The 106,109-nt window shown below is 30.0% G+C and overlaps 12 protein-coding genes, 1 long non-coding RNA gene and 1 pseudogene across 15 annotated transcripts; 7 read left to right on the top strand and 7 right to left on the bottom strand.

Moving 5' to 3' along the window:
* The first annotated feature begins 1,078 nt into the window (after nt 1-1,078).
* Nucleotides 1,079-13,644, top strand: LOC113370795 (centrosome-associated protein CEP250-like). The gene is made up of 16 exons (XM_026611483.1): nt 1,079-1,309; nt 1,669-1,698; nt 1,958-1,987; nt 2,066-2,104; nt 2,555-4,561; nt 4,636-6,204; nt 6,501-7,091; nt 7,164-10,617; nt 10,747-11,198; nt 11,267-11,407; nt 11,561-11,765; nt 11,906-12,034; nt 12,104-12,248; nt 12,435-12,528; nt 12,600-12,739; nt 13,545-13,644. Exons 1-16 carry the CDS (start codon nt 1,079-1,081, stop codon nt 13,633-13,635), a joined length of 9,348 nt encoding a protein of 3,115 aa, XP_026467268.1. The 3' UTR covers nt 13,636-13,644.
* A 374-nt stretch (nt 13,645-14,018) lies between these two features.
* On the top strand, nt 14,019-50,460 carry LOC113369763 (polypeptide N-acetylgalactosaminyltransferase 5-like). 2 transcript variants are annotated; one of them, XM_026610333.1, is made up of 12 exons: nt 14,019-14,101; nt 14,552-14,880; nt 26,706-26,892; nt 44,210-44,339; nt 45,872-46,038; nt 46,251-46,415; nt 46,482-46,635; nt 46,763-46,940; nt 48,556-48,736; nt 49,657-49,796; nt 49,864-50,097; nt 50,220-50,460. In XM_026610333.1, the coding sequence occupies exons 2-12, from the start codon at nt 14,728-14,730 to the stop codon at nt 50,367-50,369; spliced, it is 1,839 nt and encodes a 612-aa protein (XP_026466118.1). In that variant the 5' UTR covers nt 14,019-14,101; nt 14,552-14,727; the 3' UTR covers nt 50,370-50,460. The 2 variants fall into 2 exon arrangements, with proteins under 2 accessions (XP_026466118.1, XP_026466117.1); XM_026610332.1 differs by lacking the exon at nt 48,556-48,736 and adding an exon at nt 47,334-47,514.
* A 579-nt stretch (nt 50,461-51,039) lies between these two features.
* Nucleotides 51,040-52,393, bottom strand: LOC113370479 (H/ACA ribonucleoprotein complex non-core subunit NAF1-like). Its single transcript, XM_026611151.1, has one exon. It carries the CDS (start codon nt 52,250-52,252, stop codon nt 51,050-51,052), a length of 1,203 nt encoding a protein of 400 aa, XP_026466936.1. The 5' UTR covers nt 52,253-52,393; the 3' UTR covers nt 51,040-51,049.
* Nucleotides 52,394-52,621: 228 nt separating this feature from the next.
* On the top strand, nt 52,622-53,623 carry LOC113370078 (60S ribosomal protein L37a). The gene is made up of 3 exons (XM_026610738.1): nt 52,622-52,761; nt 52,905-53,033; nt 53,438-53,623. Exons 1-3 carry the CDS (start codon nt 52,759-52,761, stop codon nt 53,582-53,584), a joined length of 279 nt encoding a protein of 92 aa, XP_026466523.1. The 5' UTR covers nt 52,622-52,758; the 3' UTR covers nt 53,585-53,623.
* Nucleotides 53,624-59,322: 5,699 nt separating this feature from the next.
* On the top strand, nt 59,323-63,089 carry LOC113370015 (inositol-3-phosphate synthase). 2 transcript variants are annotated; one of them, XM_026610656.1, is made up of 12 exons: nt 59,323-59,561; nt 60,361-60,485; nt 60,654-60,814; nt 61,037-61,194; nt 61,263-61,333; nt 61,397-61,580; nt 61,683-61,806; nt 61,885-62,003; nt 62,078-62,186; nt 62,432-62,586; nt 62,686-62,980; nt 63,067-63,086. In XM_026610656.1, the coding sequence occupies exons 1-11, from the start codon at nt 59,442-59,444 to the stop codon at nt 62,977-62,979; spliced, it is 1,620 nt and encodes a 539-aa protein (XP_026466441.1). In that variant the 5' UTR covers nt 59,323-59,441; the 3' UTR covers nt 62,980; nt 63,067-63,086. The 2 variants fall into 2 exon arrangements, with proteins under 2 accessions (XP_026466441.1, XP_026466440.1); XM_026610655.1 differs by having other exon boundaries at nt 62,686-63,089.
* Nucleotides 63,090-63,247: 158 nt separating this feature from the next.
* On the bottom strand, nt 63,248-63,753 carry LOC113369950 (tRNA-specific adenosine deaminase 2). Its single transcript, XM_026610576.1, has one exon. The coding sequence runs from the start codon at nt 63,743-63,745 to the stop codon at nt 63,248-63,250; it is 498 nt and encodes a 165-aa protein (XP_026466361.1). The 5' UTR covers nt 63,746-63,753.
* On the bottom strand, nt 63,752-65,381 carry LOC113369952 (single-strand selective monofunctional uracil DNA glycosylase). Its single transcript, XM_026610579.1, has 4 exons — nt 65,049-65,381; nt 64,522-64,785; nt 64,184-64,333; nt 63,752-63,898 (listed from the first exon to the last, which is right to left on the bottom strand). The coding sequence occupies exons 1-4, from the start codon at nt 65,379-65,381 to the stop codon at nt 63,776-63,778; spliced, it is 870 nt and encodes a 289-aa protein (XP_026466364.1). The 3' UTR covers nt 63,752-63,775.
* A 1,271-nt stretch (nt 65,382-66,652) lies between these two features.
* On the top strand, nt 66,653-68,801 carry LOC113369953. Its single transcript, XR_003366551.1, has 6 exons — nt 66,653-66,811; nt 67,310-67,435; nt 67,657-67,782; nt 68,002-68,127; nt 68,354-68,465; nt 68,699-68,801. It is a non-coding gene; the product is annotated as an uncharacterized LOC113369953 (long non-coding RNA).
* Nucleotides 68,802-69,274: 473 nt separating this feature from the next.
* Nucleotides 69,275-70,223, bottom strand: LOC113369951 (transmembrane protein 242). Its single transcript, XM_026610577.1, has 3 exons — nt 70,094-70,223; nt 69,591-69,832; nt 69,275-69,529 (listed from the first exon to the last, which is right to left on the bottom strand). The coding sequence occupies exons 1-3, from the start codon at nt 70,164-70,166 to the stop codon at nt 69,407-69,409; spliced, it is 438 nt and encodes a 145-aa protein (XP_026466362.1). The 5' UTR covers nt 70,167-70,223; the 3' UTR covers nt 69,275-69,406.
* Nucleotides 70,224-70,646: 423 nt separating this feature from the next.
* LOC113370794 (palmitoyltransferase app) lies at nt 70,647-78,005 on the top strand. Its single transcript, XM_026611482.1, has 10 exons — nt 70,647-70,819; nt 71,142-71,415; nt 71,733-71,893; nt 72,080-72,264; nt 73,287-73,398; nt 74,627-74,781; nt 74,919-75,040; nt 75,111-75,207; nt 75,351-75,423; nt 77,287-78,005. The coding sequence occupies exons 1-10, from the start codon at nt 70,756-70,758 to the stop codon at nt 78,003-78,005; spliced, it is 1,962 nt and encodes a 653-aa protein (XP_026467267.1). The 5' UTR covers nt 70,647-70,755.
* Nucleotides 78,006-78,579: 574 nt separating this feature from the next.
* LOC113370615 lies at nt 78,580-79,797 on the bottom strand. The gene is made up of 2 exons (XM_026611312.1): nt 79,598-79,797; nt 78,580-79,310 (listed from the first exon to the last, which is right to left on the bottom strand). Exons 1-2 carry the CDS (start codon nt 79,625-79,627, stop codon nt 78,654-78,656), a joined length of 687 nt encoding a protein of 228 aa, XP_026467097.1. The 5' UTR covers nt 79,628-79,797; the 3' UTR covers nt 78,580-78,653.
* Nucleotides 79,798-81,561: 1,764 nt separating this feature from the next.
* LOC113370318 (spermine synthase) lies at nt 81,562-84,921 on the bottom strand. Its single transcript, XM_026610988.1, has 7 exons — nt 84,588-84,921; nt 83,440-83,548; nt 82,638-82,760; nt 82,484-82,570; nt 82,200-82,357; nt 81,917-82,111; nt 81,562-81,856 (listed from the first exon to the last, which is right to left on the bottom strand). The coding sequence occupies exons 1-7, from the start codon at nt 84,867-84,869 to the stop codon at nt 81,704-81,706; spliced, it is 1,107 nt and encodes a 368-aa protein (XP_026466773.1). The 5' UTR covers nt 84,870-84,921; the 3' UTR covers nt 81,562-81,703.
* Nucleotides 84,922-85,448: 527 nt separating this feature from the next.
* Nucleotides 85,449-90,971, top strand: LOC113370472. Its single transcript, XM_026611143.1, has 12 exons — nt 85,449-85,624; nt 85,690-85,853; nt 85,916-86,094; nt 86,171-86,339; nt 86,416-86,601; nt 86,667-86,809; nt 86,934-87,041; nt 87,180-87,390; nt 87,567-88,530; nt 88,636-88,802; nt 88,872-89,076; nt 89,319-90,971. Exons 1-12 carry the CDS (start codon nt 85,567-85,569, stop codon nt 90,680-90,682), a joined length of 3,918 nt encoding a protein of 1,305 aa, XP_026466928.1. The 5' UTR covers nt 85,449-85,566; the 3' UTR covers nt 90,683-90,971.
* A 2,052-nt stretch (nt 90,972-93,023) lies between these two features.
* Nucleotides 93,024-94,761, bottom strand: LOC113370143 (annotated as a pseudogene).
* Nucleotides 94,762-106,109: the final 11,348 nt, after the last annotated feature.

Genomic DNA, 106,109 nt, shown 5'->3' with positions numbered 1-106,109 from the left:
GTAATTAAAAATTCGAGTAATGACATTAGTGAAAATTAACAGAATTATGCTTGGTTAAGTCAACGAGCAATTCTTGCCGCAAAGAATAATGATGTACACGCACTGAATTTCACCATTCAATAAAAAATTGCCGGCGATTTGGTGACATACCAATGATTCCGACTGGTCTTCCGTTTGACTTCAAACGATTGCAATTTTCAGTTCGTTTTGCGTTCGCAATAACAAGTCGCAAGGCCAATCGCTTAGTGTTTGCGGGATAAATTTGAAATAGATTATTTAGAAAATCATTGTTTTTCACATGGGCAGTTATACGTTGCCTGTTTACGACTGGAAAACCATCCGCTTTGTTTGTGTTAACGCCAGACCAAAAAACAAAAAATGTGGTTTACCAAAGAGCACTTCAATGAAACGGATAATTTGCGGATTCACTTTTATTACTTAGAGAAGTTTAACTAAAAACACTTCATTTTTGTAATCGAAATAATTTACTGTTGTGTAATAAAATCAAATATTTCCTTTTCAAATATAAAACAAACAAAAAATTCTTCATCTTTTTCACGAAACCATCTGGTGGCGAAACGGAGTTCGTCGGGTTTGCTAGTATATAATATATATTATACCACAAAATTGTTATTAAGCAATAGAACACAAAATCAAAATATGAAATCTGTCTATGGTGTTACTGAAGAAATATCAGTTTAGTGTAGCAAGCGAAATATTACCTAAGTTTTCGAAATGATTATTATAACGTGACAATATTAGTTATTCCATCTAAATTATTATCAATTATCAAAATTATTATGAAATAAAAAAATAAAAAACAACGTTCAAAACTACTATTTGCTTAGTAAGCTGAGCAAAAACAAAACAACAAATATCAATTTCCATTTTTTATACGCACAGTAAACCATTAATTTTCAAATGTCGTTTTTAAAATAATAAATTCCACAAAATGAAACACAATTGATTAAGATCTAGCATTTTAGAACCGTTTTTCACAACTGACATTATGATTTAGTGCAAGAAACAATAAATTTTACGTAGGCAAACTTGCGTACGCCGATGATAATCCGCAAGGATGTCGTATATAACCCAGAGAAGTAGAACGTACGGGAGTTATTTGAAGCCCAAGGATTGCCAGGAGCTGGTTCATGCCAGGAGCGAAGGCCGTCTGAAGAGGTTTGATTCGTGTACTGACTTAAGGGCCTGGAATTGCGATGACAGAGTCAAATGCATATATTTACTTGAATATGTCACTTGCCAGCGAACATCAACAGACGATCGAGCCCTTGAAGATTATGGACCAGTCGTAAGTTTTTTTATATTTAAGTTTTAAGGTCCTATATATTGAAAATACATCGTCGATATAATTGACTGTTTTTCTGCCTGCCTGTTTTCGACTACGTTTTAAATCGAAATTTAGATGATAGTCGATGGTACTTCATTTGGCAGATAGAACGAATTTAAAAATCAATAAAAAACAGGTTTCTTTCATTTGATTTTACTCCCGCACACTGTACGATTTATAAACATTTTCTAAGCTACTATTTCTAGATTTTCTCATAAAAACAACAATTCATAAATTTGTTATTATTACCATATATATACACATTACATAATATATATTTATTTTATTTAACTAATATTTTTATTTTATGTTGATTTCAGGGAGACAGGGAAGCTGTTCCTTCAGCAGTGGTAAGATATACTTTTTTCTGTACTATAATCCATAGATTCTACATAGTACTTTTACTATAGATCTTAAAAAAAAAATTGAAGAGATTTACTGTTACTTTCAAATATTTGACGTAGGGAATATAAGTTTACTGCACAGCATTCAAACAACTCATTTCAAATGGTGCAAAAATCTGAAGAAACCTTAATAATTAATATTCATCGAAGTTTGTTTCTTAAAAACGAATTTATATTATTTTAATTTATTATATGTTTATTTCAGAAAGGGAAAAAACCCGTTACTGCAGCCGTGGTAAGATAAAGATAAAAATTAGTAGTTTGCATTGAATTCAATTGCATGCATTAAATATTTATTACATTATTATTTCAGGGAGACAGGGAAACTGTATCGGGAGTTCCTTCAGCGGTGGTGAGATGAACTTACTTTTTATTATATGAGTTAGATGTGAAATTTTTAGTTCAAACTATACTATACCATTTTTACCTAAACTAAATATATACCTTAATTACTCTAAAAATATATTTGTTTGAAAACGGCTTAAATTATAAGTGAATGTAAAGTATTCAAGTAGATTTTTTGCAGATAACTATTCGTGCATAAAATTCATTTCTTGTATTTTAGAATGATTTTCATTTTAATATTCTATATTTTTGAATAATTTAATAATTTAATTTGTTTATATAGCATATATGATATGATCTGTATATAAATATAATTTGAAAATTATAGAATTAAATTTATTTTCGGTATCATAAAGATTTTTAACTTTGCAATGATATAATGTATACACAAAATGATTACAAACAAAAAATAGCCATGACGTTTATATCATATTTTAATATTTTTTATGCTTATTAGGAGAAAGGGAAGGCAAAACCTACAGAAACTGAATCTGTGGCCGTTGAAACAGCACCGGCAGCAGCTAGAAAAGAAACTCCAACTGACGAAGCACGGCGGGGTTCACAAATCTTAGGTCCTGACGGAAAGCCAATAAAAGGCGCCGAAATTATCGCGGGTGCTGATGAAGAACGTCGACCTGTGCCAATTGATGGAGAAAGTAGACCAATAAAAGATGCCGTTGTGCTAGGACCTGATGGGCAGCCGGTTCCAAAGGGCTCTGTTGTTGTAACACCTGATGGAAAAGCAGTTCGCGAAGCAACGTTGATTCCAGGGGCCGATGAACAAAAAAAACCTGTTCCTCTTAAAGAAGATGGTTTTCCTGTTAGAGAAGGTTCAATATTAGGCCCTGATCTTAATGTCATTGAACGCGGATCGGCCGTGTTGGGGCCCGATGGAAGACCCATAAGAGATTCATATTTGGTTACTGGTGTAGATGGTAAGCCAGTGCCGGTAGGTCCCGATCAAAGACCTATTCCTGAAGCAACGATACTGGGTCCTGAGGGAACACTAGTGGATAGAGGTACAGCTGTAGTCGGACCTACAGGTAAAATAATAAAAGATTCGTCAGTTCAAACTGGCGGTGATGGGGCACCTGTACCAATTGGGGGTCATGGTAAACCTATACCTGGAGCGGAAATACTAGGTCCAGATAGTAAAACAATTCAAAAAGGCTCTCCAGTATTGAAGCCTGACGGAATGCCAATACCTGGTTCAGTGATAATTAAAGGAGCGGACGATAGACCAGTTGCTCTTGATGTCGAAGGCTTACCAATACAAGATGCAATAGTACAAGAACCTGGTGGCAGAACACTTCCGAAGGGTTCCGTAGTGGTTGGTGCTGATGGAAAACCAATTAAAGACGCTTCAGTTATTAAAGGTGCAGATGGAAAACCTATACCTGTCAGCGCTGATGGAAAGCCGTTGAAAGATGTTGAAGTTCAAACACCATATGGAATCTCCGCTGATAAAGGTACTATGGTTCCAGACTCTGAAGGCAAACCTATAAAGGAAGCGGTTTTGAAATATGGACCTGATGGTAAACCAATAGTACTTGGGCCTGATGGAAAACCTTTGTCTGATGCAACTCCACGCACTCCTGATGGTCAGCCAGTTACAGTTGGTCCATCAGTTGTAGGGCCTGATGGAAAATCGGTTCCAGGAGCATCTGTGGTTATGGGTATCGAAGGCAAGCCTGTGCCGATATCTGAAGACGGTAAACCAATTCCTTCAGCTGCTGTAGTTGCACCTGATGGTAAAAAGATTGAAAGAGGTTCAGTTGTATTAGGCCCCGAAGGTAAAGTTATTCCTGGTGCGACAGTGGAAAAAGGCGCTGACGGTAAACCGGTGCCTGTTACTCACGATGGCAAATTAATTCGAGGTTCTGTTATAGAAGGCCCTGATGGACAAGCTGTTAAAAAAGGTTCTGCTGTGATCGATAGAGAAGGTAAACCAATCAAAGATGCCTTATTGATAAAAGGCGCAGACGGAAAACCTGTTCCTGTAACACCCGATGGCACTTTAATACAGAAAAGTCCAATTATTGGACCGGATGATCGAGAAATTGAACCCGGTTCAGTAATTGTTGCTGGGGATGGAAAACCAATTATAGCATCTTCTATAGTATATGGTCCAGACAAAAAACCAATACCCGTTGGACCCGATGCCAAACCTATTCCGACAAAGGGAATACCACAGCCGCAAATGCTAGATTCAGAAGGAAAGCGAATAGAAGGACTTGCCAGTATTACACTGCCACAAGGTATAAGAGAGTCAGAAGTATCACTAGAAATTGGCCCGGATAAAAAGCCTATTGTAGTGTCTGCTGATGGTAAGCCTGTTATAGGTGCAAGGGTATCAGGAGCGGATGGAAAACCGATTGAACCTGGTTCTATAGTTGTAGGAGCAGATGGCAAAGTGGTTACTGGATCATCTATTTTATTTAAACCTGATGGGACTGCTGTTCCGGTTGGTCCGGATAAGAAGCCTCTAGAAGGAAAAATATTAAGCGCCGAAGGAGTACCCATTACTGAAAATATGAGATTAAAGATGCAGATGGTAAAAAAATACCTGGTTCTTCATTTATTATGGGTGCTGATGGGAAACCTGTTGCAGTGGGACCTGATGGTAGACCTATTAAAGGAGCAGTTTTAGAGGGACCTGATGGTAAAGCTATTGAAAGAGGTTCTTTATTATTAGGTGCAGATGGAAAACCAGCAGAAGGTGTATCACTAGCATATAGCATTTTTGATGGGCAACCAGTTATCGTTGCAGGAGAAGAACAACCGGTACCAGGTGCAGTTATTCAAGACGGTTTTGGTATTCCCGAGGTGGGAGTTCCATCAGTCCCTACAAAAGAGACCAAACTAGAAGCTGGTAAAATAAAACCGGTGTCAAAAGAACCTTGTAAACCTTTTACTCCTGGAGAATCTGTGACCGAATGCTTATGTCACACGGATCCGGAAATTCAAATCGCCTGTTTAGCTAGTAAGCTAAATGAAACCGAAGAATACCTGAAAGATGCATTAAATAAACTTCAAAACATCAATGCTGTTTTGGATGAAAATGATCAGCTTCGTACGCAATTAGTATCATCTGAATTAGAATTAAAAACTTTGAGAGAACAACAAGAATTATTTCACAAAAGAGTAGCTTGTATTCCATCGGAACTAGATAGGTTAGAAGAGATGCTTTATATGGAAGATTTAACTCCAGACGAACAAATTTGTATTTATAAGAAGGAAATATCTCATTTGAAAAGATGTTGTGTAAATGTCGCGCAATGTGTTAATGAAAATAGGACTTTAAGAGCTCAATTAGATGCTCTACATGAAGCCGAATCTGACCAAGAACTTCTGATGATTTGTGATAATCCTGCATGTATAAATGACGTGTCCACTCTACAGGAAATCGTGCAAAGTCTTAGGTGTACTGTAAAATCCCTTTTACCAATAAAGGAAGAAAGAGATTCTTTGGAACTTGAAGTTCAAAGATTGCACGCTCGGTTACGCGAACTTGACGATAATTATAATGATAAAGTTCAAAATTTGGAACGGCGTTCACAAATTTTAGATAATGTGATGGGTGAGTGTGAAGATTTACGAGCGCAACTAGATCGTTATGATGGAATGGATGATACTATTAGATTGCTTATAGAACGTGCTCAAGAATCCGATGCACTTAGGGAACAATTGGAACAAGCGAAAAAATGTTGTGAAAAATGTAAATGCACAATGCAAGATATGGAGGAGGAAAATGAGAGTATGTGCCACGCGTTGGACAAGATCGCCGGCGAGCGAGATGTATTAATGCGTAAGCTAGAAACCAGCCATTCAATAGAAGACGAGCTAGAATGTTTGCGATGCGAAGCGGAAGAACGAGAGCATCATATTCAATGCTTGCAACTTGAATGTGAAGCTTATCGTGATAAACTTGAAGAAATGTGTGCAAGGGATCGAGCACTTCAAACTCAAATAGAATTGCTACAGGGTCGGAGCGGAGATTGTATTGCTTTAAAAAATCGTTTGCGAGACGCTGAACTTGCTATTTCAGACCAGGAGGAAGAGATTGATAGGCTTCTAGTGAAAATACAAAAACTCGCCGGCGATCAGGTAACTGAACGGAAATGTGTATGCACATATTCCGTTAGATACAGAAATAAGTGTTTATCTACATCAAAATATAATAAAAAATCAGAACGCCCGATTTGATTCAAATTAAGTAATACTTGTATTGTATTTAATCAATTGTGTTTCATTTTCAACATATCATTATCCCAGAAATTCAAAATTTACAAGTTTTTTTCCTGTTTCTAAATTAACTAGTTTTCTTTTCAATTCAATATGACTTATATATTAAAATATTAGGTTTTAAATACTTTAATAAAATTCATACTACATGATTTAAGGATCGTCAATCTATCATCATCTCTGAATTAAGATCGGAACTGCAAGATGAAAATGACTTACTATCTGAATGTCAACAAGAGTTGGAAAATATGGTATCACTTAAAGAAGATATGGATAGTATTAAAAGTGATTTAGAGTCAACAATAGATAAGGTAGCTGAAGAAAAACAAAGTTTGCTCGACGAATTACAATGTACTCAATCAGAACTTAGCAATAAATCTATTGAAGTAAATAAAATAAATAGGCAGCTAAAGCAGTTAACGTGCGGTCAAATGAATTCTACCGAGGATGAGAATGACAAAGAGAAATGTGTTAGGAAATTACTATCTTATCAAGCAGAAATTGAAAGATTGAATGAAGAAATTGGAAGAATGCGGAGGGCTTATGCTGGTTTAGTATCAACAGCTGATTCTTCAAATTTGGATGATTATGAAAATAATATGGATCCTTGTAAAAATGACGCTGAAAAAACTATGTTTGATAAATTACAGTTACGAGCCCATGATAAAAACGATGAAAAATCAACCAAGATTACAAACCTATTAAGCGATTTAAAGGGCGATCGCCAAAAGTGCCTACAGGAAGCTGAAGCACCTGAAAAATTGATTATGAAATTAATAAACTATCAAAAAGAAATAGATTGTTTAAAAAAAGAAAATCAGCGCTTAAAAACTAAATGTACCAAAATTTTAGATTCATTGGATCCAGAAGAAAACGGAAGTAAGCGAACGGAAGATATCTGTGGTTCCAGATCACAGTCTGCTAATAAATCAATTGCAAATAGCAAAGAGTGTGTATGCCGTCAAAATGTTAAAAAATATCTAGAACGTTATAATTCGGCAAAGAGTACGAAGAAGACCAAAAGTGAATGTCAGTGTTATTTAAGACGCAGTGCTTCGGCAGATCCTTCAACCTGTACGAGAGTTTTATTAGATAAGAAAACATCAAATATAGATAATTCATTATGTACTTCCTGTGGTTACAATAGTAAGAAACAGCAAACAGTTGTTATTGTAAGAAAAGGCATCTCTGCATCAAAATCATTAAATGATTGTAGATCTTCTCGTGGTGGTCTAGGAAATGCGTGTACAGTAGGTGATCATAAAGCACAAGACCAACCAACTTGTGACTGTACAGTAAAACATGTGAAACATATGTTGGATGAAACTAATGAAGCTCTGGTCGCTGTTATAACGGAAGTTAAAAAAATTCCCAAAAGCTTATCTAAAGTAAAAGAGTTTTCTAAAGAAAATACCGAAATGGATTTCATAGGTGGAGATGAGGGCAAACCAGGTTTAGGTGAACATGAATGCGCCAGAATTAAAGATCTTACAGACAGGTTGAAAATGCAATATTCTAATAATAAACAATTAAAAGAACAATTGGAAGTAATGAGAAAAGCTGCCGAAGGAGATAATTGCCAGCAAATGCTTAATGATTTACTTGCTCAAAAAAAACTATTAGAAGAAGAATTATCTAAATATCGACCGATGCCCGGACAACAAACTGGAGTACAAATACGGCCTGAATCTCAAGATATAGGATTGCAGGAGCAGGTTCCTGTATCGCAAGATCAAACACAAACTGTAGGTGCTAATGTTGCTGATCTGATGCGCCAATTGCAAGAATGCCAGGCTAAATTGCAACAACAGGAACCTATAGGTGACGAAGAACTATTACGTCAATTAAAGGAATGTCGTGACCAACTCCAGCAGCAATTATCTCAAATCCAAGGTAGGCAGCAGGGACAAGAAATTCAAAAGACTGATTTCGGTGCACAGATTTTACCTACTAGAGATACTACTGATAGAGTAACAGCAACTGATAATGCTGATGCTATCAATCAATTAAATGAATGTCGTGCTCAGATTAAGAATCTACAAAATGAAATTGATCGACTAAAGCAAGAACTTGAAAATGTACGCAATGACAACGCAAGATTAATGCAAGGTCAACCGGATCAAATAGCAGATCTTATGAAACAGTTACAAAACTGTCGGGATGAATTACAAAAGCAACTATCAAAACTGCAGGATACTCAAACTCAAACTCAAACGGAATCGCCGGAAATTGCAAATTTGATGCGACAATTACAGGAATGCCGTGACAAACTTGCAAAACAATTACAATCTGAAGCTGATATGGCTTTACTTAAACAACAATTGGAAGAATGTCGTGGTCAGCTGCATAAACAATTATCTCAAATACATGCAGAAACCCAATCTGCTGCTCCTGGCGCAGATACCGATCTGTTGCGTCAATTAGAAGAGTGTAGAGCTCAATTACAGAAGCAAGCCTCACTTATGCAAGGGCAAACGCCTGCAGAGGGCCAAGCGCTATCAGATAATATGGATTTGAAAAAACAATTAGAAGAATGCAGAGCTCAAATTAAAAAACAAGAGGAACAACTAAAGGCTGCATGTGATGCCCAAATTGCACAGTTGATGAGGCAATTAGAAGAATGCCGAGCACAGTTGCAACAGCAAGTTTCTCAATTACAGCAACAAGTCTCTGGACCTTCCGGTCAGGAAGTAGCACTGCAAAAAGATGTTTCTAATTTGAAAACGGAAATAGAATCCCTGAAGAAAACTATATCAGCTAAAGACGACGAAATTGAAAAATTAAAACAGTCTTTGAACACATGTCAAAATTCTTTAGAAAATAAAAATAAAGAAATATCTGCTTTGGAGAGCGAAATACAACGCTTAAAATCTGAATTAAAAAGTTGTCAAGATTCCGCAGACGAAAAATCTAGACAATTAGCATCTATGCAATCCGAAATGGAAAAATTAAGAAACGATGTCAAAGTCGCGCAAGATCTTGCAAATGAAAGAGCTCGACAATTAGAAAATATGCAAGCAGATTTAAATAAATCTAAAGAAGAAGCTAGATCTGCATTGCAAAATGCTGGCCAACAAACTAATGAGCTGTCAAATCTTCAATCTGAAATTGATAGGCTGAAAAATGCACTGAAGGCTGCATTAGATTCTGCAGAAATGAAAAATCGTGAATTGATGGATTGCCAAACACAACTGCAAAGAACTAGACAAGATTTAGAAGCAACGCAGAAGCAGTTAGCAGCAGCTCAGCAAGAACTCAATACTGAAAAACAAAATTTCTTGGCTGCCCAACAAGAAATAAATCAGCTCAAAGCAGATTTGAAAGCTGCTAGAGATATGCTCGAAGAACTTAAAAAGCAGAGTTCTGTACTACAAGGTGATTTGCAAGCCGAATTAACTAGGCTACGAGCCGAACTATCAAGCTTACAACAACAACTCAGTGCCAAAGATCAAATGTTAAAAGATCAACAAGCTGCACATCAAGCAGAATTAGATAAGCTGAATAAAGATTTACAGGAAACAAAGAACTCTCTAGCCTCTGCTTCTCAGAGAGCTGCTTCATCCGAAAGCGATTTACAAGCTGAGTTAAACAGGTTACGTCAAGAAAATGCTAATTTGCAATCACAATTGAATGCTAAAACCAACGAACTTGAAAGTCTAAAGCGAGATAAAGCTGCTCTGGAAGAAACATTAGAATCGTGGAAACAAAAATACGCACAATTGGAAGTAGGTTGTCAAGGTGACATAAAAGTATTAAAAACTGAGAATGAAGCCCTAAAAGAAGAATTGCGTAAATTAAAAGAAGCACTTGCAAAGCAATCTACGGCCGTTGACGCCACTGATCATCTTGATAAAGAAAGAAAGCAACAAGAAGATCTTCAAGCAATCATAGATAGTCTTCAAAAAGAGTTGAACGCCTGTAATAAAAAATTGAAGGAAGTGCCGTCTGGCCCTTCTGGTATGGGAGATCAAATAAAATCATTGACATCTGAATTGGAAAAAGCTCATGCAAGAATTGAAGAACTTGAAAAAGAAGTAGCACGGTTGAAGCAACAATTAGCTGATGCTAAATCTAGTAAGGACAAAACCTTGGCAGCTAAACTTGTTGAAACGAAAGGCGCGTTAGCTATTGAAGAAAATGCCAGTATAGACAGAATGCAAGAAATTATGTCTTTAACAAAAAAAGTCAATGAACTTACAAAAGAAATTGATAGGCTAAGAAAGGAAAATAAGAGATTAGAAGACGAAAACGCTGATTTGAAAAAGCAACTCTCAGGTAATATTATATATATAAATATATATATATATATATATATATATATATATATATATATATATATGTGTGTGTATGTGTGTATATATATTTAATATATTATAACAACTTTTTGTATTTATCAAAACACAGAAGCATCTAAAAAGGAAGCTAAGTATACTCCGCCCAAAGTGACGCCGCCTGCTGAAAAAGATTTTGATGATATTATCAAAAAGTATGAGGATAGAATTAAAAAGTTAGAGGAAGAATGTGAAAGAAAATTAAAGGCACTGAGAGATGAATTAAAGAATAAAGAAAATCAATTCCAATCTGCAATGAAAAGTATAAAAACACAATATGACAGAGACGTAAGTAGTGTTAAAAGAGATCACAAGGAAGGTTTATCTCGTATGGAAAGTATGCACGAAGAAATTAAAAAAGAAGCTGAAAGAGATCATGCTATGGAATTAGATAATCTAGTAATGCAGAGAGATATATTAACTGAAGAAGTAAAACGGTCTAAAGAATGCATGTGCGATTTAGAACTCGCTAACAAAGAGCTTGAGAATCGATTAAAGAAGGCGACAGCTAAGAAATCAACAAAGGTAAGTTGTGGTAATTTTTTTTTTTAACTTTTTATTTTTTTATAGAAATACTTTCTTTCGTTTTGCAGGACAGAGGAATCACAGCTGGGGTTGACTTGAAAAAGCATTGCACTTGTCCTTATGCTGAAACTCAAACAGAAATGGATAAGATTGGTCCTACACCAAGCATGGGTCATTTAATGAATAAAATAATAGCAGGTGGTCTTGAGGTTTGTACAAAAAGAGTGTATATATATTTATAAAATAAAAAAATAATTATATATAAAATTTAATATATGATTACAAACATTCTTATAAATAATTTGAGTGCAACAAGATTATACATAAAAATTAAAAATATTAAATTTATTTTTTAAAAACAGGCCTTAACGTTTGACGAATTGAAAGTATTACATCATCGTACATGTGCTGCTGCTGCCACCGCAAAAGGTTTAAAAAGACGTAGAAGCCGTAAGCGGAGCAGAAGTCGTCGCAAGAGTAGAAGTCGAAGTAAGAGTTGTGGAATACGTTCTGCTTCTCAAGGATCTCCTTGCAATGCTCCATGTTCCAGGCAATCATCAAGGCCAAGTAAGTCTGTAATCATTGCCATCTTCCACAGTTATAAAAGCACTAATAAAATATTTTGTTAAATTATTTACTATTGCAAATATCATTTATAAATTGAAAGAATTAATAGTATTTATATATTAAAAATTTGTAAATTAAAGATAGTGCTCGTCCTCGCGAACCACGCAGCCGTCCTCGATCATCCAGATCAGCTTCTCCTAGAAGTCCACGTATTGAACCCAATTTGGGACGAAAATTGCTAATAACGCAACAATTAACACAGGACAAACGTATGTAGAGTCATTTAATTAAATTTATATTAAGTAAATTAATCAACAAGGTTTTCATTCTTAAATTAGTTGCTGAACTGGAAGTTGAAATGAATGCTGAAAAAGCTGCTATTACGGATTTGCAAGATATTATAAGAACTGAGAAAATGAAAAATTTAAATCTTCGCGAGCAAATGAGAGCGCGATCTTGTAGATGTGCTACGAATCCGCCAGAGTAAGAAAATAATTAATATTTATTTAATTATTAATGTAACTAGAAAAGACTTGCATTTTCCAAAAAAAAAATTAAATATGTTGCCTACGACGACGGTTTACATTAAAGTTCTTTCATTGTTTTCATTTGCTGTTAAAATACTATTATATAATTGATTAATATTATTATTATGATTATTATTTTTAGCATGGAGCCTCCAGATAATTTGGATGATGTCCAACGATGTAAATGTGCCCTCATGTCCATGCGAACTGTGATGGGATCTCGAACCGCAAAACCAGTAAATATTTTCATACTATTTTTTATACATCATGTAATATATTTAGTTATAATCGTAATTTACAAATTTAGAGAAGAAAATCAAGAAAGCATTCTTCATCTCCACCATGTAAATGTCCTGCGCCGACATGTTTTGCACCTCCCTGCGGACAACAAGGACCTTGCCCTGGACCAAAGGGTGGTGTATCACAGATTTATACCGCATTCACAAGGTTAGTATAATAATAAAACTTTATATAATATAATAATTTGGACTAGAATTTAGTTTACATAGTATGAGTGAACATAATAGTGGTTTATGTTTGTGATATTATTACGCAATAGTATATTTAATATCACATAATAGGAAGCAAATAATAATACATATTATAATAGTGACTTGTGCTAAGTATAGTAAGCTATTTAAGAAAGGTAACTAGGATATGCATTATACAAGTATATTCAAATACATTAAAATATGAGCGTAGTATTAGTACTCATGAGAACAAGAGATCTTTAAAGAATAATAATTATTATTCATATTCGTTATCATCATGATCATCATCATAATCATCATGATGAATCATGATTGTTAGTAGTAATCAGGTGTAAAATGAGAACAAGAGATCTTTAAAGAATAATAATTATTATTCATATTCGTTATCATCATGATCATCATCATAATCATCATGATGAATCATGATTGTTAGTAGTAATCAGGTGTAAAATTTAAACATGCATGCAGTAATTCAACAAATGTGTATTGAAGTAAACAAGTATGTAATAGAACAGAGGCTCTATTACTCAGTTATATTATGACTTTTGCTAGAAAATGCTATTAAGAGAGTAGCAAACTTTGTTTGATCAATAATTATATTTTTTTTCTAACGCGCTTTAAATTTAAATTATTGTTGAAGAATGTTGTTATGCTATCATTGTTGCATTAGGTAGGCGTTTAAAACATTCTCAAAATTCGCTCTAAATGTAAAATTATAGCAACACAAAAAATTATAAATACGGTATTTTTAAATATTTTAGAATGGCGATGCCAACAGAGACTGATCAAGATATAGAACGCAAAGATAGTTTTATTACAAAAGCCGCAGTAAATGTGAAACGTCCAATGTAAAACAAGCAGATTAATTATTACCATGTATTGTTTCAGTATGTTTTTATTAAATGTTATTAAAATTTCCGATGTGATAGTATTAAAGTTGTAACAGATTGATTTGATGATTTTGTTTATATTATTTTATTATGTATTATTATCAATTAGTGTAATATTATTATAAGTATGTTGTGATCAATTTAAACAATTTAATCAGTTCAATTCAGAAGCAAGAAAATGTTTACGTTTTCTAAAGTTTTGCAAGTTGGTGGCAAAACTTTCAAATTTCCCTCCATATCATTTAGTTGAGAACACAACCGTAGTATGGCCATAGTTAAAAATGTTTAAGAACCTTTCTTCACATTCTGGCAACACTTGAATTTGTGACGTGTGACTGCGTGTGTGGAGCAGTAATGTTTGACTTTCAGTTTGTACAGGTGCACAATTTTAATATTGTTTTATGTGCCACATAATTTATTTGTGAATGGTATGTGTGTTTTGATTTTTGTGATAAATTTGTTTAAATAATTTTTGATATGCTTTATAAATCTTTTGATAAATTTATTGGTTTTGTGGCAGTGATTGTTGACATTTGTGATTCGGTTAAGTAAAATTGTTTATTTTTCCAATCTTTCGTTAAGTTTGAAATGATATAAACATTATATAAATGATGAAATAATGACAAATAATTAATTAGTTCATTAATTTGAGAATACTAGAATAAATAAAATTTTTTGAGTCTGATCAATATCTTATACATGCCAAACCTGAATCGAAAAAATATATTTTGAATGTTATATTGTTCCAATTTAATAAGTTCTACCAAAATAATTATTGATTTATTAAATACAGAAAAAACACTAGTATTTATTCATTTATTTCAAACTTGCAACCCTTATGATTAATTTATCATATTAATTTTACTTTATTATTTCAGACCAATCCTGCCTCAAATAACTTTTTCTCCATAAGTATAGAAACGCAATTTGTAAAATGAGGTTATAGCGTTTTGCTTGAAATAAATACAATCATCAATGCCATATACTCAAAAAAGTGATGTGTTCCAAGCGGATATATTAGCAGTATTATAGTTAAATTAAAGTGTATGGCAACATGTTCCGGAGTAAATTCCGGATGCATACATGCCGAGTTATTTTATTGACTTCACTAGTTTGGTTTTTAGTGGATGTAGTGTTACTAACATTTTACTCAGACTGTATAGGATCAGGCTGGAATTGTAGGAGACGAGATGAATATATTGTCGAGGTAAGTCATTTATGGGCATTGAGATTTATTATGTTACCTATTATATACTATAGTTGTATAAATAGTGAATAATTCAAGTCTTCCATTAGCTTGAAAAAAATCTAATAAGAATATATACTTTTCTTTGATTCACATTTTTCCGGATATTTCATTTTGGCTAACCCTGGCATCTGAGCATAAGAAATATAAACAATCAACTTTGATGATTTATATACATATTATAATTATGTTTTAATTTATGTGTAAAACTCATATGAGTTATGCTCTATTTGATTAAGAACTTTATTATTAAACTTTGCTTTGGCACAAAGGAAACATGTTGAATAAAAAAACTCAGTTCCTTATCGATAAGACATATTCATATTTGTATGCAAATATTTATAAGAGTATGAAAATTTGCAACCAGTTTCCTGTTTTGAATTTTTGTTTGATGTGCTTTACTTCTTCTATTAATTTTTGTGAAAAGTTTCAGGTAAAGTTTTGAATTTCATAAATATTACTGATGTTTCTTTTGGTTCAATTAGACTCGAGTTGATACAAAATTTTATGTTCTATTTCATTTGCTTCATAATTGAATATGGACGACATTGATGCAGAATAGTTTTTTTTTATGTTTCGAAATTATATCTAGTCTAGTTATTCATTTGAACATCGCTATTTTTAAAAAAAAAATAGTATTCCATCAAATTTGACCCCCAATGGGTCAACTGCATACATACAATTTATATGGTTTTCATAACCAGGTTTTACAAAAATCTAAAAATTCGACGTAGATATCTCAACAAATTTATAGAAAAAAATGTATTGTAATAAAATGTGTTATTAAATAAAACTATTATTTTTAGGTTTACACACTCAAAATCTTCTACATACAAATTATCCACGTCAAATAACTCTAATAACCAAGTTATTAGAGCCAAGTCCATTAACTCTTTTTTTATAGAGAACTATTATAAATTTTACCTTCAGCAATATAATCGCAAATCATTTGCTAAATCATGTTTTTTGTTTTTAATTTAACACTAATTTTAATTAATTATTTTAATCTTGGTAAAAATTCTTGGCAAAAAATGTTTATGAAATATTTTTGATGTGATTTCAATAATGAAAACAGAAAACAATTAAGAAATGGAATTTAATTTACATTTGATGATTGTTTATTTATTTAAAAAATTTAAAATAGTTTTAAACTTTTAAACATGCCTTATCCAATAAATATTTATTTATTTTATATATAATGCGCTTTTCACTTACGTTAAGATCAGTAATATAAAATTCGTTCTTAATTTTTCTTTGCGCGTGTTGACTTCATAAGTGTTTTAAATCATGCAAACTGATTATCATAAATTAATATAATTCTCAACAAATTCCACATCTTGTTATAAAGATTTTTATCATTTTCAAATATGATCAAGGAAATATATGTATTAATTTTTTTAAAATATATTTCAAACAAATGGTGATTAACATAAATAGCAATGCATAACAATTAAGGGTATAGTATGTAATATAATTCTATGTAGTCATAATATCTTGATCTTCTTTCATTGCGATCCACTTAATGCATATTCATTTTATGCAATTCACATTCGCCAAGAACACGTAATTTATCCGGTTATAAATTCATAACAAAATTCATAATTGAAGTTCTATTAAATAATTCATGATATAAAACTGTGCTCAGAATTTTTCGTCAGATCATTTGGTTTTTTTTGTATCATTGTTGGAAATATCGAACCATTCATGGACTCTATGGAACTCTCAAAATCATAATAAATTCTTAAAAATCAATAAAGCTCCTTTATGGGTACTTGCGGTTTAAAACGATATTACTTTCTAAAGTTATATCTAATCGTCGGTTTCTCGTGAGTTACTCATAGTTTTTTATGCAAACTGTTATGAATTGAGAACCGGTTTCCACTTGATCGAAAATCTTGTAGGTCTTGGTCACTTGAAACTATGTGCTAAAATTAGAATATGGTAAAATTTGCATATTAGTTTGATTAGATTTTGCATGGTAATGCAGCTAAAATCAAATTTTTAACTTGTAAATGCCCAATATTTTTTATAATAAATATTAAGTTAATACTATAGGCCAACTATCGAATAACTATTATATATTGATCACTATATATGTATTACAATGAAAATTTATCGCAAACTCTTTGTCCGCCAAATTTAGCCAGATATGTTCTGTTATTTCAATAATAATAAATCTGGTACGTTATTTGTAGCATGTGTAAATATACAACTTTGTCTTTTCAACCGGAAGATTGCAGGTTCGACATACAGAATGTCGGACTACCTGATATCAAGCGGTAGAGACCTCCGTTGAAAATGAATAAGATAATATGTTTTTAAGTAAAAAATAGCCTTTTCCTGACATCAAGAAGAAATTAATCAGTATTACAGAAATTGTTATTACAAATTTATTAAATAGAGAGCAGGCGTTGGATTCTCTTCTGGAAAAGCCACTTTAAAAAAAATCGCAATTGCTCATAAGATTTAATTTCTGATCGCTGCGCAAATAAATCCAAAACTAGTGGGTTGCATGGCATCGTGCCTTAAGGCAAATTAAAAATCTTAGTACGGAACCCAAAAAAATTTACACAAAATGTGTACACATTATTAAAATCTCTATAAAATATCTGATAATTTGATGTACAAATGTCCAATAAACATTTTTGACCGCCAAATGACATTTTTAACTTAACTTATTTTATTGAGAGTCAATAACCGCTGGACCTGCTTTCCCATAAATTTAATCAGTTCATCTTGTCAATACAAGTAAAATGTTTTCGGAATTATTAAAATCGGAAGCTCCGTTCTCTTAAAAACTGAGTTACCGTTTTTGGTAGATTTTGCCCCGTATCTTCGGAACGGCTAGACCTGCCTTCGCTTAAACTAATCAGCACGTCTCCTTATCAATATGAATCGAATGTTTTTTGGGTTGTTCAAATCGGTTGATCGGTGTTTCCGAAATCGTCGACGAAAATTTGTATCCACACAGACACACACACACATACACATACACTCATACATACATAAATCCATTCATTCCATCCATTTTTTAAGGTATGCAAAATATTCAGAAATCTTTGAAACGTAAAGATATATAAAAATTTTCATTTTCGATTTTTTGCAATTACTATATCACACCCAACGGGAAGTTAACGAAAAAGTACTGCCCGTTATATATTTGTTAAATGAATTATTTAATACTAATATAGTATAGTTATAGTCATACTCTTTGATTTTGTATGATCTGAATAAATATATTCGAATACGAGAAATATATTGCATTGATAATAGTTACATTTTTTTCTTACTACGTTTTCTAATTACAACGGCATTTTTCAATTACTTCTCTAACCTTTGCGGAATCTATATCTTATTACTTATGTGAAGAAACCAAATAATTATTTTACAAATTCAGTTAACGTTCCGTACCGTTGCTTTTCCCGCTACTTATTTCTGATTAACATTTTATACTTCTTACATTAGCGTCGATATTGACACTGACGTATTCAACTGCTTGCGACTGTGTCAAGAGCAAACGGTTTTCTGTATCATTGAATTAATACGATAATTTAACTCATTTGACTCACAATGGATATATAAGATAGTTGTGAATTGTAGCAACTTTGTCATGTTTTTCTTGGCTTTCAAATAACGTTTTCGCAATGGAACGAACGAGCTCCAATTTGAATCAATACACGATCCTATTGGATTTTATTCCATTATGAAATCAATATGGAATGAATTTGAAGAATGACATAGAAATTTTATTTTTAACTTCCCGAAGTGTAATTTATAGTAATGGGCCGAAAATCGAAATTGAAAATTTTTACATTTCTCGACGTTTTGAAGGTTTCTGAACATTTTGACATACCTCAGAAAAAATGGATGTGTGTGTGTATGTATGTATGTATGTATGGATACAAATTTCCAGTCACGTTTTCGGGCGCACGGATCAACCGATTTGAATGGATCAAAAAACATTCGAGATATAGAAATCGAGGTTTTGAGAGAACGGAGCATCCGATTTGAATGTTCTAAAAAACATTCAATTAGTAATGATTGGGGATCAGATTTTGGCAAAGGCAGGCCCAGCCATTTCGAAGATACGGAGCTAAATGTGCAAAAAATGGCAATTTTTGAGAGAACTAAGCGTCCGATTTAAATGATTCAAAGAACTTTCTGCTTCTCTTAACTAAATAATTGATTTTGGAAAAAAAAAATGTTTCAACTTTTTTTTTTTCAAAAAAAAATATTTGTATATCGAAAATAATTCAGATTTTATTTTTAATTTTGACTAAAGTTCTAATATACTTTGAACAAATAATTTCAACTTTGCAATTCAGTTTATATAATTCTAATAAATATTAGATAGTGTTACATTATTTATTTATATTATAATCTATTTGAAAACATTCAGTATTCCTCGAACATTTCGTTACGGTACGGGAAGTTCCAGCAATTTGCCTTAAGGCACGATGCCATACACCCCACTAGTTTTGTTTTGGGTTAGGGCTCCGTTGTGGATTAGTGGTTAGAACTATGGGATTTCAATCATAAGTTTCAGGTTTTATACCGCTTTGGACAGCCTGATATCAAGCAGTAGTGACTTCGGTTTTTAGTTGGAAGTATAGAAAGCAGTATGTTTATAGAAATAGGATAGGGCAACCATTGGTTGGTCTCCTATTAACGTTCAGTATTAAAAATAAAACCACATCTTAGACAATCTTTAGATTCCTTGCTAATAATGTTGTTTCTAGTAATAATATAGCCTATAAAACATGCAATAGATCTTATTGCTGTAAAATACGTTTTTTACTATACATATCTAATATGGAACATCAGCATTTTTTTTGGCAGTACTTAAATTGTCTAAATCCAATCCCAATCCAGTGATACGTATTTTTTAAATATAGTGTTTTTTTACTATCTCAGCAATCATTTTATAGAATTTGTGTAGTACTTTTCTAATTGTTGATAAACTATATAATCATGTTTGTCAGTTTAATTTTTATTTCTTTACGGCATGCAATTTGAAGTAAAGTAAAAACGCTTTAATGAGGATGTGGCATTATTACTATAAGTGCTGTGCATTATCAAAATTAAAATAGCATCTTATGAATTTTTCCATTTTTTTATTAGTTTTAAGTTTTTTTTAATTCAAGATACATTTGAATATTATTTATTATGTTTTAGTTTTATCAGCAAAATTTGTATTAAAGGGTCATTAATTCACACAATTTTCATTAAAATGTTAAAATTTTTGATGCGTGAAATGATTTCCGATCTCTCTGCCAACATCGATTTGCTGAGGATATTATGTTGAACTTCCATTATTAATTTATATTTTTCGATTCAGTAAACAAGAACAAAATGTTTACAGTTTATAAAATATATAATCGTAGTTCACCTTTTATCGCGTCATAAAAATGGTTTATTTAATGTTGCTTTCAATTAATCATACCGATATGGAACTTAATGTGTTCATTTGTTATAGTGGTTTAACACATTTCCGCATCGAGTAGTTTTTTGTAACTATAATGAATTAATTAATTAGTGTAGTAACTACTTGTTTAATGATTTAATCAAATGATTCGGAGTGAAGGGATTTACTTCATAGATACTGCGTTTTTGTTTAATTGTAGTTTTCAGTATTGTACATTTCTTTATAGTGCAAATTTTATTTATTCCATGTACAAATCTTTATTTTCTATTTTTCTAAAAGTGAAACCGGGATTTTTTCACATTGATCTTTTTTTCAAGAAACTTTAGAATCTTAAATTAGGATATCGTTGAGAAATTGTTCTACAATATCTTACAGATGTGTCAAAATTTATCAGTGACAAAAATGGTACGGTTAGAATCTTTAAATAACATCTGCTTTATATTTAGTAACGGTTCTATTTTTCTAATTTGTATGTACATAGACAAGGTTCAGACTCGATTTCAAAATATTCTTATATGACATGTAAAATGGTTTGTAATACAATGCATACTTATGAATAATTAATTAATTTATATTTTTTGTAAATTAGCTACTTCCGCAATGCAATTTGATTTTGAATACCTCGTTATATTAGCAATAATCAAATAGATCTAATTTAATGCTACTTTAAAATGAATTATTCTCAACTTATGTGGTAACATTTTGAAATTTATTACAATGAATATATGAATTTAGAAAAAAAATGATTGTTGCGCAAATCAACGTGAGAAATCTTTATCATTTTGAAGAGATAAAAGTATATACTTATCGGAAACAATGTTTCACAATGATCTCACGCGCGATAACCTTTAGTATTATCTTTGGCTTAAATAGATAATTTGTACTATATAAGTATAACGAGGTTTTTTTAAAGCTCTAGAAGATTATACTAGTCATTACTGTCATTAAGTTATACGAAATTGGTAGTAATAAAAACATATATCTAGATTTTCACTGTTTTGGAATCATATCGATATAAAAATAACTGAAAGAGTATTTTGAATCTATAATATAAAAATGAATTGCAAAATTTGTTGGTAAGCGCATAACTCAACAACGCCTGGACCAATTTGGCCAATTATTTTTTTAAAATGTTTGTTACGTCTAAGGATGGTTCTTACGGCGAGAAAAAATCAAATAATTGCTGGGAAAACCCTTAAAACAGCCCTTTTCTTTTTCACATACAAACGTTAGTATTTTCATATTGCCTGCCATCGGATACGGAATATTTACTCAAGTCAATGGAACGTTTTGGGTCTGAATTTTTTTACTGTGCTCCAATTTGTATGAAATTTTGAAATTAGGTTTATCTTACTATCAAGTTCAAAAGGAAAATAATTTAGACTCTTTTGCCAAATTCCAGGGGGATGGATGTATGAGCATTTCGGTATAGACTGTAGTGTAAAAAATCATAATAATTTTATAACATAATAAAGAAAATTGGAACTTTTGAATTGTAAACATAAGTACAGAACAATGTCTGTCGGGTCATCTAGTTTAAAATATAAAGGTTGGACTTCTCAGTGGGATAGTAGTTAGAGTTGTGGTTTTTTAAACATATAGTTCTAGGTTTGAAAATAGTCCTTTCCCAGAAAATGCTGAATTAAATTAAAAATCATCAGCATCAGAGAAATTCTAATAATAAAATATATAGATAAAGAGGATATATAAGAAAGATATCCATCCTCTCTAAAATAACTTGTCTTCTAAAAAGCCACGAAGTTAAAAAATTCAATCACATGAGCTTGGACTCTTAAGTTCTTAGGAAAAGAAAACTAAAATAATTGGATTTTTAATTCTCAGCTTTAATTTTTCTCATGCCTAATTTTGAAGTTCAATTTTTTACTCAGTTATTTAAACTTAATTTAAAATTACTATGTTTCAAAATACACTTTATATAAATATACACTTTCTGTTTATGTGATGTTTTAAAATAACACGTGCAAGTATTGCTTTCAATATGTGGTAGACGTTTGATAGTTTTAATTTCACGATACAGAAAAGTAATTTAGAATAGTTGGAGCGAATTTTTATTTTATTTTTATTAAAGCTAGTAATATAAGATGACCACGGCAATTTATTGTCAATAAAAATTTCACATATCACTTATAATGGTATAAATTGAGTTTTATAAGCTTTTGATTGATTTACATTCCTTAATATAATATTTCTAGGCTATCTGGTGATTGACCATTCTCTTTTTGATGAAATTACATTAGATATATTTTTAATATCTATGTGAATATATAATGAGTAATGCCCCTGAAGTTCATTTTTACCTTAAATCATATGCAGATCTGTAATTTCATGTAAAAATCTGATATCACTGCTGCATGATGTAGTTACGGTCAAGGTAGGAACGAACTTTTGGAAACAGTCCACATTTAACCAGGGTCAATATTCTAAGCCATGTTTAAAAACACTAATTTAATTCATTATATTCTATAAACTACAGCAGATTAATACATTAATAAAAATCCTCCAGTACGAATGAAATATAAACGAAATCTTTACTACTAAGGTGACCATATTTTTTAAAGTTAAAACAGGGACGGCAAGTTTTGGTAACCCGGGATGGGCGGTATTTATACCTATACTTTTTGGAAACCCGGGACAATTCAGGTCAAAACATCTAAATTCGTGACAAATATTGCTTTCAGAAAAATTCGGGACACAAGGTAAAAATCCTGGACTGTCCTGGCCAATGGTCACCACAAGATTTTTAATTTACAAAAGATCAACATACTTTATACTTAACCTAATTTGCTACATTTTCTACAATGTGGTGTATATCATATGTTGGTTGGCCAGCTTAGTTAATCGTTTTTTAGTATAGTTTCTCCATCGTTGTTCATCCAATATATCCCATAGACCTATGATGGTGCGACCGCTAAAGGTTATTGTGCCGAGAGACTGCACAAGACCGATAACTCTCGCCGGTTAACGTGTACCGTGCCTTCTCATCCAGCCGATTGAAAATGATAGCTGGTAAATAAATTGTTCATATTGGTAAAATAAATGTAACTATAGAAACTATAGAAAATAATCCATGCAAGATCGAGTTTAATGGCAATTAGTTGGATTGTAAAATTATTTTTATTTTTACGGACATTGTTATCAAAATAATACATTTTACGAATATTGAGAGAGTTGCATTCTACATATATATAAAAATAAGTTGGGTTTTCCTTCCTGACGATATAACTCCAGAACGCACAAACCGATTTCGACAATTTTGCATTCGTTGGAAAGGTCTCGGGCTCCGCAAGGTTTATAGCTAAGAAAATTAGTTGTGCATCGTGCCTTAATGCAAGCTGCTGGAATTTTACGCACCGTAATTAAAAATTCGAGTAATGACATTAGTGAGAATTATCAGAATTATGCTTGGTTAAGTCAACGAGCAATTCTTTCCGCAAAGAATAATGATGTACACGCACTGAATTTCACCATTCAATCAAAAATTGCTGGCGATTTGGTAACATACCAATGATTCCGACTGGTCTTCCGTTTGACTTCAAACGATTGCAATTTCCAGTTCGCCTTGCGTTCGCAATAACAAGTCGCAAGGCCAATCGCTTAGTGTTTGCGGGATAAATTTCAAATAGATTATTTAGAAAATCATTGTTTTTCACATGGGCAGTTATACGTTGCCTGTTCAAGAGTTGGAAAATTATCCGCTTTGTTTGTGTTAACGTCAGTCCAAAAAACAAAAAATGTGGTTTACCAAAGAGCACTTCAATGAAACGGATAATTTGCGAATTCACTTTCATTTACTTAGAGAAGTTCAACTAAAAAACGCTTCATTTTTGTAATCGAAATAAATTCATTACAGTTGTATAATAAAATCAAATTTTTCCTTTTCAAATATAAAACAAACAAAAAATTTCTTCATCTTCCTCACGAAACCATCTGGTGGCGAAACGGAGTTCGTCGGGTTTACTAGTCTCTTATATTATTTCGAATAATGAGCAATAATTTTTTCAAAATTAATAGTTAAATTTATGTTTCCAAACCTAAATCCATTACTATTTTTTCTCCATTTTTGGTAAAAATAAATCGTTCACCAGCTGTTCCTCTAATAGCGTCATCATGATGATGCAGAGTATCTCATTAAAGAGCATCTCCGTAGAATGCATTGTAACGGCATAAAGCTATCTTTGGCACGTTCGCTTAGGGTAAAAGATAATTTAATGAGCTGTGGTCGGAGGTGATTATGATAATGTTTTTGGCCTAAAAGCTAATGTTGTGGAGGTAATATACGTTTGGCACATGAGTAGATTCTTGTCGTATTTTTGACACATGCTTTTTATCGGAAATGCATTATATTTAATTTAATACTACATTAGAGAGAATTTTGAGCTCCCTGATATATTGAACCGTAAATATTTTATTTTAGCGTGATACTCGATATATTGATCATATTTTCTTAAAGCTCTTCACATCTTTTTGCTTATAGCTTACATTGTACTCCTCACAAAGTACTTATTAGTATTAGGTAATAATAATAGAGAAAATCCGGTATAACGACGCAATATCAGAGTTTATTAGCTGAACACTTTGCGTTGAGACTGTTTGGCATTTTCTTATTGTTTGTACTCTCAATGCCGGCGTTTGTATGTAATATATCTTCAGGAGATGGGAATCTTTAAACCGCAGCATTTGCGGTAAGAAAGCAGACACGTACAATATCGTCTTTACAATGTGATAGGCACAGAGAGGATATACGTATATTTACCATATCGGCAATATTAAACAAATATTTGCAAAAGCGTGAAATTCTCAAAGCTTCAATATTGCGTAAATGAAGACGAGCATGAACGCAATACTAACAGAACAGCTTTGATAAAACACCGCAATTCATATTTATTACTTGGAAATATAGATCTGAAATATGTTTCCAAGTGAAAATATCCCTTGCACCAAATTCCAATTTGGTGCATTAAATTTTGCAGAACAACCGTTGGGTTGCTATCTAAAAACACGACGTAAGGAAGAATTTCAGCTCAGCATCTTATTGGACGCTAAGTTCTGATCACTGTTACAATATTTAAAAAAAAATCTTATGCTCAAGTTTACATCTTAATAAAACATTTTTCATTATTATTATCAAAATATTTAACAATAGTTCAATAATTCCGGATAATCATTTTTTCACGCATGATATTTGATAGTACACTAAAAGTGCGTTTATTTATTTTTGCGTTGCTGTAATAATAATCTGCCATGTCGGCCATGTGGTGTTGAATTATATCATATTTTTGTAAAGTAATCAAAAATTTAATGTGATTATAATTGAATTTGCATTGAAATAGAGCTACCTTGAACACTACATACCTGCGAGCAAATGTAATAAATCTTATTTTGAATTTATTTTATTTCACGCCTTTTATTTATCTTGATTTGCAATTTAGAGATCATGTCATTAACTACATATTTTGGTTTTTTCATTAAATAATATGTTTAAATTTGTTTAAACTTGCTGCATGATGACACACATATGGTGTCAAAACGTACATAATAAATAGTTACATTAGCTATTGCTTCTTGAAATATTTATTTAGTTGCAAATGAACATTTTAAGAATAGATTGTAATGTAATTACCTTTCGTTAAATTTGTTTCCAATTTATGTTATAGAAAATTAAATAATCATCTTTTTGAATATGTACATTGCCATCTTATTAAAGATTGGAGCAAACAGATCTTTTTCACAATATACATATATAATAAATAAATTCCGTTTTCCTTTAGAAATTTCGCATATTGAGTTCTGATGTAGGTATAGATAAATCAATAATTTTCTATCTACTCTTTGTTTTGAAAAGTGCCATCGATTGCATTTATTATGTTCGTTTTGCAACTACATGTTACAGATTGCTTAATGATTCAATATTTGCTAATTAGCAAACTATTCTATTACGAATAGGTTACAAACAGCGATGCTATTGAACTCACAGTAGTTTTTTCACAATGCAATGTGGCATGAATTATTTCGTAATGCCATGCAATTCCGTTTTCATCCATTACAATGGCTCATACAATTAATAGCGAGTTTTGCGAATGAGTTACTTATTTCACTAGGTTAAATGTGTCTATTCTCGTGTTTTCATATATAATGAAATGATATATCATTTTTATGAAAATACATGCTATCAAAAATGGTCACCGTAGGTACTTGATATGTTGTACCTTGTATATTGTTTCTTTTGTTAAAGAAAATGTTTTTAAAGCTAAAACGTTTAGAATAATAATATTTGTTGAACTAATAGTCTATCAACTTTAATCTTCAGCCAATAATTGATGATTCCCTTTTTTTGTTGCAGATTGATCATCCAAAGGCACTCGTCGCCAATAAGGCTGAACTGTTCTCGGAAGCGGAAGAAGATTTTGCCGATGGCGGAGAGGATGATAACGATATCCCGGTAGAAGGACATTATCCTGCTAAAAAGCTGAGGAGATGGAAACCTGCACCGATAGTTCCTGAGGGATATGGAAAACCCGGCGAAATGGGTAAGTGATAAATCATAATAAATTCATCAATTAATTGTAATAAGTTCCGTGTTTTTAATTCGAGTTCTTTAAGTAAGTTCAAATAATTTTGAGGGGTCAAATTAGTATATACATATCATGTTTTGCCTGGTGAACCGGCTGCTACCGATGCTCATAAATTTCTTTCGGCCATTTCATATGAGTTATAACGCTCTATGTTTCGTTCAACTTTATGCGGCTATAATCTTAACCCGTTTTAACAATGTGAAAAGTGCATGCAAGCCGGTGTTGTATAAATTTACGATGTGATGCATATGTAAAGGATCACTTTTTAATCTCGTTTTCATGGACAACATTTTATTTTTTTTATCAAGAATAAAAATGCTTTTTAACATTAAATAACTGCTTTGCTGAAAACATGTAGTTACATTCTTTTTATTTTAAATGAAGCAAAAGCTCATGTACCAAATCTCATTGAGTATATTTTAGAGCATAGGTTCCCAAACTTGTTTGTGCCGTGGACCCCTTGCGATGTTTCATTCAACGATTGAATTGAATAGTTTCTGTATTGAAACAGATTATCCGTTTTAAAAATGCATAATTCGATTCTGATGAAACTCGACATACATTGTTAATACACTTTACTGGAACTGGAAATAACTTAAAGTTGGAACATTCAATAGTTTTTGAGATATGCGAGGTTGATGGGTGGTTGGCTCCGCTCTCAATACTAGTATTGTAACAGATTGCACGTTTTCAAAAATGCATAATTCGATTTTGATAACTTGACATACAATGTTATTACACTTTACTAAATATTTGATAGAAATTTAAAGTTGGAACATTCAATAGTTTTTGAGATACGCGAGGTTGATTGGTGGCTGGTTTCGCTCTCAATACTAGTATTGAAACAGTTTATCCGTTACCAAAAATGCATAATTGGATTCTGATGAAACTTGACACACATTGTTACTACACTTTACTAAATATTTGACAGAAATTTAAAGTTGGAACATTCAATAGTTTTTGAGATATGCGAGGTTGATGAGTGGCTGGCTCCGCTCTCAATACTAGTATTGAAACAGATTGTACGTTTTCAAAAATGCATAATTCGATTTTGATGAAACTTGACATACATTGTTACCACACTTTACTAAATATTTGACAAATATTTAAAGTAGGATCATTCAATAGTTTCTGAGATATGCGAGGTCGATGAGTGGCTGGCTCCGCTCTCAATACTAGTATTGAAACAGATTGTACGTTTTCAAAAATGCATAATTCGATTTTGATAAAACTTGAGATACATTGTTAATACACTTTACTCAATATTTGACAGGAATTTAAAGATGGAACATTCAATATAAATGCGAGGTTGATTGGTGGCTGGCTCCGCTCTCAATACTAGTATTGAAACAGATTGTACGTTTTCAAAAATGCATAATTCGATTTTGATGAAACTTGACATACATTGTTAATACACTTTACTAAATATTTGACAAAAATTTAAAGTTGAAACATTCAATAGTTTCTGAGATATGCGAGGTTGATAAGAGGCTGGCTCCGCGCTCAATACTAACATTTAAGTTTAAATCATTTCTAAATATGCCGTGGATCCCTATTTTTATTTCGTGGACCCCCAAATTTTGTTTCCCCTGCCGTGGACTCCTTGAAAGTTGCCATGGACCCCTGGGGGTTCATGTGGATCACTTTGGGAATCACTGTTTTAGAGCATTGGGTACTGTATAATTGAAGTAAATCTCTGCAAACGGTTTGGGTTTTGGTTGAGACTTGGAATAAATGCTAAAAGACCTGTATTTTCTTTCTTAACATGACTTTTTTTCAATTGGCCACAAGAGCCGTATATCAGTTTACCATGTTACCTTTTTCATACAGGTCGATAATGTTGCCATTATGGCCACGTGCCAAAACTTATACTTTACCTAATAAATTCCATAATTATTTCACACGGAACCGTCAAGTTGTTTTTGTCTGCACTTATAAAATCTATTTTTCATTATTATTATATCGATAAAATTATTTACGCTTTGATTGAAACAAATTAAGTACAAGATCATAAAATCGTAAATCTGTTCTACAAAAATGATTTATAGATTTATTATACGGTTATTATAATGCTGCAAATTTTATGATTCTATTCTACAAATAATTGTATTCTGTAAAACGTGCTGCTATAAAAATGAAGTTATTTTATAAATGCATTCAAACTATTTGTTATACATTACCTTGAACAATTGCATTTAGATTTCTCTATTTTATAGTAATATATTGACCTTAGTATCATACAATTTAAATGCTTAATGTTCCTGATTTTTTCTGCATCTGGTTGATTATACAATTTATCGAATTATCTTAAACCAACAGTATTTTCATTATGCATAGGTAATATAATATACATAAATATTTTCATAACTGTAATACGCGATAAGGTCTGTGGATATACGTCTATAATCTGAATTAATTTCGGCTAAATTTTCTGGAAGAGTGAATATCACAGTTAGTGGAACTAATGATATAAGAGATTGTACATTTAAACCACAGTTAACGTAAATAGGCTAAAATTTGTGGTAAATAAACGTTTATGATATTTCAACTGAGGATAGGTAATTTTGAGAAAAGTTTCACAGAGTTTAAGTAAATTGATTATGGGGAAAGGGTTATTTTATTGTTTTATATGTTCTAATATTTTGTTCTTTTTTTATTCATGGAATAATATTTACAATTTCTACAAGTTTCCAATAAAGAGTTAGTCAAAGAGTCAATAAAAAGATGTACTGTTGTAACAGGTAAACAAGATTTTCATACGACTATGGGTACAGTGATTCTCATGAAAAATCAAATTCGTTTGCAGTAAATTTTCTGTGCTAAATTTCTTCAATTATTTTACCAACTTTTGTACAAATTTCTAAAAGATACATGTAAATGTATAAAATTTAAATTTGAAGTTAAATTAAACTTATTTTACTTCATGCAGTTGTATTAAATAGCATCGGCTTTGCTTTATATACTTCAATATCCAATTCCTTTTTTGTGATTTTTTCCACTCGATATACATCTTAAATGTTCAGTAATAAACATCTCGTATAAAATTTGCCTTCGAATCGACATTAAGCGATTCGTGGGTTCATTCGCGCATGTAATTCGTGGCGGAGGACAAATCCCGCAATGACATACGAGAAAGCGTATAACAAACGATTTGCACAACGATCACAATTCATAATTTATAAGACAGCAGTTTGCTTGGAGAGCAATATGATCACAAATTGAATGCGAGACATGTGTCTAGAACTAAATCTGATCTGAATCAGCATCATCGACAATATAACGGAGTTGGAAATTTCATCATCGATACAACATATAACACGCTCATGTTCCAAAATTTCTTTTCTATGTTTTTTGTATTATCTTCAGCTTTTAAGTTTTTATAATAATTCATTTCCTTCAGAATTTCAATGACATTCATAATTACCCTTATCGCTTTTTTGTTAGCGTGTCTGTTAATAACATCATGCAACAGATTATCGACTTGTAAAAATGTTAATGCATACTAAATGCAAGTACTCTTGTCTATCTAAATTGTTTTTGTCGATACTGAAATAACTAAATATGGATGAAATATTTCCAAATTTATTTGAAAGACTTGGAAAATATCTATAAATGTTACTAACAGAAAACTATTATAGAAAGAAAAATGGCCATTTGATATTAGTCAACATTGATCTGCGATGAGAATTTTTGCGTCTTAATTTTAATAATCAGCAAAATAATATTGAATATAGATATATTCGATTATAATATTGTTATAATTTATTTATTGATCAATTGAGTTGTTTTTCCAACCGGTCAATATTTTAATTTAATATCTTTTGTACAACTGACCATTGTAAATTATCAAATTTGCTGGGAATTTCTATATTTAATTAGAAAAATCTAAATTTAGACCGAATATTATGATGAAATTCGTACATATTAAGATGATGCTCTTAAATTAAAGTCTTCAAATTAAAAAAATATAAATTATCATCAAGATTCCTCAGTTATACAGATAATAATTATTAACTTTAGATTTCAGTGTTGTTTTTATTACACTTTTTTGTAATAACTTTATTTAGCAATCGGATAATAAAAATTTGTATAAACTTAACTGATATACGAGTACATAGTGTTAAACTAAGGTAAGACCCATTGATCTATCTTTCAATATATGTTACCTTATTTGACGAATTGGTATGGTATGGCATTATCATATCAAAAGGTTATTTTTTTATGTTTTGTGAGGGTAATAGGATGTACTTTATAGTCTGGTTTGCTTCGATGTTTTGAAGTTCGTTTTTTTAATGTTTTGTGAACAGTCTTCAATTTTAAATAGTTTTAGGTAGTCTGATTAGTGACGCACCAAGGAGAGTTCAGTATTGTTCTTAATATTTTTGTCTGTGTTCTCTGAATGATTGCTAAATTAGATTCAGAGGTACATATCCCCACAGCTCTAGGTCGTAAGTATACATTGGTTTGATTCTCTTTGAGTTGAGTTTGTTCTCTATGAATTCTCTATGTGTTCTCTATGAATAATTTGGACTGTCTACATATTAACCATTTAATCTCTCTAATTTTTACAAGTTACACACACACACACATATATCAAACCACTAAAGTAGACTACTTTAGTTTTTTTTCTTTACTTGGTGTTACTGCCCGATTCTAAATAACTTATCAAAATATATATCAACACCATACTCACATATTTCAATATATATATATATATATATATATATATATGTATGTATATGTATATATGACCCGGCAAACGTTGTTTTGCTAAGTAAGGTATATTCTAAACAATTTCTACAGAATCAAAAAAAATAATACTTCAAGTGTATAAGGATGTGGTTGTTTGAATGCTATATATAATGATGCATTATTAAAACAATAAACCCTATTATTAGTTTGTCTATATTTTGTCAATTCAATTAAACTGGAAGTTTTATACACTTTATATAGAAAACATGGTATAATCCAATCCAAGTCTTTTCTGGTCTTTCGACTTATTGATTCGTTTCAAGTTTTTCATTTCGTTTCAAGTTTTTCAGATTCTTTTTGGATTTGGAATTTTGTGTATAATTGTAAAAAATACTACTGAGCTAATACAAAATTTTCAAATTTCTGCGAGGAGAGATAGAAAATGAATTAAGTATTTTTTCTTTGGCCTGCTTTTTGAAAAGTTTCTAGTTTTTTTGCTGTCTTTCAAAAATTTGATATCTAGACCTTTTTACCCCATAGACAGAGTAACTTGGAACGGCCAGGTGACAAACAGGTTTAATGTCTTATTTTAATTTTAAAGGTATTTTCCAAAATACCTTATACAATGTTTTAAAAAAAGTATGATTCGAAACATTCAAAAACCGTGTCATTATTGTATGTGATAATTTTACAATGCCTGAAATATTATATTATTACCATTAGTTAGAAGGATCTAGCTCACCATCTCAAGGCTCTGAGAAGCTTTCTTGGCGCAATGCTCGCGAAGACAATATGTTCTCATGTCACAACGAATGTCGCACGTTCATATCACAGAAAGGCCTCTGCAATCATAAGAATTATCACATTAATTGCGCCGCGTCGAGAGTTATTATGGCGATTATTAAATGGCATGTGTAATTGTTTGCAGACATGGTCTGTGCTCATTGAAATTATTTAGCTTTCTATATTTTAAATTAGCCATCCACCTATTATGCACTTTTCATGAACAATGCTTTTTTAAAAAAAGAAAAGTTTTATGGTCATACAGGAATGATTTATCGTACCCATAAAGAGCCATCTTGTTTTGCCATTATTTTAAATTTGTTCTTTAACGTATGGGAAGTGGTTTAAATAGTATTTTCCTGATGTATTGTATTATATGATTGGTTTGAATTAACATAATTTTCTAAACAAAGTTATTACAAAAACACATTCATGTCGATATGTAACAACAATACACGAAGCATAAACTCATGGTACCTATACAACTTTTTTTTGTAAAGGAGCATGCTCACAATGAAACAAAATCTAGCATCTAAATTTTATCATGTATTCTAATATACCATCACGTGTACTCCAAAGAATTAATCTTTTGTACGTATCAATCTTCAATCTCTCATTTCATTATTACAATTGATTTGTGAAATGAGGCAGAAGTGCTCTGAGGAAGTAAATATTCTTTTTTGGCATTTTTTAATTACAAATAAATTATACTTTACTGAGGATAATACAACAATATATCAAGCAACTCAATTTCAAATCGAACATTTGATGCTGATTTTTATCTCCTAGACACTTTCTCTATACATTTATCTCAGTGGTGATTGCATTTTTGGAATACCTTGCGTTACCTTACGGTAAATACATTCTATGATATGGAATTCGTTTAACAATGTTCATTATCAAAATTCTATTTGGTAGACAATCGTTGAAATAATTGCTTGCGCACTGATATTTACAGATAATTTGTGGAAATACATTACAACGGAATGAATATAGCTGGAATGCTTTAGTTTAAATGAAATTACTTCGTATACATATCGTTAGTAGGTATTTGGGATTGGTGGCGATGAGCATATTTACCAAACATATAAAAGAAATTTAGGTAAATTATTACTAATTAATATGATGGAATTGAAGACTATATGCAATCCAGTTTTAGCTTTTTAGGTAATACAAATTTAACGAATGTTATGAATTAATTATGAAATTAGTTATGAAAAGGCGGGTTATTTAATATTTTAAATTTTTGTGCATTTAATTTAAGCATATTTTGTATCCTAGTATTTATGAATGTATCCTTACCATAGACCTTATACTACAAGGTAGTATAAGGTCTATGATCCTTACACTGGTTTAAATTCAAATGTCTATTACCCCATGTTGTGAAATTAAGCTCTACTTTAGTTTTTACTACGTTCCAGTATAAATAAAAATATATTGTCGTACTAATTGCATCATGTCAACAATTCATTTCTTTTATTTAAGTGTTAATTGCCGTTGCATTTTAATTCAATTCATTCAGGAATGTTAACATGCTGTATAATTTTTTAACGATTCGTACGTGCGCCACAAAATAAAACGCGCACATTGAACAATTACCTAATTACATAGTTGGTTTGCATATTATTCGTTTATACGCAATGTGGGTCATATCACCTGTTCCTGCCAGGGCCAAATCTAGGAAACAGAGGAAAATAAATACTACGGGTCTATAATAGCATTGAGAGATAGACCCATAACATGATAAGAACTCTTTTGATGACAAGAATTGGCCACTCAGATGATAAGAATACATGATACAAAATTTAGATGCTGGATTTTGTTTCATTGTAAGCATGCTCCTTAATAAAAAAAAAGTTGTATAGGTACCATGAGTTTATGCTTTGTGTATTGTTGTTACATATCGACATGAATGTGTTTTAGTAATTACTTTGTTTAGAAAATTATGTTAATTCAAACCGATCATATAATACAATACATCATGAAAAACTATTTTTAAACCACTTCCCGTGCTTTAAAGAAGAAATTTAATATAATGGCAAAACAAAATCTCTGATGGGTACGTTAAATCATTCCTGTATGACCGTAAAACTTTTCTTTTTAAAAAAAGCATTGTTCATGAAAAGTGCATAATAGGTGGATGGCTAATTTAATTGCCTACTAACAACGTCGTTCTTAAAAATAAGTGATCAAGACAGCTTATAGAGTCTGTCTAATAGTTCTGATCACTGTAAAAATAACAAAATGATAATGCTAAAAAAAATCTTAGTGCTATCTATCCATTTCTACTGCAAAATTTGAATCAATGCTGGATTTAAACTATATAAATTTAAAAAAAAAACTATAGTTAATAAAAAAAACTTATAGATCCATTCTCGTATAAAACAACTATGTTATATATGGTAGGCACATAATTGCATATGGAGTTTATTCGAGCGTTTCTTACAATCTCTCAATTGCTAAAACATAACCTCCAAATGGTACAAATGTCACAATATAACATTAGTTGGACCTTTCACATGTGTTATTTCAAGTGCAACAAAATGTTGCAGTATTTACACAAATATGATACATATTGCTATATAGTATCTTACAATCTATCCATTTTGACAGCAAGTTTCAACAATTCCTAATTTGCGTATACATTTTGATACCATTAGCCCGGTCAATTTAGACCTTTTTAGACAAAATCAGGTTTCAATAATTCATAAGGGGGCGTCCATTAATCACGTGAGGTTTTTAGGGGGAGGGGGGGTTTGACAAAAAATCACGAAATATCACGTGGGGGAGGGGGGCTTATAGTAAGATATCACGTGTATTTATTTTTTAATTGAAACTTTTAAAAAATCAAACATTTTCAAAAAAAATTACTTTATTCAAAAATTTTACAGTTTTTTCACATAACTAAAAATACACGTGATGCTTGGTGGGGGAAGGGGGGTAATTTTGAATATCACCATGTATCACCAAGGGGGAGGGGGGGGTCCAAAAATCCTTAAAAACTCGCTCACGTGATTAATGGACGCCCCCTAATGAGATGTAACTTGGTAAAATAGCTTAAGATACAATTATAAAAGAAATCATCAAAATCCTCATCGTTCCAGTGCGAGCTAAAAAATTGGCACCAGGTCAAAGGTCAAAAAATATCCTTATTCTCCTGATTCTCCTTCTTCTTCTGATTCTCTCTACTCCTCATTATGAATTTTGTATCCTTGAATGCGTAAATTGGCCGGACTACCTGTATCTTTTTACAATATTCGATTGATTCTTTTAAAGCACCATCGACCAAAGAAAAGTATTTGCATTAAAGCCCGAATAGGAGTTTCCAATTAGAATTTCACAAGGGTTTTGTAGTATGCCCCAAGGTAAGCCAGCCGGCTCTGATGTGTCGCCCGTGAGTAGTCGGCGTGACGGTGACAATACGCTTGCCTCGGCCGTTCATTAACATCACAATACCTGTCCGTCCGTGCCGCATTATATCTGCTTTGCCACCTATGGCCATCGATGCGGAAGAACGACACTAAATCGTCAAATGCTATCGGAACGCACATATGGCCCACATCCCATAATTGGAGGGGGATTAAATATTAAGGAAAATAAAAGTGGTTTGGGTATGTCATAAAAATACTGTTAACGATTACGTCAAAATTTCAAGTTGCTGAATTTTTACTATGTAGCAATAAAATCTGGAACTGAGGCTAATTTATAGAACTGCACCATTATTTGTATTTTGAATTAATTTGGGCAAAACGAGTCTACCAGTGATATTGAATTTGCCCTAAGTTTTGACAAGTTATATGTAAGCACCAATGCATATTAACCCTCCGTCGGTCGGATATTTTTCACCTACGAACGGTCGGAAAGGTCTGGCTGGACCACCATTCATTTTCCATGCATTTATATGGGATAAATGAGTTTTTGGTGTCTATATATTAACGATTATTAGTAGTAAATATTTATAGTTCTGATTTTTTCTTTTTCTTACCGTCTTTTGCATGTGTTGATCTTGCTATAATAAAAAATATTACATTATATTATATTATATTAAAAAATCAAGAAATATAAAAAAATCGTTGCTTTTTTGTTAATTTTGCTGTTTTATATCATAAAAAAAACAATATTTATTCTTTTCGGCGCCTTTGAAATGAATGTGAAATTCAAATGAAAACGAAATGAGGTGCGTCGCCTTTGAAATGAGTTGTAAAACTCAAGTGAAATTATAATTCACTATAGGTTTGCCAAAAAAAAAATTCGAACGCAGTACGGGTAGCAAAATTAATTGATAATGTGTGCACTAGTTCATCCGATTTTCAGTGTTTGCGATTACCAATAAGTTGTTAGGTTTCAAGGAACTCTCGTCATGAAAATACTAACATTCATGTTACAATACATAGCAAAGTATATATTATACAACGCAGTTTGAATAGAAAATACCATGAAAAAAGACAAAATACTGGTTTACATATATCAAAAAGCATATATTTCATACAAAATGTATGGATGGTCTAGACAGACCTTTCCGACCGTTCGAAGTATAAAAAAGTTAATATCCTTATAATTATCCTTCTGTACATTTTTTCGTCCTGATTTTTTCATTGATTGATAGCTAATGAGATTTTAGGAAAAGTCAAGAAATTTCAAGTCGATAGGATTACTAGAAGTATTTTTTTTAATTGAAGTCGAAAAAAGTCTGGCCAGACCACGCCGACCGACGGAGGGTTAATATTACGGTTTTGACAAAATCAATGATATTTCTTGTCTTTATTATATGTACTATCTAACTATAGCCCATTTTCATTTTCCATTGATAAACAGAATGGTTTTACGCGTCTCATTAGTTTTAAAGCTCCTCGCAATTTAAGAAGACATTAAAAATGGTTTACGTTTTGTCATTAATGGTGTCCAAGTAACTTTATTTTACCACATTCATTAGCTTTATCTTATCGATGCCATTTGCATTATGTATGCCGTTTTCTGCTTCATCAATCACGTGTTATCTTGGGAATAGTAATTAAATTATGCAATTTGCACGCAACTCTTGGTAATACTTAACATAATGGTTTTCTTTCTATTATTGGATTTTAGAAATATTGTTCAATTTGTATTATCATCATATCACGCTAATGGATTTGATCAAAAGACAAAATATTTGCATGCGTTTGAATATATGATATATAAACAACTTTTTATTATTTATTTATGCAAGTATTGTGTACGACCGGAAAAACAAATAGCGTAAAGAATTAAATTTAATAGTTGTGTATAGTATTGATTAATTTTTATGTGACGTCCCGAAATGATTTTACTGAATATTCCATTCTTAGGCAATTACTTGGCGTTTCGCTTAGTCAAGATTCACGAAATATATAAAGGCACTTTGGAAAGTTATAGCTTTTAATAAAATAGTCAATTTCCGGAATATGTCGTTTTATAACTTGCTATATTATTAGTATTGTATTGTATTCTTTGATTACGAAATTTCTTGACTTAGCAGGGATTGGTATTGAGACTTATTTGTATAGAATTTATGAAATACTCATCATAGTACTTGAGGTTCAATATTATTTACGGTTAATTGATTAAATTATATAATTTAAAAAAAATACTTCAGAAGATTGTCATAGGAGTATTCCTTCAATCGTCATTCAGGAGAATAAAGTGATTTATCAATTATATTTACAAACACTGTTATATACGCTCGTACTATTATTCACACAAATACTATTACTCATTCCTTACTATATTATATTTACAAACATGGTTATATACTCTTGTACTATTATGTAAACAAATACTATTACTCATTGACTTACTATATTATGTTTACAAACATGGTTATATACTCTCGTACTATTATATACACAAATACTATTACTCATTCCTTACTATATTATATTTACAAACATGGTTATATACTTTCGTACTATTATGTAAACAAATACTATTACTCATTCTCGTACTATTATATTTACAAACACTGTTATATACTCTCGTACTATTATATTTACAAACACTGTTATATACTCTCGTACTATTATGTAAACAAATACTATTACTCATTGACGTACTATATTATATTTACAAACACTATTATATACTCTCGTACTATTATATACACAAATACTATTACTCATTGACGTACTATTATATATATACACACTGTTATATACTCTTGTACTATTATGTACACAAATGCTATTACTCATCCACGTACTATATTGTATTTACAAATACTATTATATACTCTCGTACTATTATGTACACAAATACTATTACTCATTGACATTCTATATTATATTTACAAACATGGTTATATACTCTCGTACTATTATATACACAAATACTATTACTCATTCATACTATATTATATTTACAAACATGATTATATACTCTCGTACTATTATGTAAACAAATACTATTACTCATTCTCGTACTATTATATTTACAAACACTGTTATATACTCTCGTACTATTATATTCACAAATCCTATTACTCATTGACGTACTATATTATATATACAAACACGGTTATATACTCTCGTACTATTATACACATAAATACTATTACTCATTCATACTATATTATATTTACAAACATGGTTATATACTCTCGTACTATTATGTAAACAAATACTATTACTCATTCTCGTACTATTATATTTACAAACACTGTTATATACTCTCGTACTATTATATTCACAAATCCTATTACTCATTGACGTACTATATTATATTTACAAACATGATTATATACTCTGGTACTATTATGTAAACAAATACTATTACTCATTCTCGTACTATTATATTTACAAACACTGTTATATACTCTCGTACTATTATATTCACAAATACTATTACTCATTGACGTACTATATAAATTTACAAACACTGTTAAATACTCTCGTACTATTATGTACACAAATACTATTACTCATTGAGGAATCTGTATTATATTTACAAACATGGTTATATACTCTCGTACTATTATGTGAACAAATACTATTACTCATTCTCGTACTATTATATTTACAAACACTGTTATATACTCTCGTACTACTATATTCACAAATACTATTACTCATTCTTTACTATATTATATTCACAAACATTTTTGTGTATATAATAGTATGAGAGTATATAACCATGTTTGTAAATATAATATAGTACGACAATGAGTAATAGTATTTGTGTATATAATAGTACGCGAGTATATAATAGTGTTTGTAAATATAATATAGTACGTCAATGAGTAATAGTATTTGTGTACATAATAGTACGAGAGCATATAATAGTATTAGTATATACAATATAGTACGTGGATGAGTAATAGCATTTGTGTACATAATAGTACGAGAGTATATATAACAGTGTTTATAAATATAATAGTACTCGAATGAGTAATAGTATTCGTTTACATAATAGTACGAGAGTATATAGCCATGTTTGTAAATATAATATAGTATGAATGAGTAATAGTATTTGTGTACATAATAGTACGAGGGTATATAACAGTGTTTGTAAATACAATATAGTAAGTACTATTACTCATTCACGTACTATTATATTTACAAACACTGTTATATTTACAAATACTATTACTCATAATAAATAATCTGTATATAGTTCAACTAATGTCATTTTTATGAGTTATTAATATGTACTGTTCTGTAATTTCATGAATATTTTTGAAAACACGGTTTTAACACCAAAGATAATTTTGACGGTTTTTCAAGAGTTTGGCGCAAGATGAATTTAATCGACGGCAGACTTTACTTGGTTTGTAGAATGAATAATATAGTGAACGTTTTGGGAAATTGATATGATTGCAATTATTGGGATAAAAAAATTTAATAGCCGGTAAATTACTATTGATGAACAATAAAATATTTTCATCCATTATATATTTTTTTTTAAGAATACAGGACATTTATTTATTGTTATATGAATAAAGGTTTTTAAATGGATTGTATCAATAACCCATCCTTGATATTGCTAAGAGGAAGAGAAATTAATCAAAATGATCGCTGTTCTAAAGAAAATATGAATGTTTCTAACATCCGTTACCTCAATGCTATTTGATCATATTTGCACATCACAATATCACACGATACCTCGGACACGACCATCGGGAGATGAAAGATCAAATCGGTAAAGGTTTGAATTTTATTATATTCATGGTCTCTCTGAGGTTTATGCCAGGAACAGACCTAAGCACACAGTTTGGATCACGATATTTTATCATTTGTAATACATAAATATTCGTGTAATGTTTGTTCATTATAAGGAGATTGAAAATTAGCATGAATGTTATTGAAAATCATTCTTGAGATCTACCTAAATGATGCTGTACCTCTGCAATTTATCGCATATATTATAGAAAGTATTTTATTACATTCTTCGTTCTTTGGATGGTGGAAACAATATTTGACTTACGGATTCTAAAGTATTATTTTAATGTCTATTATTTTAATTATTCATCAGTATTCTTTTTCATTCAGTATTCAACTAAAAGTTTATATTTGTTTTTGTATAATTAATACTAATTAGTTGAAAATAGTGTTTGAATTTTCTATTATAAGCAACACGATCTTTCGATAGTTTTTCAATAATTAAATTTGCATGAATGTAATTTATTTTTTATGATTTGCTAAGTACTAATTGAAAGTATTAAAGTTTTAATAACCCAGGCTTAATGAAAATATTATTCATATTCAAATTGCATTTTTTTCGGAAGTAATTCATTAAGTTCTGGCAAAACAATAAAATTTGATTGATGCAAATGAATTATTGGAACTGTAATCGTGCGCTAATTTAATTTTCCCAATGGTGACTTCAATTTAGATGATGCAAAAAAAATTAGAAAGTACGGGATGCGGAAATGTTTCCTTTTTAATAGATAATGACTAAATTAAATGCATGGTCTAAAGAGAAATCAATTGCAATTAAAAGACGTACATCTTAGATAAATGATTTTATAATCTTTGTTTGGAATTTTGAATGTCATGATCTTACTAGGTTCAGTCTTCTCATCCATCTTTAAAGAGAAAGCTCAAGCCTATAGTTTAGGTTGGATTATTGATGTGCGCATGATGTGAAAACAATCGGGAAGGAGTTTAGGGTCAATAATACCAAATAGATACATAATACATAACAAAACTATACTAAGATTTCTATTATTAACCCATTTCAGTTTTTTTGAAATTTAAAATTTTGCGGCAATTTATACAGCACTTAGTAAAATATAGAATTTGTAGTATTGGTCTGAATTGTATTGCCTTTATTAATGCTCACTACGAACAATTCGAAAAAGGTTTACATCAACATTACCATGAAATATATATATATATATATATATATATATATATATATATATATTAATCTAATAATAGTAAGTCTTATAAAAATATCTTTACATCTGCATAATTATATTATTAATAATTGAATAATAACAGATAATTACAATGATTTATTTGTAATTAAATGAATTCGTTTGTGTAATAAATTTACATATAAGTCGTCGAATAGATTATTCAAAAATGACATATATATTTTTGTATATATATATACAAAATATTTATGCCAAAATATATTTATATATATATATATATATTGTATATATATATATATATATTGTATATATATATATATACATATATAGTTGTATCTGATTATAAATTTTTTATTAACTTTCACTTAATTATGAAGATAATGATCCTGTTTATTTTATATCCATAATATTATTCTGATTTTTTTTTAAACACATGAAGTACATTGAAAACATCTGAAATAATACATATTTTAAACAAATATGTATTATATCAAATATTTATTTTTTGATATGGTCTTTTTGAGTGTTTTAATAGTCAAATTTACATAGGAATATGCGGATAAGATATATCTCTTTATGAACTATGAATCATCCGATAAAAATGTACGAATCTTTTGTAGATAATATTCAAGAATGTTGAATCAGTTTGTTGCAAAATTAAAATGGATGAAAATGTATTTATTTCATGATATTGTAGATTCATTACAACTGGTCTCTTATTTTGTGAGAGAAACTTGGCAAAAACCTTTCTACAAAAATTTGTTGCAAAAAATAAAATCTGCTACATATTGAAATAATAAGTTATTATTTAAATAGAAAGTTTATCGAGAGTTATCACATATATTCACCCATTCACCTTTTGTTTATATTTCGAATTGCCAACTGATGTACAGACGAACATTGTTCTAATATTTACTTTTATTATTGTTTTAAGAATTTAAATATTTGAAATTATCATTTATTGATGTAAATATAGAGATCTTTTGACTGACATATATCTTACTGTATCGATTGTTATACATATTTTCTCAAACGTGGATAATAAAAAATTATCATTATGATTTGAGGCGATGTAATAAATATAATTATCCATCGGATTTATTTTACTTCATTCATTAATTATTATGAATTCACATTTGCATTTAATGCGATGCTTTGAAAACAGATTGTTATTGAAAATATCATCAGTTATTATATATCAAAGATTAGTAACAATAACAAGCATAATGTGACATAAGCTTGTAAGATTAAATTCAGTTGCGATATGTTGTAATAATTAATCAATGATTTATAACATCAAGGACTTTTTGCTTTAATAAATGAGGTAATATTTTAAAATTTGGCTTGCGGAAATTGCAAAGAACAGTGTCTAGATTTAGGCATGAGTAGAAGTTTATATATATATATATATATATATTTGTATGTTATTATATTATTTATTATATATATATATATATATATATATATACATACAATTACCTAAAAATTTCACAATTCGTCGTGCTACGTTTCAATTCGTGTACAAATATTCATATCGATACGTGTTTTTAAGGTCGTTCACATTGCGCCAAAACATTTGATACTGGATTATAATCCATAACTTGTTTTTCTCTCCTCATTGAAATGATTATAGATTATTTTACTCCGAGGATTTTACTTTATATGGGCGTTAATTTTGATTACTATGCAACTATTGAATTATAGAAAATTATCATAATTGCAATAGGTAGGCAATCAAACGCTTTCGATAGTGAATATTCAAATATGTAGAAGTATTGAATATCTGTATGTTTGTAACATATTTCAGACCATCATTAATTTGAACATGAATATTTTAATCGTTCATGTACTTTAGTACTTTCTATCCCAATGATCAATGAAGCAATTTAATTGATCAGCTACATATTTCGTGTAGAATGACTAATATACCTTTATATTTTTGCATACAATCAATCAATAAGCAAAATGCTCTCATGAGATCATGAAGATGATCACACATTTTTTCTGGACTAGAAAAAAACTTATACAAAATTGGTCATGGTCACTCCTCAAGTGCAAGTGGGCAAGTTATTTTTGTCTATTTAAAATAAGTTGTATTACAATATACATCATGATAGTTGTTTGAATCAAACCTTAAGTAAAGACTTGTTCTTAACATATCTTTTAGTTGGATATGTTTATTATATAAACAAAATCCAAAATTACATTACAACTGTATCCAACAAAGTTTACTAAACATTACCATAATGAATGTTATTAAATATAATTATTTTTTTCCATCAATCGAAATTTCGGCTTCGGCTTTTTATTTGATCTTAATGACTCTGTTATTGAATACTCAGCCGTGGTTAATTTTTTTTATTATTAACTCTCAATTCACCTTCATTACCTACAATGATTAGATCATCGCGCAGTGCGCAGAAAAAACTCGTATATTATTGATACAACACTTTCCACGTGTGTTCACAGGTAAACCGGTGATTATACCACAAGAGCACGAAGCGCTCATGAAGGAAAAATTCAAAGAGAATCAATTCAACCTGCTGGCCAGTGATATGATCTCTCTGAACAGATCTTTGACAGATGTTCGATTAGAAGGGTTTGTATTTTTTTTTAATTATATTTGATACAATAGAAGATAATGGTAGAATAGTAAATTGAAAACGCAATAGTAAACCGAACACATAATAATTTAGAGAAAATGTAATATTATCTACACCAAATATATAAAGTAAACCGAATACATAATAGTAGTAATCAGTACCATTCCCAACTAATATCTTTCGAACAGTTTTTGATTTTTTAAAATCAATTCGGTAGTTTGAGCTTAAATGTGGACGAAAAGTTTAACACTTTTTTTCAAATTGTTTGGCAGATCGTCTCACATAACTGACAAACGATAGTCCTCATTGAGGTACATCAAATGGCTTTTAAATTTCTGAAATCGGTTCAGGCGTTTCTGAGAAAACGTCGATCAAAGGCCTAATTTTGACAAATGCCAAAAGAACGATACTAATTTTTGCAAACTTTGAAGAATTTTTAAAGCTAAACGAGTTGTCGTAGGACCGTAATAGTCTAGTATGATCTAGAAGACTATGGTATCTACCGCCAAAAAAATAATCATAAAAATCGTCGAAATTTTTTTTTAAAAAACTTTATTACAAGAAAACGACCCGGCCGATCTCTACCAAAAACTAATCAGCACGATTCCCAACCAATGTCTTTCGAACGGTTTTTGAATTTTCAAAATCGATTAAGAATTGCGGGCTAAAACGTGGACGAACAATTTTTCACTTTTCTGCGATTTACAAAGAAACGGCTCGGCCACATAGTACAAAATAGTAGAGTTCCTTTCAAACAACTATTGTACATCAGCGTCATGATAGTTTTGCGAAAAATTCTACCAAAGACAGTCATATTGTAACATGACATCAGATGATAGCCTGAAACACAGACTCTACACGCATAAAATATATTTTTTTTGTTGTAATATTTTTTTTATTTTATATGTATATTATATTTCAAAAACATTTCTATATAATGCAATAACTATTTAAATCTATAGAAAAAACTATAATAATTTCACAAAACTCACTTTCTTAAGTCAATCAGTTTATGCAGCCTTTCTTATTGCTGCCTAATTTATGTGCGGCCTCTGATGGTAAAAAGGTTTTCCACCACTGGTATATAGGGTTAGGTTGCTTAAGTCGTACCACCTAAGGGAATAATTCTGTAATATTTAGTGCAATTAAAATACAACAAATTCTTTGATATACACTTCATATTTATTTAGTTGGCTTTTTATTAAGAAGTATTTTGATGTTTTTATAAATGTACTTGCGGTATGATTAAGGCGATTAGTCGTTAATCCAGTTCTTAACATGCAATGTCTAAATGTAATAAACTATATAGAATTAACACAATGAGATCGGGCTTTTGTCATTAGTTACAAAGCCGAACGTAAAGAATGACAAATAAAATAAAATAATTCTCTAAAGAAAATAGTAATAGTAAAAATTGATTTCATGAACAACAAGGCATTAAACTTACGAATAAAAACTTGTATTGATTTAGTTGATTAAACCAATAACAATAAAATTATATTATTATTGCAATTTCAAATTCTTACAGTTGCAAATCAATAACATATCCCAAGAGATTGCCAACCACCAGCATTGTCATAGTCTTCCATAACGAGGCATGGACGACACTATTGCGCACGATTTGGAGCGCGATCAATCGATCGCCCAGAGCACTTCTTAGGGAAATAATTCTAGTAGATGACGCCAGTGAAAAGGGTAAAGTCTCTATTTAAATTTTGAATCGTAAATTTGTGAGCAAAAAAAAATCATCAATCTGCTCTAAAATATATCCTCACTTCCAAAATCTCCCATTCAAGAATCAGATAATCTTTTCAAGTTATTCTTTTTTCAATGAATGTTCAATTTTGAGCAGATACATCAGATCATAATCTTTGAAAAGTTACTAAAATTATCTTATTACTTTACAGCTCATTTAGGTAAAAGATTAGAAGATTACGTTAAGACGTTCCCAGTGGAAACTAGAGTTTTCCGTACCAAAACACGATCAGGTCTGATCAGGGCGCGACTGCTTGGAGCAAAGCATGTTCGAGGCGATATCATCACGTTCTTAGATGCCCATTGTGAATGCACAGGTACTAATTATAAGAATTTATGGCTATTCTCTCAGAACAATTATTAATATTGTTTTGTTATTTCAGAGGGGTGGTTGGAACCACTTTTAGCACGAATAGCTGCAGATCGGAAAACAGTTGTTTGTCCAATTATAGATGTAATATCAGATGATACATTTGAATATATCACGGCTTCAGATATGACTTGGGGTGGATTCAATTGGAAGTTAAATTTCAGATGGTAAAACAATTTTTTGTAACTAAGTGTGTGATTTTATGAATAAATTTTAGATGGATTACATGTATTCATCATTAAAGCATACATGGAAGATTATATCTTTTTAATAAAAAAATTAATCTAATTATAGGTACAGAGTGCCACAGCGAGAAATGCTCAGGCGTAATAACGAACGAACATCACCTTTGCGAACTCCAACTATGGCTGGTGGCCTATTTTCCATCGATAAGGACTACTTTTACGAGCTGGGATCATATGATGAAGGAATGGATATTTGGGGCGGAGAAAACTTAGAAATGAGTTTTCGGGTTAGTATTTTATTGAGCAATCTTTTGTCGCTAATCAACGATGAGGTGAATCATCTTATTCAAACATTCTCTTCACATGGATGAAATAATGTTTTGGTTGTTCACATATTACTTATTTTTACAGGAGGATTAGTACCAAATGAATTGTTTTGTTTATTTATTCTTAAGAGAAATATCCAAAAGTCATATCTATCTAAAATTATCTTGACACTTATTGGTGTGAATATTTCAACATGTTCAATTTTAAACGAAAAAATTTCTGAGAAGTTTCGTTGATACCACTATCAACTTTCTAAATTTAATAGTTTTAAGCTTATTTACATCTGGTGGTATCGAAGGGTGATTTCATTAATAATCTAAGTTGTTCCTCATGCAATATTTCGCTAAGTGTAGGTTTGGCAGTGTGGCGGCATATTGGAGATAATTCCTTGTTCCCACGTCGGTCATGTCTTCCGAGATAAATCTCCGTATACGTTCCCAGGAGGTGTTTCTAAGATAGTTCTGCACAACGCTGCTAGGGTTGCCGAAGTCTGGATGGATGAATGGAGAGATTTCTATTACGCCATGAGTCCAGGTTTGCCGACATCGATATTCATGTTGTTGGTTTTATCTAATTTGGGACTGTGAACTAACTATTAATCATGTATTAATCTTATTGTTTAAAGAGGTACTGCAAACTTTATGCCTTAACATATACCACGTGACTATTACTATATCATATTAGCTTTTAAATTCTGCCCTCAGTATGAAATTCTATTAATTCTAACTTTGGTGATCTTGATCATTTAATCACCAATGAATATTTTTGCTATAAAGTTTATTTTCGATTTACCAGTAATTTTATAAAATAGAAAAATTTTAATCTAAAGTGTAATTCATCAGTAATTTTCATTGATTTAAAAAGTAATTTTTTTATATTGTTATGATCATGTGTTGCAGAATGGCTCATGATATAATAAAATCTCTCCAATTCATTCATTTAAATTAGCATGGTTACCCTTATGCTTAAATTGTCATTTAATATTTAGTTTTCAGATATTGAACTAACAGAAATTATTGCATTTGCTAACAAATAATTTTCTTTTCAGACAGAAATTATATCTCATTATTATGCCAGAAAAAATAACAAAAAGTATGACATCAAGTATATTAGTGATATTTGGAGGTTTTTAATGTGGCTTTGTAGTGTAAATTACTTGAAAGATTCAACAATCAAATTTTAAGCAATGTTTTAAATTATATATTTAATCATTTCTTTTATGTTTTACCTTCATTTCATAGTTTACTATGTAGGTCTGACTTGAAACAAAGTTGTACGGATTGTCTCTATTCGGCTTATGATAATTTAGACTTAATACAATATCATAGTGGAATGGCTTTGTTGAAAGTTAGACCTAACCATATATCATTTGCTCTATATATGTGTCATTTGCTATTTATGATTAACATGATATTAACATATGAATTGATGATCATTATGGTTCACAATGCTGAATATGTATGCTAACCATAGAAGTTCATTAACAGTACAATTTAATCTATTCAAATTAACATTCTCTAACATGGATCTAATGGATAATTGGGTATGTGCGCGTGTCATCTACTGCCATATTAGATATGGATGTGCGGTGGTAATTTGGAAATTTCGCCTTGTTCTCGTGTCGGCCATGTGTTCAGGAAATCGACACCATACACGTTCCCAGGCGGAACGTCTCGCATTGTCAATCATAACAATGCGAGGCTCGCTGAAGTCTGGCTCGATGAATGGAAGGAATTCTACTACAATATCAATCCAGGTTCAAAATAATATTTTTAAAGATTAGACTGGGTTTTCTTCTGTTTCGATTTAGGCTTTACTGCACTCTCAACTGCATTAAAATTACATAATGAAAAAATAAGCGTTTACTCATACTAGAAATGTTTTCATTGCAAATGAATTTGATGTTCCTAAGTATTCTCTATACCAGCCACTAAATCATTTTGCAATCATTTAATTATGGAAGCAATATTAAAACTTTATTAGTTGTGATTATAGTAACTTTGAAGTAATTTTAGGATTTTTTAAAATAATTTCTAAATTTTAAATATAATTAATCATTACACAGTAATAATTTTGCATAATAATTATTAGGTTACTAAATATATTAATTAAAGTTTAAAATCTTCACTATGTGTAAACTTACCTGTATTTGAAGTTCTTATTATTTCTGAATCTTGTTTTACAGTTTAAAGCAAATTCTAACAGATAAAATCTTGTTTAAACGTTTAAACACTTGCACTTTTTTTGTATTATTATCTATATATTGCAAATACTACTAGCAAGTACAAAAAAAAAAGTTGCACATATTTTTGGGTGTTGATTACTACGGTATCCTTAATTCTGAACACATCAGTAGAAAATGTGTGATTCAAAAACATGATATCACAAGCAGTAGTGGCAGAGTAGTTAGAGCATGTTTAATAATTTAACATATATATACACTAAATTATTAATTGATTTCAAATATTATCAATAAATTGTCATAATATCTTAATTTTCTTCAAAGCACATTTGAAAAGTTAATATAAGCACCAGAAAATGAAGTGAAGAATTGTGTCTATTGACTTCTTTGTTTTGACTTCAATATTCTTCAAATTTGTTTTGTATGAAAATAATGCTCATGTGAATAATTTATATTTTTTATTATAAAAGTACTTAAAGAAATTTTTATTATAGGTGCACGAGGTGTTGACGTTGGCGATGTTTCAGAACGTAAAGCTTTAAGAGAACGTCTTCAGTGTAAAAGCTTTAGATGGTATCTTGAGAATATATATCCAGAAAGCCAAATGCCTCTTGATTATCATTATCTTGGTGATGTAAGTAATGAATCTTAATAATAATTTATAAATATAACTTAAAATTCATTTATTATGTTTATTTTAGATACGGAATGTAGAAACTAAAAACTGCTTAGATACAATGAGCAGAAAATCTGGTGAAAACTTAGGTATTTCATATTGCCATGGCTTAGGGGGAAATCAAGTTTTCGCATATACAAAGCGACAGCAGATCATGTCTGATGATAATTGCTTAGATGCGGCTCATCCTAATGGACCAGTTAAGTTAGTGAGATGTCATGGCATGGGTGGAAATCAAGCTTGGGAATATGATGAAGAGGTAATTCTTTAGTTACATCACAAAATTTTGAAAAAAATTAGGTTTACTAATAATTATTTTAAAATCGAAAACATTGAAACCCCTACATAGCAAAATTTAAGTTATACATTTTTATTTTCTAGGCTAAGACAATAAAGCACACAAATACTGGAAACTGCCTTCAGAGACCGTCGCCTCAGGATTCTTCACAGCCGTTACTCAGACCTTGTGATAATTCCAAAGGTCAAAAATGGGTGATGATGACAAAATTTAAGTGGCAAGCAAATCGGTAGAATGACTTCAGTTTGATAGTTATTTGTGATTTTAGCTAAAAGCAATGGACTTAATAGTTGACAAATGAATTCGAGTAGTGATACCATTGAACAAAATCAATATCAGTCTCAGAAAATGTACACAAGAAGAGACGAGTTTAATCTGATCATTATTTCTAAGAATTTTCATATCATAATTCGCTGAATGTTCAAGTTATGAACCAAGTTCAAGCTATATTTTTATTGATATCAGCGAATATTTAATGCAAGACTTTTAAAAGACATTCCATTATAAGACAGTTTATATATTTAATTTAAAATTACATTTTTGCTGATAAATATTTATCAGCTAGTACATTATTTACAATATATCAGAGTCCTATGTTCATATCATAAATTAGGAGTTTTTTATTCTTGCATTTTTATATAGCTAGTTAATTATAATGTTTAACATTTTAAAATTTAACTGATAAATTTTTTTTAGTGAGTTATTTGTAATTATTTGTTTGATTGCAAAATATTTGCATCACTATAAAAAACATATCACATTGTTTCATGATAATTGAATTGAATTGAATGACAATGCAAGACGATAACCTTGCTGCAATAATAAGACTATTGTATAAAGATATATATATATATAAAATAAAACTTTGTTTAAAAAATTAAAATTATGTAAATGTTACCATAATTTATTTTCCTTATGTGCCAGGAGGTGGTGGAGGAGGATGCCTTGGCACTGGATATGGAACAAAATGACCATGCATTGTTGGATTTTGTATTATGTTACTCCCATACCACATATTTTGTGGCATCATATGATTATTGGAAGGACCTTGTAAATAATTATTAAAAACTGGTTGGTAGGGAACCGAGGACGGTTGACCTATATTTGGAAATGGCGGATATATTATATTAGGCACTATATTTGGCCTTGTATTAAAAGCTTGATTATTAAACTGCTGGCGATTAGATTGAGCATGAGAAGGATGCATTGGAAAACTGTGATTCCTTTGATATGATCCTTTACTTTTATTTTTATTTTTATTTGTTGGAGTCTTTCTCTGCTGATCTTTATCTTGAGTATGATTTGAACTATTTGCACTTTCTTCATGTGTTCTCTTTTTAGCATTTCGTGCTGCACGCTCCTGCTCATCATCAGAGTAATCTAAATGTTTTTCTGGAGGTTCTATATCATCTATCCAACTGGCATCTGATCCTTTATGTTTTATCAAATCTGGTAAGAAAATAAATGATGTGTGTTCTGTCTTAGGTGCATAATAAACAGTAGCTCCTATGCAAACATCTTTTTGTTCAATATGTTCTTTAGAATTAAAACGAACGCAATATAGAGGCGCTGATACTGGTCCTATAATGTCAAAAACTTTACCAAGAGCTCTTTTGCCTTCATCTAAAAATAAGACACTATCAATGTCAACTGCAGAAATACCAGGCAAAGATTGTACGACAACCAGTTGTTCAACTATAGATTGAATTGTGCCTAAAACTGCTGATTCTTCTTGTTTTACTGAAATAAATAAATCTTCTATTGGCGGAAGATCACTGACAGATAATTCTCCTTTTGCTTTAGGTATTTCTAAAGATTCATGTTTTTCAACTATTTGGCAATAAATTTCTGGATCATCTGAGTCATCACTGGAGGAAGAATCACTTTCAGATACAGCTCGTTCCCTATAAGCCAGTGGTTTTTCATCTGATTCAATTTTTACGCTTATAACAGATTCTTCAGATTCTGATTCAGTCGATATTTCAGATATTGGTTGTGGATTCTGCACATTTGGTGCAATGTTGATATCATTTCTTGTCAAAACTTCATTAGTTGAATCATCTTCATCTGATTCATCAGATGAATTATCATAATCAACTAATTTGAGAAAACTCATGATATTTTTGGTAAGTACTTTTCCAGTAAAAAATCACCAGTCTCAATTGTTTTATACAGATCACTATCTCAAAATGTAACTTCAATTTGTCAAATAATAATATAAACAAATATATTTTGTCATATGTATAGTTCTGATAATTGCTTCTACACAAATATTCACTCACCACTTATAAAATCAAAATTACAAAAACTTACTATTCGTAATATTATTAACTATTTATAAATATAATTTGCACGTAATACTTCATAAATAAATTTTTAAAATGTATATTATCTGTTCTGTTTATAAATTTTTTTGTTAGGTTAGCTATGAATGTTTTAACCCGTTTAACCTATCAAAACCATGCTTTGATACTTGACATTTACAGTTTTCGCGCTAATGTTGGTCGCTTGCTTAGCATTATTTTGTCGTGTTGTCTACATTGTACTGAACTCTTTTACGATTTTATTTTCTGGCATCTCTCTTCTTTCCGGTTTGTTTTGTGATCGAAAACATCTATCAAAATGGTATGCAGTAATCTTTAAATAAATATTTAATCTTAAAATAGTATTTTGTTATTTTATTGTGAAAAGTTTTGTGAGATAATGATTATTATGAAAATAGCTTTATTGAAAGATTGTGCTGTGCTATATAATTTTTTTGATTGCAGGCCAAACGTACCAAGAAGGTTGGAATTACTGGTAAATATGGAACTCGTTATGGAGCTTCCTTACGTAAAATGGTCAAAAAGATGGAAATAACCCAGCACGCCAAATACACTTGCACATTTTGTGGAAAGGTACCAAATTCAATATTTCTTTGAACCTAACCTTAAAATTTGACATTGTAATCAGTGCCTCCTAATTACTCCCATTTTCATTTACTTGTTTATAAGAACTAAACCTTGCACAGGTTTTTTGAATCCTCAGTTTAATTTTGCATATATCAGCATAACTTGTATTTTAAGTTCTTTTAATAAATCTCAAAATTGATTTTTTTTACTATGAATTGTCATTATGTATCCCTATTTCCTTAGTGGAGCCTTAATGATTACTTGTATATTAGTCACATTTAATCAAATTTCTTACATTTTGCAAACTGCATTGGTAATTCTTGTCCTTAGTCTTTAACTCTGGTCTTTTGGAATCTTTTATTTTCAGTGTACAATATGTAAATAACTTTCACGTATAATTTTAATTTCAGGATGCCATGAAACGTAGTTGTGTTGGAATTTGGTCTTGCAAAAGATGTAAAAGAACAGTAGCTGGTGGTGCCTGGGTATATACCACAACTGCTGCTGCCTCTGTCCGATCTGCTGTTAGGAGGTTGAGAGAAACAAAGGAACAGTAATTTATATTGATCTTAATAAATAATTAATAAAAATTAAAAGGTATTTCATTTTTTTCAATCATTTAAGTTTTCCTGTGGTAATTTCAGTACAATTGCATTCAATATTTTAATTTTACGCAGAAAATTAAAATATGTGCTTAATTGTAATATTAACCATATACTTTTATGATATTAGCTACAATACCCAAAAGCAGCTAAATACATAACACTGTGTGTGCTAGTGGTATTTAACTTTCTTTCAGTAGTTAAATCATTTTTGTACTTTCTTTAGCTTTTGGTACTTATTTCATAAGCACTGATTGTGCCTAAAGTATTTGCACATACAAGCTCATACATTCAATACAGTGCCAAGCATAGTAATAAAATGTTTTAGTTCAGCCATTATTAAAATTACTTTATAATGTATATAAAGTAATCTTTAAATTAAGATGAAGTGCAGTTTCTGAACATTTGTACTGTCTTATGGAAATTCATTCAAAAACAGTGTAGATTTATATTCTGATAGTTTGTATTTGTTTCTCCCATAAAACAATATTCTACATATATTTGTACACACAAAACATAGGGTGTTAGGTATTTAGCAACTTTTGGATATTACAGATAAAATCATGTACACATACATATGCTTTTGGTGCTTACTTTCTGGACACACGTGAGATACTCAATTTTCTGTTAAATACATAGATAAGGTTATAAATTGGGAATAATCTTTTCGCACATGCTATTGACTCGTGTGAAGTGAAAATGGAAAGTTTTTTGTAGATCCATTTATAGGTATATATATAGTTATAGTTACAGTCGAACTAACAAATAAGCCATCAGATGTTTTCTTTGCATTTGTGAGAATAGGTTAAAGATTTATTATTTATTTATAGAGAATGGGTTATTTATTATGTATTTGTAAAAGCATCGGTGTATTAGGTCGTTTGGCAATAAATTGGTGTTTTTCATTGTAAAATTTTAAGTATTTCAAGTAGTTTCCGTAATAACCGTCATCTTCAATTTTAAAAAAAATGCGCCTGGTATACTGGTATCAATTATAATTGCTGTGCTTAGAGTTCACTATAATAAAGACCTTGGAATAAGGACTTCCAACATGTAGAGGCGCGAGGCGGTTCCAAAATTCGAATTCAACTGAAACAGACGAATTTCAAAAAAAAAAAATTATGTATATTTATATATTATTTTGTAGCCTGTTTAATAAATTATATCGGTTGAGTATTTATGAAATAGGATTTTAAGAAAAATGAGCTTATTTTTAAGTGGGCAAATGTGCAAAAAGGTGTTGGACCCACATATTGAATTTCGAAATTTCGGTGTTATTGATTTGTTAACATATGAACTATAGTTTATAATGATGCAAACATTTTTGTTGAAATTTAGCCATTTATATTTGAATGTATTTTGTAATCTCTTATTTACTCTATATTATATACTTTCTTCTTAAATTATTCTTATTAATTTATTAATTTAATATTACAGTATCCTAAAACTACAGAAATATATCATAAATATAACTTTCAGTTATATACACTTTGTGAGATTAAACCTTTATCTCTGATTATTAACGTTTTATAAATTCATTTCCTAAACATATTTTATGAAACTTACAATTAGAAATTTATTATTTCAATGCAGCAATGTTATCAACAATCAAGAGCACAAACATTCTTGCCGCTTGATTTTGTAAAATAATATTTACATTATCTTGTGTTATTGAATGCTTAGAATTCTAGGAGTCTATTCTGCAATGCATATATTCTTTGTGTATGAGTGTCATTTTTCAAAAGCATACCATTGTTTTAATAACAGTTTGTTTTCATAACACCAAGTATATTATCAGAGAGTTATTCGTGGAAAAAAACTTGGGTAACTTTCCACCGGATAAATGGCGAAAATTCTAGGCAGCATTTGGAAATATAATTTATTAGACAATTAAGGTTTAAAAGAGGTGTAAAATGCATTTTACCTTAAGACAAGTTGAATAACCCTTTGACTTAATCAATATGAAATGAGATTTATCTTTCAGATAAAATTTTAAACTTATTACGAAGTTATAGTTTTTGCTATTACTATAAACTATAATCATTGCGATTTCATGTGATATCATTAAAACCGATTTATAATACATGTGATTGTATTAATCATAGTCGATACACAGGCGCTTGTATGTCGTGAAAGCGCAGTCCCTTATTTAAAATTTTAACGATTTTTTTTATAATTTAATTACTTTTTGTATGACTATAATATTTTAAAATGTCTGACCATGGACTCTTTCGTTATATTAAAGTTCATTTGCCTAAAACTAATCAGCACGATTCCCAAATGATAACTTTCGAACGGTTTTTAAATTTTCAAAACTGGTTCATTTTTTTTGCAAAATTTGGATGAAGCATTTTGCATTTCTGCAAATTCTGATTCCTTCGCAAAGTTCACAATATTAAAATTTGTAGAAGCAAAAAGTGCTAAAATCGGTAACTCTGTTTTTAAGAGAACGGAGCGTCCGATTTTAATAATTCATAAAACATTTTACTTGTATTGACGAAATGAACAACTGGTAAAATTTTTGGGAAAACAGGTCCAGCGATTATGGACTCTCAATAAAAATAAGTTAAAGAAAATGTCATTTGGCGGTCAAAAATGTTTATTGGACATATGTACATCAAATTATCGGATATTTTATAGAAATTTTAATAATGCGTACACATTTTGTGTAATTTTTTTGGGTTCCGTACCAAGATTTTTAATTACGGTACGGGAAGTTCCAGCAATTTGCCTTAAGGCACGATGCCATGCACCACTTTAGTTTGATAAAAACTCGATGTTTTATTCTTTAATTTAATAAAAAAAATTATTTGTCGATAGTTCAGAAATCAGATTTGTTTCTTTTAGTCTTCTTTTAGTAATAGAATATATCATTATCCAAACAGCAATAATTGATTTTATCATACAAAAAGTTCAGTATCTGACGGTAATTGACATTCCTTACTAAACATTATATAATCTATAACGTCATTGATAACAAAATTCGGTTTTTGGATAATATTGAAGTCTAGTATGGTGATTCACATATGAGGTGATTTTGTCCACCAATAGCGATGGCAATGGAGTTTCGTACGATGGTTCAATAGAACAAATACCACATTCAAAATTCTTAATTTAGAATCCAACTATTAATGGGAATAGTCAGGTGGTAAGATATTGTTTATTGAAACCAAATATTTGGTTTGTAATAATACTATCGAAAAAGTAGCCCTGATATACGAAATATTCAAATTAGAATTACATCTAATCAACTCCGCAAATATTATCTAAAGCGTAAGTTTTACATATATAAATAATTATGTTAAAAATGTAATAAATTTAATGATTTGCTTAACTTGATACTCCAATATACAATTTTCAGAAAGTTGTACAAAATAATTTTTCCAAATTTGACTATTTCATTATTTTTACAATTCTATTTTTTAACTCCATCTTATCTTCATCTAAACGCCAACTTATTTAATTTATTTATAATTATAATTATTTTACACATATTCACTAAGAATTATTATTAATTTAGTTATGAAATTATGAAACTCGAAATATTTTTACAATTTAAACTGTATTTTTAATTAATTTTATAATTGTTATGAGTTATAAAAATTTATAAAATATTAGCTTTTCAATATTAATATTTCAAAGGTTCAAAGTTTTTGAAGTGGAAAATATCGCATTTCTCGAAACGTAGAAATTATAAAATAAATATTGTTTTTGAAGGTGATTTTTAATTGAAAAAAAAAAATTATAAATAATATTAAAAAATATATAGATAAACAATAATATTAAGATAGTATATTTCATAGCCCTACACGTGGGTTGTTGCAGAATTTTATTTCCTTTTCCTGAATATTCACTAATCTTTGAAAATTTAGAGAATTCTTATAAAATCGAATACAAAAAATTCATTTCGAAGGGTTTTTTTAATTACTATAAAATGTATCACAATTATGGTAAAATGTGTTCTGATAAAATTTGCCTGTGGAATCTACACGTTATCAGGAAATACCTGAGAATATGCTTTATCAGTGTGACTGCCAATTATTTATGTAAAGTTAAATATTTATTCGTGAAATTGATTATCATTAAATTTAAATATTCATGAAACCGGCATTTGTATTAAGAAATTAGCATTTTTAATATGTATTTATTGATATGAAAAAGACAGATCTATTACTCCGTGCTATTCTACTTGGTATTACTCTAGATTATTCTGTATGGCTTGACCAAGATTATTAGATTCATGAATTCATTTTGAGAACTACAATGTAGATAATTGTTAGGATACTCGCATGTAATTGACATTTAGTAAATATTAATAAAAAACCGTATTAATGGGATTAAAAACGTTAAAATTTGTTACCCGATTTTTATACATTCCTTAAGTATACCTTTGATGAAAATCGAAAAATAAGTTATCAATTTATTCTTATTTAAAATAATTAATTAATTGCTAAATGACTAAGTAGTTAATCATTTAGGCATTGCATTTTGTTATACTTTATAGATTTATAGTTAGACTTTTTTTCTTTTTCATCACAAACAAATAACCGACATATCGTGTATTTTATTAACTTCCCGTAGGGTAAGTTATAGTAATCGCAAAAAAAATCAAAAATAAATTTTTTTATATATCTTTACGTTTCAGAGGTTTCTGAACATACTTCACAAAAAATGGATGTATGTGTGTATGTGTGTGCGGATACAAATTTTTGTCGACGATTTCGGGAACACGGTTCAACCGATATCAATAATTCAAAAAACATTCGATTGCTGTTGATAAGGAGACGAGCTGATTAGTTTTTAGCATAAGCAGGTCTAGCCGTTTTGAAAATACGGTGTAAAAAGTACCTCAAACGGTAACTCAGTTTTTAAGAGAACGGAGCGTCCAATTTTAGTAATTCAAAAAACATTTTACTTGTATTGAAAAGATGAAAAACTGATTAAATTTTTGGAAAGGCAGGTCCAGTGGTTATGGACTCTCAATAAAAATAAGATAAAAAAATGCCATTTGGCGGTCAAAAATGTTTATTGGGCATGTACATCAAATTATCAAATATTTTACAGAGATTTTAATAATGTGTACACATTTTGTGTCAATTTTTTGGGTTTTGTACCTAGATTTTTAATTACGGTACGGAAAGTTCTAGCAATTTGTCTTAATGCACGATGCCATGCACTCCACTAGTTTACTTTAATTTTGCCTGACTTTATAGTAGTTAATTTGTTGATTGTTTATTGAAATTTTATAGTGATATTACTTCCTATTTAATTTTTTCTGGTTTTATCAATTAAAACATGTTTTTATATTTCATAATATGGGTATAGCCTTTCGTCATTTTATCATTCAATCATTGATTTCCGATTCATCAGGAAGTAACCATTCAAATCAGATTAGTCAGAAAAAACTATTGATATAAGGCAAATGGTATAGGCAAACTTAATATCGCATAGAAATATAATCATATGAATCTTTCTATATTATAGTGAAAAATAAATATCAATTACCATGCTGGAATGAACGTCTAAAAATCATTAGTGCGCGATGAGGGTTTGTTCGATAGCGTCATGAATATTTAACTCAGCCGGTTGGTTCTGCGACCAACTTCAAGGTAACGGATAAACGAACGCATCCAAAAATCATTCTAGATTCGTGCGAGATCGCGAGCGTTCGTTTATTCAGTTGTTAACTGCATATGAGATAGGGTGTGTTGCAGTTGTACCGGCGAATTGCATCAACTGAACATTTCGCTTTAATTTCCAAGTATCGATTTATTGATTTTTTGCTTCAATATTTGTTTATATGCATTAAAAAATGTCGGCTTCGAATACGATTTTTGTTGAAAGTAATAACGTGACGTACACAGATGATTACATCGATGCTAAATATGAATATCAAACATCGATTGTTAAGAAAAGTGTGAATAAATTTACCGTAAGTATATTTTTGATTATATGTTATTTGCTTTGTTATTGCATAATTAAATATGAAAATAAATAGTAGATAGTTAGCAAATCATCTCATATACTATTACTTTTCCTAATTGGTAAATATTTTGCAATGAATGTGTTTAATTGACACTGCCGCAAAACTAACGAAACACACAAGAGTAAACAATTTTTTTATTCACAACTTAAATATAAATGAAAATACAGAAAATAAATACATATAATGCATGTTTTATCTGAAAATTATTTAATTACATATTTTTTATGAAATTAAAATATTTTTTATATGATAACATTTAAATGCTTTAATCATTTGCAGTTATTGTATGAAAATTTTAAAAATCTTGTCACCTATTATATTATTACACTGAAATGAGAAAGCTGTCGGAATTATTTATGAATACAATTTTTGGATGAGAACCTGCAACTCATATTTGCAGGTATTCTGTATCATCAGTATATAATTATATATATTTTATATATCTATTATCACTCATGTTTCATAAACTTTGTTGTGTATATATACATTCTCTACTCCACAGGCAAATTGTTATAGATGTTTAATGCTAATTCTCAAATTTGCAAAGTTCTGAAAAAGTAGAAAACAATTTGTAATTTCTTATATACAGTATATAGTTTGCGATACCTAATATCCCAAAATAATTAATGTATGAACAATCAAAATTTAAAACCAGCAAAACACATAGTACATCTCAATTATCACAGTTTGCCTTTGGAATGACTGTATTTACTAAATAGTTTTACATTGATTAATGTAATTGAAGGTATGTCCCAAAAGCTGTACCCTTAATTTCCGCACAGACAGACATGTCCCACGACTTGGATTAATGCTTGTAGGTTGGGGTGGTAACAATGGAAGCACGATCACAGCAGCTCTCGAAGCAAACAGGTTTATTTTACAGATACTTTTGTTTTATGAATGTTACTATACAAACACACATGCACACACACACCTATATATATATATATATATATATATATATATATATGTATATATATGCATATATATATATAAATATATTTGTTGTTAAATATGCATAAAGTTATTTAATATCAGACGTCAATTACAATGGCGCACAAAAACTGGAGTTCAAACAGCCAATTGGTATGGTTCTTTGACACAAGCATCTACCGTTTTGCTGGGACAAGATGAACATGGTCAAGATGTGCATGTACCCATGAAAGATCTTTTGCCGATGATTAATCCTAATGATATAGGTAAATATTGAGATATACATGTGTTTGATCGAATAGTATAATGTAGCTTTGTTAATTGCCATTTATACCTAAATTACCTAAGTTAATTAAAGCATTATTAATATATAGTAATGTAATGTAAATGAGTCTATGACTTTGCTCGAATTGGCAAGTTGCAAAATATATGTATATGCTCTAAATTAAGAATACATTATGCATTATAAAATTGTTTTTTGACCATAGTCTTGGATGGTTGGGATATCAATGATGCTGATATTGGCATGGCCATGGTACGTGCACAAGTGCTTGATGTTGCAATTCAGGATCAAGTAATCAAACAACTTTCATGTATGACGCCCCGTCCTTCAATCTATGATCCATCATTTATAGCAGAAAATCAAGTAAATACACCTGAACCAATAATATGTCTGAGCTCTTTACTAGAATTTACATTAATATTTCATTTTAGGCTGATCGAGCAAATAATGTCATTAAAGGAACGAAATATGAACAGTATGAGCAAATACGAGCTGATATAAGGTAAATGAAAATTAATTTGACATCATAAGAAAGTTATATTACAAGTTATAATTTATGCTTTAGGGATTTCAAGAGATCATCTGGTGTTGATCAAGTGATTGTGTTGTGGACAGCAAATACAGAACGATTTTGTGATGTTCAAGCTGGTTTGAATTCAACTAGTTCTGAGTTATGGGCTTCTCTAAAAGCTGATAAGTCCGAAATATCACCCTCTACCATATTTGCAATGGCTAGCATAATGGAGAAGGTAATAATTGTTGATTTATGTATTTTGAAATGTAATTTTACTGTTCAATATAAATATTTTTTTATGTTATTATAATAAAAGCTAATTTTCCTTATTTATTAGTGTACTTACATAAATGGATCTCCACAAAACACATTTGTACCGGGAGTTCTGGAATTAGCAGAACTAGAAAATGTTTTTATTGCTGGAGATGATTTTAAATCTGGACAAACAAAATTAAAATCAGGTATGTATATGCTGATCTACTATTCAAATATGCTTAATTTACTCTTTAATTTTAATGGTGTTTTTAATATTTTTTTAGTGTTGGTCGATTTCTTGGTTAGTGCCGGCATAAAACCTGTTTCAATTGTGAGTTACAATCATCTTGGCAATAATGATGGAAAAAATCTCTCAGAACCAAAACAATTTCGATCCAAAGAAGTATGAAAATAATTTTATTTGTAAATAATGAAGGTTGAGGATAATAGAAGTAATAATTTGTTTAATAATTTTAGATTTCGAAAAGTAATGTTGTCGATGATATGGTCAATTCTAATTCAATTCTTTATGGTCCCAAGGAGCACCCGGATCATACCGTAGTCATCAAATATGTGCCGTATGTTGGTAAGTATAAATAAATATATGAACGTTGTGAACATTTGTCACATATTGAACTTTCCTAAGGAAAATATTATATTTATGCGAACAAATTCAGTTTGTTAAATTTTGTTTTTCAAGTCATTCTGAATCTCATGTTTTAGTAGGATCGAATGACAACAAATTGGAAAGCGTATGTGGTTGTGTGTGTGTGTATGTGAGTCTGAATTTATCAAAATTTAGAATGTTGCAATTTTATTTTATTTGTTTAGGTGACAGTAAAAGGGCAATGGATGAATATACATCACAGTTAATGCTTGGAGGCCACAATACAATTATTGTTCATAACACCTGTGAAGATTCTCTTTTAGCAGCTCCTATTATTTTAGATCTGGTTTTATTGGCAGAGTTATGCCAACGTATAAAGGTATTAAATATAAATGACTAACTAAAACATAGAAAATTATACAACTCCAAATTACAGTTGGAATTTGATGCATCTCATAATAAATTTGCTCCGACATAGGTTCGTAAAGAGGGCTCTGAAGAATTTATTGGTTTTCGATCAGTACTATCTTTGCTGAGCTATTTGTGTAAAGCCCCTCTCGTTCCTGAGGGAGCTCCTGTTGTCAATGCTTTGTTTAGGCAAAGAGCAGCCATTGAAAATGTAATGAGAGCTTGTTTGGGATTAGGCCCTTGCCATCACATGCAACTTGAGCATAGACTAGATCTGAATTTATTAACAGCTAATGGACATATGAATGGTGGGGAGCCTCCAATTAAGAAACAGAGACCACAGAATAACTCTATTAAAATGTAAGGTAAATTTATCAGAAGTTAAAGATAATACAAATCAGTATTTTCGCTATTATATTAGAAATAACACTATATGTACTTAATGTTTTAGTGTTGTACCCCACAGAAAAGCTTTAGGTGGTAATTAACTTCCTAACATTATGAAGTACCATGTTATTTTCTCAAATTTTTATTGATGTATAAATTTGAAATATACTTTGTGTTAATAATAATTTTTATTATTCACATACAGTAATAAATAGCAAATAGATTACAAATACAATATTCCCTTCCTATTTTATTATTACTTTAACTTTAGGACAAGGAGCATTTGGATTAGTGCCTTTATAAAATTCTTTTAACAAACTCATTGCTCTATCAGAAAATATGCCACCGACTACAGTAGTTTTTAGATCAGGATATAAATCTGATACCTTAACAACAGTATTACCCCCAAATCTGTCATTAGCACATCCAAAAATTATTTTTTTCACTTTCAAATTATACAAAATATCAGCACACATTATACATGGTTCTACAGTAACAACGACTTCAATTTCTTTAAAAATTGCAAAATGATCTAAATTATTATTTCTACAATATTCCATTACTTGATCTATACAGTTCAGTTCAGCATGTCTCGTTGCATTTTTAGTCAAATTCACAGTATTTCTCGACTGTGATATGATTTTATTTTGAAATATAAATATGCATCCAACAGGAACTTCTTGTGCCATTAAAGCTTCTTCAGCTTGAGATATAGCACTCAACATATATTTTTCATATTCCATATTTTTTATAAATGTATATTATTGGATATTTCATTCATTAACTTGTGGTAATAGATACTGCATTAAATTCAGATCTTGTAATTGTTTTATAGCAACTGGATTCCAGTTTGTATTTCCTACAGTTCTTGGGCTGGGATGTGGTAGAAACTCCACCTATATTTTATTAACATCGTGGAAAAGAGTTTGATTAATTTAAAGTCAATTAATCTTACATCTTCAAATCAGTTAGAATATTTTTCATGCTCACAATAAACTTGGTTTTGAAAATTATGGGATAAAATTATAGAGATCTATTTTATTATTTAAATGAGATTACTATTATTTAAATGAGAGAAGAAATTAAAATGATGAAGTCATGGGCGTTATAACATAATATTTCTAGAGCTTGTTTGGTTCTTAGATGATTCACAAATTAAGCAAAATTTATAAGTCTCATACCTTACAGTTAATTCCAGTTGATTTTAGTGCCTTCAGTGTTTGTGTTTGTGCAATTCTGCCAATACAAACTATTGTGTCAACACCAATGCATTGAATAACTTTTAACAGAGATTGTTCACATAGTTTCATCAGATTTTGTTTGATATCACCCTGAAAAAGAAATACTTTAAATACTGTTTGTTTTTATCCATTATATGTGTATTACATATTATTCACTAGTTAATTAGAGATTACTTTTGTTAGAGAAATTTTACCTAAGACAAGTGTTTAGTTTTATAATATTTCAATAGATAGAAAATAATTGATAATATTACTATAATTTATATTATTTAATACACCTTAAGTTCGGATGGAGTAATATTTCTTCCTTGATTATTCAAAAACAATAGTGGGCATAAATTATGTACAAAAGAATGTTTAAAAAAGTTTTCAGGAATTTTACAAATTTCCCGTACAACTCCCCAAAAACGTTTTCCACTAATTTCAGTTCTCTGGCAATCAAAACCAAGAACAGGTCTAGCAGGAATTTCATTTATGGGCTTATTTACTTTGCCAGTAATTTGTAGCCAGTCTCTCACTTCTGTTATGGATCCAAAAGGAACCTGTCATAAATTTAAAGGTGGGATTTAAATTAGTTATTTAGTGCCTATGAGACAACATATGCATTCTAAAGAGTGTGGGTGAACAAATACATGCAGGATTGAGGGTAGTGAAAGAGAAGCAAATGGACAAGGCTATACATTACTGACAAACAGTGAAACAACAAATTTATGTTGAAAGAGCAGAGTGTAGGAGAATAAAGCAAACATTCACGTAAATAAAATGCAGATTTTTTAAGAATGACCCATGAATGCTATATAGTTACCCCGGTTTGTCCCATTCCGAAAGGTCCAGGATTCAATCCTAAAAATAAAATCTTTTTGTGCCCATTTAAATAGCGGTGTACGAATGTTTTAAATACATCAAATGCATATTCAATAGGATTATAAACAGCATCGACCGGCGATGTAAAGGATACTAGATTGATTTCACGAATTAGCTCAATTTGTAGTTGTATATATTTTTCTGCGACGGTGACAAAGAAATATTTTGAACTTAAATCAATGTTGTTTGAAGTTTCATCCTGTGATTGTTGTTCATTGAATTTTTTCAAATCAATATTATTCAACGAAGTACAAAGCTTTTTACGCAAAGACATTTTTAAAAACACTTAAATTAAAATTATTAAATTAAATTAAAATCATATAATACCTTTGACTAAATCTACAGTTCTTCAATCTGAATATTTAAAATTAAAGAAAAATTCTCTTAAAATGAAATGTCAAACGAATCAAAATATTTTCAAAGTTGTGGGGGCAGCGATCACTGACCCGAAACCTGTCATCCGTTTCCTTGTCGTTATCATAAAATTAAAGTTCCATTTGATCAATCGTCAATGTAAATTAAATTTGAGATTTTTACTCATTAAAATAGCCTCTGTATTTTTATATAAAATTAATTTTTATTATTGTTTTTTATCATGACGTAATTATTTTTAAATACAAAAATATCTATGCCAATCCATATTATTACATAGTCAAAGATCCACTATTTTCTCTCTATGGATCAACTATTTTCTCTCAAGAGTATCAAGTCGCAGTCTTTTTGACAGTAGCTCATTGTACGGTTGTGCATGTATTGGTGTGTAAAAACACTGTGAAGTTGGCTGTGTAAAATTCAAGTCTGCCGACCATAATTGTGCTTCGCATGGGAATATCAAATTTGTCATATCGTTCTTAATGGCCTTCTCGATCGGTACGAATTTTATTTTTTTCTGTGAGTCGTGTTGTCGATAGAAGTTAGGCCAGTTTTATTATAAGATTTTTATGTGAATGCAGTTTGTCAATCATATTATTTGTTTTTTTTTATCTTATGTTTTTTCGATATAGGTAGCATAGGCTAAATGTCAAAGATAGGTTAAATATTTCTTTTAAATAGGTTAGGTTGTGTATTATATATTTCACATTTAATAAAGATTTCATTACAAATATGTATTTCATTGTTTTCGTTTAAATCCCATATGAAATATCAATAATATATCAGTAAAGTCAATAATGTACTGACAAATTTACAAGTCATACAAATTTATGTTATGTTGAATTTTAATAAAATATTCAATCAAACTTGAGAAAAAAATTAAACTGTTTATAAATATTCATTCATACGAATTATATATATGCATGATATATTTTAGCCAAGTCAAAATCAAATACTATATGACCATTTGTCAATATAATGTTAGGTTAAAAATTACTTAGACAGCCGCATTACTGTTCGTGATTTTTGTTGATCTTTGCTGTTGGTACACCTACATTCTTGACATTTTCATGAAATCTTCTTTCTCTTTCGTTTGACCGTACAATGAGCAAGGTCACAAACTTCAAAAAGGCTGCGGTAATCCGCGTGTTTTTCTCTCTGCTTCTGCTACTTTTATTGTACTTCCTCTTTCTTTCCAAGCAACGAGAGCACGAGGACGTATTTATTATTATAAGAATATAATGTTTATATTTAGGATTTCACACAAACATGTGTCGCGTTTTACGTGGAGAAATAGCATTGCATCGTGAGGGAAACATGCGATTCAAGCAGGTAAGCGAATATATTGGACATTATTTTATTGCTTTTAAATTATCATGTTGGTTTGGAACAAAATTCTAAGAAGCCTATGTGTTTGTACTCTAATAAACACTTATATTTACTTATTACACATAATTTTTCACTTATTTAGGCTGCTTAAGTTCCTATCTTATTTTGTTGAAAATAAAATATTTTGCACTGCTTAGATGTTTTATTGAAATAGTGACCACATGCTTCTTAAAACATTTTCGATTTTTCTAGTAGATTAATTTTGTTAGAACTTTCTTATATTTTTAAACACATGATTTGTTGTGTGGTGCAGTCCAGCTCCTTGTTTATGGTTTAATTAAATGAGACGTTTCAAACTGCACAGATCAAGAGTCATTGCTCGCTATGTTGTTTAAAGTCAATACTTTATTCAATACAATGCTTGACTACATTTTTTGTACTTTATATTTTAATATATGTGTGCATGTGTTCAGATAAATTAACTAATTTTTGTTGGTTTAGGTGTCTTATGATGTAAATACCAAAAATTCTCCCAATGCTCTGAAGGAGTGAAAAGTAGTTGAGCAATGAGCAATGCAGCTCGTTTGGAATGAGAAACCACATTGAGAAAGCATTCTTATTCAAGGGGTAAATTAAACATTCATTTATTATATTATAGTGCAGTCCAGCTCCTTGTTTATGACTGAATTAAATGAGACGTTTCAAACTGCACAGATCAAAGAGTCATTGCTCGCTATGTTGTTTAAAGTCAATACTTTATTCAATACAATGCTTGACTACATTTTCTTTATTTTATATTTTCATGTATATGTGCATGTGTTGAGATAAACTAATTTTTGTTGGCTTAGGTGTCTTATGATGTAAATACCAGAAACACTCCCAATGCTCAGAAGAAGTAATAAGTAGCTGAACAAGGAGCAATGCAGCTCGTTTGGAATGAGAAACCACATTGAGAAAGCATTCTTGTTCAAGGGGTAAATTAAACATTCATTTATTATATTATGGTGCAGTCCAGCTCCTTGTTTATGACTGAATTAAATGAGACGTTTCAAACTGCACAGATCAAAGTCATTGCTCGCTATGTTGTTTAAAGTCAATACTTTATTCAATACAATGCTTGACTACATTTTCTTTATTTTATATTTTCATGTATATGTGCATGTGTTGAGATAAACTATTTTTTGTTGGCTTAGGTGTCTTTTGATGTAAACACCAAAAACACTCCCAATGCTCAGAAGAAGTAATAAGTAGCTGAACAAGGAGCAATGCAGCTCGTTTGGAATGAGAAACCACATTGAGAAAGAATTCTTATTCAAGGGGTAAATTAAACATTCAATTATTATATTATGGTGCAGTCCAGCTCCTTGTTTATGACTGAATTAAATAAGGCGTTTCAAACTGCACAGATCAAGAGTCATTGCTCGCTATGTTGTTTAAAGTCAATACTTTATTCAATACAATGCTTGACTACAATTGCTTCAAATCTTATATTGCAAAATGTGTGAACATTTTAGTATGCTCACATTTACCTTTTTTTTTCTTTAGGCATTTTATGATGTTAATACCCTATATGATGCTTGGGAGAAATTAGCTGAACAATTTGCTAACCAGCTTCTTGAAAATATGAAACCAGATTGGTTTACTGCATATTCAAGTTGTAAGTTGAACATTATCTATTATATTAAGGTGCAGTCCAGCTCCTTATTTATGACTGAAATAAATAAGACGTTTCAAACTGCACAGAACGAAGTCATTGCTCGCTATGTTGTTTAATGTCAGTACTTTATTCAATACAATGCTTGACTACATTATTTTTCTCAAATATGAGAAATATACATATTTATGTGAATATTTCTATACACAAATATAACATCTTCTGATGTTCTTTAGGTATCTTCAAATGGAAAGCTCTCTGATTATGAAAAGACTAGCTGAACAATGTGCAGCAATTTTACAATTTAAAGTACATACAAGAATGTCCTTGACAATTTGCTCATTGTTTTTCTGCAGTTGTGGTGGTTGAAATGCTAAACTGAAAGACTTAGTTTATTATGTAAGTTCCTAATTCATTAATTGTATAATATGCAGTCCAGCTCCTTGTTAATGCATATCAATTTATCAAGACGTTTCAAACTGCATATATCAATGTCATTGCTCGCTATGTTGTTTGAAGTTAATACTTCATTCAATACAATGCTTGACTACATTCTCAAATAACTTAATAAGTATTATAATTATTATAATAGAATTTCTTTTGTAATGATATTAAATTTATTCCAGGAATCCCATGGCAGCTACAATTCTTTTGGTGAACAAAGAAATAATTGTACTGTGAAATAGTTTTTTTGTAAAACTGTAAAATTAAACTGATGATTATGTACATAATTGTTTTTTATTTAATGAAGCGATAACTTTGGTGTTCTTATTACACCATGTAATAACAAACATTCAAGTTTTTATGGTTCACTTATGACTTATTTAATATCATCCATGCTAAATTATATGTATTCCAGACAACTATTTCAAAGCAGAAATGCTGAGCATTAATAATACAAATAAATACATCTGCAATAAGATTATTTATATTAATCTCCTATTCTACCGTTCCCTTGAAATATAACTAAGCAACTCATTCAACCCTGAAAATTCTGTTTTGGACTTGTGTTCTATAGGAGTTAATCTTGGCAAGATTGATCCTGCTTTCTGGCGGAAATCTGAGAGCTGCAATATAAAACACTCGTGAAAGCTTTGATTTTCTAAAAACTTGTTCTATAGATCTTACGCTTGAAGCACCAGATAATTTCCAAATTCCATAAAAAAGAACTCCACAACCAGTAAAAGCAAGAACTGTACCATATCCCAATGCCCTTAATGCTAATTGGGCTCCACTGTCCATACCCTTAACGGCATGAGCAGCTACACCTTGATCAAAGGTATTGGGATTTCGTTTCTTAACAGCAGCTACTGTTGTGCTGAACCCAATTATCGCTGATAGACCAGACACCCCAGCCAAAAATAAAGCAGCTGAAATATGCATGATTATATACTACAGATTCAGACATTTCTTGGGTGCATCAAAACTATTTACGCAACTAGAATTAAATCACAATTGCTAGCAGACGTTGTGCCAATTATGTTCATTGTATTTATTATTATTATTATCAAATTGTTTCCTATGTATGTATGTTTACAATAATATTTAAAACTAGTTAAATGTTAATGACCAAAATGTCAATTCGAAGAATCGTTTGCCATTACACATTTACAGAAACCTAAATAAATTACCTTTGGCTCTAAAGCTTTTCTCACTCGTATTTGTTTTTATATTATCTAACCTATCTTGTCCCAGGTCTTCCATTATAAGATTTGATAGATTCTCTCTCGGGTCGCTCTAACCTACACAACAGGCGACATGGAATGACAGGTTATAGATTAGTCATTACCGATGCAATCAATCTTTTTTAAATAAATTTAACTAAATCGGAACTTAAGAAACGATTCAAAAATTTATTTGCATACACTTTTTACACATTAGTACTCAATTTGAAAATTAAGTTGTATACTATTTGAATTAAAATTATATAATTCATAAAAATGTCATTTTCAAAATTACCGCGTTTTATTTTTATTTTGTTGTCTATCCTTTAAATGGATTCTTGATCTTTGTAATATTTTGTGACAGTCCATTTGTGAGTTTGACAAAGTTGTCAAATCCTTACATTTCGTATGAAGTATTTTTTAAAAACAATAACGTGATGATCAATATGTAGCAAGATGTGTAAATTAAATATACGTTTAATTGTTGACTTTAAATACGATCATGTGAAAAAGAAATAATTTTCTATGCTGTTGTTTTGTTAGTTTTATGTAAGGCTAGGTCAGCGAAGAATTTTATTTTTATTTTTGATGATTACATACATTTTTTTCTATTAATTTTAATGTTATAAATGAATTTAAATGAGTGCGTTTATCAGCCCGTTGCAACTTTTGAACCTCCTATTAATTTAGAATGTAAGTATATATTTATTAAAAAAAAATTATTATTTACATTTTCTTTTTATGAATTTCTTTATGTATACTGTGCACATTCTATATTTCAAACTCTTTGAAATAGTGTTCAATTGAATAAGCAGATTTTTTGTTATATATTTAATTATCACATTCAATTATTATGTAGTATATTAACTAGTTAATAAGTTACGATGCTTTTCTAAAAAAATAATTAATTGATAATTAAATAAATATAGTTTCATGTATTGATTTATTAAGATTGTATCCTAAATAGTTTTTAGAAAAAAGCATTAAATAGTTCATTTATCAATTACTGTTTTAGTAAATTCTTCCCTTTCGGATATTTCTCCAACTATATCAGACGAAGAATATATTCGCCCTGATATAAAATTGCATCGAGGCTCTAAATTCATTAATACATCAGTGTACATCACAACAATGCCCCCTAGCAAACGCGTAACACGCAAATGGGAGGTATTTGCTGGACGCAATAAATTTTTTTGCGATGGCTACCTCATGACCGCTCCCCATTCTGGTGTCTTCTATTTGACTGTAATACTCATTTCTGTGACTAGTGGATTATTTTTTGTTTTTGAGTGAGTATTATTATCATAAAATATTTACATAATAGAATTAAGAATGAAATTAATAATTGAAAAAATATATAAATTCAATTATAAATTAAATATTGGTTAGGCTCATTGTTTGATTTGGGTTTTGTTGGATATTACATTATTAATAAAATTGTTTATGAATACATTATACAGTTATTTTAAAAAATGTATAACATTTTAAAAAGGTATTTCATTAATCATACATACAACCAAAACATCCAAATGGAATGCCATTCATAACAATAGCTTATTGTTATAAATTTATCAATTGTTTATAAATGTGAAACCTATAATTTTAGCTGTCCATTTTTATCATATCATGTATCACCACTATTACCAGTTGTGGGGGCTTTATTATTCGCATTTACGATGAGTTCTTTGTTGAGAACTTCTTTTAGTGATCCAGGTATAATACCTAGGGCTCCTTCTGATGAAGCAATGTACATCGAACAACAAATAGGTGATTATATTAATAATGATTTATTATATATTATATTCAGATTTTCTATTTTATTATCTTTTATTTATTTTATAATAATAAAAAATACTTGTAAGCAAAGAAGAAATATTTTACATATATCATTTTTTAATTTTTTGTTTGTTTAAAACATATTAATCAATTATTTTTGTAATTCATATTTTTCAGAAATACCAAATTCTGTGAATAGTCCAACGCACAGGCCTCCACCTCGTACAAAAGAGGTTCTTGTGAAAGGTCATTGCGTTAAATTAAAATATTGCATAACTTGCAAAATATTCCGTCCTCCTCGGGCTTCCCATTGCAGCTTTTGCGATAACTGCGTGGAAAGATTCGACCACCATTGCCCATGGGTAAGTTCAATTTTGTACATATACTTTTTATTAAATTTACAACTGATAAATTTTGTTTATTTATTTTTTCATTTGTCATGCATAATGAGAAGTTTAATTTATATTCTTTTACTTGCATAAGAATAAATATTAATCTTAAAGAAATATGTTATATTTACTTATAATACTTTTTAATAAGTGTCTCAATTATTTTATATCTTTGTGTAAATGATTTAGATTTTTCTTATTATACACTCTTACTGATTTTATTATATGAAATAACTATAATGTCTTCTTTTTCAAGATTTTATTTTAAAATTGTGGAAATAAAAAAGTTATTTCATTAACTTCCTGTAAACTTCATAACTGTAAAGCAAAAATGTGAAATGATTCATCAATTATTATGTGAGACTGTTTAGTTGTTGTGTCAAACATTGTTTGAATATTTATTTTAGAAATTATTTGTTTTAACGGTCGTTAATTATAACGTAATTATTTCATAAATACCGCCGAAGATATACATATAATTATATATATGCAAAAAATATATTTATATATTATTTAATAAAATTTGTTTATTCGTATTATATTATTGTGTGAATGCCAAATTGAAGTTTTGATCATAAACAAGATTAAAATCAGCCTACCTTGGAATTTAAATAAATTATACATAATTTTAAAGGCGAGGAAAGATGAAATTTATTTAAACTTCATCTAACACTAACAAATGTTTATTTTACATTAATTGTAATAAATAATCCAGATCACTATAGAAATATGTTAATTGATTTTTGATATGTCTTTCGTTTGCGACCAAAAGCGAGTTTGAGAAAATTGTTGGAGAAGGATCATTTTTAAAAAAATTATATAAAGATTATTACTCTCTCTTAGTATTATACCGATCATATAGATCGACGTAAATTATTAAATCATTTAATTTGAGTAAATTGTAATCGTCAATAAAAAATTCTATCAAACGAGTAATATTGAATTGTTATTTATATTAGATCTTACATGATTAGTAATATTAGGCGCCTTTTCAGGTTGGTAATTGCGTGGGCAAAAGAAATTACAGATTCTTCTACATGTTTATTGTCTCTCTTGCATTTCTCGCTGTCTTTATATTCGCATGTGCTATAACCCACCTAATTATGTGTAAGTATGGATTTTGTTTATTTATCCTGCTAGATTGTATTGTAACAATCATATAATGTTTGTCTTTTTTGTTGTCTTTGTTGATATGTGACCAGAAACCTAGTCACCTCCGTGTTAATTATACGGGGGGCTTCTATGTGTTACTAAAATCTTTTCAAATTTTTCATGAATGAGTTGTAAATCTACTTTAATGAGTTTTGTAAATCTACGAAAATGAATGTAAATCTTCATGCATGACTGTTGTAAATTTAATGAATGAGTGTAGTAAATCTACTGCAATGAATGTGAATCTTTTGTCTTCAAGTCAGTAATAAAATTGAATAGTTAAGTGATTTTATCTACTTTTTTACTACTAGATAAATTTTATATGAAGCGTGTAGTAACTACACTGTAGTTGTTGATATGTTCATTTTTTTTTCAGTATACTTTTGTTATTTCATAACTGTATTTTATAAATGCTATATATATATATATATATATATATATATATATATATATATATATTTGTTTACTTATTCATTTAGAACTTGATTAGAGTTTTACATTCTGTGTTGGGTTAAAAATAGTTTAACGAAATAATTTTATAAATTTTATTATCTGTCATTATTATTTTATCTGTTATTATTCCATTAATTTTATATTCTGCATGGATACTACATACTGTTAATAAAGTGTTAATAATACACCTCCGAAACCTTCACTTTCTGGATTATATCCAATGCTGTTAAATTGATACAAAGCACGTTCTATGAGTATTTTATTTTCAGTGTTATTTTAGTAAAAAATCGGTGTTTTTTTTATTGCGATATCGTCCTCGTGGGCAACTATGCATGAAAAATTAGATTCTTCTATCAATATGTACTCAGGAAATACATATACATATTTTTGGCTTTGTAGAAAATAAAGTTTAAATATTCATTATATTGCTTGATTTCCTGTTGTTCAACTATAAATTAATATTTAACATTGATTAGCAATTTTTGTTCAAGTATATTGGTATTGAATAATTTATTTCACGACTTAATTATAATCAGATCAAACATTTTAGAAACACTCAATAAAATCTCCAATGTAATAGTGTGAAATCGCTTCTATAATGATTTTTATTTTATTTCAAATTTTACTTTCTCTTTTACTTTCATAACTATTGAAGTAATATTAATTTGTGATAGTAACAATTAAACAAGTTACAATGTGAAAATCTGATTTTTGTTTTGTATATTTTCAGTGACTAAAGATGATAAGCAATTTTTGGAAGCTGTTAAGGAGAGCCCCCCAAGTGTAATCGTGGTTGTGATATGCTTTTTTTCTGTTTGGTCTGTTTTAGGATTAGCTGGATTTCATACTTATTTGATTACCAGCAATCAAACAACCAACGAAGATGTTAGTAATAATAAAATTGAATATTTCATGGAAATAATTTTATTATTCATTGTTTTTACACTTACATTATGCAGATACAATTTTATTTACAATTATCAATGTTACATGATCAATGTTAATTTTGATAATCTTTTTAGATAAAAGGTTCATTTAGTGCGAAGGCAGGCCAATTATCCTCTAACCCTTACTCTAGAGGCAATGTATGTTTAAACTGCTTTCATATTCTTTGTGGACCTGTAACTCCTTCATTAATTGACAGGTAATTAATCCTTAACTCTTTTAGTTCAATAATATTTAATATATCGTTTTAATATTATTTTATTCCACAGAAGAGGCATAGTCGCAGGAGATTTAAATGGAGATTGCCTATATGGTGACAAACAAAATGATCTTGTCATAACAAATAAAAATTTTTCACATATGGAGGTAGGTTTTTCAAAATTAAAATTTATCTTTAAAACAATATTTCTATTTTGTTACTGTTACCATAATTTTTTTAATGAAAAAACCCTTATCAATTTGAATATTTGAAAATAAAATTAATCTTAATTTTATTATTATTTTTACAGAATGTAGAAATTTTAAATAAGAGTGGTGATTCTCTACCTCATGGCATTTACAGAAATCGTCCTGACAGCTTTGGTGAGTTGAACAATGCTCCAGATTTTTATACTAACACCAATTTGAATGCAACATACGAGTATTATAAATACGCAATCGGTACACATAAACATCCTTATAATATACCGAAACATATTTCAATAAAATCAATATTGCGTGAGCACAATTTAGAGGGCATTACACGTAAATCTGATTTCTACAAATTAAATAAAAATACATCATTCAAGAAAAGAGACAAATATATTTTTAATGATGTTTTGGTTCCTTTAATGCATAGTATTCCAGAAGACAATCCAATCGATACTTGCAGTAATGATTTTTTAAGTAATGTTTCTCAAGAAAATGTTGATGAAAGTGAAATAATTAATATTGAAAATATTACGAATATTTATACTAATTGCAATAATAATAAAATGCAAAATTTAGAAAGTTCGTCAAGTCAAAGTCTTATATTACAAAGTAATTTTACAGATATGGTACTAGATAATAATATTCCGTTGCCTGATTTTACAGCTTATAAACCACAGTTAGAAAACACATATAATTTTCAATCTAGCAATTTATTCAATAAAAGTAATTTTAATATAAAACCAGTAATTGCAAAGCATAATAGAACAAGATTGCCAAAATCGCAAATTTTAGAAAATACTGTAAAATAGAAAATATAATATAACAGGATATATTTATATTAAAAGACGTTTTAATAAGAAATTTTTTAGAAACTGCGGATTTCTGTAAATGATTTTTTTATTGATCTCAATTTTTAAATTTTGAGCAAAATTTATTTCCATATCTAGCAAAAAGAGCAATAAGTGTAGAAGTCTGTAAGACAAAATTAAAAATTTTATATATAATTCTATTTTAAAAAAATATATTTTTATTCTAGAAGGTAGTATAAAAAATGATATTAAAAAAAATGAAATAAATGGAACAGGCAATCGATTAGTAGAATTTGATGTGAAATGATTAACATATTTGCTATATTTTGAGTAACTATTCAATTTAAAAAGAGTATTTATTTTTAAAAAAATGATTGTATATAAAGTCTATTTTTATGCACTCTTGTTATATATTTGCTTGCAATGTACAAAACTGTATAAAAGTATTAAACATTCCTTTGTTGCGGTATATAAAATTTTGTATCTGCTCATGTTTGGATTTTAGAAGATAGAAATATTGTAAATTTGTGTATAATTGTTTGTTTTTATACCATGCCTATTATACTTGAATATATTAAATTTGAAACATTTTTGTATTGCTTTTCTATGGAGTACCTATATATAGGTGAGTGTGTGCAATTATTAAAGTACACAATATATATAGAGCTTTGCAATACAAAAAATGCTTTTTATACAATAGGTTTAAATTTAGGATGATGGCATGATATTCCTAGACACACTGTACATTATAGCATGTAAGAAATTTGCAAAATTAAACTTTTCACTGTGGTCTGAGAAAATAGAGCTTTGTTAGTTGCTTGTATATATATATATATATATATATATATATATATATATATAATATAAACAAAACTGCTGTTAATTTAACATAATATAATATCGTTCATATTAGTCTAAAAGAAGAATCAATATTTATACTTTCAAGGAATCAAGGTTTTCACACTGATATTTTATAGCAGTTGCTTTTTAAATGTTTGAATAGTTATAGTCAATTTGCAAACTGGAATAGTTATTAATATATAGTTCAATCATGCTTTATATTTTGGTTCTAAAAGTTTATTATATCCATGCTAAAAACTGCTTTTTTATTTGGAACTATTAATAATAATGATGTATATAAAGGAACAGTCATTGAGTATATACGTCTTCATATGTTTATTTTTAACTTCACAAATATTCTGTAACTGCAATTCATCTATTTCAGATCCCAATAGTTCGAGTGCTACGCATTTAGTAAGCAATGAAATAGCATTAGCAACATTACCAAATGGATTAGGGGAAGGTACGATGGCTGATGTTGGTGATATTAATAATTCAAATCAGATGTCGAAACAAAACAGTGGTAGTTACAACAATTTATTTAATGTGGACAGCTGTACTACAGAAACTGAAGTATGTTCTGAGGCTGTACCACATGATTTAAAACCTCTGGAATGTGGAAACATCTATTCCAATATTCCTAGTGTTGATTTTATGCAAGGTGGTGATGGTAAAACTGATGATGCAAGTATGCATTTGTATTCCAATATCCCAGTGGCATCTGCAGTGAATGAAGAAAGAAACATTGGTTTCAATAATGATTTAGATTTGGATCCCGTGGAACTAACGAGTAACATGGCTAAGGTCCAAGTGAGAAAAATAGCTAAAGAGTCTATGCATGGCACAGAATTTTATAAAAATAATTTAAATTTAAAGGGTACAACAAAAAAGGATAACGGTGATGACAGTAAAAACAGTATTATTAATTTTGAAAACTGTAATCAGACGAATGCTCCAAATAGTAACGATACAGTGTTAAGTGCTAGTAGATTACAACTTCTCCAAGATACAACGATGATAGATACAGCTCTTGACTTAGATAGTTTGGATGGTTCCAGCATTGGTAACAGTTCTCAAGTGGGTTTAGTGAAGATAGTGAACTAAAATAATTTTAGATATTAGATGAACTATTTTTTTATGATATATTTATATTTGTTATATTTATAAATTGCATTGATTAATTGTAAATTTATTGCATATCATAAACTTTTTATATGCTTCTATTAAATAAATTCTATTATATGTATAAATGTAAATTTAAGTTAACATCATATATATGCTTTAAAATTCATGTAACCTTGCAGAAATCAGATTCCCCATTAATATTTATGCTAAAAATAATGCTAATTTTTATTTTAAGATGAGAAAATTGAGCTAGCTATGAAATGATCTTCACGCATATTTTAAATGAACATTCAAGATATGGAAGATGAAGACAGTATGTACTCTATTTGAAATTTCTTACAGTTGAAAAAAAGCAATTTTTGAGAATGCTCCACTGTAAATGCAACCTGTTATAGAAGAGAACCTGTTTTATTAACAAGGTAAGCAAATATCAAATTGTATCTTGAATATAGAGAAAAATATACAGTGATCAATTTACTTTATTTCATAATATATACACATGATTCATAAAATCCTTCAAATAATCAATATTAATAAACATACACATACATAACATATACATACAGTTAACAGGACCTACAAGAGTATTTAAGTACTAATGAGTTAATATTTAAAAGATTTATTTAATTAACCTATCACCAATTGTTTTTCAGTATTTTGTACTGGTTCGATTTCAGTCTCAGCTATGATTTGTTTCAGCCAATATTGAACTTGAGTTGGTTGATGCTTGAGGTCTTCATTATTTGTTGGAGAGCTGTCTGTAAATGATTTTTCGGTAAAACTAGTTTTAGCACTATCAAAAGAATCCGAACTTTTTATTGTATTTGATCCTGGCGAGTTTTGTTTGTTCTGTTTATTATTGGAAGTAATCAGGTTATTTTCTATTTTTTCAGTTTTGTCCGAAATTAAATTTAAATATTTACACTGAGGAAATTGCACTTGCACTTTCAAATCTTCAGTGCTGGATACCATATTTAATGTATCTAAACATTTGTATAAGCATTCATGATCATTATTAGGGCTGATATAGTCTTCTATAACATAAAGATTGCTATCCAAGGTGATGTTACTTAAATCTAATTCTCCAAATTTCATTATGTCTGAGATGATTGATTTTTCACTCTCATTACTGATGTCAAATTGTTTCCAATGATTTTTTTTCACGTCCAATGCATTATTTTGTTGCTGTTGTAGCAATACATCAATCTGTCTAATGATTTGTTTTTCCCGATTATTCAGTGTATCATGTAAGCGCAGAAAACTTTCATGGACCTTGCTTTTTAGCTATATTTAAGATAAATAGAAATTTATATACAAATTTTTCTCATAATATAAAAATATTTTAAATTGTCATCAATGATATAGCAATTACAAATTGCTATTCATTGATTATTCATTCTGAGTGCAGGAATGTGATAAGGAATTTGAATAATTGTAAATATGTACTTTTATTATTACTGAAGGAATTTGACAAAAATATTTTATACAGGATGACTTCTAAAATTGATTTTAGAAGATATAGTCGAGGTATTTCTTAGAAAAAATTACATTATAAATACGATAAGACTTACTTCATTGGCTATTTTTTCATAATTTTCCATGGCTTAAAAATATAGAAGACTTTTATACGGATAAAAGTCCAATTTGTGGATTAATTAAACATTATGTGACATAAAAGATTAATCTATGATGTACAATTAAACATATTTTGGCACTTTCAGATTATCCATCTGGTATTTCATCGAATTTGCTAATTTTTTCGACAGATGACAAAGATCTTCATGGGATCTTTCGTCTGGGGGCTACATAGTATGGCAGAGGTAGCCAACATTTTAAGAAATAATATTCAGTCATACTTATTATTATACAAAGTCTCTTAAATGAAAAAAACACAAGTATTGGAAATTTTTTTGTTAAATATTATAAAACGATATATAATGTTCTATTTATTTTTGCTTGCGTTAATCTTAAAGATAAAAGTTTTATTTAAGAACAATTTGCAACAGGTACAAGAATAAAATTGAAAAATGTTGGCCATCACTGCCGTGTCTCAATAAGAAATGTCAAATGCTGCAATGCGCATGTTACAAATTGCAAGCAAAATAATAGTGATTTTGAGTTGTCAAAGTATTTTGTATCGTTAGGCGTGTAGCCTGTTAAATTTTTTTATCAAAATCATAATTAGACTCAATTAATTAGTGTAGCATAACGGAAGAACAGATGCTGGTAACCCCCTTATAACACGGTGGTTATGTTCAAAAAAATCTACCGTGTTATACGGAACACATGATTGATATGGTTAATCACATGTATAAAAGTGAAAGAAAGTATTTCTATATTGTAGGGCCCGGAGGATTTACAATGTGAGTCAAAAACTTTTTTTAGTACAAAACTAATTAACGAGTTCTTTATGAAATTTATTATACAGTATGTAATAACTGGATGATGTTTTCAAGAATAAATACTATGAACAGTTATACACGAAGCATGAACAGAAGCATTTGTAATATTTTTGTACTGTTCGAAATTCATATTGTACCTAAAAGAAATGCTAAGTTGCTGTATAATTTTTTACAACATAATGTGTAAAAGATAAAATGTTGGAATATCAACTCTTTTAAAATATAGTTTCAATCTTCTTACCTGACAAGAAACTTAATAATACAATTTGTGTTAATAAAGTTGCATATACCTCTTTTATAAGAATAATCATATAATTAAGTGCTTTCTTCAAATAACTTTGTTTGTATCTCATTTACAATTGTTAAATTCCATAGGATCTACATACAGCTTGCTAGTGGTAACAAATTGCAATGCGATAGAACAAAACAAAACTGAATACCTATCTGTACAAGCGGTATCTGTAGTGCATATTTTAAAAAATTCTCAAAAATAGTTGAAAACCAAATTTGATAATTCAATCAATCAATCAATCAATTCAATCATGCAATTTTATGAGAAATATATCCAAGATTATTTAAATCTTGGATTTAAATAATCCAAGTCAAAATTTGATGATGTTTATTAAGGTTGCATTGAATTGTTTTCAATATCAAAGTATTTTCAATGAATTTTGCTTTTTGTATGCAACTTTTCATAGAAATAAAAGTGAAATATTCAATTAAAATACAACTCTGGTTCAAGGTTCAGTTTATTTCTTATATATTTATTTAAATTTGAACACATTGTTTAGAAGAAACATTTTTGGAGTGGTAGACTTTACTTAAAACTACAATTGAAATATATATGAAGTATTACTACAAGAACAAAATATTTCTGTGAATTAATACTGTGATTTTAATTCATATTATAAATCTTTGGTCTTTAAATTATGGTTTAAAATTATTTAAGCAGACAAAAATAGCAATTAAATGCTATTAAGTTAATATTTTTGTACTTAATATTTACTATGTGTTATTTATCATTTAACTCTTGACTAATATCATTTTAATGATAGTGTAAAATTGTACTAGTTAATACATGTTACGAAATGACAGAATTCTTCAAAACAATTATAGATAATTTACATTATCAAAAAAATTATTTTTGGTACATTTGGATCACTACTACATTAAACTAACTATAATTCATGTTCAAATAACTTTGAACATGATTTAAAAGGATGACTAATATTAATTATCTTACTACTAGTATAAAAGAACATATATATCGGGATGTTATTGAGATTTTTGCTGTATTTGATAAAACACCCAATTTTCAAGGAATGATGGCACAAAAGCTTCAGTCTTCGTATAGTTTACTGCAGGCCTCACTGCATTCAAATGTTCTTCAAATAGCTTTAAGGATTCTGGGTTGGCAGATCCATTTCCCTAATCAACGTTATTGATTTTAATATATTCATCAATAAAAGCAAATATAAATGTACTTACATGGGTCATAAATTTGCCTTTGGGGTTTAAGACCTCAAATGACATTTTCATGATAACTTTAATAAAACTCCATGTTAAATCTGATTGAGTTGATTTAGAAATTGGTATATCAGTCAGATCACCAAATATATAATCAACTTTGTGATTTTCATTGATGAATTTCTTCAATGTATCGAGACAATCTCCAACTATTATCTGTTTGTAATGAATTAAATTTATTTTTAATATAATATATTATTACTTATTTGAAGTTGGATAATTCAAAGCCAAGTTAAAATAAAACCTCATAATTTTCTCCTCTCATTTGGTCCAGGACATCACCACAAATTGATCTTAAATGTTTGCTACAAGCTTTCATAACCATTTCATCAATTTCCAGCATTGTCACAAACTTTGGTTTTTCTTTGAGAAGTTCATAAAGTAGGGCTCCATCCCCTCCACCTATAATAGATTATGCTATTGCATTCATAATGAAATAATATAGTTTTTAAATATTTAATTTTACAATATGTTTTCAATCTAGTCTAATCTTTATTAAAATGGTTGGGAATTTTTCTAATATTTTACCTAAAATGACTATTTCTTTGTTTTCATAGTTTTCTTTCCCTCTTTGCATTAGTGTTTCAGTGTAAATCAGATCTGATTCTGCTATATCTATAATTATTAAATATTTATTTATTAACAAAATTATCTGGATAGTCAACAATAGATATAACTTTACTTTGTAATTCATCCAACACCAGCATATTTCCCAAACTCTTCGAATGCACTATTTGAACTTTTTGATATTGAGAATGATCATCAAACACAATTTCATCAATATCATACTCCATGAGTCTTTCATCTGTAAAAGTTAAAGGACCATATAACTATAAATACTTTTTCAATCAAAAGTCTACGTCTCCACATATAAAAAAAATATACAGAGAAATTGCTAGTTAATGATTATACCAAATTATGCTAATATTTTCATGCTGTTAAAACTTTATGATTGGATTCATAAATCTATAATTTATTTAAATTTTAATTTATAGAACAGTTTGAGCAAGACATCGACTAGCATGAACTCTATAACATACAGAAATATGCTGATATTTAGAGAGCATGGAATCATTATTTGTTATATATTTAATGCAATTATTCTAATTATGTAAAAATTGTTATAATTCAATGTAATATAAACCAAATAAACACATAACGAATGTTATCTCTGCAGGAATAAGAGCAATGTATAAGTATAAATATTTCTGACTGAATTCATTATTTTAATTTTAGTTGGGATTTTATGTGCTTTTTCAATTCATGTGATAAAATCATGAAAATCTGATTTTTTTCAGCAATAAGGGTCATATTTTAAAAGAATAAATGAGATATTAATTTAAAATATGCATTACTTAATTATGTAATTAGTATTGCACAAAAGATAAACATCATAAAATGACCCATAACAAAATCATGAACTCTCTAGATATCAGATACATGGTTCATTTAAAAATCCTTTAGACTTATTTACATTGACTGACCTGATGTTGGGAAATATCTACAGAAATCTCCTCTTTTAACTGTTGGGTAAGCATGACATTTACTCATACTACAAAATGTGTAAATTTTGTTTTTAAGATCACGAGCAGACTAAAATATAAAATGAAATAAAACTAACTAAAACCATAACAATGACATGTTGAAGAAAAAAGATATAGGAGTGGCTAAATTAGATTAAAAGTCTGCATACACTTTTAGGATATCATACAGGAAACATCGCATTATGAAGTAAGATTTATGAAAACATAAACTTACAAGTATAGATATAAAGAACATGATAAATTTGGTTATAAAAACGCACCTGATCATACAAATTCACAGACATTGAATAATAATTTACAGCAAACTTCTTAAAACATTTATAGACCAGTATTTATCATTAAGCAGCATTCACAAAATTACTATTAAGGGGTTTTACTTCCCCGTACCTATAATGATCTGTCTCAATTAGCAATAAAAGATTTGGCTTATTATGTTCTTTCAAAATGATCCCCAAAAATGTAATTAGATGTATGATCTAAATGTTGATATTGAAAACCTTTTCATGGAAAAAATTCATTCTGATGCAAATTATTAAAAATTGAAACAAAAACAAAACAGGCAATATGTGATTATAATAAATTCAGGAATAATAGAATAAACAATCATTGTGAGAATGTATGTGACCAAACATAATGCACATACTTAACATATGATGCAAAATGAATAAATCATGCGCTCATTGAAATGCTGAGATTTTAATATTTCAGACCTGAGCTTGTAAAATAGATGTCTATACAGCAACCACGTTTAATTGGTGGAAAGTGTTTAGAACGAGTGCTACCTAAACGATCTCGAATTTCATTTTCCAATAACTTAATATTCTGAAAACATGTTAATCTTTTATAACACTGAAGAAAATACTATTATTATAGTCCAAGATTTCTAATTCAAAGGATAATGTTTTAAATTTCTATATTGATATAGATTTTAATAAAACTTGAATGGCATAACAAATATTGAAGAAAACATTACTACTTATTGTTCCAAAATATTTGTAGCTCTAGCAGCTACACCAACAGAAGAATATACATATATTTAATGAATATAACTTTTCAAATTAGATTTAATGTAACAAAAATAAACTTACATCAAATGTTATAAGAGGTTCTTCATTTTCTACTTTATAGTATTCTAAATTTATAGTAATTAATCCTCTTTCATATATTCTAATATAAAAAACAGAACCTCTCACTGAGGAGTATAATTTCAAAGAACCACCATCGATTTTTACTTCATTCAAAAAGGTTAATTTATCAAAGTGCTCGTTTAATTTCTCAATAATGCGATCGTAAACGGATTTTTGACCTTTTGAATCAAGTACGCGATTTGGATCTATTGAAAAATCCATCATTATTGTATGTACAGACATTATTGTTTATTAGAAATCGGTGATTTTGAATAACTTTATTATGTAATGCCGATGCACAACACCAAACAGAAACTGATTTGACAAATGCACGCACAACTTGATTTTAGCTGGAAAGATTTTAACTTCACATCAAACAAAAATGTTAGGTCCCGTGCATATAACAAACCTATAGTCATTGTTTAAATATTATGAAAAATTATTTTAATTGTACTTGATGACAAATACATTAAATTATTTTAATTGTACTTGATGATAAATAGAAAAGAAGCACGCAAATCACAAAGTACAGCTTTATTTGAAGTATCTTGTGAAGAAATGATCCCAAATCGTGTAATAAGGATAAATCACTTTACGTGCGCGAAGATCCTTACATTATTCGTAATTTTCTGTTGGTGCTTTCCCATGCAATGACAGTTTGCTTGTCACTTTTTTTCTTTGTATTATTTATATTAATTTTGAACACGTATTGTTTAATATGTTTAGTTATATTTTATTCAGTGTATATATTTTTAAATAAATTAATTTCTCTGTACTATTTCTTTTGTAATTTAATTATGAAGACATTAAATATTCACACTATAGAGTTTTTAATAAATATAATCAAGTGACATTTTCCGATAATTATTTTTTCATTATATTCTACACTATTTCCTATCCATATTATTTCGGTTTACATGAGCTATAAAACCAAAATAAAATGGCTTATGTGAACGTTGCGGAATGGTCTCCGGACCAGGTAACAGATTGGCTAAAAGGTACATAAAATTATATAGATTAATGAAAAAATTGCCAGAATGATTTTGTATTATCATTTTTATAGGATTGGATAGTGCAATTTGGAACTACATACCCTACTTCTTAAATAATGGAATTGTTGGTAAAACACTTTTACAAATTCGACCAGACGAGTTACAGAAATTGGGAATGGATAAAATAGGACATCAGGAAATAGTTTTAGAGGCTGTTGGACATCTGCGTAACTTTGTAGGTTTCTATATTTGATATTGTTCAATTTTTATATAATAAACAAATATTTATTTTAATAGCATTATGATCTTGACCGAGAAAACTTGCAACACTTAGCACTTAAATTAAGTACAGCTGCAACGTCACTATATAGAGAACTTTGCCACTGTGAGGACAGCAATAAACTAGAAACACAAATTTTGAGTAGTGTGACACATACTATTTCAACAATAAAACCTATGGCTTGTTGGCTGGATAGGTGATAATAATCAAACTATATTGATTTATATGATATATGAATATAGTGTGAACTTAATACTGAATCCTTTACATAGATCACCATTTAGCGGGCAGATGGAATTTACAGAAAAAAGAGCAAATTTACTGAAGCTAGCAATTGACATGGCTACAAATGGACAAAGAGATAGATTTGCTGATAAACCCGTGGCTGAAATAAGTAGAATGGCTAATCAGCTGGCTAAATTGGCTGATGAAATTATACAAGTTATATTATATTTCATTAACACTTTTTTTATTTTTTATTTAGTTTCATTACTTAAAATGTTTTCATAATTTTTAGGATATAACTGATCCTATGTTATTACAACCTGCTAGCTTAGACTTGGCCACATTAAAAAAAAGAGAAAATGATTTAGGATTTAGTATTCTTCCAAATTATCATGGATCTTTGCAAATTTCAGATATAAAATTTGGTTCCCCAGCCCATATTAGTGGCAAAATTGAAGAAGGCGATGAAATAGTTCAAGTAAATAAATTACATAAGTTTTGTTTATAAATTGCTTACTTGAATCATAATAATTACATTTTCAGGTAAATTATCAAACAGTGGTGGGTTGGCAAAGACAAAAGGTGTTATTATTATTTCAAGAATCCCCTCCAGATGTATTACTTACATTAAAAAAGCGCCCTAAACATACTAAAATTTATGGCCAGATATATATGAAACCTTATAGGTGAGTTTAATTCTATCCACTATAATAAACTTTTGGAGGTGACGAATAATATGTTTTTTAAGTATTAATATTAGTTGAATAAAAATAAAGCAATGTGGTTATTAATATTTTATTCATTACCTAGATTACCGAGTAAGAAACGTGCTCTACCATTTACAAGATGGCATGAAAATTTGCCATCCCCAAGACCAGAATTATTAGCAATTCCTGACTTTGATTTTCCATTGTCAAGGTAAGTTTTATATTTTATATTTCATTATTGTTATGATAAATATTAATTGTAATTTTATTTTTACATTCGATTAAATTTAAAGGTAAAATGGATAAATATTTTTGTAATATTAAAATTTTATCAAATTTATATCTGCAGAAACATCAAGCCAAATCCTGAACCGGTAGTTGACACATCTGATAGTTCCGATTCTGATAGTGATATTTTAACTAATCAAAGCCCAACTGTACAAAATATTATGTGTGATAAAACCAGATTCTATCTTCCTAAACCGAGAAGTGTTCTGCAAAGGAGGAATACTATCTCTGGATCTAGTTCTTTCTATAACCGAGGAAATTGTGATGTAAAGGTAAATAGATGAGTAATTTTTACTAGCTATATTAAAAATTAATAAATAGATAACTCTGTTTGCATTTTCTGTTTTATGTGTTTGATAAATTCTTATATTTTTACTTTGATTTTCCTATTGGAAATGCTACCTCTACATCATATTGTAAAATGAAAGATTCAAATTTATTTTTATAGTTTTGGAAAGAGCTCAAACAAAGTGCTAATCACACTGGATCCAGCTATGATACTCATCAACTTGAAAATGATATAAATCTCTCTGACCCTTTAAGCCTACGAGATAAATCAGCATCTTGCGGTTATGGTTTGGAATTATCTCCTAGACCGAAAACAGTACTTGGTGTCAGTTTAAATGCAAAAGCCAACAACAAAATAAAAGATGATAAAGCATTACCTAATACATTTAAGACTGAAATCAAATGTTTTATTAGTGGAGAGGGTAATGTTATTGAAAACAAAATTGAAGAAATATCAGAACAAAAGAATTTGAAAAGTGTTCGATTTGATACTTCAAAGAATGATAATGAGATACATCTGGATGGTCAAATATCAACAGGTGTTGATATTATACCATTTGTTGATGATGAGAATACAAATAATATAAGTTTGGAAATGACAGAAAATATACTGGATACAGATAAAATTGAAAGCTTTGAGGAAAATTTATGTTCAACAGAAAATGAGAACACGAATATAAAATTTGTTTATCCGCAGTCAAATAACCAGGATGATTTAACACAAAGTACTGTGCAAAATGCTACAATTAAATCGTTATCTAGCACTTCTAAAGAATTTCGAACTCCCAACATAGAATTAAAACCTGTAGCTGAACCAAGAACTGTTTTTCTTTATGCTCCTTCACCTCCTCCCAGGCCTCTAAATACATTAAAACCTGCTGTTACTGCTCGAAAACTTATACAAAATAGTAGTGATTCTAAAATTAATTCTCCCAAATTAACACAAGACATAAAAGTTTCTAGTCCAGTTGCAAGTTCACTTGTACCAGCCCAAAAACTAGCTTGTAATGAAAGCCATTTATTTCTTACAAAATCTTCTGATACTGCAAAGATATCATCTCCAGGTGTGATGTCTCTATTGGGGAAAAATAGGAATATCAGGAAAAAGAATTCTCTTTTAAATAGTATGTACTATATTCGATTATATTAGTATTTGCATTTGTTATTTGTAGAGATTATGCAAAAATATGCAAATACTATTTATTTAATTAAGTAATTCTTTGTTTTAGAGCGTCGTGCAATATCTGGTAAAGCTTTATTGCAAACTGTTCCACCACCAATTAAACATGGTTGGTTGTATCAAAGATTGCGTTCCAAAAATCATCAAGTTCCCAAGTGGGAAAAAAGATTATTTATTCTAATTGATAGTACCTTGTATGGATTTTCTTCTTTGGAGGTTTGCAAATATCAATTTATCTAGTATAATAGTTATTGTTATTTTAGCAATAACCATTTTTTTTACCAGGCATCTAAAGCTAGTTGCATGTTGATTCTGCCAGGATATACAGTATCTCTGGCAACTGAAGTAAAGTCTCGTGAACTGGCATTCAGAGTTTATCATACAGGTATAGCATTTTATTTTTCAGCAGAGAATCAAGATGAACTGACACAATGGCTACAACTTCTGGGTCAAGCAACTCTTAGTCATGAAAATTTGAATGATAAAGAATGTGAGTAATTTGTATGCATATTGTTTCACTTGTTGCTTGTAATAAAATAACAAAAAAAATAGTCAAGTGAAAGGTACTCTCTTGATATAAATGATGCTCATCATGATTAGAAAATGAAAATCTTAATATTTAATGGCAAATAGATACTTCACTATAAATGTGGAATCCTTACTCATATGACTATTTTTCTTTATAATTTTTTTTTATCTTAATAAATTTTAGTGATATTCTGTATATTCTAGATTCAAAATTATACTCTGAAAGTGATACTTCTGACGATGATAAAGATAACAATGACCAAAGCATTGATAATTCTGACCAATCCACATCATGTGTTCGTAAAACAGAATCAAAAAGCACATCATCGACTGATAAAGCAGGAAAATCAGATAAAAGTCACAATTCAAAGTTTGGATCATTAAAAAAGTTTGCCAGATATAAACAGACATCGGAAGAAAGTTCTGGTTCTTCAACTAGTTTAGATCGGAAGTATCTTAGATTTTTTTCTAAAAATACTGAGAAATCAAAAAATGCTGATAAAGCAATTATCAAAGCAAATTGTGATATGCCTATTCCTACAGCACAATATCGTAGTTATAGAAAAATTCCTCAGAATATATCGACTCCTAGTCCCAGTTTTCAAGTTTCTGATTACTCACTATCAGAAGATTTTAAGAACAAAACAGAAATGAAAGATAATATAAATGTCTTAAAACAGGATTCAAGTAATAGTTCCCTTAAGCATACAATCAAAATTTCTACAATTAATTATACACATGCATCAAATCCCAATTTGGTGGATTTTGATGCTACTGATTTTGCCAATAAGACTCATCAATTTAAAAGCCCTTTAGAAAAATCACCATTAAGATCTGAGAGTTTAAGTGGCTTTGTAACTCTAGAACAATTTATGCTAAATAAGCAGAAAGAAGACCATATGCAAGCATATTCAAACCGTGTTATATGTGGTGTAGAAGGTGGTAAAGTTAAAGACATTAATGTGAATAAAACATTTAAAGATAAACATAATTTAGCTGGCAATGATGAAATTCACAAACAGTTGCAGAAAATTGTACCAGATGTTATTTATGGACAATTAAATCAGGATACCAAATCTCTTCCTAGAAAGTTACTCAATGTTCAAAATAGAACATTGCCCAAAACACCCGATACTTATCCAGTTAAAAAACAACCATATAAATCTTTGCCACGAAAATTATTTCAAAGCCGACTTGATGACAAAGAATATGAAATGATTCATGTTAGCGATGATGATGAAAATGTATTTGGTACAAATCAAGCAAAACCATCTTATAATGATTACAAATGCGAAAGAAATAGAAAAAAATCCAATGATCAATACACATGTGATGAGGGCATTTCTGTCTTATCAAATAAAGAGTTTAATGAAGCGAATGACAGTCTGTCGGATAAGAGGAAATATGTTAGAGATGGTTTTAGAAATCTAAATAGCAATTTATTTGCAATTGAAAAATCTTCAAAATATACTACAGAGTTAAAACCTGTTACTCAGTATACGCCGATGAATTTGCCTATGAAGAAAATAGCAAATCAAACAGTGGATATTAATCTTGACAAAAGGTAAATAATAATACTATTATTTAATATTCCATAACAAGATATCTTTTGATGCGATTAAATTAATTTAATTGCCAGGATTAGAATCAGATTCAAAAGGAATTCTTGTATTGTTTGTATCTTACGTGCTTCATTTAATTTCTTTTGATAGGAAAGATTAAATATGGTCAGACTTAAATAAATACTTATTATCATTTTTAAACATAACAATTAAATGATTTAAATTGTAAATACTATTTATAATTACAAAAAACTTAAGGAAATTGCTGCTTTTAGTTATTCTGCAGAGCACATACATCACGGGTCTGTGATAGTTTTAATATTTTTTATTATATAACTTTTTTTTTTTGTTTTTTTATTTGTCTTATTTTTTATCATATGACCATGCTTTTTCTTTTTTATTGTATATCTTCATACCTTATAGTATTTATTATATATTATTTACTATATCATATTCAATATACACTCAATTCAAATACATTCAAATTATATTCAAATTCTTATTTGTTTATTATATTCTTTTGTTCAAAGTTGAAACAATTTTGCTAATTACTAGCACATTTTCAAAAAACTATTAAGTAATAACTATATAACTCATAAATAATTATATTAGACATGCTTGTTTTTGTGCAATTTATTAAGCTGCTGAGGTAAACTGTTCCAAAAAATACTTTTGTATCTGATGCTTATCTGATAGATTATATTATAATAATAATAATAATAAATATATATATATATATATATATACAAATATTAAATTTTTACATAATTGTATATACTTACATTACTTACGTTAAAACTGTCTTCCTATATTTATATGTAGAGTATTATTCAATTAATTTTGATTATATATGTTAAAAGGTATTATATATTACTGATTATATAATAAAATGTTTAATGAAATAGTTTTAAAAAGTAAATTGTTCGGAGCTGTGATGTATCTTTAGGAATTAATTTTTTATGATTCGACTTTCTAAATACAATCCAATTCTATATATTGATTAAACCTTCACTGGTTTAATTTGTATACATTTTGTCCTTTATTGGTGAAATGTGTACAAATAAACTGCTGAAAGAAAGTTTTCGAAGCACAGTGCCTTTCATAATGTACATTATAGTTTCATAACTATAAATAACAAAATAATAATAAAGTTTTATCATATTTTAGGTTATTTTTGAAATATTAAATAAAAAACAAATAGATTTTATATAATTTTATTTAAATGTTGCTATAACTGTAATATAGTATCCCACTTCTTACCTATCTATGGTTGAAGTGTATTTTAAAGTGTTTTGTTTGTAAAATATTTGTACAATAAATTTCAAGTCAACAGTTGTGTTTTGCTTTTGCTTATTTAATGTCATATTTATATATTTTACCTATAAAGCATGTGTGATATGTACAAACATTTGGACAACTTGGTGACACTAAGGTAAGTGTTAAATATATTTTATTTGTATGTAAACTGCATCAGATACAAAAGTAATTTAATAAGTTGCACAAATACAAGAATGTCTAAAGTAATTATTTATCAACAATTCGAGTAGGGCATTCAATACTACAACAAAATATCTTAACATAATTGCCTGGTTAGTTACACTTATTACTATGTTATATTTATGTTCTAAATTACATATTTATTTTTTAATTGCACACATAAATGCAAAACTTAAAACTGTAAATTAAGTCTTTTTGCATAAAACAAAATAAAGTTATAAAGTTTTCATTAAATTGTTTCAGACCTTTTTGTATAATTAAAAATAGTAATTCATGTATACTTTGAAAGTAAAGTTTTCGTAGTTCTAAAAGTATTTATTATATGGCCTCAACACTTAAAAGTGTAGCATATATTATTTACATACATTTCGCATTTTACAAATTGAATCATTTTCACATATTAATGATTTGGTCTTACATTTGTCACTCTTAAAAATCAATGTGATAACGGAATATACAGTGTTGAATCAAATTGAAAGTTTTAGATAATTGAGTTAAATATTGGTGTTTTATTAATGACTATATTACATCTTGATTTGACGTAGTTAAATTATATATAATATATATATATATATATATATATATATATATATATATATATACATACAATATATATACTACTAAATATTGAAATGAATTATATAAAACATTTTACAAAATTAAAAAAAATGAATTGATATAATACTAAGATTAGGCTCAATTTTGATTATGTATATTAAAATGCTTCAGACAATACTGGAAGTCTTGTGATGCATTTCAAACACTGTGAGACCAAATCAAATTTAGATATAAAGTGAAAATGACAAAATATAAAAGAAAATTTATATGAAATAAAATATTTTTATCATTATTAATAACCATATTTATCTTGTAAAGTAGTCATGACTCCATTTGCTAAAGAACTCAATTTGCCAGCTACTTTTGAAACTCCCTGCCGAACGCTTTGTTTAACATCATCCAAATCTATGTTTTGTAATTGTTGGGCAGTGTAACTGCTGTTTCCACGTCTATTATCAGAACCATCTCCAAAATAATCAGCAGAAGATATACTATTGGAACCTTGAAATCGACTCAAGTTGACATTTCGTTCATATTCTGGCAAACCTTCATTGAAATATTGATCAGAAGAAATAGCTTTTACATTTCCAAATTTCTTTTGTGCTGCGTCTTCAGGTGCAGCACCTCTTACTGGTGTTGGTTGCGTTTTGATTTCAGGATCGAACATAGTTTTAACATTCTTGTTATTGCTTTCTGGTTCTATAATTTCCCAATCTTGCTTCATGGAATTTCTTATATCCATAAATGATTGTATTTGTCTTTCACCACTTCTATCATACATGCTATTTGAGGAAAATGAAAAATCATCGAAAAATCCATCACTTTCTTTTTCAAATGAAGACTTAGGCATTGAAAATTTGGGACTGTTATCTAAGTTTTTCTGTTCAATTGTTTTCATATAATTGAGAGCTGAATGAGAAACACCAGATCTTGCTTTTGAAACTCCCATTCCTAGCCTTTCTACTTGTTTGGCCTTTTTAGGATCAACTGTTTTAAGCGCTCTTCCTCTTTAGAGCTTGCTGTAAAGATAAATCTTTATAAGCTAGTCTCATACTATCATTGCTTCTTCATCGTCCTCCTTTTTACTTGCTCAGCACTTTTTTTAAACGATTCTGCGTGCTCAGTTCTTCTTGTTGCAATAAATAGCTCTTTTTCAATTTCTGCCAAATCTGTAGATACTTTTGTAGCACCAAGTCCTTTCTTGGCCCCCAAGCCAGTTTTCTTAGGCTGAACTTTCCTCACACCAATAGTTGGTTTCCGTTCAGCTGGTGTTTCATTTAAATTAGAATTCTGTTTTAATGACACATCATTTTTTATTACTTGTAATGTTTCAGGTAAATTAGAATTGAAATCATCTGTAATTCCATCAAAAAAGTCAGGTTCTTTGGATTCGACAGGTGCCGTTTCATTGTTTGAATCAATAAAAGTTTGTGTACCATACAAATTCATTGCTTGTTGTGCTAAGTTTCTCAATTTATCTCTATACATCGAGGCCACCCGAGAATTATATTTCTGCTGTGAATCATTCGTATTGCAGTTATGTTGGCGGAAAAATTGAGAAGCATTTGCATTGCCCCCCATTTGCATATGTCTCATTTGAAGCCAGGTCCAGTTAGTGTCGAGCTGTGTAGACCTAACAAAAGTTAAATGGACCCCCAGGCTCCTGTGAACAGCTGAACAGTCGATGCAAATGAATACGCCATATGTTACTGATGCCCACGTAGGATTTTTGGCGTTGCAGTCGAAACATACTTTATTCGCAGAAATCGCACGCAATCTATTAAATATCTGCTCAATTTCCTTCTTTTCTGGACATTGATCCGCCATTTTTGATTTGTTGGCACTTGACAGATGGTTAGAATAAAAATTATAAATATATAGAAAAAATATTTCAAAAACTTATATTGGAAAACTTTTCATTATCAAAAATTGTACAACATTTTTAGTATTTATAAAACTACATTTATTACTCAAAAATAATAACCAGTACAGAACAATATCATACGATGTCTAAGTAGTTTTGAAATGTTTCAAACTGTGCTACGTTGCGATTGTCAATCGTTGGATCTGTCACGTTGCATTTAGTTTTCGTGTTAGTGTTTTTCAAGTAAGGTGGCTCTAGTAATTTGATAAAACATACTATCTGTAAGTAATACTTATTTACAACATTTATTTTAATTATTATATATTTATTTGATTTATTATATACACATATTATAACGGCTTCCCTCTAAACATACGGTCAAACAGCACTTTTGAATTTATGAACGGCATTTTGATATTTTTTTAATTGATTCTTAATTATAATATAAGTTTGTTTTTCATTAATCTGAAAGATGCTTGAAGACCCTTATACTATTAATATAGTTTTTTCATACAAAAAATTTGCACATATCAAAACTAGCTGTACCCGTTCACGCTTTGCCGTGATTTAGTTTAAATTAAAAAGTTCAACAAAGATGTGTATTTGTTACATTTAGTTTAACGTTACTACTATCTGTTCAATAATTTGTCTACGAATTTACCTATAAACTTGTTAATCAATCTACCATTTTACCGACTTACGAATTTACTTGTCAACCTATTTACCTATCAAGCGGTCTCACATGTCTACCAATTTAACTGTCAACCTGTTTATCTGTCTTGTTATTTGTCTGCCTACCAGATGCCCTGTCTACCATTTTACATATTCTCCAATTTACCTGACCACCAGCTATCCAACAAATTACCTTTTCACTAATTTACTTGTCTACCAATTCACCTGTCTATCAATTTACCTGTCTACCAATTTACCTATCAACCTGTTTATCAATCTACCATTTTACCGGCCTACAAATTTATCTCACATCCTGTTCTAAATATCTACCAATTAAGCTGTCAACCTGTTTATTTATCTACATATCCGTCTATCTACCAGTTCTTCTCTCTACCATTTTACATATCCTCCAATTTACCTGTCCACCAGTTTACCTTTATAAATTTTCTAATTCACCTTATTTATTTACGCGTTATAAACAAATTAAAGCTCAAATTGATTCCACGTTTTATTTAGAAAACGTTTGTATGTGAAAAAGAAAAAGGCTGTTTTAAGGGTTTTCCGGCAATTATTCGATTTTGTCTCGCCGTAAGAACCATCTTTGGACTTCAACATTTTAGAAAATTGCCAAATTGGTCCAGGCGTTGTTGAGTTATGCGCTTACCAAAACACATTTTGCGATTCATTTTTACATATAAGATAAAATGCTATCAAAGATGTCTTTGATCTGTCAAAACACAATGTACAAATATTTGTATTTCAGCATGAGCAGGGGCCGAATTTAAAAATTTAGCGCCCTGGGGCATTGGCGCCCCATTTTTGAAATCTCATTTTTCTAAAATTAAAATAACAATTGATTGCAAAAAAATGTCACGCGTTACATACTTATTCTATGTATAGATATATTTTTTATGAATTTTCAAATTTTGCTGCCCCCGAAAATTTGCCGCCTTGGGCACTAGTCCCGACTGCCCTTACTGTAAATCCACTGAGTATAAGTACGTCTTTCAAAAACAGATTTCAAAATGGAAATATTATAATGCAACATTAAGAAACAAATTACAATAATTCAGAGTACTGGCAATTAATTGAAACCTATTTTGACCTAAATTCTTCATACAATATAAAATGTGAACAACACAGAAATTCATCTAGGTGTCGTGTAAGTTGAGGTTCAGGGTTATTTCTGCAAATTTTTAAAGAATTGGATTGACCGATCGCCTTGCAAAACGAAATAAAATTGTTGTAATCGGAGAAGAAATTGATTCACCCCTATCAGTTTCTGAAAAAACGTAGACGAAACGCAAGTTTTGGCCACATAGTTTTCAAAATTGGCAAAACATTAACCATTTGATTCAAATTGGAAGAAATTATTATATTTTTGATTCAGAATGACTTGAAGCGTCGAGAAAAGACGAATTTAGGAACGTTAATTAACACTGGCTGGAGGTTATATTGCTAATCCCATAAATTTTTATTAGATGTTTTTAAAACAAAATTTAATTATTAATTTTTATCATTTATCATTCATAAGAGGTGTGCTCTTATTGAACACGTGCCCCGAATTTAAATCGGGGGATCAACGGGAATGAGATGAACGCACGAATGAATTGAAATTTACCGAAACGAATGATGATTATTACAAAAGACCCCTTTAATAGAATTGACTTATAAAAACATAAAAAAAATTTAAACTTCGAAAGCTCGAAATTTTTTTTCACTATCATATATTGCTAATTATTTACCACCATTAAACTGAATCTTGGTGTAAGATAAGAACAAACTTTTACTACTAAGATTTTGAAGATAAACTTCTGATTATAGTTTTCTCTAGGTAAATTTCCATATATTATAATTATAATATGTGAATGGGTTATTGATTGTTCATTCATCAAATTTTTATCATAATTTATCTCTAAACTAGCTGACCCGGCAAACGTTGTTTTGCTAAATAAGGTATATTCTAGACAATTTCTAGAGAATCAAAAATATTAATACTTTAAGTGTATAAGGATGTGTTGTTTGAATGCTATATACAATGAAGTATTATAAAAACAATAAACCCCATTGGTTCCGGATAATCCGAAGTCCGGATAATCCGAAGTCCGGATAATCCGAAGTCCGGATAATCCGAAGTCCGGATAATCCGAAGTCCGGATAATCCGAAGTCCGGACAATCCGAAGTCCGGACAATCCGAAGTCCGGATAATCCGAAGTCCGGATAATCCGAAGTCCGGACAATCCGAAGTCCGGATAATCCGAAGTCCGGATAATCCGAAGTCCGGATAATCCGAAGACCGGATAATCCGAAGTCCGGATAATCCGAAGTCCGGATAATCCGAAGTCCGGATAATCCGAAGTCCGGATAATCCGAAGACCGGATAATCCGAAGTCCGGATAATCCGAAGTCCGGATAATCCGAAGTCCGGATAATCCGAAGTCCGGATAATCCGAAGTCCGGATAATCCGAAGTCCGGATAATCCGAATTCCGGATAATCCGAATTCCGGATAATCCGAATTCCGGATAATCCGAATTCCGGATAATCCGAATTCCGGATAATCCGAATTCCGGATAATCCGAATTCCGGATAATCCGAATTCCGGATAATCGGAATTCCGGATAATCGGAATTCCGGATAATCGGAATTCCGGATAATCGGAATTCCGGATAATCGGAATTCCGGATAATCGGAATTCCGGATAATCGGAATTCCGGATAATCGGAATTCCGGATAATCGGAATTCCGGATAATCGGAATTCCGGATAATCGGAATTCCGGATAATCGGAATTCCGGATAATCGGAATTCCGGATAATCGGAATTCCGGATAATCGGAATTCCGGATAATCGGAATTCCGGATAATCGGAATTCCGGATAATCGGAATTCCGGATAATCGGAATTCCGGATAATCGGAATTCCGGATAATCGGAATTCCGGATAATCGGAATTCCGGATAATCGGAATTCCGGATAATCGGAATTCCGGATAATCGGAATTCCGGATAATCGGAATTCCGGATAATCGGAATTCCGGATAATCGGAATTCCGGATAATCGGAATTCCGGATAATCGGAATTCCGGATAATCGGAATTCCGGATAATCGGAATTCCGGATAATCGGAATTCCGGATAATCGGAATTCCGGATAATCGGAATTCCGGATAATCGGAATTCCGGATAATCGGAATTCCGGATAATCGGAATTCCGGATAATCGGAATTCCGGATAATCGGAATTCCGGATAATCGGAATTCCGGATAATCGGAATTCCGGATAATCGGAATTCCGGATAATCGGAATTCCGGATAATCGGAATTCCGGATAATCGGAATTCCGGATAATCGGAATTCCGGATAATCGGAATTCCGGATAATCGGAATTCCGGATAATCGGAATTCCGGATAATCCGAATTCCGGATAATCGGAATTCGGATTATCCGGATAATCCGAATTCCGGATAATCGGAATTCCGGATAATCGGAATTCCGGATAATCGGAATTCCGGATAATCCGAATTCCGGATAATCGGAATTCCGGATAATCCGAATTCCGGATGATCGGAATTCCGGATAATCGGAATTCCGGATAATCGGGATTCCGGATAATCGGAATTCCGGATAATCGGAATTCCGGATAATCGGAATTCCGGATAATCGGAATTCCGGATAATCGGAATTCCGGATAATCGGAATTCCGGATAATCGGAATTCCGGATAATCGGAATTCCGGATAATCCGAATTCCGGATAATCCGAATTCCGGATAATCCGAATTCCGGATAATCGGAATTCCGGATAATCGGAATTCCGGATAATCGGAATTCCGGATAATCGGAATTCCGGATAATCGGAATTCCGGATAATCGGAATTCCGGATAATCGGAATTCCGGATAATCGGAATTCCGGATAATCGGAATTCCGGATAATCGGAATTCCGGATAATCGGAATTCCGGATAATCCGAATTCCGGATAATCGGAATTCCGGATAATCGGAATTCCGGATAATCCGAATTCCGGATAATCGGAATTCCGGATAATCCGAATTCCGGATAATCGGAATTCCGGATAATCGGAATTCCGGATAATCGGAATTCCGGATAATCGGAATTCCGGATAATCGGAATTCCGGATAATCCGAATTCCGGATAATCCGAATTCCGGATAATCGGAATTCCGGATAATCCGAATTCCGGATAATCGGAATTCCGGATAATCGGAATTCCGGATAATCCGAATTCCGGATAATCCGAATTCCGGGTAATCCGAATTCCGGATAATCCGAATTCCGGATAATCCGAATTCCGGATAATCCGAATTCCGGATAATCGGAATTCCGGATAATCGGAATTCCGGATAATCGGAATTCGGATTATCCGGATAATCCGAATTCCGGATAATCGGAATTCCGGATAATCGGAATTCCGGATAATCCGAATTCCGGATAATCCGAATTCCGGATAATCGGTATTCCGGATAATCCGAATTCCGGATAATCGGAATTCCGGATAATCGGAATTCCGGATAATCCGAATTCCGGATAATCCGAATTCCGGATAATCGGAATTCCGGATAATCCGAATTCCGGATAATCCGAATTCCGGATAATCCGAATTCCGGATAATCCGAATTCCGGATAATCCGAATTCCGGATAATCGGAATTCCGGATAATCCGAATTCCGGATAATCGGAATTCCGGATAATCGGAATTCCGGATAATCGGAATTCCGGATAATCCGAATTCCGGATAATCGGAATTCCGGATAATCGGAATTCCGGATAATCCGAATTCCGGATAATCCGAATTCCGGATAATCCGAATTCCGGATAATCCGAATTCCGGATAATCCGAATTCCGGATAATCGGAATTCCGGATAATCGGAATTCCGGATAATCGGATAATCGGAATTCCGGATAATCCGAATTCCGGATAATCGGAATTCCGGATAATCGGAATTCCGGATAATCGGGATTCCGGATAATCGGAATTCCGGATAATCCGAATTCCGGATAATCGGAATTCCGGATAATCGGAATTCCGGATAATCGGAATTCCGGATAATCGGAATTCCGGATAATCCGAATTCCGGATAATCGGAATTCCGGATAATCGGAATTCCGGATAATCGGGATTCCGGATAATCGGAATTCCGGATAATCGGAATTCCGGCTAATCAGAATTCCGGATAATCGGAATTTCGGATAATCGGAATTCCGGATAATCCGAATTCCGGATAATCGGAATTCCGGATAATCCGAATTCCGGATAATCGGAATTCCGGATAATCCGAATTCCGGATAATCCGAATTCCGGATAATCCGAATTCCGGATAATCCGAATTCCGGATAATCCGAATTCCGGATAATCCGAATTCCGGATAATCCGAATTCCGGATAATCCGAATTCCGGATAATCCGAATTCCGGATAATCGGAATTCCGGATAATCGGAATTCCGGATAATCGGAATTCCGGATAATCCGAATTCCGGATAATCGGAATTCCGGATAATCGGAATTCCGGATAATCCGAATTCCGGATAATCGGAATTCCGGATAATCCGAATTCCGGATAATCCGAATTCCGGATAATCCGAATTCCGGATAATCGGAATTCCGGATAATCGGAATTCCGGATAATCGGAATTCCGGATAATCCGAATTCCGGATAATCCGAATTCCGGATAATCCGAATTCCGGATAATCCGAATTCCGGATAATCCGAATTCCGGATAATCCGAATTCCGGATAATCGGAATTCCGGATAATCGGAATTCCGGATAATCCGAATTCCGGATAATCGGAATTCCGGATAATCGGAATTCCGGATAATCGGAATTCCGGATAATCGGAATTCCGGATAATCGGAATTCCGGATAATCGGAATTCCGGATAATCGGAATTCCGGATAATCGGAATTCCGGATAATTGGAATTCCGGATAATCGGAATTCCGGATAATCGGAATTCCGGATAATCGGAATTCCGGATAATCGGAATTCCGGATAATCCGAATTCCGGATAATCCGAATTCCGGATAATCCGAATTCCGGATAATCTGAATTCCGGATAATCTGAATTCCGGATAATCGGAATTCCGGATAATCGGAATTCCGGATAGTCCGAAGTCCGGATAATCGAAAGTCCGGATAATCCGAAGTCCGGATAATCGGAATTCCGGATAATCGGAATTCCGGATAATCGGAATTCCGGATAATCCGAATTCCGGATAATCCGAATGGACAAAAGGTCCATTTGATCGATACCAAATTTAGGTTCTGAATTTAAATAACATAAATAAAAAATAATATAACAACCTAGAAAATGTTTTATAAATACCAATGAGCATATAATTATTCAAATAAGATCTTTCAGAGCACCGTGTTTGAGAAAAATATGCCAAAAATGCATTTTCATATTAACATATCGAAAAAGTTTATATTTTGAGTCACTTGGGGCCCGTTTACTAACGTTTTTGTATATAAATAAAACTACAAACAAAACCACTTACTACAAATTTATCACAAATAAATAATATTCGCGTAAAACATCCTATTAAACGTAATTGAACATCATCTGTCAAAAGCGTTTGACATTGAAATTACGCTTCTACAAAAATTTTCAAATTATAAATGTAAAGTTTCTACGCGGATTTGAAATAATTTCTTACCTTTTGGACATTCTCTGGATTGGCACGAATTTTTCAAGACTAAGACTGGCCAAATCGATTCAGCCGTTTTCGAGTTTTATTCGGACATTTGAAAAAGAGCTCCATTTTTATATAAAAGATAACTTAAGTGAACTAAACATTTCTAGAATCCATTACTCTACCCAAGTACTGAGTTATCAAGTTAACTATCAATTTAATATTTTTTAATATAGAAGTTTGATTTCTGTTATGCTATAAAGTACGTATTGTTCTAAGTTTTATACCTTGCATTAATTTTAATAATTTATATATTTTGTTTTGGCAGATACTAGCTTCTCAAAGATGACCAAGATAACATATATAAATCTAATCCCTGCAGCCCTCCTGCTGTTTGTGAATTCGTTTCAATGCCAAAGCTAAAAAATATACTTAAAAAGTCATAAAAATTAAATATGAATTTATGGCGCCATTTAAAAATTTATTGTTGCCATCGTTATGGCAAAAGGATAGAAAGGATACATGATTTTTTTAAAAGGATTTTTTGATTATTCTCATGCTTTAATGCAAATTCATGTTATAAGAAGGTTTACAACTTTTTAATTACAGCTCTTTTGTATTTCAAGTAAATGGAATTTTAAAATCTCTAAACAATAGATTGTTGGCAAAACTGGTACCGTCTAATGTACGAATTATTGATTATCTTTATTTTAAAAAATGAACATGATTAATTTCGAATAATTACATTTTCATTTAAATCTTCAAATAATTGATATATTGAAGTTACTTTTTATTGTCTTATTAGAATGCAATATATTTGAAACAACATAAAGTTTAATATGGTTTTTTCGATCTTACTTTAAGCCTATTAAGTTTTTTATGGATGCCTCTGAATAAACAGATTTTATCTGTTCGACATAATATTTTTGATCCTTCCTCAGGTACATCGTAAAGGAGGCCACAGGATTAGTCATAAATAACAAGGCACGTAATTAAAATTGATTTGTAATGACAATCAGAAACATCATAAATTTAGTCTTCAGATCGAAGAAACCCCATGGTTTCGTGACATCATTTGTTTTAAACCTATTGGTCTCTTTGTTCAGTTTGCTAGGGATATTTTATGAGTATGTTTTATGATTTTTTGCAAAAAGTTAAATGTACTTTACAATAATTTATAAGCATCTGATCGATGACTATTTAAACTGCGAACAACAACAGTTTTTAGGTGATAGTGAGTAGACTTAGGCACCTCAATTTATTTCTCGATCTCTGAAACAAACATGTAAATTATAGTTCCAAGTGTCGTTGTAATCTTATTTTGATCATTTTTTTAATGTTTCGCTTTGAGAAGATGAAATCGCTTTAAGGAGCTCGTGTTATTTTAGCACCACTTGCCATGCGCACTTTTTGTTCTTTCTCCATAATATATTTGCCTGGCGCCTCCTATTTATAAAAGATCATAAATAAGCTCTAATGTTATGCAACAGTGAGCAGTCATTTAGGAATATTAATAATGAATGATAAAATTAATTAATGCAATTAATTAACATGGATTTATCAATGCCCACTTTACTCTTTAACGGTTAGCTTCTATCTATATAAAATATTTTATATTTCTGAATAAAATTTTGAAATATTTAGAATTGCCTCAAACAATATTATCTTTAGCTGAAATTATTACTGCAATACCATTGGTATATTTCTGTTAAGTTTAGTAATACCGGGGTGAAAATTTTACTTGGAATTTTATTTCTATCTATAATATATAATTAAAGAAATCTCATACCGCAAAATTCTGAATTAAATGTCAAATATCTATTACCTACATGTCTGTATATATAACAGCTATCGTTCGTTATCGTATAATCGAATAATCGTGATTTGTCAATCAAAAGGTTTCGAGAACATTATATCGGAGTCAATCGATCATTTGAGTTTGTTAAACTGTTTCTATAATGCGAAAATTAGATTCGTTAATGGAAAAAAATTTATAAGACTAGAACTTAGTTTACTTGTAGGCCTAATCTTGCTTAGCGTAGAAATAATTTTTTTTAACAATTTTAACTTAGTTTTGAGTTTCCTTTACCCAAATACGTATATTTTACAAGTATCATGTAACAATTTGAGTATGTTGATCATGTTACAATAAAATATTTTGAACAAATAAATTGCCATTGGGTCAATTGCAATTACGAATTCATTATTCAAATTGAATCAGATTCAAAAATCAGTTGCATTCAGATCACAGCATGGTAATGATTATTTACAAAACAGCATACTATTTAATAAAAATGAAAGCAATAGTTCGGTTAATTAAGACTTATTCCTTCTGCTGTATATTTGAGTATAAGGTCTTCAAAAATGATATTAATGTGATTCATGAACTATTTAGTTTCGATATTGTCGTTATGATATAAAGGTTGCTTGCTATGTATATTATATATATATATATATATATATATATATATATATTATTTTATTTTACTATTTCAGATAGTATCTTGGCTTTGATGCATTGGATTATTGACATATATCATTATTCACTTTCATTTGGAACCAGCCATGATCCCGCAGAGAAGAGAGGTCAGGAGTTGAGGTTGGTCAGATTTCAAAATAAATTACTTAGAATAAAAATTCCTAGAGCTTCTATGTTGTCTTACAACATAAGCTTCATAGGAATTTCAGTTTTTTCAAGTTTTGCGAAAAAGATTCTATGACAAATTTATTTTAACGGATTTTGAAAATGGGGTAGTTTGAATTGGGGGAGGGGAGATTCTAAATCGTTTATTTATAAATAACTTGGAGTAATTTGCAGTCAATTTTTGGTACTCACATATTATCAACGTTGTTAAGATACTACGATTTTTTGTGTAACATAAAGTAAGAAGTTTCGATAACCATAACTAATTACTTTCTACTTAGTTATAAATATTACGAGTTTGTTATTTCTTGTAGACTGTCAGTGAAACTTAATTTCGGAAAATCATTTATTAGTTTCTTGAAAGCACATCCAAACTTACAGTTATGCAAGTAATGCTCTCTAATGACTATTAATTAGTTAGGCCCGGATAAAAACGAGCTTTTAATGAGAATTAAGCAGTAAATGATAATCTTGTTTAATAAGTTTTTTTTGAAAATTCAGATAAGTGTTGATGAAGAATATAGTAATATTGAAATCTTTTTTAATTTGAAAAAAAAACATTATAATTTTAAAATAATATCTAATATCGGAATATTAGATCTTAAACAAAATGAAAAATAAATTAAAATTTTGCAAGGCAAGCTGGCTTGCTTAGCACTACGATAGTAATATTTTAGCGCATGGACAATACAACTTTTATTGATATAATTCCCAATGATTATATTCAGTTTATAAAGACAGTTAAATGTATTGGAATATTGATTCCTCTCACGTTGTCACATACAATTGAGTGACAAATTTTGTTCTCAAAGACAGTTTGCCAACGATTTTAGAAATCTCCTAAATATCTCTGTGATGACCGGACCAGCACCGATATTTACACCACGCGGAATGCTTTGCGTTAATCACTCCGCGGAATGCTAATCGCTAAAACGCGAAACGCTAATCAGGATTTATAGCCTCACTCTTAGATGGCAATAACAAACCTTCGAACGACTTCTATTTGCACTACATTTTAATTTTTGGCCTTTTGAAGAGTACTTTCGTCGCGGTCATTGCCAATCACATTCTGAGTAGTTTAAACTTTGCACATTTGTATAATTTATATTCCCAGAAGTTCCGAATCCATAGAGGCTGATATTTCTATTATTTTGACATGCATCACAAAGATGAAGTTTAAGGTGATCAGTGTAAAAAATATATTTTTTTTGTTTATTTATCATAGCAATCTACATACAATGTACATTAGGCTAAAATTTTTGACAATTATGGAAAATGGCGTGAGAAGGATAACTATCCACTGATATATCCTTCTAATTACATGTCCTAATTATTATTATTAAAATATATATTTATTTAAATTAAATATATATATAATATATATATATATATATATATATATATATAACAAATGTATTATGAGTGGATAAATAGATATTAATTTGGAAATATGAACAAACAACTCTCTTTTTTGCACTATTTATTAAATAATAATTTTCACAAACGTTCGAGACTAGGTTTGTCTCATCATCAGTGTGTAAACGACATCTAT

This window comes from Ctenocephalides felis, unplaced genomic scaffold, assembly GCF_003426905.1.
Source record: "Ctenocephalides felis isolate EL2017-DRISC unplaced genomic scaffold, ASM342690v1 CF-g0.4_SCAFFOLD_01492, whole genome shotgun sequence".
Taxonomy (NCBI): Eukaryota; Metazoa; Arthropoda; class Insecta; order Siphonaptera; family Pulicidae; genus Ctenocephalides; species Ctenocephalides felis.
The sequence above is the reverse complement of the archived record's forward strand: the minus strand, read 5'-3'. Positions and strand labels throughout refer to the sequence as shown.

Coding starts and splice junctions, on each gene's coding strand:
- LOC113370795 (XM_026611483.1), top strand. CDS start 1,079: ATGTCGTATATAACCCAGAGAAGTAGAACGTACGGGAGTTATTTGAAG. Junction 4,562..4,635: donor CTGATGGGACTGCTGTTCCG/GTTGGTCCGGAT, acceptor TGAAAATATGAG/ATTAAAGATGCAGATGGTAA. Junction 10,618..10,746: donor TTTGAAAAAGCAACTCTCAG/GTAATATTATAT, acceptor ATCAAAACACAG/AAGCATCTAAAAAGGAAGCT.
- LOC113369763 (XM_026610333.1), top strand. CDS start 14,728: ATGTTCCGGAGTAAATTCCGGATGCATACATGCCGAGTTATTTTATTG. Junction 44,340..45,871: donor ACAGATGTTCGATTAGAAGG/GTTTGTATTTTT, acceptor AAATTCTTACAG/TTGCAAATCAATAACATATC. Junction 49,797..49,863: donor ATTATCATTATCTTGGTGAT/GTAAGTAATGAA, acceptor TGTTTATTTTAG/ATACGGAATGTAGAAACTAA.
- LOC113370479 (XM_026611151.1), bottom strand. CDS start 52,252: ATGAGTTTTCTCAAATTAGTTGATTATGATAATTCATCTGATGAATCA.
- LOC113370078 (XM_026610738.1), top strand. Junction 53,034..53,437: donor CTTGCACATTTTGTGGAAAG/GTACCAAATTCA, acceptor TTTTAATTTCAG/GATGCCATGAAACGTAGTTG.
- LOC113370015 (XM_026610655.1), top strand. CDS start 59,442: ATGTCGGCTTCGAATACGATTTTTGTTGAAAGTAATAACGTGACGTAC. Junction 60,486..60,653: donor GCAGCTCTCGAAGCAAACAG/GTTTATTTTACA, acceptor ATTTAATATCAG/ACGTCAATTACAATGGCGCA. Junction 61,807..61,884: donor ACAAACAAAATTAAAATCAG/GTATGTATATGC, acceptor ATATTTTTTTAG/TGTTGGTCGATTTCTTGGTT.
- LOC113369950 (XM_026610576.1), bottom strand. CDS start 63,745: ATGGAATATGAAAAATATATGTTGAGTGCTATATCTCAAGCTGAAGAA.
- LOC113369952 (XM_026610579.1), bottom strand. CDS start 65,381: ATGTCTTTGCGTAAAAAGCTTTGTACTTCGTTGAATAATATTGATTTG. Junction 64,786..65,048: donor TCGGAATGGGACAAACCGGG/GTAACTATATAG, acceptor AATTTATGACAG/GTTCCTTTTGGATCCATAAC. Junction 64,334..64,521: donor TTACTCCATCCGAACTTAAG/GTGTATTAAATA, acceptor TTTCTTTTTCAG/GGTGATATCAAACAAAATCT.
- LOC113369951 (XM_026610577.1), bottom strand. CDS start 70,166: ATGGAAGACCTGGGACAAGATAGGTTAGATAATATAAAAACAAATACG. Junction 69,833..70,093: donor GAAAAGCTTTAGAGCCAAAG/GTAATTTATTTA, acceptor TGCATATTTCAG/CTGCTTTATTTTTGGCTGGG. Junction 69,530..69,590: donor AATTATCTGGTGCTTCAAGC/GTAAGATCTATA, acceptor TTTATATTGCAG/CTCTCAGATTTCCGCCAGAA.
- LOC113370794 (XM_026611482.1), top strand. CDS start 70,756: ATGAATTTAAATGAGTGCGTTTATCAGCCCGTTGCAACTTTTGAACCT. Junction 71,416..71,732: donor GGATTATTTTTTGTTTTTGA/GTGAGTATTATT, acceptor CTATAATTTTAG/CTGTCCATTTTTATCATATC. Junction 73,399..74,626: donor TATAACCCACCTAATTATGT/GTAAGTATGGAT, acceptor GTATATTTTCAG/TGACTAAAGATGATAAGCAA.
- LOC113370615 (XM_026611312.1), bottom strand. CDS start 79,627: ATGGAAAATTATGAAAAAATAGCCAATGAA. Junction 79,311..79,597: donor ATGAAAAAATAGCCAATGAA/GTAAGTCTTATC, acceptor TCTTAAATATAG/CTAAAAAGCAAGGTCCATGA.
- LOC113370318 (XM_026610988.1), bottom strand. CDS start 84,869: ATGTCTGTACATACAATAATGATGGATTTTTCAATAGATCCAAATCGC. Junction 83,549..84,587: donor AACCTCTTATAACATTTGAT/GTAAGTTTATTT, acceptor TTTATATTTTAG/TCTGCTCGTGATCTTAAAAA. Junction 81,857..81,916: donor AAGGCAAATTTATGACCCAT/GTAAGTACATTT, acceptor AACGTTGATTAG/GGAAATGGATCTGCCAACCC.
- LOC113370472 (XM_026611143.1), top strand. CDS start 85,567: ATGGCTTATGTGAACGTTGCGGAATGGTCTCCGGACCAGGTAACAGAT. Junction 86,602..86,666: donor AAGGCGATGAAATAGTTCAA/GTAAATAAATTA, acceptor TTACATTTTCAG/GTAAATTATCAAACAGTGGT. Junction 87,042..87,179: donor TTTGATTTTCCATTGTCAAG/GTAAGTTTTATA, acceptor TTATATCTGCAG/AAACATCAAGCCAAATCCTG.